Source organism: Anas acuta, chromosome 3 (genome assembly GCF_963932015.1).
Source record: "Anas acuta chromosome 3, bAnaAcu1.1, whole genome shotgun sequence".
Taxonomy (NCBI): Eukaryota; Metazoa; Chordata; class Aves; order Anseriformes; family Anatidae; genus Anas; species Anas acuta.
The window spans coordinates 10391555-10532515 of NC_088981.1; the positions used below are offsets into that span (position 1 = coordinate 10391555).

Below are 140961 nucleotides of genomic sequence, written 5' to 3' on the forward strand. Positions count from 1 at the left end.
AATGTGCCTGTGTAATACTGCCTCAGAGCAGGGATGTAGCTGCCTAGCTTACTGCTCTGGTACTATATTACATCAGTGCTACGGTCAGCCTTTTTTGTCTCTAGAAATTTCAAACAGTCAAGTTTTTTGATTAAGAATTAAATGGGATTTTTTTTTTTTCAATTTCTACTGAGCATTATCGAATTCACATCCTGCATTCTAGCACATTGGGTTTGTATTTCCTAGAGGGAGCAGCTTTGGGCACTGAACATGAAGTGCCTCGGACTGAATTCTCAGAAAGCACTGGCTATGTACCCTCTGCTGTCTGACTTTTTAAAACCACTGCCATTTTTGATTTAATATTTTCTGCTCATTTAGATGGTCACGCTAGAGAAAAAAGAAATGTTTTAAGTCCTTTATTACAAAGATCAAAAGTCATGGTTACCATTTACATACACAATTTACAAATTATTCACAAAGGGAGTAACAGATATGCAAGAACTGACAGCTTACTTCAGCCCAAGTAGGGGATGGGACAGTATAGTTGTTTCCCTGGTTTATTTACTGAAAGAAAAGGTATTTGTTTTCTTTGTTGTTGTTGCCTATATATGTTAAACACTGACCTAGTGTTTATGTAGCACCTTTAGTCATGACTGTGCAATTGCTTACATGCTTATCCTTACGTGAAAGAGCACAACGCATTGCAATCTGCAGTTTGATCACAATGAGTGAGGAGTTTTTGTTGGCTGGAAATCCTGTAGATTTTGGTATAATACAGTAGTCAGGCTTAAAAAAAGTTGATTTATGTGATTTCACTGATTTGAGCAATATTTCATTCAAAGAAAACCAGAGATTACTATCAGAACTCTTACTGTAAGAACTAAATTAAGGATGGCTGCTGTATCTTTCAAGACTATATAACCTTGACATAGACACTAGCCATGTTGTTAGATGTCTTTAATACCACAACTAATTTATTGCTTTTCTTTCATTTAGGTTAGCATGTTTTATAGTGTTCTCTAAAGCTATTTCAGAGACTGGGGAAGTTAACATCAAAGAATGCTAATTTACCAAATCTCACAAAATAGGAAATTTATACCAGGGTAACTTACAGCACTTGACAAAAGGAGAGTTTCCAAATCCCTTGCTATGACATCCCTTGATACCAACAGTGCAGTAGCTGCCATTTATCTAAACCTACAGACATCCATAATTTGCACTTTTTTTTGCTGTCCACTGGGATGACATGTAAACAAAATTCCTGAAGGAGCACACTGATTTAGGAGCAAACAAATATAAATATGGAAATTTCCAACATGATAGATATCGCATCCAAATTCTAAGCAATAAAGCAAAACACTTCACAAAGGGTGTTACATCTAGTGGGCATAATCCAGATAGTTATGACACTATTATGATAGGATGACTTTCTACCCAGGAATCAAATACTCTTTACCATGATGCCTACATTATTCCCAGGGTATAGGTAAAGAGCGTCACAGATGCCAAGGTAAACTTGAAATACAGTAACAGGCAAAGATTTCAGTGGCACCACCAGTACATACAACTGAGTTATTGGAACCTTACGGAACAAAGCGACGTTACAGTATGCCTTTGTTAAGGCTTCTTGCTGGTTTAAAAAGGTAGATTTTTTTTTTAAGGAGTTTGTCCAGCAGTGTTGGTTGCACTTCTCTTCAGTGGAAGGTCTCTTTGTTGATCCACATAAGACTGCGTGTCTCATTCGGTTTGCATTCGTACTCAATGCTGCCAAAACTGTTGCCCCACTGGCAGTGATCCCGTTTGTGGTAGTTGTAGAATTTGACTTGCCAGACTGTTTCAAAAGTGCCAATGTCGTTAAACTGTGAGGAAAAGGGAGCATCAGTGTTAATAAATGAAGGGGGTAAAAATGTTCAAGTTCCTATATTGGTAAATGTTACTAACAGCAAGAATCAAAGCTATAATCCTCAAGATGACACAGCAGTGGTGGCATGATGACCTCGAAGTGGCTTCTATATACCATGGATCATGTAGCCGTGATCTGTAGTGAAATAGGCTATCGCTTCAACTACATACCATACCTAGAGGCTGCAGTTAGGACAGGGAAGGTTCCTTCTTTGTAGCCCTCTGTCTACAGTGCCATGTCTCAGTGTCATGACTGAGACCTGCTGCTATCAGATCACTTACTCCTCCTCTGGGTTTTTATTCCATGTGTTACATGAAACTTAAGCAAAAGTTCCCATTTCTGCAATTGCTAGTTGTACTGTGGTGGCACAGCTTTTCCAACTTAGATACAAGTACCAGAGAGCAGAAAGGAGATGATCAGCACACGTTAGTAGCTAAGAGTCTAATACAGTGAAGGAATAGCGAGACACTGACTGTAAGTTGTCTGTGTGTGCAAGTCAGTGGATAAGACTATGGCTGTAGTAAGTTCTGTGTAATAAGATCTCTAACTTGTTTTTTAACATTTTTTTTTCTTTCAAGAATTTCCATCACTCACTAATGACAACCTCTTCACTTGACTCTTTTCCATTCTCATCATGTGCCTGGAAGCTGACCTTAGATCATCTACCTAGGGTAATCACACTCACAAAGTCAGTATGAAAACTCTATTCTTACTCAATTGCAAGCAGAGCCTTTTGTACTCAGTTTTCTCAGAAGGGCATGGAGGTTTTTTTGCTTGTTTTTTGTTTTTAATCCAAGATGTGTTTTTTAAGCTGCTGCTACTTAATGGACATTGCTTTAAACCTCCCCCAGCCCACTGTGGTATCTTAAATTTAGCCGGACGATGGCAGGAGTTGCTGTGTGCTGACAGTGGAAGGTTTTTATTTGGCTCTAGTTGCAAGTGTTACCTTAAAGGTGTAGTTGAAATATTTCTGTTGCTTCCATTGAAGGAGGCAAAAATCAGACATACAAGCTATTTTACCCCTCCCAGCAATCAAAATCTTAATTAAGGGTCCTTCATTATTCCCCTCTGATAGTAATCCTGAAACCAGCAGTAATGCAAGATGGTAAAAGTGAAGCATGTTGAATATTACTGGGCACAACCTACATGGAGAAATCCTCAGTAGAGAGGAGCACCAACCACTCTTGCCCGAAAACTGAAGAAGAAAATTGATTGATCCAGAAGAAAAAGTGTTTCTTTACAAAAGTATTTGTAAAAGGTGATACGATCAAGAGCAGTATTGCATTTCATTGATGTACAGAAAAATCTGATTTCATAAGAGATGAAGGAGGAAAACAAGTTGTCTTCCTTCACTGACCCACTTTGCTGAGCTACTCAGAGTAGTTTGTCTGACTGCTGGGGATTTCCAGGAGAAGGAAAGAATTAAATTGCAGAGCTTTTCTACTCTGTGCCTCCCCACAAGCCCAGTTCTTAGCACGTGCAGCAGCTCTGTGGCATAACGAATGTTCTGCATCCTCTGAGCTCCCCTGAATTCCCGTGGCTCCTGAGACTGAATCCTGGCTCCTCCACTGGGCCAACATGCGGCCATCCCCAGGGAAGAAGGGTGTCCCTACCCTTGGGCAGGCTCAGCTTGGTGCTGTAGGCAGGAGTAATTATTTAATTGTTCCCTTTGAATCTGTGTGCTAGGATGACTTGGTGGCTATTTGTTATGGGAAGAGAGGTCTAGGTTCTTAATCAGTCTTGGTCTGATCTGACCAAGAATAAAATCAGACCAAAGAGAGGTATCTAACTGGGTTTACACCATCTGTTAGACAGCTGAGAGTTTTCTGGTTAGCGGGTGCAAGTGAACAGTCAGCTAACAGCAACACATCCTCATTTTCTGGAATCCAGACACGGGATTGTTGTTTTACATATATATACTCTGTCTGTAAGAGGTAAGATAAAAGTAGGAGCACAAAGAAGTTATGCATTTAAAATTTCAGAGCAGACAAGAAATACAGTTATCACTTTCATGGATACTCTGTCTTCTGGGCATTAAATTGGCAGTATCAGACCAGCTCAACATTGGGACTGACCTCTCAGTCTATTCCTAATGTGAGTTCAGACTTCTAAGCTTTAAATAGTCCTTTTCTCCCTAGGATATGTCAGGATCCTGCCAGTTACAGAAAAGGAAGTGGAGGCAGAAGTTCCTTATAATTGAAAGAAATAGGAAAATGTAAAGCAGCGTACAGTGAGCCTAGTTTTGAAGATTCAGGAAGTAGGTATTAGAAGCAGTTTTTGAACTGGGGTGCCTGAGGCTTGTTCCCTAAATCTGTCATAGCTCTGGCTAGCTAAGCAGCTAAATGATGAGTTAGGCATGTAAATCCCTGTTGAGGTGCCTATATTTGATACTTAAAAGTATCAGTTGTGGACTTCTAAGTCTGTACTGAAGAACCAATCTGTCAAGATCAAACCCTAAAAGGGGTTGAGGACTTGCTAAACACTTTCAAATCCTATTAGTTTCATGGTTTAGAGTATCAGGATTTGATTTGTAAAGCTGCTGTTTGGATAAATATTGTGGCTGCTCGTTCTTATGTTGCAAGAAAACAACCAGGAGCTTGTGGCTGAAAACCAGACCCTCCTTCCATTACTTGGAATTCCTTCATTTGTGTTTTATCGGTCTTAGTTTTCTGCACAGAAGTTAAATTTCCATATTTTCAGAGTTCACCTCAGTAATGTGGAGGGTACAATCCACATAGGTATCAAAATAGAGCTGCCTCAATCAGAGCACGTGTGTTTTTGGGTCAGTGCCCTTTAGCCTCCTGGAGTAAAGCCATTGTGAAACAGAACTGTGCTGAACAAGTGGTTTCCAACAACCCTGCTCAATGTTGGTGCTGTAAAAATTCTCACTCTTTTCCTTCCCCCTGAGAAGAAAATCACCAGCCTATAGTTTCTGTATTTGTTAGAGAGAGTCTGCTGCTCAGAGTCATCCTAGGCATTCATTTTTTTGGGGTGTTAGGAGGCAAATGTATAGAGAAGGGATTAACATGGACAAATACTGCAGGGTAGCCTTATTAGCCTAAGATTAGGGAGTGGTAACTGTTAGTGGGATGTTGGTCCCCAAAGTTACACATTGTGTAATTGTCAGAAACTTTAAATTAAGCTGTTACAGATATCCAGAAGGGTATTGCTGTGCCAAATGGCAGAACATTCCAGAATAAAAAACAAACACAAGATAAAGTTAAGAAGAAATCTTGAGTGCAGCAAGCAAATATGAGAAAAAGCTGAAATCTGGGAGGCTTGGAAACCTTAGTAGGGTCCTAAACTCATAGAAATTAGAGCAGACCCTTAGGAGGGCTTCAGCCGAAGATGACATACTGCTCCGTTTCCTCTCTGTGGTATGGGAGCTGCAGGACAAACACCACAAATCCCTCACAGCTGTAATCGGGGCGGGGAAAAGACTGATGGAAAGCAAAGAGGGCAGCAGCTGTGAGCAGGATTTGCCCTGAAATATTTCTCTGCCACGCTTTCCTCCATGGGTGTCACATCCGTGCGCGGAGGACCACGTACCTGCATGTTGACCTGGATGGGCTGTCTCTCCCCGCTCTTGGTGTGGGGCACCCCTTCTGTGTCGTAGATCCCCGTGTACGAGGCCACCTGAGCATCCCTCGATTTCTCCTCTAGTGGCACATTGACGCCCCCAATGCCCATAGTCCTGCGAAGAGACAGGATCCGGCCTTTCAGCAGCCCTGCAGGCCCCCTCGGAACCGGGGATGTGGCAGTGGTTTCAGCAGACCTGCAGGTGCTGCTGACTCACCGGGGCTCCCCCCAAAAAAAATAATAAAATCAGGGCTCTGCAATCACCCAGGGAAGGTGAAAAAGGAATGTGAGGATCCCCAGGAGCTGGGGAGGGCTTGGGTGAATCCCTTCTCCGTGGCTGGAGGACATTTTCTTGTCTGTGTCCTCCCTGGTGCTGGTCTCTGCTTTGGCAGGGTGCAGCGGGGCTGGGCTGGGAGCATCCCCAAGCTGCAGGAGCCCATCCTTCTGCCCCCAGGGCAAACCACGGGGAAGGAGGGAGAAAAGGAGCCAGGCCCTAATAAGCTACGGAGGGAGGAAAGGGGAAAGAAGCGACTCCCAAACGCAGCCTCCCTCCGGAGCCAGCAAGGGAAAGGCTGCCCAGAGACCCAGCAACGCGGCAGCGAGAGGGCGGAGAGGGAGAAATCACGGAAACCCCGCGCTGTCAGCCTGCCAGGAAACCCTCTTAAACCTCTAAAAATAAAAGCTTTGGATGCACTTACGTGGCCTGGACGGTGCCGGGCCGGAGGGCGATGTCGATCTTGTACTTGGCCCCGGTGAGCAGCTTGATGGTGCGGTTCTGGCCGAAGCGCTGCCCGTCCACCTTGAAGTACACGGCGCCGTCGTTGGGCTGGATGCGCAGCGACACGCTGATCTTCACCAGGCTGGGGATGTCGCCCATGGCGAGAGGGGGGGGGGGCTGTCCTCGTCTCTCCCCCCTCCGCAGCAGGGCAGAGCAGAGCGAGGCGGCGAGGGAGAGGAAGAGGAGGAGGGAGGAAGAGGAGGGGCTGCCGGAGCGCAGCCGGCACAGCCCTTCCCCAAAGCAGCGCACGATGGATTTAGTTTGCCCTTCCCCTCTAATCACGGCGCAGCGTCTGGGCGCCGGGTTTCCTCTTCCCCGCTGTCCCTCCGTGTCCCTCCTGTCCTTCCCTGTCCCCCTGTCCCTCCCTGTCCCCCCTGTCCCCGTTCCCAGCCGGTGGCCGCGGCCCCGGCCCGCCCCGTTCAGCACCGCGGCCCCGGACAGCGGCCCCGAGCCCGGGCATCCCCGGCGCCTTCCCTCCCTCCCCGTCCCACTCCTTTATTTTCACAGGGAAAACCCCACCACAAAGGCGGTGTCAGGCCGGCATGGCAATTCTTCAGCCCTTTACCAATGGCTGCCACCATCCCTCCAAGGATCTGTGCCCGTCCTGCCTTAATTCAGCTCTACGCCGCTCCCGATTGCGTGTATAGCAGCAGGAGGCTCAGGCACCCTTTCCATTCTTCTGCAAAGAATATATATATTTTTTTCCTTTTCCATATCTGTTCTATTTACTGTTAAAACTGCAACATTCTCACAGCTGACACAGGATCCGGACCATAAATGTATTTTTTGTTTGATTGAACGACAGTTCATGATTTCATTAGGAGCATTGCACAGCTCGTTCACCTACATGTTGTGCTGGGCCTGATGTTTTCTGTTTTCCTAAAGCAGGGATGTACACAGGGTGGTAAAATGTAGTATTGTTAAGTCATATGGAAGATCAGGCATTACCCAGCTTCTTTTCATTCTGTATGCAAGTTAATTACTGATATTTTTATTTTTATTTGTTGTAACAAGCAAATTAACACATACTGCTGAAAACTTGACTTCTGCAACAGAAATCTTACTGTATTTGCTTTGATTAAGTATCCAGCTAAGATTAGGCTTCAGAATTTGTTCAGCAAGCAAGGTTTCCACAAAAATAAGAGCAGGGTGTGATTCCTACATCTCAGAACTGTGTATATAGCAAGCTCTGTAAATAACATCCCACCTTTGATAGCAGTCATTGGTAGCAGGGATTATCCTGTAGGAAAGTTTTTACATTATGCAGTCATTACTTCTCCCACTGAACAGTCAGGAGTGAAATAAATGCCATTTAAAAACAAAATAAAGCAAAACCAAACCAAACAAAACCAGTTCTTTATGTATGACGAGGTAGCTGCATTATCAACATTACTATATGACAAGAATCTTATGGACTTGGTGAGTCACCTAAGACTCTTGTATTGTCACAGGACAACTAATCAAAAAGTAGTTACATTTAATCAAGTAGTAAGTTCCAGAAGCAACTCATCCCACAGTGGGGGCCTATGTTTCATCACAAGTCATACACTGAACTTCGTTGATTTATTGCCCAGATCTGTGTTGACTTTAAAGGTCCTTGAGAACAGACATCAAAAATTGGGTAAAATGAATCCCTCCAACGCCCCAACCATTGTCTAAGTCAGCAGTGAATGGTCTCGAAAATATCTTGGAAATCATCAATCAAGTGGCATGTACAGGTTTTCACATGAGGAAGCACCTGTGATATTTAGACAATTATAACTTTATGGCTCAGAAAACACCAGGTGTGCATTTCTCCTTATCTTGTTTGATCATTGCAAGAGACTTCCCTTTTTTCATTATATTCTGCTGAGAATATAATTCTGCTGTTTTTGTGGCTTGTTGAAAGTTTTGCTTGCAGCAATTCCCACTTCTATAAGTTTAAATGTAATTCAGTAAGAAACCACAGAGGCCTTACACATGGGAATCTGATAGCATCACTTAAAGCGGTGTGAAGAATAATGGCCATTGCCAGGGATCGGTTTTACTCCCCTCACAGGCCAGACATATCATGTTGTAGTAAATTGTGTGTGGCTAAAGGCATTGATTGCAATTAGCTTCCCAAGTACACGAGAGGTCAGATCTATAACGAGTTTTTTTTCCCCTTATTATTTCTGCCTGCATGATCACCTTTCTCTGGGCACAGCTCAGGCTGTGATTGTATTCCAGACCACTATGGCAAAATAGCAAACACAAGGGAGAACTTAATAAGCATCGTAATATGGATCATGTATACGTAGGCTGAGTAACTGTTTTACTGCGTGAAAGTGAAATGCGGTGAGGGTGGAACATTTATGCAGAAGCAGTTTGAAATGTAAGCATTGTCTTTCTTTTTATTGATCTGATAACTTCACATGCCTTTAGTGCTTACATTTATCTGACCCTACCAGATGTTCTTTATCATTGTAGATGACGGGGAGAGGCTGCCTTTCATAAGTCTTTCTGGGAGGTTATTTTTGTTGCTGCAGCATAACAACTGCCCTTAATAGTTGTGACTAGCTTCACCTGGACTCTCCACCCCACACCTCCACCTGTGGACCCTATTTCAGGTCAGTCCTGAGCCTTCAGTCTTTGCCTGAGCTATGTGCTGGTCTTAAGTTTTGCTACAGGCAATGCCCTGCCAGTTCTCACAGGGATTTTCTGTGCGTTCCAGGCCCTAAGGAGATGCTGGTCTGCATAGTTTCCCTGATATTACATGCTTGATTTTTCCATGTGGAATAAGATAACTGCAGGAATAAGGAGGCAGTGTGCTTTTTGCTGAAAAAAATAAAAAATTGCTCTGAGCACAGAGCAAATGCGGTGACCCCTACAAGGGTCAAAATTAAATAAGTTGTTATAGGACCTACATCAGGTCTTAAGTCACAACAGTAGTTTATTTCTAGAAGCAAATACATGGGCTTATGTGTCCTTCCCTTCATTATTATTATTTTTTATTCTTTCAAGTCTGCTTTTTGTTTCTCTGGCATCTGAGACTTCACAGGAGTCAGTAGGATACGTTAAGCTAATTCCCTTTCCTTTGGGGGCAGGGACACTGCGAAATTCCCACGTGCACTGATGAGCCCCTTAGTGCTCATGAAGAGGGCGGTGAGCTTCCTCAGGTGAGCAGCTACCAACGTGTTCATTCATCCTCATCTCTTTTTCTTCCGAGACCTATGAGGGTTGCATGCTGCAGTTTCACCTTTCTAGACATCTCTGTTGTGCCTAGGCCTTCTCTGCTTTGCCTGCATCACCTACGTGTGTTGCTGATGGAGAAATACTCTAGGGAAAAGGTAGGTCACAGGTGAGGTTCGATGTATTCAGTGAAAAGTCAGAGCTTATATGCATGCAAGCCATGGCGTATGCTATGTGCTGGTCCAGTTTGCCTAGAAAACATTCAGGGTTGGTCCATCTGCTGTCTTGAATCCGCTCTAAACGGTCATTCTGTGTGTGACGTGTCAGGTACATGAATGTTTCAGCATCACTATTTACATAGATCTCCCCATTTTCCATTTAATATATTAATCCTGCTGCATGGCTCTACAAGAATTAAATACATGAAACGTGCCTAGAGGTCAGAATAAGATGGCTCCTTTATGACAGACAACACGCAGCATTTAGGTTCCAAGGTGACAAGAACAATTCTTGTAATAGTTTCCTGCTTTCTTCTCTTCAATTCCTTTCTTAATACCACGCTGACTGTGAATGTTCTGGTTTTGGGTTTCTTTTCGAGAAGTGGATGTAAAGCCACAGTCGCTCATTTGCTAAAAATAGCCGTGTGTGGTGCCACATGGAGTGAATTGTGCTGAGCCGTGCATCTGCCAGCTCTCAGTTTAATACTGTAATTCTTCTGAGATCGCTGCCTCTGAGTAGAAGTCAGAAAGGGTTTTACTTCTACTTGCAGCTGGACCTTTGCAAACCTTATGTTATTTTTCTCATGTAGACAATCGTTTTGATTGTATCGCATCTGATTTAATTTCTCTGGGAAATCTGGCTTGATTTGCTGGAGAGATGCATGTTTCTGGAGAACTCAACCATTCTGTTACAGATGGAGTGGGCTTACAGCACTTAAAGTGCAGCAGGCAGATCTGAAATCCAGCCATGCAAGGGCTAGCACCGAGAGCAGCAAAGCTGATGTAACAAGCTGAAGAGCTGCCTGTGGTCCTTGCAGCCGACACATTTACTTGCAGAGAGATGGCTGGGTGTAAATGCCCATCAGTCTCTCAGCTAGATCCCTTGCTCACATAAATTCAAGTGATTGCTTTTTTTTTTTTTTTAATGCTTGCAGGAGCGAGTCCTGAAGTGGCAGAAAGAAACGTAATTTTCTGAGGAAGTACAGCAGCAAGATGTCGCTTACAGGAACGGTTCACTTGCCAATAAGCTGAGCTAAGATATTCATCTGTGATCTCTGCTGCAGATTGTGTTGTTGTGGCAAATGTTTGTAATCTGCCATCAAGCACCTTTACTTTGGGCAGAAATGGGGAGAACAGGGTAACTTACAGCAGATTTCCACAATTCAGGTTATGATCCTTTTGCTGCCAGAAATCAGCCCTTCCATGGAAAGCCAGAACAATGCAGGCCTTCCTCTTCCCTAGGCCTGCTGCTGCTCTTTATGACCAGCTTGTTAAAGAAGACCAGCTTGTTAAAGTGCATCAGCACTGTGTCCTTCACATCGGCCACAGTCACTGCATGGTTAAGGACCGTCTTGCTTTGCGTGAGTGATTTAGTTGATCAGCACATTTTTGCCCGGGGATGACAAAGCGTTGATTCCCCTGTGATGATGGGTGATAAATGAAACAAAGTCAGAAGGGCAAAAAGAATAGCTGAGCTTTGAAGATGAGAGAAACAATGCAGAGAAAATAAATGTTATAAAAGTAGCTGCATCCAGCTAAAACTCAATGAAGATAATTTTATGCCTTGACAGTGAGTTGCTTAAGTACCTAATGGTAAATTCTGGAGTCATTGGCTTGGTGACACTGTATCTCTAATTTCATTTCACACATCTTCAAGGACTTTTTATGCAGGTAAATGAGAAATTGAGTGTCCTTTGCTTACTGGTGGAGTCAGCATCCTTTTCTCTTCACAGTAAACCACTTTCTAGTATAAGGTCATATAGATGCTCTATCAAAGGACTGTCCCTGGGCGTTTCATATCATTAGTTCATCACTGTAATCCTGACTAAGCAAAAACACCATTCCGGCAGGAGCAGGTGGGCAGGGATGCCAAGGGGGAAATCTGTGCAAAAGCTGCCTGCAGAGAGAAAGACACTGGCAGTTTAGTCTTTGTTCTCATAAGCCCTTCTAGCTGGGGAAGGGGTTTCCTTTCCTCAGGCCTAAAGGGCAGCAAGGTAGGGAAAGAAGTAAGAGCTAACTGTGAGCTACTTTGTGGTCTTTAATGTTCACCCCCATGCTCTGTAGCCTTATGGGTGTTTTTTTTTTTTTTTTTTATTTACAGTCTACAGGGAGTCTACAGGCTTCTGAGTACATCAAGCATTATGATGGGCCTAGAGAGATAATATAAACAGCAGCTAGCAGAGAAAGGTTTGAGAAAATTAGAGCAAGCAGTTTGGCTGTGGAGCTTGTCTGGTAGCTTGTGGAGCTTGTCACAGCTTCACAAAGAGCTAAACAGATTGCTGACCTGATCCTGGGGCTCAGCAGAGCATCCCAGCTAGCAGAAGACTTCTTTACAGCATACAAACTGTGCATCACAGCTGGCACAGAGAAGGGAGTAATCCAGTTTCTGTGCCCATGGTGGACAGGACAAGTTATAGCAAGTGGAAATCATTACAGGAAAATGTCAGTTCGGACAGCCAGGAGAAACACTGAGCAGTTGGGGTAGTGAACATTACAAAGGAGGGAGTGGATGCTTATCTGTGGGAAAACCAATAGATAGGCATTGCCGGAGAATGGCTAGAGAAAGTCTCTGAGCTTTTTTAATCCTTTGTTGTAGACCTTGTTGGACTTGCATACACTTCTAAGTAAAAGCTGGGAGAAGACAGGAGCCAAATGGAGAACAGGAATTTGTCTGAGGAAAAAGTCACGTGTTTGGGGAGCGCATTTGGCAATGGAGCACTTCAGGACGAAGTGGCTGTCACCTGCACAATGCTGCTGCTAGGAGGAAGCTCCATGCCTTGTGCCTGTCAGGGTGAAAGACCTTTGCAAGTAGCAGGGGTGACAGATGAGGTAACACTGGGTTCAGCTGTGAAGTGATACGGAGTCTTGCATGTGGGAGAGCACCCGGCAATGCACCACTGCCTCCTGTGTCCCACCGCCCCTCCTCCTGTATGGGAAAGGGGGAGCGTGACTGCTCTATACCACATGCCAGAAAATGTTTTTACCTTATCTTTTACCAAACAGCTAAATGGGCTGTGTGACAAGCGAAAGATGCTCACAGAAGGTGACCTTCAGTGGCGCTTCACACAGTGTGCTGGTCTCACCCATTTGTGCTGTTCGACACCTAACCTCTGTGGAAAGCCTCAGCGTCAAGCTCCAAAACCTGACCAGGTCTGATAAACAATTTTCTTGTATCAGCAGAGGGCGCAGCACCATTAACCAAGAGAAGGCTCTCCAGTTTACTGCCAACCCTACCTGCTCATGCCCTGGGAGTTGGGCTTCAAAGATGGGATGAAGTAACACTGACAGAGCTGGTGAGTTAGAAACCTGTTTCTGGGATCCTCTTGGTGTGCGTCAGGCAGCCACATGGTACACCACCCTCTGTTGTTTTCCTAGAGCTCATGTATTCACAGAGTGGGCTTGAGTCCTTGGGATTAGGCATTAAAATGCTTATTCAATTTCCCAGGGCTCTGTCCCCAAGGCTGGCAGTGTTTGATACAGTTGGGCGTTCTGTCATGCCGCTGCCTGCTCTGTCAGAGGCAGCCTATAAATACACGCGTGCTTCTGCGTTTCCCTATCTCTTACCCTAAGAGGAAATGGGCTTGTTTTCATGTGATTAACAGGCAAAGGAACTTGTGAAAGTGACACAGCTGTGCTGTAAAAAACTCTACCCCACAGACCTTGCTGCCAGAGGAGCCTAACTGCTGTCTCCGATAGACCTCAGAGCAGGACCGCCCGAGCCATGGAGCGAGAACCAATGCGCATAAGAGAGGGCTACTTGGTAAAGAAGGTAAGGGGTGGCTTTGGACAGAGGGGGAGGGAGCTGACTGAATGGGTTGTGGGACTATGGGTAAATGTACTTTGGTTTCAGTTACTTAAACAGAAGAGGTGTCTTTTTTTTTTTTCCCTATTTTTCTAAAAAAGAAGGCAAATGAACCAATTCCTTAAGCAACAGAACGATGTGATATTAGTGATTATAAAGGTACTTGCTAGCAGTTATATCTTGTTAGTGTACTATATAAGGTACTTTGCATTTATCTTAGATGTACCTCTGGGTCAAAAATTCTTATTTTTATGAAGAATGCCTTTATTCGAAGCTTGTCAAAAGAGGTAACAGCTTGAAATGGCCACAGCCTACTTTACTGCACTTAATCAGAGTTAAACGTTAGGGATGCACAGTGATATCACGGGTCAGAGTCTGGCCTAGGGAGAGTTTGTGGGGCTTTGGATGCACCTCTCCTCTGTGAAGGCAGTCACTGCTCCACTGCAACCTCTGCTCTAGAGTCTTTTGTGGTAGAGCCCACAGGATAAGGTCAAGATTTTTATGTAAATCTGTAGTGGGGTAAAGCAGTTTAAATTGTGTCAGTTCTGGAGCTCTGTGCTGCGGTGTCTGTGCTCATCAAAACTAGAATTTCACTCATCACAGCTGCTGGCTGGAGGGGTCTCTAATCTGGGACCACTGTTGCAAAAAGGTCACTCGTCAGTCTTATTTCTACCGACACTGAGAGGAAGCAAGTTCAGAAAGTAATCTCAAAGCTGCACCAATGCCGTCATGAGGAAGGAGACGACCAAATTAATGCACAGCAGGTTGCAGATGTCTAGTTCCCATGGCCCAATTTGAAAGCAGATGGCTCACGATCCATATTTCTCCATGGCAGGGGAGTGGCTGGGAACTTAGACACTGGGCGGACGATCCCAAGTTGTGTGTCTGGCTGGGTATGCCAGGGAAAAGATGCATACAGACGTGTCAGTGTGAGTCCCTGCTGTTCCTCTGAGTTCTGGGTCCCCAAGAAGTTTCTCTGTGGGTGTTGCTAATGGAAAGTTGCAGCTGGGTGCTATTGCAATGGCAACGGGGAAGTGGAAATTGTGCTCCTGTTCTCTAACAGCCTCGTAGGTGGCTCTGTCTTTGCAGAAGTGAGCTTATGCTGCTGGTGAGGAGCAGCAGTGTGCTTAGAGGGAGGCTGGCGGGCAAAAGAAGCAGAAGATGCAGATTTTAGTGGTACCAGCTAACACGGATCCATCAGTGAGGCTGCTGTGAACTCCACAGCCAGAGCTTCCAGCTAGGATGGGCATGTTCTCAGTTACCCTTATCTGCCAATTAAGTAATCTCCTCCTCTTCTTTGTGCCTGTAAAGTGAAAATCCTGATCAGACCTGCCAGAGTGCAGGACCTGTGCAACCACAATCATCTTCTAAAAGGGTGGAGGTGATTTTTCACTGATTTTCTTGTTATTTACATTAGGCTAGGAACGTGCTTGGGGTTAGTGTTTTGGCTGGTACAACATGATCTTCAGTGAATATGGATTCAGATTTAAGAGTTGATCTTATGTCAGCCTAAGCCACTGTATATGTGGGGGACCTTGGGTCATCTGAGCAAGCACAGAAAACAGCTCATTTTCTACTCATGTAGTGCTACCGATATTTTTTTTTTAGATAAATAGTTCTACCAAAGGGAGGTTGTGTGAGCTTTTAAAGTGGCTAATGATTTCAGAGAACAGTTTGGGGAACACCAATCTTTATCTGCAGCCTTTGGAGCAAGGGAGATGATTTGGTTTTCAGTCTGGGAAAATCAAATCCAGCATCCTGCATTTGTCTTTTGTGAGCTGTTTTAGCTGAGACCGACATGACTATGTTCAGGCTTGCTGATGGTGTGGATCCGAGACTGCCAGTCTAACCCTGCTCTGCAGTGGCTTCTACTGACAGAGCATGTCAGAGTCTTCAGGAAGTACTGGACTTGTTTCTCCATGAGCAGAAGTATCGTAAGATGCAATAAACTGGCAAAAGGAAATTGCAGTGGTTCTTGTATTGGCTCCCCATCTCACTTGATTCCTTAGCAGAAAATCAACCTGTGGGGCAATTTGGCTTCTCCAAAAATGATAAATTCTTATGGCTCAAACAAAAAATCAAAAGAAAACAGCACTCAATCCCTATGTGGTATTCACATCAAGGTTGGACCGTTCTTTCAGTTCTCTGCTCATCTGGGTTTCCAGAGAGCCTCCAGCACAGCAGTTTACCTTTGGAAGGCAGCATTCACTTGTGGGGCACCTTCTGCTTGCAGTGAGCGCTACAGAGGCTGGAAGCAGGTCCCACGCTCAGTCAGATCTTTCACGGTTTTTCCTCTCCATCCTGTAAGGTCTGATTCAGAGTGCAAAAGGCCTCTCTTGAGAGCTAAGGCAGGAAAAAAAGGATGTGATGGTCAAAGATTTCATCCTGGAGGGGAAAGAGGGAAAGACTCAGTGTTTCTGTCCTGTTCACTTCTGCAGAAATGCAAATAGAAGTAACTCTGCCCATTTTAAAATCAAAACAAGCCACTTGCACAGTGTGATGGTGGCCACCTCATTTCTGTCTGCAGCTTTAGCTCTGCTTAGCCACCATGGTAGGAGAGGGAGAATAAACTGAGGTCTCTCTTCATGACAGAAAGATAAGGAAATCAAATGTTTTTGGAGGATAGCCTCTGATTTGAGGCCTGCAAATATCGAGTGTGGATCAGTAACTCCCCAGAAATGTTGATTTTCAGCACATATAAATGCTCATTTGGTTGAGCAGTGAGACACTTGGGTGTCTGGGATTGTGACCGTTTTTGAAGCCGTCTGCAGGCAGGACCAGAGGTAAGCTAGCTAGGACATGACAGTCTTAATAATTCTAGCACTTAATTGTGCTCAGCACAGAGAGAGCACAGGTCGTTCCTCTTTGAGGCCCTGTGGATTTTGCCATATGTTTCACTATACGTAGGGTCTGGCCCAGGCTTTATTTCTGAATTTCTCACGTCTAACTGCTGTGATTCAGAAACAGGAAGTAAAAGCCTTAAAAGATGAAACGAAGCACCTCAATTTCTCACCACAGCAGTTGGAGATCCGCAGCCCGAGGCCTTTGAACTACTCATTATGCTTACTATTGCTTTCTTAAGTCTAGAAGTCCTCTGAGATATGTGCTTTCTTATCTGACAGCCAGGCCTCAAGAGCTGACTGTATTGTGGCACCAAGTCCTAAACACAGCACAGGAAGCCCGGAGTTAATGAGAGAGCCCTAATGGGTCAGTTCGCATCTGGATTTTTTGAGGATTGTTCCTAGTGTTGTCACTGGGTCATTTTGAAATCACAAACGTACGGAAAAGAAACATCATCTGGGGTCATGATGCAATTTGTGAAAAATTCACAGCAGAGGTGACTAGGAGGGGAAATAAATGGTTGTCAGAAGAATAACAACATATTTTAACAGCATGGTGAGATGGGTGTGGTTGTGGCTCATTATTTCCCTTGAGACCCTATAATTATTTTAGAGTCAATCAGATGTTCCCTGGTCTTTGGTAGATATCATATAATCGGTGATTTATCAAACATAATGTACACCATGATTTATTGATGCAGGGCAGCATGTTTAATACCTGGAAGCCGATGTGGGTCGTGCTCTTAGAAGATGGAATTGAATTCTATAAGCGGAAGTCTGACAACAGCCCCAAAGGGATGGTCCCACTAAAAGGAAGCACTATTAACAGCCCATGCCAAGACTTTGGCAAAAGAATGGTAAGTAAGTTTTTTTATAACAATGATTGACAGTATACTTGAACTCCTGGAGGCAGCAAAGGGGCACAAGGCTGGTGGTTAGATTCTTTACATTTATCCTGGTGGTCACCTTCCCTCGTCTTAGAAGGCTGGCAGCAAGACTGGACTTGTGTGGAGTTTGAAAGGTGTGACTGAGTTAAAACTCAGGATATTTCAGGAGGAGCAATTCAGACAGTGGATTTTTTTTTTTCTAAATCTGTCAGAGCAGAGCTAAATTATATTGTCATGGGACACTTAGCAGTTGAGTGGGGCAACTTTTGTATTAAATATAAATTTAGCTGCTAAGAGCCACAGAATAAAATTGTGGAAAACTATTTCATGAGCAACAGAAAATAATAATTATTAATTACTGACTAATAATTAATTACCATGGCTAGCTTGTTTGGACAGGAGGGAGATAAATGCTGTGGTACAAATGCCCCCCAAAAAGCTGTGATTCCTGTTTCATTACCCTTTGGTAACTACCTGACCCCACGTATTTCACATTCACGTGATGTGTATGAATTGCACGCTGTGTGGTTATGTGTAGAGCTTTTGTGTGTGACTAAGAGCTAGCCATGTGTATACTTGGGGAGAGAGAGGAAAATAATTGGGGGAAATGGGTTCAAATGATGTACATATTTGGGCTGTCTGTGGCTGAGCACAGCAAGCACATGGATAAAGTCTAAACTGGATGTATTAGAACAAGTCCAGAGGAGGGCCATGAGGATGCTCAGAGGGCTGGGGCACCTCTCCTATGAAGACAGGCTGAGGGAGTTGGGGTTGTTCAGCCTGGAGAAGAGAAGGCTATGAGGAGACCTTATAGAGGCCTTCCAGTACCTAAAGGTATTTATCAGGGAGTATAGAGATAGTTTAAAGCCATTACTCCTTATCCTAAAAAAGGATAGATTAAGATTAGATATTCAGAAGAAAGGCTTTACTGTGTCGGTGGTGAGGCACTGGCACAGGTTGCTCAGAGAAGCTGTGGATGCTCCATCCTTCACAGCGTTTAAGGCCAGGCTGGATGGGGTTTTGGGCAACCTGGTGTAGAGGAAGGTGTCCCTGCCCATGGCAGGGGGGGTGGAATTAGATGATCGTTAAGGTCCCTTCCAACCCAAAACATTTTTTGATTCTCAGTTCTCAATGAGACGCATAGATCGTGATATTCATAAATCGAGTGTTATTTGAAAGAAAATAAAATGCAGGAAAATGCAAGCATATGTATGTGGTTACAGGGTTCCAGAAAAGAAAAGAAAACAACAACAAAAAAATCTGTTGGTGAAACAGGATTTCCATGAGCAAAGAATAATATATTTAGCCCTTTGATAACAACTCTCAATTTCAGTTTGTTAAATAGGTGCTATAGACCCAGGAATTCCTCTCACAGAGAGTTTCCCCCAGAATCTGGGAGATTATCCAATTGCAATTCAAAGAAACTTGCAGGAGGATGACTGAAAAACAAACAAACAAACAAAAAGAATCTCAAGGAGTGTTAGAAAAGTAGAAATAGTGTGAGAGAGTGCACTTCAGAGAGCACTTGATTTTCTCATATGTATAAACCGAGGAGAATTACCTGTCCTTCAGTTCTGTGGTGAGTGGAGTCAGGGTTTAGACCTGCTTACTTTCTTTTTTCTTCTCCTTTTTTTTACTTCTTTTTTTTTTTTCTTTCTTTCTGTGCTCTGACCAATATTTATGTGAAAAAAATATGTTGATTTTATAGAGTCTTTTTAGACTTGATCATGTTTAGAGGCTCTTAACTTAAAAGCTCTGCTTGAGCCAGTACTAACAGAGAATAAGATTGTTGTTACTCACGGGCTGAGTCAGGAAAGTGATGGATGGCTTCTTCTCCTGGGGACAAAAGGTTTTAGAGGACCATTACTGTGTAAATCCCACTGTAGGCAGGATCATCAAGAGCTGCGTGCTCTTCCTAGATCTCTGTAGGCACTGGGAGTTGCCCACGGAAGGAGACCATTATTGTGCCTGGACAGAGAATTTCGTGATCATGCATCCCTAACCCGTCCCACACCCATCATAGGTATTGCACTACCTGAACTGGCAAGGGAGAGCATCCAATTGATTCAGAAGCAGTTGAGATCAAACCCATTTACTCTTTTGTCTCCGCAGCAGCTCACCCATCAGCATGGCTGGGCAATCCTTACTGTTAGACTCCTTTAGCTTTGCACCTGACCTTCTGTTTCAGCAGGCATGGCTTTGTGTTAGTGGATTACCTCAGCACAAGGCAGGAGCTCTGCATTTTGCACTTGACTCCACCTCTTTTGTAAACCATAAATAATAAGGGTAAAGTATAATTATATGCAGGACTAGAGCATGAGGCAGGACATTAAATAACCAAATAAAGGAACTCAGTTTATCTGCACACATTTAGTTCTAATTCAGCTAATTAAACTGTGTTCCTACATTATCTAAGTAACAATCTTCTGTACAGCTCTCCTTACTCTTTATGTGAGGTGTAACTCATGGGAAGGAGGGTACCATGTTCAAGAGTATTACAGTCCTACAACATAATGCTAGAAGTAAAGCTTTTCTCATAAAGTATTGCTTTCCAGACAGTTTTGCTTGTTTTTAGGTCCCACAAAGGCACTAAGATCAAAGCAGTATTGTTCTGTAGTGGTTGCCTGGAAGTGTCAGTAACGGTATCGTACTTAGCAATGATGAAAAGATAATTCACCAGCGTGTGTGCACTCTACAAAATGGGCAGAGTCCGAAGTGTTCAGTGTCAGACTTGGGGAGCAAGGCACCCAAAATGTCTTTTAATAAGGAAGATCTGCTGCAGAGTCTGAAGTCAGCAGAAGTGATACGAACGACTTCAGCAGGTGTTGGAGCAGATCCTCCTTGGGTCAGTGGGATGTTTCTGCAAGCCCAGAGACCAGCAGCCCTGGAGACACTTTGAAACTTTGTACTGTTCAGACAGCCAAAACTGCAACATGCTTATCTGTACAAGCAATACTGTCACTGGGATTGTTCTAAAAAGTGGTTACTGCCCAAAATGATTCATTTATTGCATGTATTCCTTGAAAATGCAGAGTTTTTATTGTTATATCTTAAATCTTACAGCTGTATTTTACAGCTGAATGCAAAGCCTCTGCATTGCATACTATGTTCTAGTTGGTTACATGCTAAAATGTATGGTTCTGCTTCTTGTGTGAATTATTCTGTTTTGCAGTGGTTTGTGTACATTCATATCGACCTAAAACTAAACTTTCATTTCTAGCAAGACTTCTGTAGGGTAAGAAGTGGGGTAATTCTCATTAGGTCAATTTTAAGTCCAGTCTTTCTCACTTAGTCCTTGCCCCAAATTGGACCCATCAAGCTGTGAGCAGACTTTTGTATTCATCTGATTTGACTTTGGCTTGTTGAATTGGAACGTGTCTCTGCCTCGAGGCCTGTCTGAAACCTCACGGCATATCATCAGCACACTTGGTTTATTAAATCAACTGCAAAAAGCAGATGTTGAGGGAAAAGGAAGCAACCTTGGATTTGTTAAAGAGATACACAGTCACAGCCTCTTGTGAACAGGATATATTTAAAGATTTTATTGTAAAATATAGTCACCACTGTTCACTGTTGTTGATCTATTTCATCACTACTTAATCTGATGTTAATTCTGCTGCCTTTCTTCTTTTTCACTTTTCCCTTAGCTTTCCTCTGGATAGCGTTATCATGTATGGTTGCTTGTAGTAGGATTCATTTCATACAATAGAATCATAGAATCGTTAGGGTTGGAAGAGACCTCCAAGATCACCTGGTCCAACCATCCCCCTACTACCAATGTCACCCACTAAACTGTGTCCCTAAGCACCACATCCAACCTTTCCTTGAACACCCCCAGGGACGGTGTTCTCTTAATTTAGCTAAATTGTTGGTGTTTAGTTCAAGTTAATGTTCTAATTTTCTCAAAAATACAAACAGAAACATCTCCAGAAAGAAGACTGGTCAGTTCTAGGATTGGAGACTTAACCTTTCCAACGACTTCAGAGGAAGCCTGGTTGTCTAGCCTAGTGGCCTAGGTATCTGAAAGCTGGAGTTAAGAGAAGACTCAGAAAGGCCTTTCTCCTCATACTAGAAATAAAAACTCTAACTTTTCGCTGAGATTTTGAGTATCCAGTGCTTTGTGATTTCAAAATCTCTTTCATAGAACTCACTGGGACTTCTGCATGGTTTCAGGGCATCAGGATATTTTCTGTTTACCAGCCTGGCAGATAGATATTTGGGATGTTCAGAACCATGCCATTTACAAAAGCAGGCTTCAGTAGACTTTGGTGTTTTGATGTCAATATTTTAGATTCACTGCTAAACTGCCCTTTTTAGTTAGATGCCCACTGGGTCTATATATTCTAGTACAACCAGAAACCTGGTTTGTTCCACAACCAGTGGAAGAAATAACGGTTCCACTTATGGGGAACTACATTTTTAGAGGAAATGGAAGCCCTCTTGACTGAGTACTTAGATCTGTATTTTCCATCTAAAAGATCACTGGATGAAAATGAGATCAAGCAGTCTAAATTATTTTTCTTCTTCAGGTTGGTGCTGTCTTTTTCTGCCTAGACCTACCATAAAAGATCTGTTCTTACTTTTGGGGTCTTGGGGAATATAGGCTTTCCACTGTGATCAATTTAGAAAAGCAGTGATCATAAGGTGTACGTAAGGGTCAGATGTTTCATCTACCTACCAAGCCCTTAAAAGACTGCAAATGTGTTCAGTTACTCTACAGTGTGACTGTGTCCTTTTCTCCCTGTGTGAATCAGTACCTGAGCAGCATGATGCAATTTGTTTGTTTTAACGTTGCTGTTCTGCTCAAACTGAGGACATCTCTAAATATATTAAGACAAGTTTATGCCCACTGTAAGCCTGCAGGGACTGGGCATTTCGGTCTTTCAGCTGTTTTGAACTTCCCAAATCACCAGTTATAGCAGTGCCACTCACTTTTTCTGAGTCAGGAATGCTCACTGGGAAGTAACAAAAGGAGTTATTTACCTGCTCTGCGTGTCCATGTTTTTCTTCAGAGTATTTTTATTCAGCTGGCTCTAAAGCACTTTCTGTAGCCCTTAGGCACAGGTAGGTGGTATGCCATGGTGATACCAAGTTAATCATATCCAACCAGCTACACCAAAGTAACATTAAAAAAAAGCAAAACATTTTTATCCTTTTTATGTTTATCCTTTCAGTTTGTCTTCAAGCTCACTGCAGCCAAGCAGCAGGACCACTTTTTTCAAGCTGCCTACCTGGAAGAGAGAGATGCTTGGGTACGGGATATCAAGAAAGCAATTCAGTGCATAGATGGAGGCCAAAGGTTTGCCAGAAAATCCACAAGAAAATCTATCAGACTGCCTGAAACAATCAACCTGAGGTTTGTTCTTGTAGCTCTGCACCCATGTTTACTTCCATCAGCACCCAGTGTGGCATATGCACAACCTTGATGTGGAAGAGCTATAACCATTTCTGCTACCTAGCTAGCTTCCCTTGGAGTCCTTTCTGTGTAACTGTTTTAGAGCATGCAGCATGGTCAAAATGAGCTAGTGGTTAGAGCTCAGTAGATCATTTTAATACATTCACTTTCATCAAAGCACGTGTATTTGACAAAGGATTCTACTTATGAGGAATCTTCTGAGTACACTGTAGGGCAAAAGGAGACCTCAGCCAAAGTGTGATTCTTTCAGCAGAGGCATTTTTGTACAGTATAGAATTTATTTTAGAAATAGTTTATACATTTGTTTGCTCTGCAGGCAGATGCTATTGTTAGCAATAGCTTTTGGATGGTGATGAGAGTGGTGCCTGCCAGAGGTCTTGGAACTGGCAAAGGGAGAAGAAGAGATAAAGAGCACATACAGAAAGCCATCTGCTTGTCAGTACTTTAAATAAATAAATAAATAAATAAGGACACTGTGACTTTTGTCTTAGCACAGTGAATACCAAGGTACAAGTGAGCCCGTTGTGCTTCTTAAAGCACTGCGTAACACTGCGCAAGACCAAGATCCAACTAAATCTGTCTTCAGTGGCTTCAGCAGCAGGATCACCCTGACTGAATAATGAACCAAAGGATTTAGCTTGTGACATTTAGTGTTCGTCCTTCTTGTCATTTCAGCCCCAAGGGCAATTAGTTTTGAGCAAGTGAAAAGCAAGGGGGAAAAAGGAAGTCAGACCAGGAGTCACTGAAGTTACTCAGGGCCTCTGAGAGCATGCAGGTTTTGGGGATGTCACAGTGTTTTTGCTCTGCTGAGGACCTTTCGGAGAACATAGCAAAGCACCAGGGCTGTGAAGCTCTGCAGAGGAGCCTCAGCAGTGGGTGTTCCTCTGTTCACACTGCAGTCATCACAAGTTGGTACAGTCTTAAAATAGAGGTGTGGTGAGCCCTTTGTGCAGTTACTCTTCTGTTCCTACAGTTATGATAGCGAGGTGGTGAGGTCTCTGTGCTTTGCACAGTAAACTTTTCAGGAGACCAAACTAAGTCATACTGTAGGTCTATAAAGATTGCTATGCTCATAAAATATGAAGACCCTGTGAAAGAGAATGGTATTACTGTACCAGCTGGCTAAAGCTTTTTATTTGCTAACAGTTTCTGTGGTTCTTTTTATGCACAGTGCTTTGTACCTCTCAATGAAAGATCCTGAAAAGGGAATAAAGGAGTTGAAACTGGAAAAAGATAAGAAAGTGTTCAATCACTGCTTTACAGGTAAGAAGCTCTTGTTCCTCTTTTCCATTCAATAAAAAGAGCACAGAGCTAAGAGTCTCAAGATAGATCAAAACAGCTCTAAGCTCTGTAGAACATAGAGAAGTTTTAGGAAAAAACCTGGCAGAGGTCATCTTGACCAACAGGAGAGATGCTCAAAGGATGAAGCTTAAGAAAGTGTTCAGATATTGCCAAGTTAAGCAAGAGGAGGAGGAAATTAAGCCAGTGCCAGCAAGTATTTTTAGGTTTCTGCCTGTCTGGCTTGGGTTGTGGCTGATAATGTTTATTTCCTTGTAACCAGGCACTTCTGTGATTGACTGGCTGGTATCTAGCAACTCCATCCGAAATCGCAAAGAAGGTCTCATGCTTGCCTCTTCCCTCTTGAGTGAAGGCTACCTACAGCCTGCAGGAGATACATCCAAGGCCGCAGCTGAGGGACTCTCAGACACCCCCTTCTTAGATCTCAGCGATGCCTATTACTACTTTGTGAGTGTTGTATTCTGGTTTTCCTTTGTCCCAGACTTGCAGATACTCTGTTCTTCTCAGGTTTGAGTTGGGATTCTTAAGTCCTGGAGGAAAGAGTGTACAGAACTAGAGATCTATGTTAATTGTCTTTATGTGGCACTCAGAATATACTGTCTCACTTTCACATCTGTAACCAAGACAGTTCTTCTGGCACTCTGAACCGAGTGCAGAGATTTTCTTAACTTGGGCATTATTCCCAGTAATTTCGGCAGTGACTAGGACTTAGCCACCAGTTCCCCTAATGATTCAGTGGAATGGAAGAGAGTAATTCATCATCATGGGGCTTCTCAGAGTGACTCAAGCTGGAAACACATTTTTGTGCACTGAGCTGGCAGATCTGACTCAGCACAGGCATGCACACACACACACACAGCTTGCCTGTGAGCAAAAAAGCAAGAGATGTTTTATTTTTCTTAAATCTACCTGATAACACCTGTCCTGGGTAGCTTACCCAACCTTTTCAAATTGTTTCATATTCTGTGGATGGATTTGTAGAACTTGTAATAGCACAATCACAGCCAAACATTTTAAAAAATGTTTGGTTTATGAAATGATGCTAACAAAGGGTCTTCCTACTGTTAAGTAGAATGGCCTTAAATATTACAGTTTTGTTTATACTTACCACATCGAATCACTCCATGAAAAAAATGAATCTCCCATTACTTCATTTGTTTTCCTAGAACACCTCTGTGGTAGGAAGACTTTACCTGTGCAGAAATGGAAGCACAGACAGTGCTGGTGGAGGCAGCCATGTGGCCATCACAGTTCCTGGCTACCAGGGACACTTTTTTTGATACCTCATGTGTAATTTGCTTGCTTTCATCTTGCTTTTAGTTTGTTTCAGTATCAATGTGATGCAAGGAGGTTGTAGCAGGTCGGTGTCTGTCTTGGTGTCAGGTAAACAGTAAGCACAAAAGCTTACTACATGCAATATGTGTGGTTATTCGTACCTTTATTCATACCATTTGAGCAGTGTAAGGCTTCAGTAACCAGCATCACAATTTATCTGGTGTGGAGAAGATGGCCTAGATGAGAGTTTCCTCTTCTTCTCAAACTTCAGGTGATTGTGATGGATGTAGGGAAAGGAAGGTTATATTGGGTTGGGGAATGGACAGCCTGGGGTGTATTGGCTGTGCCAACATTGCTTCATACGGCTTCGTAGGAACTGAGGTAGACGTAGATCCTCCAGCTGTCTTCAGATGCCCTAAGACCTGGTGTATCTCCTATCTCATACTGAAATGGCGACTTGGTGAGGTCCTCAACTTTACAGGATGGTTTTCCAGTAGAGAAGGTGATTTAAAAAAAAAAAACTCTTAATTTTTTGGTAACAGAAACAGGGTGAAAGGATGCCAAAGAGAAGCCAGATTTGTACATGTATATATATAAACAGGCACCATTTGTGTAACTTCTGAATTTTCTCTTGTGGTCATGCAGCCAGACAGTGGTTTTTACTGCGAGGGGAATTCTAGTGACGATGATGTGGTCCTGAAAGAAGAATTCAGAGGCTTAGTAGTCAAACAAGGATGTTTATTGAAACAGGTCAGTATTGCACACCTTCTGTTTTCTCACTGGGATGATGATCAATAGATACAAAATTACTCTTCTATACCTAAAAGTTTTAAAGAAGAGAGAAAAATTAGCTTATGCCATGTCTGCATTTGACAGGTTTAATCTTTGTCCTTCCTCCTTTTTACTCAATTAACCCATTTTGTAGCATGGCAGCAGGGCTTTTGTCCAGAGTTGCATGGTTTATTTTCTTAGTACAGAACAAGACAGCTTAGTGTTTTAATTAAATATGAGAGTGCTAAAGCAAGAGATGTGACAAGCAGGAGGTGTTTTACCAAGGATATCTGCTTAAATTACACAAACTGGACGTTTGTTGCCATGAAGGAAACCAGAAAATATCTGTTGGGACCATAAGTACTTTCTGGTGGTACTCACTTGTATTTCTCTTGTTCAACCACATTACTCAAAAGCAACAGAAGAAACTGGATGTGAGTCTTTCTGCTAACGTTTACCCTGTCACATCCACCTCTGTCTAGTTAGTAGGAACTTCTTGCAAACAGCAGTAGTTAATTGAGAAACTAATATTTTGAAATACTGAGAGGAAATGATTCACAACAGTCTTCAGCAGTTAATCTGGATTTGGTCACCTTCAGTAAACTATGGATCACTGCTTGAGAGTGTCACCATTTCTGCAGATAATGTGTGTTCTCAAGAATGAAGCAAAGGATGGGGAAAACCTAGATCTGCTGGGAAGTGCTGTTACCCCAGTTACTTTGTGAATGCTGTAAAATGAGTAAGAAGGTTTCATCTTCCCTGGTCACAGGGTTTGATTTCCTGGGATGTCTCCCAGGCTGTTCTCCCTGCAACTTCTATGATTTCTCATCAGGCTCAGGCTATGAATGGCAGGATGGTTGTTTGCATTGGAGGGGATATTTCTTGTCTTCTAGGAAGAAAGGGCAGGACTAGATGACCTGGATGTAGTCCATGAGTGCTTAGGGTCCATGTGTCCAGTACGAGTCTGTGAGGCTGTGGGCTGGCCCAGACTGAGCTCTCCCAGAGCTCCCAGGATGAGATCTCCCAGAGCTTGAAAGCTCTTAAACAACACTGATTGGAGTTGGTGGACTATAAGCCAGGGTGACATGTTAATGTGATTTGGATGCCTATACCACTTGGAGCTAAATCTATTTGCTGACTTTCTGCTTGGTCTACACCTGTGTGAGAGGCCCTGCAAAGGCTGGGTGCCTCAGAACAGCATTGCTGGAATGCAGCAAACTGGCAGGGAAGCTTCCTAAGCCAGCCAGTGAGGGGTACTGTGGAGAAAGGTTAGGGTCTGAACCCTTCCTGCAGGACATATTGCAGCCATGTTTTGTGGCATTTAAACCTTGTTCTGACATCTCATGTGAATTTATTTTAATTTTTCTAGGGACATCGAAGGAAAAACTGGAAAGTGAGGAAGTTTGTTTTAAGAGAGGACCCTGCATATCTTCACTACTATGATCCTGCTGGAGTAAGTTATATTTGTTCAACTTTGGTTTATTTCCCTGTTTATTTGGTGGGTTTTGTTTTGGGTTGTTTTATTTTTTATTTTTTTTTTTATTTTTAAAGCTGCATTCTTCCAGAAATATAAGTGGAGTATTTGCTTGGGGATGTGTGATGGAAAAGGTCAAGCAGGATAGTGGAGCTGCTTGCACTCACACTATCCTGGCTGCCTTCTGGAAAAGCAGAGGGAACGATGGTTTCTAGGCCTGGCATGTGACATCCAGACCTGGGAACAGGCAGCGCTGAATTGTGCTCTCACCTCTTCTTTGTGATTAATTAGAATTAACGTGTGGTCCCATTTGATTAAAGTGGATGAGGTTAAAAGAGCAAATCAAGGCTCTACCATCATTTTGCAGTTTGTAATCAAGGTGTTCTCTGTGTCAGACTGAAACATGGCATTTTGTTACTCGTGTAATTCTTATGGGTCAGGGCCTGCTCTGAGAAAGGAAGGGGCATCACCATAGACAAAACCTGACCCACAAAAGCCAGTGTCCAGATGGATTCAGACCACAATATTTATTTTGCCCAGCACTGCAGCAGGGGCAGAGCTATTGTTGTGGGTTCAGGTTCTCTAGGCTGTGTCTGTCCTACTTGGCAGAAGCTGCCTAGATGCACTGGAGAATCAACACTGAGGAGTTTGACCTCTGTTTCCAGCATCTTTCCCACTCCTGGCTTCTTGTTCCAAAAGGCTGAAGTGTGTCAGCTCATAGGAACTGCTGGTTTCAGGCTTATGTCAACAAAAATGCTTCTTCACCCAATCTTCGGCTATTACAATACTTCTTCCTGAAGTGTAGAAGAAGGAAAAATTGTAAATAAATGTATATCTGCTTCTGCTGCTTGTTTTTTAATAAACAAACGACAACAAAAACTTATAAAGATCTCTTCTTTATAACTAACGTGGTTTTCACTGTAACATCAAAGGAAAGCCTATCGCTGGCAAAAGGTTTATTATTTTTTTCCATACCTTTGCTCAGAGCATGGTAAATAATCTGCAGATCCTGAATTCCAAATTCTGAATTATTTCCTATTTATTTGCACACCTCCTACCTTCCATATCAGACAGACTGAGGATACCCTGTTTTTCTCATTTGACATACAAAGTCACCAAATGTTTTTGTTTTCATTCTGGAGTTTTAGTCAGATATTCACATGTGAAGAGTTTCAGAAAAGTTGTATTTCATTTTGATTTCTTATCTTCCCCAGGGAGAAGATCCTCTCGGAGCAATTCACTTGAGGGGCTGTGTGGTGACAGCAGTGGAAGATATGCCAGACTGTAAGGAACCTTACTGAAAGAGTTATAGGTTTTGTGTTACAAGTTTTTGGTGCATTCTTTAAATCTGCCTGAAACCACAAGTGTTTTTTTTTTTTTTTTTAATTCAAAAACAATTTGCAATGATGCAGTAATTCTTCTAATTACTAGGCTCTCTTAATTACTGGAGGAGGGTACTGTGATAAAAGTAGCAAGTGGGAATCTTGTTTGTCAGCTGTTCAGACTTGTCAAAATGATGACATGGTGTCCCTGTGTTAGGATAACTGGCCTTAGACAGAATAAGCTGAGTTCTCATTTTAATTCATGAATTTCACGTGGAAGTTTTACGTTACAAATGGTTGTGCCAACTACTTGTTACTCTACATGTTCTGTTCCCTCCCAAAGCTAGAACTTGTGGGAACAGCAATGGTTAAGCGTTGCTGCAAGGAACGAGAAGCATTTGTTCAATGCATACTCTGCTCCACAGGAGAGGCAGGCTATCATCAACAGCCAGAAAGTCTGTTGTCATCTCAATGCCTGTGTAGGCTGTGCTACCATCTATGAAAAGTGCCAGAGATTTCTGACATGACTTAAATCTCTTGTTTTTGTACCTGGCAAAGCACTGGGGGGCTTGGGTAATGAAAGCTCTCTGCAGAGCTGCAGATTTTTCTATGGTTGGGTATCAGTTGAACAGGGACTCCTGAAAGTGAAATGTGCAGAACTCGTGGATTTTTTCTCTCCAAGACAGTGACAGATCTCACGGATCCTATCTTGCAAATGGTTTCCAAAGGCATGATCAGGCACAGCTGTAGAAAGGAAGGGAATCTCTTTACAGGATGCAAAGGAAGAAACATTTTACACACAGGAGTTTATTCTCTCATAGCTGACTTCCTTATTTCTTCCCTGTAGCCAAGAAATGTGATGTTGAAAACAACCTGTTTGAAATCATCACAGCAAACGATGTCCACTATTACTTGCAAGCAGCTTCGTCCACAGAGCGTACAGAGTGGATCAAAGCAATTCAGGTAGTTTCTAGGACTGGGAAATGAAGATGATCCACCAGCCAGAAGACAGACAACTGAAATGAATCACTCCAAACAAAACAGGAATTTTAACATTTCACTGAGAAAGCTGTATCATCCAGAAAGGCCTCCTAAGGCTTGTGGGTTGGGGCGGGAGGGAGGGGTGGGTTGTAAGCTTCAGTTCTATCGTGGGCACTAACAAGCTAACACTTTCCACTTCTGTTATGGTAATATCTCTACTAAATTACAGCATAGAACATGTCACATTAGTGTGTGCTTCTTTTAAGAATTAGTCTACCTTGGGAAGGTTATGCCTTATGCTTTTCCCTGCTGCCACTGCAGACAGCAAGAATTTCACCATTACCGGGGGACAAAATTATGTTGCTGACTGTACAGAGCTCAACTAGTCACCTATAATTCAGCCTGTGTTGTGTTTCAGTATCTTCTAATAATTCAAAGGCTTCTTCAGACAAACTTTACACTTCCTTCTTTACCAGCCAGTAGTTTTTCTACTGCCATGTTCTCCCATCCAAGTAATATAAAATAGGTTTGAGGAAAGAAATTTACTAATTTGAAAACCTGAACCAAACCTTGATAATCCTTTAGTGTTAAGGAAAGGGAGAATGCAGACAATTATGGAAACACCATGTGGAAAGCACTTACAAATCTCTTGTGGTATTTCAGACATGAAGCAATCTGTCTTCCATATCCACTTGATTTTGACCCTTGCTAAATTTCTCCATGAGACCCTGCTCCAGGACCACTGTTTTTCTTCATCTAGGTCTCCAAAACAGTTGCTAGGGCATTGTCTACTGCTGATATGACCTGTATTTGAATTCAGAATCTTGCAGGAGAAGGGAAAGGATCTATGCATTACTTGAACTACCGACTGAACTTCCAACGGAGGTGGTGGTGTTTAGGGTTTTTCTTTTTTAACCTAGAGCAATATATTCAATGCTTGGCTCTGTGCCTGAGTTATGTAAAAGAAACCTTATTATTTTTGTAACTGAAATAAATGTTATAATTTGATGGTATCAGGTTACCTGAGCAATCTTTTTATTTTTTGTCTTGCTGTATGCATCAAACTTCAAAGTCTTTAAGCAAGAGCTGGAAGTCAAAGTAATACCAGATTCTGCATGTAGCCTGTTCCTGTTGCAGAAGGGTGTTCTGTGTGCAAGTAAACTTCACAACCTCAAAATTTTAAATAAGGTACCTTATCCTTAAGAGTTCTTATTCAGATATCTTTAAAAATAAATGTGGAACTAAAGCTTATCTTCAATTCTGTTACCCTTATATGCATGTATATGCATATAAGAAGCAAGGAATAAGAAGCCAGGAGCTGCTGTCATTTCAGCCTAGGGTATTCTAATTGGTGTTCAAGAAGAAACTCTCTCTGGTTCGTTGAAGCTGTAGTGTTACACAATGTTTTTGGTTATTTTAGTTATGTAGTATGAATATATTTTGCTGTAGCTGGACTGTGTCTTGGTTTGCTGGACCAGCCTGGCGATACAAGCCTGTTGGGGTCTGAAGCTTAGGTTCAACATGAAACTATGATTTTGGTGATCTACTTCATGCATTTGGGTCAATATAATTATTAGCACAATGGAAAGCTATAAATACAGTGACAGATCACTATGTGGACTTAAAAAGTAATTCAGGATAAATGCGTTTTCTTTTTTTTTTTTTGTTTTGTTTTAATTGGGAGGAGAAAGGATATGAATGTATCATCTTCTAATTCATAAAGGCAGTAAAAAACAGTTCATACAGAGCAGGTCTAAAGAGATGTGAGCCTAATATGTCTGAAGATCCTTTGCTTATTATCCTCAAACATTATATTAATGAAACTGCCTCTCCCTCTTGCCTGAGGAACTCCCTGCGGGTACATTCATGTCATGGAGATGTAGTTGGACATTGGTCTCACATACCTGCGGAAGAACAGGCACCTCTTTTCTGCACCCCAGCACAGAGTTCCTCTGACACTTCTGAAACTCCATAGGTATCAGCTAGTGCACTGTGATGAGATTTGGACCTCAGAGGATTTCACCAGCCCCAAAGGTCTTGGGTCTTAAATTAGGCTCATAGCTCAGGTGCCCTTTGTATTGTTTCTCCCTCACTTGAACCCCAATTTCTTTGTTTATGGAGTCAATAGACAGTTTGGCCTTTATTATTTATTTTTTTAACCACAAAGTGCTTGGAATTTCAGGATTTGCAGCCCTCAGCGTATCTATGACCTCAGTGGTAGAGCACAGTGAATACTGGCAATTGTCCATTATCGTAAAGGAAACATGAATTTTGCTCAAGAAGTTTCTTGTCCTTGGGGTTGAATCTGGGTAGGTCTCCTGTAAGCGTGGTAGAGCACCCCGTGCACTTCCTTGAATTACCTCAGGTAAATGATCAGATCCTGTTCTTTAATAAGCTGAGTGTCTCCTCAGAAATAACAAAGAAAATGCAGTCCCACTGAGGCAGCAGGCTGGCACAGACAGCATCCTCACGTCCATTTAGGACATCAGAGGAAATGGGCTTCTAGCAGGCATTTCCTGTGTCTCACGCAGGCTGACAGGATCGCTGAAGCCTGGTCTGTCGTTCTGAGGAAGGAAGCCTCATGGCGCAAAGATACAGTGTTTGCTCAGCCCTGCTTTCTTGATAATTGCTTTGTGGTTGCTGCTCATTTTTGCTTCAGAGCTCACTAACGCAAAAATACCCTACAGCACAGGAAAATGAAAAATAGAAACTCACCCAACTTAGCAAACAAGGGGTGTAACTGTCTATTTAAAAAAAATAAAAAAGTTTTACTAGTATTTTACCTTGTCACTTTTCTCTGGACCCAGTTAAGGGTACAATTGCCCACTTACTAGTGGTGTTTTCTCTGGTAGGCAATGGTAATCAGTGTATTTGTGGAAGAGCTCTGGTGTTTGCACCAGACTATGCCAGTAAGTTCTCTCAATATGGACCCTCAGGTGGTTCTTTTTAACATACATCATGAGGATTTAAAGCTGTCTTTCTTTCTTGGAGAAAGATTGGAAATTTATGTTTGATGCTACCCTACTCTCATTTCCTTTCCATAAATGCTTTTATTTGCCTGACACTGGTACTATAAATGACTCCAGACTGTTCTTTCTTTAAATCAAGTTCTCACAAGTCTTCACATGAATAATGAGCTTCATGTTCCAGGATGAATGTGTTCTGGTGCATCCTCAAAACAGTCACAACAAGGAAAAAAAAGTATATTTCAGCAGGGCCCAGCCTTTTTTTGGTTGAGGCACCTCTCTGATAACCTTTTCACAAGGAATGAATTGGAGACAGGTGTTAATATGGAGCTAGTTTTCAAAGATGCTCCATTTTCAAACTCATGGCAGTGCTTTTGAAAATCAAAGGAGGTCTCTCAATGCCACCAGTAGTTGGACCTTAAGAATTGTGTGTGATATGACTAGAATTGTCACAACCCTTGAACAGAATCAAGTCATTCAGCAGACAGCCACTGGAGTTGCAACAAGGTGACAAAGGCTACTCAAATAGATGTCTGTGAATAAAAAGGAAGATTAGTTTTATGACAGTACAATTTCCAGAGATACCAAATAGGTCTTGTCCAAGGGAATTAAATGTTAAAAAGCAACTACAAGTATATAGATTATGAGGCCAGTCCAGTCACTCCGGAGATGTGGAAGGAAAGAGGCACATACTGAATGCTTGCACTAGAGAAGAGAGAGCAGGCCTAGCACAAGGAAATAATAACTGCAAGAGAAAAAAAAAAAAAAAGAGTAGGCCTTCACGTTCCATGCTTCCTCCATCTGTTTTTACCTTCTATTTAATCATACTTCCACACACGCAGCAAATATTTTTTCAACACCAGTTCCTTTTCTCACTTTTGACATGAATTACTCTTGTGTTGTAGACTAACGGACAGCAAGAAAAAAGAACCAACCAAACGTACAAACAAAAACATTGTGGAGAAGGACTATATTTATAGCCTTCAATTACTGTAAGACATGTCTGATATCATCTACAAGAAAGATCCTCTTTTGCTAGTGCTTGACTTGCCATAGTTTTCCCTCCCCTGGAATGCTGAACAAGTGGTTACTACAGCCAGGTTTTCAGGGATATTTACTAATTATGCAACCAAAAAAACATATGTAAACACAAACCTCCTTATTCCGTGGTTTAATAGAAAAATGAGTAAAGCAAACCACTTTTGCATACACTGAAAAAATAATATCCCTAAGAACTGCAACAGCCTAAGAATCATTCAGCCACAGGTGTTGCTTCTTCCCATAATCTGATAACCTCCCACCCCAGGTGGAGGTAGTTCTGTTTTCATGTGTTTATAGCAGTGGATTTCAAGAGCTTTTTACTTTTTCTGTGTTATGACTTTCTCTTGAAGGGTAAGGTTAGTATTATTTTGTTGATAAATGTCATTAATCTTGTTTTTTTTTTTTTTTTTTTTTTTTTTTTTTTTTTTTTTTTTTTTTTTTTGCAGTGTATTGTCTTTGCTTCTACATGAAAGAATGAAAATGTAGTTTTAGATGTGTAATTGTTGTTTGTTTATAAGTCTTTAACGTAATTTTGTTCATAAGGAAGAGGAAAAAACAGTGAAGGCTTCTGAGGTATAATTTAGCACGTACTATCAAGTTTTTCTTCTAGATGAGGTTTGTATTTGTGGTTATGGTACAAATAATGCTTTAGTGCAGTAATACTGTTTGTGTTTATGGTTTTAGATAGATTTTGTTTTATTACAAATGCTAAATAACAGGGTTTTTTTTGTTTGTTTGTTTGTTTTTTTTTTTGCTAACTTGTTCTCAAATGCTTTAGAAGGTCATAGAGGTTATTTTAAGGTTAAGGAACTTGCTGTACAGGGGTCTGGGTAACTGTTGTCCTTTGTAATGTGCCTCTATTTCTTCTGAGTTTTAGGCTTGAATGATAACTAAGTTCCTTAGATGTCCTTTTTAGCAAGGGCTGAAAAACTTGTATTATTCTTATGTTGTTGTTCTTCTTCTTCCTTTGAAACTGTAAAAGAAAATAGAAGTGAAGCATGAAAAGCAAAAGGAGTAGATAACAGTCCTATGCTGGCTTTTGCAGTCAGTATTTCTGTAAATGCCTTCAGTTTGCATTTCAAAAAGTGTAGATATTTTGCTTGTGAACTGTTGTGGTCTTGTTGCTCTATAGAGGTTTGATTGTACTCGGTATGAACTTCTGTGCACAGTAGAAAGCTTGAAGCTGGGCTTCTAATTTTCCTCTCCTATTTGGGTTTCCTGCTGCCTGAGAAGGGGATACGTGCTGTAGTTTTTTCTTCTCACCAAACAGCCTCTCTTCTTGGAGTTAGGGGTTTGGTAGTTTTAGCAGTCTGAGAAAGCTGTGTTGAATTTGTCCTAGGTTAAATAAAAGAGGAATGTGTATGTGCTCTTATGTGTTAGCAATATGCTGCAATATTCTTCTCTGTTTCTTTTCAAAAGCTATGATAAAATAAAAAGCTTCTGTTTTGAAGGACTGCTTCTAGATTATATAAGTAATCAATTATATACTTATATTACTTAAGCTGTATGCTGAGCATTTCTTAATTAAGTGCCAGATCTTCTCCCTTCAGCAGCAGGACATGGAGTGGAAAACTGTTCTGCTTCTTGTGGACTGATGTTGATAATGAATAAAGCTGCTTTCTCCACTACCCAGCAGCATGGTTGAGTATCTAGCTGCTATCCTTCTGGTTTTACTAGTGTGACAACGTGGAGCACAAAGATGACTTAAAAAGCAAGCAATAGGGGTAGGATCAGTGTTCTGAATGCTAATGTGCTGGTGCTTTTCCAGATTTCTTTGCCTTACAGCCACATGTGGCTCAGCTGCTCAAGGAGAGCCTCCCTGTGTTGTGGAGCCCTTGTAATGCTCCCACCTGGCCTCAGGAGTTGGTGGATTGGTGCCTGAAAGAGAACATCTCTTGCCACCTCTTTGGAAACATTCACTGGTAAAGAGGAAAATACCTTCAGCAGGAGAATGAGGCTTACTCCTGGTTGATGTGCAAAAAGAATTTGAAAGGGAGCCAACGCACAGCTATCTGTATCTGTCAGGCTTTTTTGTTGTTGTATGGGATGGTGAAGTGTGAATCTGAGGCGTGAAGATAATTTGAATGTGGTTACTTCATGACCCTTTGGAGCTATACGTTATTTTAGGAACTGCTTTATGCTTTAAAATAGTGGATTGGTAACCTGCAGGCCAAGTAAACAGAAAACACCCTTGAAAATCTTTGACTGAAGACAAGGTTCTTTTCTTGTTAATTGTTGGACTTCTTGAAATAGAAGTTCTGACTTGACATTAGAATAAGTATTTTTCCTGGATTGGAACATGGAACTTCCTGCTTTGTGTTTAGAAATGGAACTGTGGCTTTCCCCACAGTGTATCTGGCTCTGGTAGGCTTCTGACTTTCTTTCCATTCTGTTTGGGAGAGTAACAGTGTATGAAGGCTGAGTGGAGAAAGACACTTCTCATGCTTCAGCTGGCTTCCATTTTAAGTGAAGTAGGGTTTAGTAAAACTCTTCCCCTTCCCTACATACTCTGCCTCTAAGATGGTAACACAATTTCCCTCTCGTTTTTTATCCCATTACAAGATGACTGAGAATGTGGGAGGGAAAACAATCAAAGGTAAATGCTGATGAAACTGATAGTTTTTGATAACAGTTGAAAGAGAGAACTTACTATTATTATTTTATTTGCCTTCTGTGTGTTTTTCACCAAAATCTTCAATACACTGGAATTAAAGGAGAAGGGGAGAAAGAACTGGAGATCATATAGTTTAATAATAACAAAAAAATCTTAAACTTGATGCCCCAGTCTTTTCCTATCCCAAACCCAGATATTAAAAGAACATAAAGAACTTAAGAGTATTACTGTTAGCCTCTTTATCAAGCCTACAAGAATGACCTATTACAGACTACTAGAGAATCCACTATACAAATCAGTGTATAATCAGCTTTTTCATACCTCCTTCTACATAACAAGGAGAAGCTTGAAAATTCTTTAAGCACCCAGCAAGGTAAGAAAACATCAGTTTTGTCCTCCAGTGCTTCTGCTACGTGTTAAAGGAGTTGTTCTGCCCTCAAATGCTTAAACTGATGGATCTCTCTACATGCATTTTATGTGATTGTAAAAGTACAATAACACACACGTATGAAATTTTTGAATAATATGAACCATTGTCATTATCAGATATTTAACACTCTTATGCAGCTTTCTGATTAATAGAAGGAAATACTTCATTTTTCTGTTATACCAGTGGTAAAATAAAGTAATGCCTTTCTTCAAACTTAGTATTGTCATTTAAGGAAGGATTTTTTTTTTCCAGTTACATATACTGTTTCCCCTTTCTCCTCTTTCTTAGTTATTTTGAACTAAACTTCCTAGTCTAAAAGGGGCTAAGAGTTTGTGGCGATGAAACAGAGTAAAATTCAGATACCTAAACATAAATGTCTAGTGGTATTTTTAGATGTCCTACAATACATCACCACATGGTCTTTAGTCACCCCTCTAGAAGAACAGAGATTTCCTCTATCTCCTCACATCTGCTTACGGTACGTAGATGTTTGGTTGCTTCATGGGTCTCAAGTGTCATAGTCTCCCTTATTTAAGCATTTGAGTAAGTCCCAGCATGACTAGCTCTTAAGTACATGTGTTGGTAGTAGATTTGCACGTTAACTATAGTTTTAATGAGCAGTATAACTGCTCATCTGTAATGTCTACAGAATGGTGGTCTCTAAGAATAAAGGTGCGTTACGGAAGCTGATTAGTTTGGTCAAAACTCAGTATGAAACTTGACAGTACAGTTGATAACAGCAATATGCCACAAATGGATATATATAGTATCTCAGGAAATGTTGTCATTGGATCTTCCTAGCTAACTTGTGTAGTGCTCTTTTTTCTTTAGCATTATCATAGCTTCCACTATTTTTCTATTTTAAAAAGTTCCACAAATGAGCAGATGAACCAAGTTTCTGTGGGAGTACTGTCACACTCTTTTTTTTTTTTTTTTTTTTTTTTTTTTTTTTTTTTCAGCATTATCTTACGTAGCTGATATGTTTTTACCTTTCTCAGCTTTTTCCCCCCTTTTTTTTTTAGGGTTAAAAGCTAAAGGTGGCTGTTTTTTTTGTTTGTTTGTTTGCTGTTTTCCCTCTGTTTCCAAGTTGTTCCATGTATACCTTCAATTCAGACTTCCACTTGAGTCTTCCAACAAGTAGCTGATAACATCCTTTGGTCTTCTGAATTTGGTATTCTGAGGTCGCTGAGATGTTTAAAAACAGCATTTAGTACCATGGCTAATAGATTATTGTGTGGCCTGTAGTGGCAAACAGCAGTTCTTTTGGCTGTTTTTTTTTTTTTTTGTTTTTTTTTTTTTTTTTTTAAGAACTACACATGAAAATCAGCACATACGGTTCTAACAGTATTTTTAAATGTGGATCAAAAAAGCTTATGTTGCACCTGATTTGCATACCCCTGCAGGCTGGTTTTTATACATGTAAACCAGCTTTGTAAATGAATGGCTGTTGAAAGTCGGTGGCAGTAATGAACAGGACAATTCTTAGGAGTTAGAGGGGACTGCAAATAACACTACTGGTATATAGAGATGCCCTCCCAGTTCTCATCTTGATACGTTCCTCTGTTTTGCTGTCCCTCACCTCTCCCCTTCTCACCCTTCTTAGCCTTCTACCCACAGCTATAGTTTGTGTTTCTTTTGGCTTACCAGAATAATAGAAGTGGGACTGGCCACTTACCCTGAAGCCTGAGAGAGAGGAAAAAAAAAAAACACACCACCAAATAATTCTTATTTTTTTTAATGTTCCAAAGCCTCTGAGTCTCAGCTTTAAGTACAGCGGGTGATTTTGTCCAAGGTTTTTGTGGTGGACTTTGCAGTTGTTTCTCATGGTACTGCTTGTTCAGAAAAGTGTCAGGACACTCCTGAGAATCTGAAATGCCTCCATCCAAATTAACGTAGGGGGTGGAAAGGCTCAGGACAGGGGTCAGCTGCCTCAGTGCATAAGGTCTGTGAAAAATGTGATGAAGGCATGCTGATGGGTGGATTTAAGCTTCACTGCTCTGCGTTCAGATGGGATAACTCACTTGGGACCTCCCAGAGGCGAATGTGATAAAGATATGAAATGCTATTGCCTGTCCATTTGGAGAAACATTTTTCCTGACAAAATTCACTTAGAAATGTTATTGGTCTAATGAAGAAAAGTCTGTGTTAATTAAATATAATGGTGCTTTCTTTTTCAATTAGTCTGAGTGTTAATGCCAGTGGCCCTAAGCCACATCCTGCACCATGATGAAATAAAGCCACACTTACGGCTCCTCCCTCTAGAAATGGAGCACTGCAGTAGTGAGTAGTTGCAGAGGAGGTTCTAAAACCACAGACATTTTGGAAATACAGAAATAAAATATTTACCTCGGGGGACCTCAGATTCAGCTTTGATGCTGGGTATTTTGACGTTAAGCTGCGTGCAGCAGCTGGAGACATTTTGTGCAGTGGAGAACCTGCCTTTTCATCCTAGAAACCAGGCTGGTTTGAGTTGGGTGCTGGGAGAGGGTGTGGTATTTGCTCTGCACACAGACTTCACGTACTCTCTCAGAAAGCCTCTTCTGAGGGAGATTGGAGGGCAGGATGATGAAAGGCAGTAAGGCCGTGTGGCTAAGAGGATGCCTGGGTGGTGGGTGCCTGCAGCATCCTTCTGCAGCTGAAATCTCAGAGTAACGGGGTGGTGTGGGTATTTCAGGGAAGGTAGGTGGTGTATGCTAAAATACAGCTTTGCACTTCCTCAGAAGCTATGGGTAAGAGAGCTTGGTACTGAAGCAGAAGGAAGGCTTCACCGGCCACCTCAGTGTGAGGATAGCTGGTGCGTGTCCAGGTGGCTTGTACGGGAGTAGGCTTAGCAGGTGAGGATGCTCCCTGGGGAGGGATGCCTAAGCATTAGCACTAGTTTAGGCATTTTTGTTTGGAGCTAGGAGGGTGAAGAGGCAGGCAGGAATGACAGCTGGTGGTGTAGGAGGTGCTGCTGCTTGGAGGTAGGGATGCTGCTGGGGTGTGTTTAAAGGAAAGGGTGTGTTCAGCTGCTAGTTGGGCTGAAAGCTGAGTAGGTGGTATGAGGGCAAGTAGGGGAAGACCAAAAGTGATTGAAGAAGACCAAAACAGATTAAACAAAATCTCAGGAGGGAATTAAAACCTCCCTTAAGAGGGGAGAGGAAGCAAGCTTATTTTCATGAGAACTCATGCTTACTGAAAGAAAAGCATGTGGGAGATATTTGTGAGAAGCTCACACTACTGCTACTCCATGTTAAGATCTAGGCCTTGTCTGTGTAGCTGAGTGCTTAACGCCTAATGTGCTCAAAGAGGCATATGTTTGTCTCAGGATACAAAAACTGATAGCTGATGTGTAGGGAAGGGGCAGGAAGGAGGTGCTGATAACTAGCTGGGAGCTGAGGAGAGCGGTGAGAGACTATTGTACACTTCTGTATTACAATTAATAACTTGAGAATGTACTGTTAGCATTATTCATAATTTATATGCACCTCTTTCATTTCTGTCTCTCTTGAAGTTGGGGGCATGGTGAGCAGGGAGTAAGGAAGCATCTTCAGTGGAATTTTTTTTAATAAACTGTGGTAACTAGCTGTAGTCTTAGAGCAGAATAGCTAAAAATAAAGGAAGCAGTGTTCACAGTTCATTGAACTTTGCACTACACCCACCGTACTTAGCTCCAAATTACACTTTAGCCATGGTGGTAGTGTGAACTTTGAGTGTTGCACACATTACGGTTAATACTGCAGTCATCCCACAAGAACAGCATCACATCTTTAGACAGAGAAGAGAGAGGCTATGCATCTTATAAACCTTACAGCAGCAGTGTCCACTGCTACCTTACGTTATCCAGTCATCACCTGCCATGCAATGTTGTTGACAAGAACAGTGTCTGTTAGATTTTTTTAGTGATGATTTAGAAAAGTCACTGTTGCTTATGAATTGAAAAAGCTATTTTAATGGGGGAAATACAGGAAGCTAAGGGAAGTGGAACAGTTTTAGTAAACTCTGAATGCTCCAAAATAGAAAGTGAATCAAATACTATATTGCTCTTGGAAGCATTTTAAAACTACCAGCTTCACTTGGCTGTTCTGCTCTTTTTTTGCCTTGGTAAGGGCACCTAAAAGAAACAGACTGCGAGCCTAGGCTCTTACAAGAAAGGGGGATAAAAATAAGTTTTCACTAGATAGTTTGCAGTGGTTAAATAACAGTTCAAAACCATTTACAATTTCCGTATATTTATTTTCTCACTGTTGTGTTGTCTAAGTAACACCACCACCATTAAAAAATGGTATTGGATCTTAACCCAGAGGATGATGGCATTTATTTTTCCCTGAGATGAACTGCTCTGCTGCTCCATCTAGTGTTACTGGGCCCTACTAATGGAAGAGTTGGACCTTGCTTTTGTAACCCTTGCATCTAGTTTAAAGGCTGGATCTAGTGCTAGTGAACCTCGAGTTCTCAGCAGGATGCTTGTTTGTGTGTTGCCAGGAAATCTTTTGCAAAAGTCTGCAGTAGTAAACTTATTTTTCATATTAACTAAGTTTCATGAGCATGATAGAATTTTCTTTATAAAATTGGACCTAGATAGGTCACTGAATTTTATAGGAATACCTAAACCAATATGGGCTCTTCCACTGTTTTGTACTCTTCAGTGCAAAATGTAGGTGGGGAAAGATGATGTGACATTTAAACCAAACTGTAATAAACTGGTTTTGTAGTTTTTTTTTTTTTTTTTTTTTGTTAAGTAATGTAATAGGCATATCTTTTCCTAGCAGTAATTTTTAATGTCAGTGGCAAAAATCAGTGCTGGTAAAGCAGAGTTCACATGATGGGAGATCCTACCGCAGGAAAAAAAGTTTCTGAATGTTTTAACTGTGTGAGATACCCTGGCTACAATCATAAAGTTGACTTACTGTGTTGGAAGTGATTTTTTTTTTTTTTTATTCCCTATCACATTGTTATATAAGTGAAAAAAATGCGTAGCTAATGACAGCAAGGCTGGGCATTAAGTGGCTGCCTCAGTCCTACCTGTTGCTTCAATCTGTGAGTCCTAATTCAGAACTCCTACAGCTGGGTAATAGAAATGCAGAGCTGCTGAGCACCAGCGCCTCCAAGTGTGCAGGCTCAGACAAGCTCTGTGAAGGCTCTGTCCCTTGATGCGGCCCCTGGGGATGGATCAGCTGATGCTGAGGTGGCTGCCCATTCCTTTCCAGTATCTGGATTTGTCCTCCCCCCAGCCTTCCTTTGTGGAATGCCATGTTGTGCTGCTGATACGATACACGGAGTGAAACACTTTTTTTAAAAAACGTTTTTTTCCAAAAGAAGTGCAAACTGAAAGTACATTCAACATTTTCAACAATACAGCAGAATATAAAATTTACAAACATAAAATTACAACTGAATACTTAGTCTTATTTAGAATTTTACTTTTCGTATCACTCAGTCTAATAAAGTGCAAATAAAAGTATCTCTCTTTTTTTCTTCAGAGTTTTCATCACATGCTTGCAAACACAACTAATTTAAATGTCAAAATATTTACAGTTTGGCTGTCCATGAGTTGTTGATGTAAGGTTCTTGAGTTGCAAGAAGCTGTACTGGTTTCTCATCTCTCTAGTTCTGCTTCCAGGATTTCTCCCCACGTGTCAACATCCATCGGATACATGCTTTTCTCTGGCAAGTTGTTTTGTGAGTGAATGTTACTGTATTTCCCACTCAGCCATTCTTGCTTTACTTTGCTTTTCCAGTAGTTTCTTAGTAATGTGATCTGATGGAAAAACAGACAGCAAAAATCTTGGAAATAAACCAATTCAAGCTGCATTCGATATGCTTAAGTTTTACATTGGAAGAGTAGTGCCAGAAAAAGGATTTGGAACATGTCTCAGGTACCTGGACGCTAAGCCCAGAAAGCTGTACTGCTGCCAACAAGTAGACTTTTTGGTCTACTTCCATCTTTCTATCCTAAGTTAGGTAGAGAGTCACTTCTTGCCTCAGTTCTTAGAGGGTGAAGATGATGGGGAAATGAAAACCCTAAACAGGAATCAATCTTCCTCCTTAATCTTTAAAAGAAGTGGCTTTCACTTTCTCTTCCTGTTTAGGTTTATGACTTTAACCTCTTGCTTGGGCTATTAATGAAGACTGGACTGGTTCTTCTACTCAGCCAGCCTTTTAGTGCAAGAAAATGCTAGCTCAGTGTATTCCCCCTCAGTGGAGGGGAATTTGTAATAGACGCAAAATAGAGAACCAGAGGGGAGCCCTTTGGAAACTGTTGTGCAAGAGAGGAAAGATGGTTGGAGGGCAACCACTCCCTGCTCAAGGCAAGGAGTGTGGGAGTCCAGATTTTTTTTTTTTTTCTCTTTCTCACAGATCCTCTGTTCCCCTACTTGAAAATGCCCCAGCTACATTGAGGTGGAGATCACCCTTTAGATAGCTCAGAGAAGCAGTCATTGCTTCCCTGATCTACTTCAGTTTGCAGGCTGGACTCAACAGTGACAGATCCCTCCAGTATGTTGAGCTCCTCTTGCTTCAGAGAAGCTGTAACTAGGAGTGTGTGTGTGTGGGGGAGGGAGAGGTCCAAACAAACTTCACCCAGCTCCTGCTAGCTCTTTCTTTCCTGTTTTCCTACCCCAGATTCTTTCTCCCAGTTGCATGTAGCTTTGCCTCAATACATTTTGAGCAATCTGCAATGTATCCGCAGGAAATCATTCTTCACAAGCAGACTTACTCCACTGAAATACAACTAGAGAACGTACACTGGCACGCAGGCTACGTGCTTTTCTCTCCCTCTGCCCATGTGTATTAGGATTTGGGCATTCTCCCATGTTAGGGATACTCAGACTTTCTGATGGGATGAACAGACCCCAGTGTTGAGGTTATGCACACCAGCTGGATCACCCTGCTGGGATGGGCAGCTGTGGGGCCTTGAGGAATACACAGAATAGGTTGAGTGGGCCAAGGGTGGTTCTGGGTAGCAAATAGCATAAAAGAAGTAGGAAATGGGAAACTTATTTGTGTTTAACCAGGTTTCCAGTTGTTTGATTTCACCACTGAGCCACATGGGTGTTACAGGGGTTCCCCAAGCATCTTGGACAAATAAGAAGTACTGATTTGTTTCTATTATTAATCCCAGAGGCTTCTGAGTTGCCAGCACTGTGGCTCACGTTAAATTTACCTTCCACGAGTATCCATTGCCTCGATCGCAATCGATCTCTCGCTGACAGACAGCTCGCACAGTCAAGCAGTGATTTTTCCACAAGCAGTCATTATTGTCAATGGCGTGATTCCAGCTCCTGCATGTCATCGCGGCGTTGCACAGACTGCGGATATCGAGCTCGCCAAAGATCTGCAAGCTGACCTCGGGGGGCAGAAGGGCTACAAAGTCCTCGGGGCTTTCCCTTTTCCTCTTGTCAGGAGGAAGGCTGGCCGGCTCCCCGCAGGGCAAGGGCTGCTTGTTCCTCTTGGGCGTTTTCTGCATGCTTCTGAGCCCTGGCCAACTCCAGCAGGTACACCTGATAAGGGAAGCATAACAATTACCGAGCAGCCACCGTGGAAGGGCCAATATCGCCCTGCTGCCACAACAGACACCGCCAGCCCCCCCCTCACTCCTCCAGCAGCCCCAGGCGGGCGGACCGGGCACCAACCAACCACTTCTGCCCGTTTCGGCCCATTTTGGCGACGGCGTCGCGCCGGGGAGGCTCCCTGAGGTCAAACCACGCGGTTTTTGCCATTTTTTTCAGCCCTTCTTTTGCCCTTCCCGCCCTTGGCGGCGCTGAGGGGCCGCTAACGGCCGCTGCCGACCGTTACCCCCCCACCTCACCTGTGGCCCGCGCGCCGCGGCTCCCCGGCTGTTTGCAAACACCTCCGCCATCAGCCCCTCGCCGCTGCTCTCCCTAAGCGCAGTGCGCATGCGCCAGGCCCTTTACCCCGCGAGGCATGCTGGGGATTGTAGTTCTTCCCCCCCCCCCCGCCCGGAGCTGGGCGGCGCTGTGTGTGTGTATGGGGAGGGGGTGAGGCGCCAATATGGCGGCGCTCGGCCGCGGGGCGGGGCGGGGCGCGGCGCCCTGAGGGAGCTGCGCCCGCCATGGCGGCCGTCAGGCTGGCGCCGGCCGATGGGGGCTGCCCCGTGCCGCTGCCGCCCGGGGAGACGCTGCTGGGACGCGGCCCCTTGCTGGGAGTAAGTGAGGGGGCGAGGGAGGCTGAGGGGAGCTGAGGGAAGCAGCCCCGAGCGGGCGCAGCCTTGCCCCGCTTGGGGTTGTTGCTGGGGGGCCGAGGCGCTGAGCGCTGGTAGCAGCGCCCTGGGCTCGTACCTGAGGGGAAATGTTACAGCTGGTGCTGAAATTGGGCCCCCAGCTGCGGGCTGGGGTAGGGAAACCCCAGGGTAGAGCCCTCGTTTGTACGGGGGAGGGAGGCTGTCAGGGAGAAGGGCTCGGTTGGGGGTTTAACGGTAAGGGACTGGGGTGCTGGGGTAACGGCTCTGGGGTATAACGGGGTGTCAGAGTTACAGGGTCGCTTCTGCAGCCCCAGGGGCTTCTCAGGGGCTGGTGCCTTGTGAATCTGTACAGCGGGGTATTGCCACTCGGGTCCGGGTGCGCTGCCCGAAATGGTACATCCATTACATCAAAACACCGAGCTGTGGGATGCTGGGTCTGTGCTCAGCCGGGCTGCTTCTAAGTGCTTGCACTTCTGTTTTCTGTGTAGTTAGTTGATGTTTAGAAAACCTGATTCGTTTTCATAAGCACCTGAAAAAGAAGAAAAGTGTCTGAGCTTATTTCTAGCATAGTAGGGTAGGAAAAGGTCCTCGCAGACTTTTCTTCAGTAGTTTCTGTCATGTTATGGTTGTTTGTTTAAAATGTAACATTGTTTGTTTAAAATGTAAAAGAAAACAAAACAGAGTTATGGTTGATAGTTTTGAGTGGATCTGAACTCTACTAAATCACAAAATCACAGAATTTCTAGGTTGGAAGAGACCTCAAGATCATCGAGTCCAACCTCTGACCTAACACTAACAAGTCCTCCACTAAACCATATCACTAAGTAAATCACTTCACGTTATTTAATTAGTTTACATTATTTGCATAAAATCCTTCTTAAATCTATTGCAGTTTATAGCCTTTTCTAAACAGAAGCCCCAACCCACTGTGCTCTTTAAGTGCTTTTTGGAGCAGGAGTGTGACTGTGGTGGACGCTCTTGATGCTGTATAAGCAGCCCTGGCCTGTGGCAAGTCACAAAACCAGCAGCTCCCCATGGTGTGGATGATGGAGATGTAATACTTCTGTGTGTTACTGCTGACAAACAGAATTACGTGGCCATTGCAGATTTAATATCTACTACATCTTCTCCATATTCTGCCTGGAGGCAAAAGTGAAAGACTGTGGAGTAAGCAGATATCTCAGATGAAGACTTCAGGTCTTGTGCTTTTTCTTACCTGGACAGATACTTTTTTGATGCTGGTGTCCCGCAGCGTGTTCTTGTGACTAGCTAAAGTTTGTACGTCTAGGGATTGTTAAAAATGTTGGGTCAAAGGCTCTAAGAGAATAAAATGTATAGGTAGTTGCAATATAGCTGTTTTTGTGCTGCCTCATCTGTCAGATCCATAACAAAATGATTATCTCTTGCAATGGCAGTTTGCTCTTTGGAACTTTTCTTCCTTATTCAAAATGTGGTCAAGTATTACCTTTTTCTGAATGACCCGGTGGTAAAATTACTGCGATAGTTTTTGTGTCTGTAGTTTTAGCTGGCTTTTCTAAGTCAGCAAACTTCCTGGAAGTGGAGAATAACAAGAATTTCAGTTAAAAGCTACTGGTTCACTCCTCACATTTGAAGAACCAAGAGGTAACCGTTACTGAATGCTAATGCTTCTAAAGCATACTTTGAAAGTTATTTAAAGATCAGGCAGAACTTTTATGTGGCATAAATGTATGTAGCTACAGGATGTTCAACCTGGGTCTGCATGGTCTAATAGGTAAAACTATTTGTGTATGTAATCATCATGTTCAGGGCTATTAAGTTACAGTACACAGAGATGTTGACTTTACTTTACATGCTTTTTATTGTGTTTATCTACATGAATAGCTGTTTGACTGTTGTTTAAATATGCTTGTTAGAGATTGTAGTCTGAAAAGTGATTGCCTTTTTCCTAACTTGTTAAGATTTTCTTTGTGCCATAGACTCTTATTTCTCAAAATTAGTTGATAATTTCCTTAGAAATGACTTTTGCTTTTTTGGTTTTAAACAGTTTCCAGACAGAACGTGTTTGGACAGCCAAAAAGTGTAAGTTTAGAGGAGCACAAACTAGTGCCACAGGTTTACGCTCGCTGGTGCTTTATTCAAGTGCGCTGACAGCTCCGTTGCCTGTGGAAAGGGTGGAGGGAGCAAACGCAGAACTGAAATTTCTTGAGAGGCACCTGAAAGGATCTGTTTGGGGCCAAATTTGACCTCTTGTGTTTCTCTTTATGATGAAATGAAAAGTTCAGCTCGGCAGCTTGTGCCTTCTGTGTAATGCAAAACGCTGTGAAAGGGAGAAGGATGACTCTTAAGTGGTCCCATGGTGGAATAGAACAGCAATTAGCCCCCCCCCCCCCCCAGTTAATGAATTGACTAGTGGAAAGCTGAAATATTCTAAGAAAAGAGAGTGCAGTTTCAGTGTTTTCTCTGTTGAAAAGCAGTTCAGATCTGGTACATCTGAACTGAAGCTTTTAAAAGCAGCTTCAAGCACCTGAGTGAGTAAATGGTCTCACTTCAGAGCTGCACATTTGTTGCCTTTGGTGAGAACTTGCTAAGACGTGCTGGATTCTGTAGGCTTCTGATTCCAGAAATTGAATCTTAATGTTGTTATCCAGTTTTTAGTAGAGAGTCAAATTTTGGGAAACTGCACTGATTTCATCACTGTTTTAAAACAGTCTGGAGCAATGGAGTATATAAAAAGTGAATCCTGTTAAAACTGTGCTCAGTTAGATCTGGGAACTTGCTCATGTTGATGCAAAAGGAATCTATATAGACTTTGAAGTACATGGTTCTCACAGCAGTTGTCTCTCCTTTTCAGATTACAGATAAGCGAGTATCCCGAAAACATGCCATATTGGAAGTGGTGGATGGCCAGGTTCGCATCAAACCGGTAACTTAAATCTCTCTGATAATGTGTATAGAGCCAACCTATAATTACACAATTTTAGATTTTCCTGTGATGTTAGGTTCATCTGAGAACAGCATTCAGTTCACCTTGCTCTCTTCTCGTAGTCCTTGTTTTCCCATTACCGTGTCATTCCATCTCTGGGTAACGTTACTGACTTTCTCTTGCAGACTAGTTGTTGGGTGAATTAAAAGAAAACAAAACACTGCAGAGATTTGATCATTACTATGTAGTCCTGTTTACAGTTTTCAGACGGATCCATTCTCTATGCTGACTGCTTCTCTCTGTCCTTCAGAAATCTCTCTGAATTTACGATTTCTGTGTCTTGATCAAAGAATATGTCCTTCTTGCAAATAAACTCAGTTGTAATAAACCTAATCAAGACTTTCTTTTATAAAAATTGAAATGTTGGTACAATAATTGACTTGTCAAATCTTTATGTAGCTGCAGTTGATTTGGATGTCATGCATAGGGTATACTGAGGTATGAGATATGATTGCGGCCATTTCTGTTTTGTACAGATGAGTGACTATTTTGCTCATTAGTGCTGGGAGAGCTGAATGGAGCTGCTTTGGTACCACAAGCCTCTTATTTGTGCTGTGGTTGGTGGTTCTCAGATCTGGGCCTCACTTCAGCCCATGGCGTTTTCTCTGTGATTTCCTTCTAGGATTTGCATGCAAATGGCAGTTCATATTGTTGTTCTCTAATCCATATAGTGGTAGCCCTACAAACTTGATCTGTGGCCCTCTCCTCTAGGGGAAACCTGCCAGCAGCTTGCTTACCTGTGGTGCAGGTAAACTTGAAAAGTAATAGACAAAACACCAGTTCATACAATCTTTTTTTTTTTTTTTGTGTTGTTGCGCTCATCATCTTGGATTGAAACTTTAGGAATCAATTGTAGGTATCTAAAAACAAAACAAAACAAAAAGCAGAACTATTTGAACTAGTTAGTGGTAACTAGTGTATCTGCCTATTTTTGTCTGTAATGTTTCGACATTGCAGCATTGATGTAGCTATTACTGTGGCATAAGGGATTTGTTGTACATGGCAGAACTGTGGGAGGGAGTTATCTAAACATACTGTACATGCTTTTTGTATTTTTGTATATATGCTAAGCATACGTACATGCTTTTTTAATCTTAAAAAATGCTGATTGTTCTTTCTATCTCACAGATTCATGTAAATCCATGCTTTTATCAGTCTGCTGAGAATGGTCGTCTTCTGCCGTTGGAAGCACATGAATGGCACTCACTGAAATATGGTGATAGCTTTTCCCTACTGGTTGACAAATACATTTTCAAGGTTATTTCTGCTCATCCTGTGGAGAGCACAGTAAGGTATCAATACATTAAAAAAAATGATGCTGTTCTCACTAATAGCTTTTTCTTACCGTTAAGTAAAATCTGTCTCACTTAAGGTCTAAATGGTTACGCCCAGAAACCATGAAGTCTAGGAGGTAAATTGACAGACAGTCTCGGTGCTAGAAATGTGGGGTTTTGGATTTGTTTTTAGTGTTCTTCCACCTAGTAAATTCTTTGAAGTATTAAATTTGAGGACGAGTTAAAACTTCTCTTGAAATGAAATATTATGGTTTTCAGTAATGTAAATGTTGCTTAAGTTTAGCACACAGCAAACCATTTTTTTCTAATATATGACCAATGGCAAGTGTCTTAAATGCAGCATGAAATTGGTCAAAGAATTTGTGTTGTTACGTCTGTAAACTCAGATACCTTTTTTGAATTCAAAGATGAAAGTGAGAAGTAAATAGAGGTAACTTGTCCAAAAAAATCTGTGATGTTTCTTATTTTGTAAGAAGCATATAGCAATTTATGTTCGGGGGGAGCTAATATAAGCAATTGATTTATAGTAAAACAAATTCTAAGCTGTAACTTCAACTTCACCAAAGTTTTATCATGGCATTCACTATTACAAATTAGATACTCAGTCAACAGAAACACTACAGTAAGGATCAGCAATGATTGGAAACTTGTTGGTTCAAAGTTCTTTCAATGGAAGTTAAACAAGAAACTATCTTGATTTCCTTTGTTAGTTGATGCAAGAGTATGTTAGATTCTATTTAGAAGTATATTAATGGTAAAAGTTAGATCAGCCTCTGTTCAAGTTAAAAGTACATCTTCGTATTCATGATGAGTTTGTTCAACAAAATTACTTTGTTTTGTCAGAAACAATCCAGAGGTTGGTGCAGAAGCAGCAGCAAGTGTTCATCCTGTTGAGATGTCTTGTAGTCCATCATTAGTACAGCCATCGTGTTCCACCTCTGAGATGCAGGGAATTGCAAAAATAAGACAAAATGACTCTAATTCTACACTTCTGGTGGGTCCTTAATTTTTTAAATATTTGCAAGCATGTGTTGAAAATGAAGCAAAGGTGTTTTCTAAATTCTTTTTTTTTTTTTTTTCCTGAAAAGTGAATAAATTTCTATTGTTTATGATAATTATGTTATGGCAAGAAAAATCATTTAGCTATTTCTACATGAACGTTTTGGCATAGTGATATTAGAGCTGAACATAGTACTGTAAAAAAAAGTCTTAAATTCTGGTCTCTGTATCACTAACTGCCTGTAAGTATGTTTGAAGGCCCAGGGTAGCAAATGGCTACACCTCACAAATGCACAAGTAAACAGCCCTTATGTTTTTCCCTGGCAGTCAGCATTTCGTCCAGCAAAACAGTGTTTTCAAAGCTAGCATTGTTTGTTGTTTTTATTGTTATTGAGTAAAAATGGCCTGCAGAAAGTCTGATAATCCCACTGTCTCTGTACAGTGTATTTTTCTTAAAGCTTCTGTTGTATATCCATCATCATGGTGCTAAAAGGGATACATTGGGCAACATCATTGTACAGTAGGTAATAAGCAAGTCCAATAAATGTCAGCCCTTACTGTAGTAATCCAGGCTGCATGTGAAGGACATAATCATGTACAAACTTGTGTTCTAGTTTTTATCTCCTCTTTTGTACCTAGTAAAAGGAGCTAAACAGTAAATAATGTTTCAGGTTCCTCCTTGTGATGATGATGAAAATGAACAGTCAAAATCTATTCAGAGGAAGAGGGTGCTTCCATCTTGGATGCTGGATAGTGACCTCCTGGTTCAGAGGGTTTCTAAGCCTGCAATGAAGGGAGGTAGGTTTGCATGCCACTACATGTTGATGCACTTTGATCTCATTTTCTTAAATGATAATGGTGGTGGTAGAAAATATTAATTCATTACTTCATTTTTCCATGTTCCGTGCCTGGCAAGAGACAGAGACTTCAGAAACTTAATTCTGTTGTCCATATGATTAATGACAGAGGAGATGAAACAGGGCTCTTTCTGATTTTTTTTTTTCATGGTAGTGTTTTTTTTATTATTATTATTTTTGTTGTGGTGGTTGGTTGTTTTTTTGTCTGTGCCAGATAGTACTCTCTTTGGACAGCTGACAATGTGGTATTCTGGTGGAGTCCTTTTCTATAAATGTTCCTGTTTTGCAAAGGGTTTAAATTCTAGATAGCTTCTGTATTGTTAATTTCTGGCCTTCTCCACATTCAAGTAACCAATTTATTCCCTTCTAGTTTAGGTTCTCCTAATATCAGTTTCTTCTTTCTGAATGTGTTATGCAGCAGATGGAAACGTAACAAAAATGGGACCATCTCCCTAGCTTTTTCCTGCCTGTATACATGGAAGATACTTCAGCACGGAGACCTCATAGTTTTCTAGGATATGAAGCGTTCCAAAGAGAGGCACAACGTTCACTTTCTCTGTCAGTTACTGGTTGATGAAATAATAAAGTATAATGTGATTCTCTAGGCAAGTAGGCATACCTTGATTCTATTTGCTTGTGTAAGCTGGTAACCTGAAGTGATATTTATATGCAAGGTCTATAGTAGGAAGTCCTAGGATGTTTTGTTTATCGTTTACACAACAGGAGTTGATCAAGTTGTCAGTCATACTGATAGTCCAGAATATCCTTTGCCCCCTTTTTTCTCCAACAAATTTTCTCTGATTTTTTTTTTTTTCAATCTAAGAAGTAGTTTTTACTCCTGTAAGCGGAATTAAGGAGTACCAGGAGTACAAGAAGTGAAAAAATTGTGGAAACAGTGCATACACAACTGCTGCTATTCCTCGTACTTTTTGCCTGGTGTTCTACTTACATCTAAGTTTAGATTTTTATTGCAGTCAGGATTTCACTGTAGAAGTTGTGTTCCAAAAGTACTTTTTTTTTTTTTTTTTTTTTTTTTTTAGGTACTAGAAAGATAAAACACCAAGAAAGGAGAGAAAGCAATATGGAATCACTAAAATCAGATGTAAACATGCTGCAGAGAAAAAGATTAGCTTCTGAAATTACAGATAATTTGATAGATGAAGAAGATGACGAAGAGGAAAGGAGCTGTTTGTCCTCTCCTTCATCTGAGGTAACTTTTTGCTCACAGGAAAACCTGTATTTCAAAAATACAAACCTAGTTGGCAATGTTATAGTGTAATGTTGGGTTTACAAGGTTAATTATGTGTTCTGCTTGTGATTTGTTGTGTTTAACAGTTGTTTTTGAAATGCCAGTTCATTGGACAGCTCTGTTGCAAGGATGCTGGATGCCTTTGGGGACTTGGTAACAAGTGTTTTTCTGCGCTTCCTTCTTGGGACCTGGAATTGAGGCTGTGCATGTTCCATGGAAATCCCAGGCTTTCTGCTTTACAGCAGGAGGCCTGAGGGGCATGGGCCAAAGTACTGGTCTGCTAGCCATGGTAATTATGGCTTGGAGTTTGGTTTCTTTTTGTGGAGAACCCTTTTCAGGGGTAGGTGATGGTATGACACTGATGTAGCGCAGCTGTGAACTTTTTCCCCGAAGTGGTGCCATTCTAATTGGTCAAGTTTTATGGCCAGAAAATTATGATACAAGCCTCATCAACTGCTAAATTTTTTAGAAAGGTGGCAGAGTGTTTTTATGCTATTTCAACAAGAATCAAAAAAAGGAAAGAAAGTCATCTGAAATCCAGAATGGTCTGTGGTCATGAGCAAACAGGTTTCAGTCCTACAGACTGATTAATGAGGCTGTACGTCTTCAAAGTAAAACTGCATTTATGGGCAGTTACATACTGATAGTACACTGCTAATAATGAAAAGATGTTTGTCATTGATAATGATCCTCAAAACACCTTCTGGTGAGAACGAACTAAGGGTTTTACTGGTTTTTAAGTGAACAGCCTGGAGTTCCTAGCCTCTAGCTCTAGGATTGCCTGGATCTGTTGTAGGATCTGATAGAATGCTATTCATTTGTATGCTTCATCAGTTCTGACACCAACAAAAACACCTGTGGTGTGTTGTTGTTGTTATTTTAATCTTAAGGTTAATGGAATGATCTACTTGTGGAGAGTTTGAGCTTACCTGTCAAGGTAGCTTTAATATAACGGGATCTCTTAATCTGAAAAAGTCTTCTGAATGGTGAGCTCTGTTGGCAAGGAACATTTGTACTAGCTGCAGTGCTGTTTTCTTTTGTCAAATTATGAAGTGAGTGACTATATAATTGTTTTATTTAATAGGAGAAAATTACGTATGGCTTGCAAACTACAAAATTTTATAAATAATCTTTGTCTGAAGCATAGTGTAAGAAACTGCCTTCGGAGCTTTGTAGGAAAAATAATTATTACTTGCACGAATAAGTCATAGAAAACTGAAACACATTTCATTATCAAAACCAAAATCACTCTTCTGCTGTCTCAGCTGATTGAGGAAAATTTGCTGAAGGGCAAGTGAAACAAATCCTAACTCACTCACAGTGCCAGCCATCCACCAGATGGCAGTGCAGTCGTAGACACGTTCTAACGAGTGCAAGTAATGCTGTTTGTTTTTTCCATAATTACAGACAGTTTTTAATGAATCATCATAAGAACTCTGGTAGCGTTGGATCATTTTCCTCTATATATCTAAGGAGAGTAAAGTATATAGTAGTGAGAAGTCACTAGTAGGTGCGGCAAGGTAGAAAAAGTGTCGTTTTGCACCTGAAGGCTTATTTCCTGAAAAGCAGTTGTTTGAGCATTTATTTTGGGAGACTCATAAAAGTCATCTTTGTCCCTGAGTTGACTCACTAAATACACTGCAGTCAGGACCATTTGATATTAATGCTGAATTTGTCCTTCCTTAATCACATTGCTGTTCATATATAATTGGCTTCAGTTGTGGTTTACATGTTGTCAGATTTGCATGGAAAGGGTCAAGATCAAATAGAAAACTACCAGCTGACTTTCAGTCCCTGCCAAACACATCAGTGTAAGTGAAGTATGTTTACTGGAGCTGGAACTTCAGAGAAGGAACTATAGAGATGATCAATCTTTGAATAGTTCCGTAGTGTGTCCAAGTAGCTCAGCCTTCAATAGAGGTGTGCTTCCAGATAATGTCTTGGTTTACTGGGGCATTGTTTTTTGTCTTGGATATTTCTCCTCCTTTATTTGAAGTAAGTGTGTCTTTTACTTTCAGTGTTATATATACGTATTTTAATTTAGAATGCAGTATTTGTCAAAACTGATATCTGTGCCTGACAAGTTTTTTTTATTATTTTGAAGTCACGAGCTGAAGTGTTTCAGATATTTTAGGGGAAGGATTAAGCTCAAGGTGTGTATGTATTGATTCCCGTATATCTCTCGTACACATTAAAAAATAACATTAATCTGTATATATATCTCTAATATATTCTGGCACTTCAATAAAATTGATTCTCGTACAGGAATGTTCTAGACTACTATATCCTCATGTCTATAACCCATGTTCATTTTTAAGGAGCAGTACTTTTAATCTAGAGTTAATTTAAACTAAAATGCTTAGACTGTTCACAGGTTGAGGTGATAAGGGTGGTTCTTATGTATGTTGTGAGGGAACCACAGCTGAGGATGGAAGTTCTAGGATAAGTTTTTCTGTATATTGTGTTTGTTTTTAACTTAAGTCTTTCATTTGGCAGCTGTGTGTAGCAGTTTTTTTTTGGCTATGAAAAGTGGAGAAGAAGATTTTGCAAACCGGAATGACAACATGGGATAGAGTTTGACCTTAATGCTTTTAATTCTGAATAGTGTAAATTTTCAGGTCGTTCAAAATGTAACCTTGTTCCACAGAATGCATCTGGATTTCCTCTTGAGAGTACCATGGGAAACATGGAAGGAAATGGCAAGACTGAAACAAAAAAAACTGGAAGTACTATGGAGAAAAATGATAGGCAGCTGCATAGTAAACGGTCTAAAACAACAGGTCAGATCTCCAATAAAACAAATAGAATTGAGGAATCAGAAAACAAAGAACAGATCACTGGTTCTACAAGCCAACAAGCTCTCTCGGGCAGGACTTCCCAATATTTTGGTGCCCAGGAAGGGACTCATGAGCCTGATGCAGATCTGGATTACGAGACTGAAATTTCTGATACAACCAGAAGTGTAGATGCTTCAGAAAGCTCCAAACAGATCAAGCGTAAGAGGACACCTTGCATGTATGGAACAGGCTGTTACAGGTAAAACAAAATTAAAACTAGCTTAAGTTAGCATATTATTAAAAAGTAACTTACTAGCTGTGGAAGAGAAAACGAGAGAGTCATTGCAAGGTTTGATTTGGAAAAAAAAATAAATCTTTCGGTAAGCATGGGACTGATAAGAAACAAATGGTGTAAATACAGCTTTAGAAGTATAAAAGGAGGAGACAGGAGGTCTTGTTAACTGCTAGTAAAACCCTAAGGAGGTATGAAGTACTAAAGCAAATTGCAAAACAAAGTGTTATAGGAAATAAAAAAAAAAATAAAACAGAGGTCCGTTTTAAAAAGAAAATAAATCAACAAACCTGCACGTACTAGCCAAGCACAGGTACCAGAAGGGAAAAGAGATGTAAATGGCTGCAGTGGCCAACATAGACCTTTAGACTTATTTTATTAGCAGATGAAACTTTTACAGGAGAGAGTTGTATTTATTGAAGTAATTGCATGTTTTATGGTTTGACTGTTTAAAATACTGTCTATCATCCCCAGGTAATCAAAAAATTATTTTTATTATAACTGTGCCAGTCAGGTTTTCTTGTTCAGCTTCTACTTCTTCCATGGGAATACAATAAGCTTACTTGCATGCTCCTTCTCAACCCCTACCTGGTCAGCTTCTTTGGTGTATTTCAAGTGGAACTCTTTTTTTCTTCCGTGTCTAACACGCAATTCATGATGAAAGACCTGTTGTACAAATCTTCTGTGTGATACAAATGTTCCAGGGGAATTCCAAACCATCAGCACTTAGTGTATGCACTCCTGCTAGTTTCTTCTGCCTGGAAAAGATTTGGAGTGCCACGTGTTGCTAAGTGAAACCTAGTCGTGGTTTAGAGGCCAGACCAAAGGCCAGAGAACTGTTGTAAAAGGCAACTTTGAGCTCTAGATAAAACCACATAAATCAAAAGTGCAAAAGATGAGGCTAATCCAGGAAACAGTCAGTGGGCCCAGTGATTTTCAGGGGGCTTGAAGAGTAGGAAGACCAGTGACTAGCATAAGTAAATGTATTGTTGTATATGCTCAATGTGCAGCTAACTTTGTAAATCAAAAGCTTAAAGCTGCTGCATTAAGTCATGTCAAATTTCCAGTTTTCATGCATCTTTTTCATGTACCTCCATTTTTGCCTTTAATGAATATAATGAAAATGGTAGACAATTAAGCTGATCCAATAATACCAATGCATCATTTAGTTTGCCCAAGCTACTTTTAATTCCTCTCAGGCTAGATTTCCCATGTATGGGGGTTAAGCAGATTTAATGCTCGGATATCCTAAATGATTCCTAAAGTTTAAGAAAGGAAATTTTAGTTAAAGTTGTGTGGAATAGGAATGTGCACATGCATGCGTGAGTGTTGTTTTGGTAATTGTGGCATTTTCTTGAATTTTTTTATGGGTGAAGTAAATCTGTTTTAAAACAAACAAACAAACAAAAAAAAACAAACAACAAACCACTAACCCTCTCAAGAGTATTTGCAAAGCTTGAGGATTTCCAGTCAGATATGTTTGTTATTCGTAAAATGCTGTTTATTCATAGATTAAGTGATCTTCAGAGTTTGTCTTTACTTTATAAACTCCTGTTAAGAGCACCTTTTGGTAAGTGCATAGTAAAACAGCCCAATCTGAAGGGGTTGAATGTTAGCTCTATTAATTTTATTAATTTCTCTAACGAATACAAACATCTTGGAAATAGTTTTGAACCTGTGGCTAAGTTTACTAATCTATGGATTTGGAAACAATGCTTTTGAAAGAATTGAGCTTGCTATCCACGTCCCATTCCACAGATCGTTTTTGTCATCATATTTCAGTATTGGATTCTGCTTCTAAGATAGCCTGAAGCTTTACCAAGCTGCAACAAACTGCTATGACCGCCAGGAGGCGAAATGCTCCGTGTACGTTGTACCAAACCGTATTTGTTGTCAAGTGGCTAGCTTTTTGAATACTTTTATTTGTTTTCCTGTCTGTTGCTTGCTTTTCCGATCTTGGAAGAAGGAGGAATGTAAAACAAACAAGTAAAAGATCCAAAGCCAACCCCCCTTTTGAAGGGTTGCTTTGGAGGTGTGTGGTAGACCTTCATCACTGAAACTATAACCCGCAATTCTCCATATTTTTATTCATTTACTTGTTTGCACTACAGTGTTGTGACTAAATGTGTGTAAACTTTTCCCATAGCTGTCAGAGCAGGGCACAATAAACCTTCAGATTTGTATTTGCATTGTTTCAAATATTTTGCTCTTTGTTTATGAACTTGCTATTTTTCCTTCCACCTTAAACTTGTAAATCCAGCAGCTGAAAACTTGTATTTCTCTTTTTTGAGTCCTGTTTTCTAATAGAACTTGCAATTTGGAACTGAAAAATAGTACATGTGCACCGTTGTGGCATAACTTCAAGCTTGAATTCTAAGGCTTTATAACTAGTGCTGGCAATCTATTACATCTTTTCTACCAGTTTCTGTAGTAGCTGAGAAAATAAACCTCAGGTGTGTCCTATGTGAATGGTGCCTCTGTGATTATGAAGAGTGAGATATGGGAGAAACCCCATCTTCTGACTTTCAGAAAAACTTTTAAGTTACTTTTGGTAGTTGCACAGATGAAAAGCTGTCCTAAATATTTCACTGAGCAATATTTGACTTGTGCTCAAGACAATTTCATTGATTCTTGGCATCTCCACTTGCATGGTTTTCTGCATTGCAACTTCAGAGCTCCTGTGAAGCGTAGCAAAATGGCAGTAATTGTGGGCTGTGCTAACATGACTATGTTTATGAGAATGCAAATCTGTTGTAACTTTATTCTTAAAATATGCTTTTAGGCAGCATATATGCCTCAGCAACCTGGCTGCTGTTGGATCCACTCCAAAAGCTTTCTGGTTAGGCTGACGTATTTGTACCTTCCAGCTTGGAAGTTTTTCTCTGCCATTTCTGTAAGCTACTGGATTCCAAAGAGGCTGCCAGACAATCAGTAGACAAAGGTGATGGCTGCAGGAGGCAGCGAGCTGCGGGTGATGAGAGCTTCATGGCCTTCAGCCCTTCCTGGCCGTTGTGTCCTGCCTACTTGTTGCTCTTGCTTTGACATAGTGCTGCCACTCCCAGCGTCCAGCAGGCCTTTCTCTAAACTGTTATCCAAAATCGAAGCATAAGTTGAGGGAGCAGTTATAGGAGTGCAACTCAAGTTGTAGCTTATTTAATTGTAATATCTGAATATTACAACAAGCTAAATATCTACTGCCTAAAAATTCAAAACAAGCAGAACCCTTAATAAAAGGGAAGAGATGTGCATGTAAGCTCTAGATTTTTTGCGAGATGGGATGCTGACTTTATACAAGCTATGCACATCTCTGCTTATATTTGTTTTGCTAGATATCATTGGACAACACATAGGAGTGGAATAAGCACAAGTTATCCAGGTAAAGGTAAGATAAAAGATGACATTTGTACTAATCCTGAGCATCTGAAGTACAGCATGTTTAAGGTGCTCCACAGGTAACACAAAATTTGTGGAACATCATCCACTGCCCCAAAGAATCATAAGCCTAAGGATTTAGTAAGTGGGATGTACATACAAACCCCTTCATTTTTCTTCCTCCCTCTTCCCTTGTTCTTTTGGGGTTTGTTTGGATTGGTTTTAATAAGAAGCAAAATAATAATTTTGTTGCTCAAGTAGGTTTTGAAGAAAAAATTTTAAAGGAAATATGCATCTCCTAAAATACAATAGTTTGTCTAAGTGGTAGCTATTAGGCCTTCTTTTCTCAGTGAATGCAACAAAATGTGTATCTTACTCTAGGAAAAAAAAAATATTTCACAGAACATTAGTTGCTTCCATATTCCCTTGAGGAGATTAATTATGTCTCAAATGACTTCAAGTTCCTGCAAATTTTGCTATTAATTTAGCTTTGTGCATTTAGAAATGAGAGCAAGTAAAACTATTTGGTTTCATCTCAGTTATTTTTAAATGGGAAAAGAAACGAGCAGTCAGCTCCGTAAGGCCTGAATTTGGTATAAGAAGTGACATTTCCTGAGAACTCGTGCTGAAATAAGTGGCAAGTAAATGCAACCTTGCAATGATTTCTACTGAAACAGTATTTACTTATCCTGTAGGTTGCAGAAATTAACAGAAAAGATGAGAAAGCTGTCACCTATGTGAACATATCCAAGGGATGCTGTATTTTTTCATAATTATTTTGTTGAAGAGTTTAGTTTGCTTTTTGTGTTCCTTGAGTGAAAGATACCAGGCAAATGGTGTCCAAAATTATTGATGCTAAATTTCTAGTCTTATTCAAATGCCTAGAAGGAGGCCTGAATGGGTAGTAAAGCTCACAGTGCTTAACTAATCACTTTGCAAAAGCTGTAACAAAACAATTTTTTCTTTCCTTATGGTGGTAGTTGAAATGCTAAAAATGAACATCAGCTGTTTCATATGAAGTTTGTAGCAGGTATTTGTGAATTTAAATAAAAGAATACTTGTGAACAGTTGAGAAGCTCTAGATGCAGCTAGCTTTTTCCCTGGCTTTGTCTATAAATGCAGCTATAACAAATATAAATTAAAACAGTAATTATCCTGCAATTTAAAGTTGTTGTTCATCTTGCCTGAGGCAAGCAGTTCACTTTTATCATTTGCACAAACACGTTGAAGATTATATACTTGGGGAGTTAGTATGGTAAGTCACTGAAGTGTTTGTGGAAGTCTTTTGGAAAATCATTTATTAAAATCTCATGTTCCCTGCTTTTAAAAGTTATGCTTGGAAAAAGTGTTCATAAAATATAGGGAAAAAGTAGATTTTCTTGTGGTAACAGTATGTTAACTTCATATTTTTTGTGGTGTGTTCTGGACTGTTACATGAATTTCTCCTGAAGTCACTTGTTCTTCTGTGTTCTTTTTAACATCACTTTAAAAAAACTTACAGAGCTAACTGTTCTCTAACTGGCATTTATAGCTGCCTTGTCTTGTATGGTGTGCATGCAAACCTGTTGACTAGAAGCAGTGAAAATGTTCTTTCAGTGATCTGTGTGTATTCACTACTTGCTGTTTGTGGATTCAACCATGTAAGTGTTGTAGAACAAAAAGATGTGCTCTCACTGCTTACATTGTTGTGACTCAGCTTATGTGCAGAGCCCTTAGGTCTGAACCATACAAGTTCCTGTCCTTATTGCTCAGATTATAATTGGATACCTCGAAAAAAGTCATCGTAGCCAAGGCAGTCTTGACAACATGATCAATGTACTGTCCAGTGGACATGAGTAGCATGGTGGTGTTCAAGTGAGTAATAACTTGCATATGCAACAGAAGTAGTGGTTGAGACAGATTGACTGAAGCTATACACAATCTCCCAAGTGTGCAGTTTCTTCATTTCTGCAGTTGCCATACATTGGCCCTTCTGATTCAAGTTGATGTTTCAGTAGTGGTTTTTATAAAGCTTCTGTAGCTCCCCAGGGAGTCATGACTTTGCAAGTCAGCCACTGAGCAAGATTCATGCTGCGTGATTACTTCAGTAGATTGTGCGTGTGTTGGAGTTCTGAAATTTAAAAGCTGAAGGCAAATAGGAAAATTTCCATTTTAACTTCTTGTGGAGCATGTGCTGAGACAAAAATTAACTTCTGTTATCCTGAAAGTGGGTCTGCATACAGTTAAACAGTTCCTTTTAACATAAAAAGTTCCTATTTATGTAATGATAGAAAAACGAGTTGCCACTTATTCAATAATGCCATTCTTATTTCCACTTGTCATGTTTAAGCAGAACAGGCAGTTCTCAATAAACATATTCATCTTTTGCAGGAAGAATCCTATTCACTTTCAGCAATTCAGTCACCCTAACGATGATGATTATCATGAAACAGATACTTTAACTGAAGGTAATGATGATAACCGTCCTGAATGTCCATATGGAACCGCTTGTTATAGGTAAGAAGCAGTAAGTAAATGGTTTTCCTTACTTTATAGAGTAAGGCTGTTCTCCTCTGGAGTTAGTGATGCTAGAGTAACGAGTAATTCTTGATGTTAACTCTGGAGTATAGTATATTATTAGGGCTCGTCTTAAATTCTTGCTGCTTTCCAAAGTCTACTGTGGATAGACTGCTACTTTCAAAATAGCAAAATATTTCCAAAATGTTTGGTAGTGATTTCAACCTAGCAAACAGGAATTGTTGACTTCTGTAAAGTACTCAGTAGCATAGAAATTGACTCTTTTCACTTCTCATTGTATAGCTAACCATTCTTTTACAAAAACAATTTATTCCTACGTTCTTTTCATGATCTGTAATTTTTATTTACATTTTAATAAAGCATGTTGAGACTATACAAAAGCTCTATTTTATTTTAATAAGTGTTTGATAGAAGGCATAATTCAGGTAGCAACAATAAAATCCAGTTTATGGTTTGCTGTGTTGCACTTTCTTCTAAGCACTGTTGATTTTCTGAAAAATATAGCTTTACTATATTTTTTTTTCTTTACTGTCTACGTTTTACACCTTTATTTAGGAGATCTTAGAGCAATTAGGTTGGAATGGACCTGCAACGATCATTGAGTCCAACTACCTGACCCCTTCAGGGCTAGCTAAAAGTTAAAGTGTGTTATTCAGGGCATTATCCAAATGTCTCTTGAACATTGACAGGCTCGGGGTACCAACCACCTCTCCAGGAAGCCTGATTCACTGTTCGACCACCCTCATTGTGAAGAAATTGTTCTTAATATTCAGTCTGAATCTTAATGGCTACTATGTAGTTGACACAAGGGGAAAAAAGCCTATATTCTGAGGAAATAGCACGTTTAGGAGAGCATACTGAAGTTTACAGCTGCTCTTAGTAGAGATCATGTCTGAACATTTTCTACTATCTCTTCCAGAAAGTGTGATCATGATAATACTAGAGAGTGCCTTTATGAAAAGTAACAGAAGGAGGGTAGTTTTTTTTAAAGCAATACTATATTTAGCTAATGCAGGAAAAAAAAGTTTCTCTTTCTTATCGTAGGATAAGAAATCTGAGTTTATGCCAGTAAGGAAATTACCAATGCGCTTTTCAACAGTGCGGTGGTTACTTAGCCAAAAACAAAACACAGAACAGGCAACCTCTGTGCTCTAAGTAACTTCATGACTTCTTGATCTGTATTTAATTCTTTTGGGGTAGAGAATATGAGGTATCCATGAAACAGTACTGATTCTTTAAACTTACCAACAGATGAAGTTTGAAGAGTTTTCATATATGAATGATCTAAACATGATGTCTTGATTTAGGATTGAATGGTCTGATACTGATGATAGTAATAAAACATTGAAATTGGCATTTTTTTTCTGCACCATTTATTTTGTAGGAAGCAATATTTCCATTTTTCAGATAAATATCAATGCGTACATAATACACTTCAGGTTCGCAGTACCTCTAGAATTATAAATCTGGTTGAAGTTTCTGAATTTGTCACAAGCAGTGACAAAACCAAGATTTTTTTCTTTTCTTTTAAACTGAAAAGTAACTTTATTCTGTTCTTCTAAAGAGTAAAACACAAGCAAATGGTTTTACAAGGCAGTCTTTGTGGCAAAGGTATTTTGTAAAATATATGCACGCTGCAGTTGTATAAATTCATTTCAAGTTTCAGGGAGTGTCATTTTAGAATAGTGGTCTTTAATTTCCATTTATTTTCATAAGCAGAAAATAACAAAACTGAACTGGTTTTCTTAAAAAGTTAGAAATGTCTAAATTTTCGGAGCAATAGTTGAAACTATTTTAGTATGCAGTCCTGAGAAAGTCCTGTAGTATGCTAACAAGGTAAGCACAATGCAAGTTAAACTAAGTTAATTTATTTTATCCAACATTGGATAAATGTTTTGTGAGAGGTGTGGGAGGGACAAATTAAATTGGTGCATGTTGATTACCTGTGTTAGTCACAGTTTGAATGAGGGGAGCATGTTTCGGAGGTCCAAGAGCATGTTGGCTTCGGATATTCTTTCATTGCTCTGATGGTATTGTTTCTGTAGAAGACAATGCAAAGTTGCAGTGGAACTTACTGGATTGCAGCAGCGCACTGTAGAAAGGAGAAATTCTTCCTGTGGCCTTCCCATGTGGTCCTTCAAGACAATCAGTTCTTTCCAAATGCTGCAATTTTCCCAAACTGTTTAATTTGCCGATGAGTTAATTTCTCATTTCACAATGTTCATTGCTTTCTGATCTATGACTATATGCATAAAATACCAAGGAGCTCTGGGCCTCCAGTGACATATCATGTTTCTGCTGTTTTATTTGCAGGAAGAATCCACAGCATAAGCTGGAATACAAGCACACCGCACCTCCAGGTAATATCACTCCTTGTTCAATAGAATTCAAAGTGCGTGTATGTGGGGGAACAAACCAGCAATAGATACAAAAATTTTGGATTACAATACTGCAAGATACTGTAAATGAGCAACACCATTTGCAACTTACCCTACATTACATTGCACTCTTGCTGTTCGTAAGCTTGAGGTCTTGTCATTGTCTGTGATAAGGAAAGTTGCTTGGATACTTCAGCCCTGCGCTCACTTTTTCATGTGTTTATTGACTGAAATGAGACAAGATAGGTCAGAATTGACATGGTTTGTATGGTCTTGTGTCTTAGATATTGGGGGAAAAACCAACACCATGTGGCGTCTGGATATTTTCACAAATGTAATGGGTTTTAATGGAAGTGAAGTATGGTATACTGTGATATTACCAGATCTCTCCCCTCTGTTCAGATCTGTAGTATGAGAATGAAAACTGGAAATACACATAGGTACTATTGAAACGTTCAACATTTATAATGGATAGTGCAATAAACTATTTTCACAGCTTTTCTTCTGTTTTCTCCTGTCCCAGTTGCAAAATATGTACATGGAAATACTTCAGCTGCAGAGAGTGTTGTATCTTGAGATTTCATTCTTGCTTTGTATTTTTATTTTGATAGGAACTTCTGGGGTAACACAATTTCTAAAAATTTTTACTAAAGTAAAAATAGCAAGAATGCATCCTTCCTTTAATATAATTAAAACTGCATTTGATTCCTTATTCTGAACTGTACTAGTCTTCCCTATTTCAGTAATTATACTTGTTGAAAAATATATTCTGTTTATATTTTGAGTGTTCTTAAAGAATTCAAATCGAAATTTGAATTTTTGTACTTTTTTTTTTGAGTATTGCACTTGGAGGTTTTTTTCCATGTGAAATCCCAATGCAATAAAGAAGAATTCATGGCAGAACAGTTACAGACATGTAATGATAATATAGTTTACTTAAACAATTGGAATTATGACATTGGTAAGGAGAAATTACATTTATTGAAGCAATGGTGTAAAATGCTTAAATACTTTGAAGCACTCGAATTTTTTGTTTAACAATACAAGTCTTAATGAGATTGTTCTGGGGAGGGAATGGTTTATAATTGCAAGAAAAAGTTAATTTGGTGAATCAGTAATCATTCAATACAGAATAGTTGTGGGTTTTTTTTTTTTTTTTGGAGGGGGCTCTTGTGAACACTGCATATTCATTGCAGCGTTTGTTTTAATAGATTAGTTGCTTATTGTAACAGTCTGCGTGAATGACACTGCTACTAGATTGTACTCTGTCCTCACTAGTAACTTTTATTTCTTTAGGAACTGGAAGACGAACCCGACAGCGAACTTCAAAGAATGGTTAGTATGTTCTAATTGTGCGAATGGGTGCATCCATGTCTACCATACTTTGTTTTCTGGGGCATTTAGAAGTGTTGCAGATGATAATACTTACCTGAGGAAAAAAATATTATTTCACTTTAGTAAAACCCTGCTTGCTTTTTTATAAATGGTAGTGCTGAAATTCAGTTTGTGCTAAGCTACCTCGATGAGCATACCTGTACTTCCCTGGAAGCAGACAGGAAATCAAAATGATGTTTCACCTTTGAAAAAGACATGGCTAAACTGTATGCTCTTTCCATACATATAAGGATTGTAATAGGATAAAAGGACCTGATACTTCATATACAGTTAGATAAGATTCTGTAAAGAGCAATTGCTTTTCAAACCTTTATATATTCCTTCTGTTGCACTGGCCTTTAACTACCACATAATATTTGTGCATGTGCTAATGAGCTTTTCTTGCATGTACTCTGTGGTATCTGTTTCAAGTGAGATACTGTCTTGTTAGGGCTGAAGTGTAGAAGAAGGTTAATGCCTTTGGGTTGGGGGTCGCTTTTGCTGTAGACTACATACGTATCCTTCTTTCTTCAGTTTCAAGTCTTCAGTGGGGATTATGTAGTAGCACAGGCTCTCTTTATAAAGTAAACTATAATACTCTATCCAAACATACCTTCTGTTTGCCAGCAGTGCGCCTAGCTTGCTTTGTTGCTGTCAACAATGGTAATTCATGTGTTGCGTATGTACAGACTCCAGGTTTTTAAATCCTTCAGGTCTGTGTCCAGACTTCTTTTGTCTCAGCTTCCATGTGTGAAGCTTTCTAAAATAATTTAAAAGTGAGCTTTAAAGAGCAGTCTGAAAGTCTAATGATATTCACTCTTCACTTTCTTTACGTGAGTGGTAGATACCGTGTGCACGTCTCCCAGCAGGTGGCCAGTCAAGAATGGCTATATATAGAGAAGAGTTATCTTATAAACTCATGAAACTTGAACATGGAAGTGAAAATCAACTCTTGGTAATAAATAAGAACCAGGAAAAAATCATATTCTCTGCACAGGGAGCAAAAGGGAATTTACTAATTAAAATACTGTTCTTAATGCTGACTTTTTTTCCCCAAAGTCTTACTGACTGGCTTGCTTAGTTCTCTTTAGGGCAAAGCTTTTAAAAGGTTAGGCTCAGTAAGCTCTTATCTGATGCAGCTACATTAAGCCATGCAAGGTCACACAGACAGACAGGGCTCCATTAACCTTTATTCTATGCCGTGTGGCACTACTGCACTGTTGAGCACGGCAGAATTAATATCCATGCAAATATGTTTAAATTCCAGCAGACATGAAGAAAGGATACTGACTATGTGACGTTTGACATGTTTAGTTTTTAATGTCTTTAGGCTAATTGCTACCAAAGGGATTGCAAATTGCTTGTAGGGAATGAGATCTATGCTGTGAGATGGAATCCAAGTCTACAGAAGGGTTGTAAGGGAGAAATTGAGAAGATACTAAAAAAAAGTTGTTGCTGTCACTAAATCATTACTACTAAATTGACAGTACCTAGAGGAATGACATGCTATTGCTGTGGATCGTGCAGAATTCTCCTGTACGCTTTCCTAGTTTTTCCAGCAAGCTAAGCAGGTAACTTCCAGTTATAGCTTTTTTTTTTTTTTTTGGGGTGATCAGTAAGCTTGTCTCCTATGGAGACAAACGTTAAGAGAAAGTTTCAAGGTCATCTTTATAAATGTGGTATCGGAGAAAAGGCAGGATTCATAGAATCATAGAATATCCTGAGTTGGAAGGGACCCTTAAGGATCATCAAGTCCAACTCTTGACACCGCACAGGTCTACCCAAAAGTTCAGACCATGTGACTAAGTGATTGTGTTTCATGAGCTGCTTTGGGGGCTATAGGGCTGAATTAAACTGTAACAGAAAGAGGTGGAGTGTGAAGATGTGGAAAGAAATGCATTATTCACTGCAAAAATCTAAAAGCAGTGACATACAGGGAGGAAAAATACGGTATGTATTTTGCTGTTTTCCTAAAAACGTAGGAGCATATTTTGATAGGAATTGTGGCAAAATATTCATTATTTCCAATTCCATTGTAAAATACCACCCGCAGTGCTGTGAAAATGAAGAATGGCTTTTCTTTGCTAAGTAGGTCTTGGGCTTATTTTTGTAAGTGTAGTCTGAAAAGAGGGATTTTGTTCTTGCCATATTTAGCGTCTTTGTTATGATCTTTTCCCCCTTCTTAGATGATTCATTCTGTAAGACCATGGGCTGGGATTCCTATAAGAAATTCTGCTGGTATGGGTGAACATGGAAGTGATTAATTTCATCTGAAGACTGACAGACAATAAACCAGCAAGCATTATAGTGGATTGCACCTCACGTTGCCAGTTGGCATTTTCAGGATTTTCTGCTAGGTTATGCACAGTCAATCATTCAAAGAATGTAAATTTTAGCAATGGATTTTTTCTGGACTTCTGTCTGTGGCTGTCACACCTGGACCTGACGTTATTCTAGGAGGTCATTTAGTGTCTCTATAACACAATTTACCCATAAAATAGTGCATCTTTGAGAGACTTGGCTAATGCTGTAAATGCCTTAGGAATCCTTGGATGAGAATTGCTGGAGATCGTAAAATGTTAATCAGACGATAATGTAATTCTGGAATACTAATGTTCCCAGTAGTGAAAAATGCAACTGATAGAGGATAGGATCTGACTACGCGAGATACTGGTGTTCTCTTTTGATCACCACATGCACACAGCTTGAGGACCTGAGGCTTTGACCTCAGATTGCTAAGAAATACTTACGGCTGATATAAAAATTGATCTGGACTGGGGTCTACGGCTGAGGAAAAATATGTATCTATAATTTCATATGACAGATAATGACAAAAATTGTCAGAATGACAACAGACAAATTATCTTCATGAGATTGTTGACAGGTCATCTCTACACAAGATAAAGGAAAACATACAGAGGCTGAGAGGTGGAATGAATATGGTTTTACTCAGGGATATGACTTAAGGGCAGAATAACATGATTGGCATATTACTGCAGTGTGGTTAATGAGAAATTGTGCACACATAAGAAAAAGGAGATAGTGTAAGGTTGTAGAACATGTTAATAAGCATGTCTATCAAAATCAGGAGGCAGCGGGAATAAATTTGTTGAAAGTTCACAGCTGTGGATAAATAAAAGGAGAATGCACTACTGCCATGGTGGTGTCCATACAAAGCTGCTGCCAAATCAGTGCTCCAAATAGCAGAATTGGTTTAAATGGGTGAATTTGCCAACATATTTGAATAATTAAAGAAATACTGCAAGGCAAGCTGCCTAAAAAAAGCTTGGGAATGTGACATGAGCAGCATCCATTCCTTGTAAAGAGAGGTTTATTAGTCTTAGATTCCTGCCAATACAGAGTATTGTGAAATAGTATGAAGGCTGAAGGCAACTGCACTACAAAATGGTAACTTTTGAAGATAGATAGAAGGTAAAAAGACTGTATAAGAAAACATGCTAAGTGAACTGGGAAACAGGCAGGCTGCATTCAGCTTGGAAAAGAACTGTTCAGTGTTTGGCATTTCCTTAACCCTTGTTCAGTAAGGAAGCACAAACTATCCAGTGTAGATCCAAGCTGAGAATTTAAGAGGTGAGTGGTCTAGCAGATTTTCTGTCAAAAGAGCCTCAGGAAACAACAGGAAATCAAAGCCATGTAAGATTCTTAGAGAATTAGAATATAAAACAGCTTCTCTGTTTATGAATGAAGCCAAAATGTAGGGGCAAAATAGCCATCTAGCAATAGTCAGACACAGTCAAGAAAGATGTATCGGTTGTATATAGAAGTAGTCTGCAATGTGTATTCTTTTTTTGTTGTCTTTTGCTTAGAAGGTAAATCTGATACTATTAATACCAGTGACAAAGGGTGTTTTTATTTCAAGATAAACAGAAGTTCAATAGTACTTAGAAAGTTGCACACCCTGGGATCCAATCTCAGGGTATATGTGGCTCTTCAAAATCATGAATAATGGGTGTGATCCATAGAGACTAGAGAGAGAAGCCAGGAAGCTCTGTGCTCATCAACTTAAACTCCGGTTTGGGAGTTAGGAGGCCTGATACTGGTTTCAAAGTGGTAGTATAAAACGTGGCCTCTGCTTACAGTTGTATGACACCAGCCTGGTTCTGTGACAGCTCTCAAAGAATTACGGTTAGAGACAACAGGTGAGTATTGTGTCTGATAATGTGGCACAGGGAGCAGAGGATGGACATTAGACTTGGACACAGTATGCGGATGGGAGGACTTGCAGTCTGTGTCCTGGAGGGGACAGAGTAGGGATGTTGAATCACTGTAAATTGGAGAGAGAATTTAAATATAATTTGTAACATACTGTATTCTGTGCAATAAAGGGTAATCAGCTACATCATTTCTTAGCTTTTAAGTAGTTGTTCTGCAGAAACAGGCCATGGGCTGTAATACACGATATCTTAATATTCTCTTTCAATATTTTGTGAAACGTAGCTATGAGAAGTGTTCATAGCATTGATTTTATTTTTATTTTTTTATTAACCAGATGATTGTAGGTTAAGCACATAGTACCTTATGTCTGCCCAGAATGGTCAGTGCCTTACCTGGAGCTCTGTTTGGGCCGTAACATTGTGAAAAGCACTTGAATTCCAGAAAAGAGCACCAAAGATCAGATGTACAGGAAGCATGACAGATAAGGGGAAAATCAAAGGTAGCATAGCCTAGATTTAAAAAAAAAAAAAAAAAAAAAAAAAAAAGCGTGGGGGAAAGGAGAGAAACGTGAAATAGAACTTACTGCAAAGAGACAAGTAATAAACTTCTGGCTTCACTGTGAATAGAAGCGTGGATTTAAACCACTAGGGAAAGCTTTCTAGGTAGATAAGCACTGCAGTAGGTGTCAGAGAGAGGTGGTAAAATGTTTCATGAGAGTTTTGAAAATCTAACCAAAAATTGTCAGAATAGGTGCTTTAGTTGGTTCTTTCCCTTTTAGAGATAGGTTAACTAGATGGTCTCTGGATGGTCTTTTTATTTCTACATTTGTGATTCATGAATACATCACTACTTTTCTGTCTCTACAGGAAAAAGGGCTTTGGAGGAGGACAGTGACAATGATGGCGAACCAAATGAATATGATCTTAATGACAGCTTCATAGATGATGAGGAAGAGGAGTGTGAACCTACTGATGAAGATTCTGATTGGGAACCAAGTTCAGAAGACAAGGATAATGAAGATGTCGAAACACTTGTGAAAGAAGCAAATAGATTTGTTAAGACCAAAAAGTAGCTGCACTGAATAAAATTAAGTGTCTGATACAGTTAAGTTAAAATTCAAATGTACAAGGAGAGGAATTGCTTTGAAAATGACTTTTTTCTCAGTGATGTAGACGCTATAGGAAGATTTTAACAGGGCTGAGGGGATTCAGCAATACCATTCCTTTTGGGTGTATTTTGAGATTTTTGTTTTATGAAGTGGTGGAGCCAAATGATTGAGCTCTGGGATTATATTGTGTGTCAGCTGCAGTAGGACTTACTAAAAAATAGAAATTTCTTAGTTATTTCTTTTCCAACACCATTAGACTGTCAGTTTGAAACACAATTTTAAAGCTTTGTAATGCTTTGTCTTCCTGTGTTTGAAACTAATAGTGACAGTAGGAAGTCTTTAGTTTTGCTGAAACACAACATACTGGAATGAAGAGGAGCTAGACTTCATACCTGCTGTATTGCAGGCTGATTCTTGGCCATCACTGGGGAAATCTCTCTAAGCCATATTATGTGTCCTTTACAGTTAGTGTAACCTTAAATTTCATTAATCTGCTACTAGCTTTCACTTTAGATGTCTTTTCTTTGATTGTCTTTATGTACGGTAGTTATATACTGGTTATCTAAATAATTTCAGAACAGTATCTAAATGTACTGAACCTCTACTCATGTCTCAGCACCAATTATGGTGAATTTGTTCCAATTACAGTACCAGTTTCAGTACATGTACATCACTGTAGCTGTGGTCAGTTAACAACAAAGCTGAAATCTTAATGACTGTATTTTTGCACAATTAAACTTGTACTATACTGTGGGAAATGCTTTTAACCGTGTCTCTGATTTCTAAAGGCTGTGTTGGAAAATCTTGCCCTCAGTGTGTTTACAACTTTGCTGAGCTTGAGTTAAAACTTTTTATTGTTTTTCAGGGAAGACAACTGAAGCCTTGTTAATTTGGGGTGCTTTTTTGATACATAATACTGAAATTCAGTATGGTTAGCATACTTGTTTGGCTCTGTGAAACTGCCTAATTAAGATGGGATAATAGGCATCCAAATATACATGAGCATTTTAGTTGGATGATGAAATGCTTGTTGCAGGTGAACTTCAGGGAATACGTGTGTTCCAGCTGATCAGTTTTCTGCAGCATGTCCCATGAAACACTGCATGAAGAAAAATGCCATGGTCCAGGGCTTCAGAAGAAGCAGATGTTTGTAGTAATGTAGTAATGACCTGTTTAATGTGGCTTTGCAGTGTTTTTAAAATACTTTTATGCTGTTATTGCAGCCTAGTTGGTTCTACGTAGGTAGAACCTAGAACTACTAGTAGTTCTTGATGTTGCATGATAGGTAAAGATTTATCATTGATACCAGATTACTGAAAAAATCATGGTGAAAGCTGTTGTATAAGGGTAACTGAAGTTAAGAGGATTTGCTGCTTTTGTATTTTCCTTAACAGCAGTATATATTTTTATCCTTCTAGATCAATGAACTGGTAACTCCAAGATATTTGAATATTGGTCGAAACCACTCAGTTTGAGGTACAGATGAGACTGCTCAGACACTTACCAGACACTTATATTTCAAGTTATCCAGTGTTTTCAGTCAGTCAGGTATGCACTACAATTCGGTGGACTGAGTCTAGAGCTGCTCTGCCTATAGTTTATTCTGTAAGTATATTAGTACTGCTTTGGGAAGAATTTCAATCTGATTTGAATTTAAAAAACAACAAAAAAAAAAACACAAAACACAAGCTAAGTCATCAAATGTTTTATCCTGTGGTTGTTAAAACAGAATGTGACAAATTAAGTTTAAAGCTGTAGATTAATGCTGTTATGGTTCCTTTGAAACCTCTAAGTTATCCTGAGGCTTTGCTTGCTAGCCTGAGATGTAAGATAATTTGTAAGAAACGAAGCAGAAGCCTACCTTAAAGAAAAGTTCCTGTTTCTGAAAGAATATTTGAAGTAACAAAAAATGCAAAAGGTAACACATGCAGTGACTCTCTTATCTTCCTGCCTATATTCCTGCCTTCATTCAAATTAAAAAATAATTCTCTCTATCCAAATAATTTGCTCTATCCAGACTTAGTGAGGTAGAACTTAGTGCAGTACAAAAAAGCTTTTGACTGGATATTGAAAAGTAACGATCCATGTCAGTAAAAGCCACTCAATTTGTAGAACTAGCAAACTTCTCCTGTAGCACAGTTAAATCCTTTCTGGATATGAACTATACTATTTTAGGGAACAATTGCATTACTTCTCAGCTGGATGAAACTGCTTAGTCAAGGACCATACTGTGATAGAAAATAGTATGGATGGACAAGCAACAGGAAAAAATAGATGCAAAACTTTCTTCCTTCCCATCAACCCACCTGAAACCAAACCTAAAGTCACTGCACCTAGTTATGAGAAAGTAAAATTAAAATGGTTAAAATGAAGCCCAGAAGAGACAAGCAGGAGAAATAAGATACAGTCAAACTTTAACAAGAAGCCCCTTAGCAATGCTTCTACAAATGTCGTACTTTAAATAATACAGGTTCTTCCTTTAGATTGATATTAGTAAACATACATCCATTCATAAAGTTACTCATAGAACCAAATCTTTTACTGGATTAGACTGTCTTAGTCTGCACAAAATTACTGCAGCCCAGTAACAGGAAAATGTGACTTGTTACAAATGCCTTACAGTAATATTGAAATAGCTGTGTGTTTTTTTACCCCTCTTTTTTTTTTTTTTCCTTAAGTACTTCTATATTAATATACTTTCAATGACTTCTTTTTGAACTGTTAGAAGTTTTTTCTATGTTCTTTGCATGGCCACTGAAACCAACAGAGCTGTGCAAGCCTGCCCTTGGCCTGCAGTTCCACTATGTGGGAGTGATTTGTGATCACAGACTGGGCAAGTCTGGAGTGGAAGAATTCTTGCATTAGTAATAGGTTGTGGGTGTCTTCTGTGTTCATATATTGTGTTCTTCTCAGAAATTGTCACCTTCACAGGAAGCATATTGCAATGTTCAGTACACTCAGCCATTAAAACACTTGGTAATTCTGAAGGTGAAACAAATTTGAAGATGATCAAATCGTTAAGGGCCAGTTTTCTGTTGCTTTCTTCCAGCACACGTGCTGTTAGAATTTATGAAGAGGTATTGTAAGAATGCCCCTCTCCTCCTATCTTGAGTTCAGCTGTTAAGTTCCACCAAGTATGGATTGTCTTTGCATTTATTTAAAGCAGCTGGATGAAATGGGCCCTCTCCTATGACTTTTGCAGTGCTTTCCTCTACAGTGCTCTTGCTCTATGCTAGGATGATGCTTCCTAAAGTAGAAGAATCCTCCCTAACTGTACGGTGCCTGTGAGCATAATACAGATTAAAAATAATAATAAAAATTGCAGGCTGTACCACTGGAATAGTTTCAGATTTTAGCCTTATACTGCTGCCAAGAGCTGTCCTTGGTCTCTTCCTGGCACAACTGCTTGTATGTGCTGCAAAGTGTTTGAGATAGAATAAATCTTGCAAAAAATAGTTAATTCTAATCTGAATCATTAACCTGATCCATTTTGCTGTGGGTGTACAACAGGAGCAAGGCTGTACTCTGTAGTCTTGTGTTGGTTTACACCTATGAGCAATTTGGTCTTTGTGAGGTGTGAGATGATAGTGATTCTTCAGTGTGTTCCTGTGCTCGTTAGTTCAAACAACAGGCAAGTTTGAGAAAGTGAACGGTTATTGGAGAATTGTAGCTTACATAGAGGGATGTTGATACAAACCTGCTTGTAAGTATGGAAAGAAATCTCTGATTCCTCTGGGTCAGGGGTGGATTCCACTTATTGATCACAACAGTTGTTTTCCCATAGTTATTGCATATCCCTCACAATTGTGCAATACAGTTTTTTTTTTTTTTTGTTTGTTTGTTTTTTTGTTTTTCAGGTAAAGGAAGCTCTCAGGATAGAAATATTTTATTAAGCAGTGTTGTAGGGTGATATTAACAGTATTTTAATTGAAATTTCTGTTAAATATATATTTCTAATCAATAAGATAGCTGGTTATCTGCCCTTAGATGGAGATCCTGGTAACTTTGACAAGGAACATAAATCCTTGCGGTGGAATCTGGTTACTAACGGCAGGATATTTCCCCAGACATGCTTAAGTATAGAGGAAAAGAGAATTAGGAATTCAAGTATGTCTATTTTTACTTTAGGGGGGGATATATAATCTGAAATAAGAAAAAGGTTTTTAACTTCTAAAAATTGTCTGCTTCCCTTGAAGTTTTGTATTAAGTTTGCTTAAAGAACACAGATGTGGCCTTTTCAGTTAATGCAGGTGGATATAGCAGCAGCCTGACATGGTAAGCTGACATGATGAGAAGCTATTCCGAAATCTGAAATGAATGGAATTAATTTTCATTGATGAATCCTGTTATTGCCTGAACTTCATAAGCCAATTGCTCTTTGTATCTGATTCAATCAGTGATGTATTTTCTTTGGAAGCAGTAGTGGTTAGTTTTCTTGAAATGATACAAAGAAGGGATGTGAATAAACTGTAAATTAATTTGAATGTTTAGATGGGCCTACACACATTAGGAAGGTGAATGAGGTTAACCTGTAATTGGCTGTAACAGTAGTAGCTTTAAAATGTCAACTCTAATCAGGCAGCAGTTTCAATACTCTTAGGTATAATTTTGAAGTATTTCATTTTTCAGAGATCATATGTGGTCTGATCAAGTTGATCTCTTACTCCTAATCTTGCTGATAGCACAGCTGTTCTCTCCTGCAATGGAAGTGCTACCAACTTTTGATACTCAAGCTTCAACTCTTCCAGCAGCCTCCTTTTGTGACACCTCCAATTTTAAATTGCATACCAGGGCTCCTGAGCAAAAATTCTGGCCTGGATTTGCATCTGGCCTTCTTCTGTTGGAAAAAGATCATGGTTTTGTATTGACTTAAATCCCTTCCAGTCTTTTTGGGTGAAGGAACCGTTTATTGAAACACGGTCTCTCAATCTGTTCAGGATCTTCGAATTACTGCTTCTAATGAATTAACGTATTTAAGTGAGCTCATTAAGTGAGGCCTTACTTATTTTTTTCCTTACTGATTTCTTTGGTACTTATACATGTCTACTCAAGATGAATCTTGCAATTTTGAGACATAATATGGTTGCAATAGGCTTCCAGTCCCTAAAACTTCTCATGACACTAGTATGAAAAGTACTGGGACAAAACTTCTTTTTTTTTTTTTTTTTTTTCCCAAGCAATTCATCTGAGTATGACAAATTCAAGTGTACAATTCTGTATTTTTTATTACCTTTTTCTCTCTGAAATGCAGAGTCTATGCTGATTACCTCCTGCCACAAGTACCGCTCAGTATATTTGTGACTCTTATCCAAACACTGGAGAGTGATTTTGCTGTATATACCTAATTTCCTACTTTAGCCGCAACGTAGCTTTTCATGTGGTTACTGAAATCTCATTTTGGAGAACGATTGTTCTGTCAAAAAATCTGCATCTGATGAAAATACACTATGCAGCTTGAACATTTGACCATCATCTTCACAATGAATTGACAGAGAACAAATACCAGGCTGAGAATGAACGATACGTTTATTTCACAAATCGTGTCTGATCAGTGAACAGACTGAATCAAACCATTTGCAGACAACCAACAAGCAAAGAATATAATGAATATGTGCCCTACACTTTCTTTTGAATACTTCGTCTGTGTACACAAATAGAAACACATTTCATCTTCACAGCTGAAGCAGTCATCTTCTTGGACATTTGATAGATTATAGCATTTGTGAGCTCAAAATTTGTGCAGCTGGTAGATAATTTAAAAGGTTCCTAAAGCTTTTAGACAAATTCAGAAGCACAAGCAACTTGAAAATAAATCCCCAGAGGTGTTTTATCTGTTTCACGTTAGATTTTTGGAAAAACCCTTTCCAAATTTGAGAAGGTGTGATTTAGAGCAAATAGACCAGTATGTGCTGTTAATCTATGCTAATGAAAGCCGTCAGGAGATAAAAAGGAGATGTTACAGAACTCAGTATTGTATGTAGCAGTGCGTACACGTTGTCAGCGTAACTCTTATACAATGATTACGGATTGCATGCCAAACCATGCCTAAAGCAAGCTATCATACAACTATGGCAGCAGTCCAACACATCTTAGCCATATGTCATGAAAATAGATGGGTACTTGCTAAAGTGACAGCTGAAGAAAAGCGCTTCTTATTAACTTCATTTAAAATATTGGATTTAAGCATACTTTGTTGTTGTTCAAGTGGATAAAGAATTTACCAGCTTTTTTTTTCTTTTTTTTTCTTTTTTTTTTTCAGGCCTAAAGTACATGAGTTATGGTGGTAGTTTGATGCAGAGATTACTTGGTGGAATTTTATAATCTGCCTATTGAAAGTACTTAAGGTAGATGAGCAGAATCTTTCTTTTATTATTTCACTTGCTTCTGTCATGAACTCATTTTTGTTGTTGTTCTTTGAAATGTAAATGAATGCACATCGAGATAAAATTGCTTAAAAAATTCCAAAGATGCCAGTTTCCCTAATAATTCTATGAGACAATGTTACTGATCAACTCCTTTAAGTTTGGAGTATTGTAATCCTGGTATTATCTTGCTTATCAAGGTTTTATTCTGCCAATTTAAAGGCTGAGTAAATGCTCCTACAAAAACATTGTTCAGATGAAGTGAAGGCTTAATACTGTCATCTTCGCTAAAACCATCAGAAGACAAGAAAAATAAGAAAAAATCCTGAGACTTCGTAGTCTCTACTGAATGGGTGGATGCTGGGAGTCTTTCCCGCTTGTGCAAGATGCTTTTTTAAGGTAAAGGTGTGATGCTTTAGGAGGAGAATAGGAAAAAGCCAGCATACTAAATACTATGTTTCATACAGGGCAACAGTTTTCATTCCAGGTGCCATGGACAGAGCCCAACAGGTAACAACATCTTCTCTTCATACTTCTTTTGCATTGGGTTATGTTTTGTACCATCTCGCTAAGGGAAAGTGAAACCTGAAGGAAGAGCAATTGTGAAGTAATTGCCTTACACTAGTATAAGCCTTAAATTCACACCGACAGTTTACGTGAAAAAAATGAATTGAAATGAGTTGGAATCTTTGAAATATATTTGACCCTGGATAGAAGCAGCTTTTTCTCATACTCCACCATGAGCAGGAACTAGCTGTCCTAATCAGCAAAACAGTGGGTAGAGTAAAATTGTTACCATTCCTTGTAGCTGGGAAATATGTATCATCTTGGCATTGAGCTGAACCAAAACTTCAGTTACACTTTGTAGCAATCTATGGCTCCCCTGTGGAGCTAAGGCCAGAAAGTAGCAAGGTAACATCATCAGCTGTTCGACATCAGCAACAAATTTCAATCTGTTTGTATCAAAGTGATACAAAGTGATCAAAGTGTATCAGAGTGATACAAACAGACACCTGAAACTTGAACTGAACACATTGTCATCCAAAGTCTGGCACAAGCTCCCCGGTTGGTTACCACATCTCCATTGTTGCAATCCTGCGGCTATACCACCTGACTACATTATCGGAGGTATTTTGACTTGTTTCTTTAGGAGCAAGATAATACCACCAGTTTGTCAGCAATGACAAAGGGGAAAGAGAAAAGTACCTTCAGACTTAAAATCAGTACTGAGTGTATTCTGATACTTTATTACTTTTTTCCCTGCTTCTGATATCTGTGTTTCTCCCTGTGTTGGATCATAGTTGAAGCATGATGTGAGAGTACTCCAAGAGAGGATCATAAAAGTCATCTGTTTGAGGAAACCTGAAATCTTGCAAAACGGGAAAAGTTCGCATCAAAAATCCTGTTTATGTTCCCTCTTCCTTCGGGTTATTTGTAAAGTAGCAGGAAGATCTATGACTCAGCTTCCCCCTACTTGTTATTAGATGATTTATATTGCTCCAATTTCTATAAACGAGGAAAAGCATCCTTCCACTGATGCTCAGGTCAGAAAAACAGATAAAATCATGGAAGGACTATGCAATGCAGACCAAAAATGGGGTCTGAGACAACAGATAACAAGACAAAAGTGAAAGCAAAGGGTAAGGACGCAGTGATATTAAATATTTTCTCTCTGCTTCCAGCTACCAGCAACTCAGGGAATGTGCAGGCTGAACACGCACTTATGTATTCAATGCACTTTGTTATAGATGTTGTTGGTTTTTGCTCTGATTTCAATTAATAACTTTTTGGATTTCATGTTAATTTTTGGCATCTGCGATGTGTGCATCCAGAGCGACAGCTCAGCTGCATGAGTTGTGAAGCAGCACTATCTGCTGTTTGCTGTCTGCCAAGCGCTCGTGTGATGGAGAGCTCGCTCTGTGTTGTCCTAGGAGGTGCCGAGTGTCATTCTTGCTTCTCCTCCTTTTCAGTCCTGCTGCTCCAGATCATTCAAAGCACTTAGCCACAGGGTGTAAACTCTTAGGCAGACCTGTGCGGTGCCAGGAGTTGGACTTGATGATCCTTATGGGTCCCGTCCAACTTGGGATAATTTATGGTTCTGTGATTCTTTGCTCATGCTCCAAACTTTTCTTTCACGGAGTGCAACCTGAATCTTAAAACAACAACAAAACAAAGCTGAAAAAGCCCCCCCAGCTCTTAGTTTTCTTTATTGCCTATTTAACAGCATGTTGGAGAAAGAACTTTGTCAGTAGGATGCTGGCATGGTCTTCTACCATTTGGGTTACCGTCAAGGTTGCCAGTGGGAAGAAGCAGCCTGTCTAGCTCTGGTTGGGATCGCTCTGAAGCCCTGGGTTTGAAGACGCCAACTAAGGGTGAGTTGTGTGGTGGAGCCTTGGTCCATCACAAGTCTCCAGAGACAGCAGGTTGCAGGGTGGAAGCTTTGTGGAGCTGTACAACCCCTGGAGATGCACTTTGGTGAAAAGCTGAACCAGAAGCTCCGTGTCACTGGGGAGTATTGGGGAGGAAGAAGGAGATTTGCCTTATTACTACTGCGAGGCGCTGCGCCAGGCCGCCTGGCGCCCATTGGGTGCCCCAGCTCCATGCTGCCTAGCAACAAGCGCCAGCAGCCTCGCCATTGGCTGCGCCCGGAGGCGCCAAGGCAGGCAGCCAATGGGGTGGAACCCGGCTGTGTCACAGGGCGGGCTGGGTGCCACGGCGCTGGGGGTTCTGGGGCGACAACACTCCGGCCATGGCCGCACGCAGGCGAGGCGCGGCTGGCGGGGGCTGCCTGTGGGCATGAGGAGAGCTCCTGGGGGCAGCTGGTGGGGTTTGCTTCCCTCTGCCCCGGAGCAGTTCGTCATGAAGCTACTCGTGGTTTCTGCAGCACGGCCCTGAGGAGTTGTGCATCGTCCAACCGTTGGGCTTCTCGTCGCCGTGTTTTCCCTGAGGAGAGCTTCACCGTACAGCTGTCGGTATGGTTTGCACCTTGCTGCCCCGTGTTATAAGTTGCCCCCTTCATTAATTTTCAGAGAGAAAGGAATTTATTGAGTAAGCAAACAGCAAGCAAAACAGCACTGGGCGGCCGGGGAGTCTCAGCTCCGCCAACGGCGCACACCTCACCCCTGCCAGGGTCCCTTTTTATATCTCGGTAATTCCGGGATTACGCAGCACATCCTGGTATATTCTGCGACTGCGCACACCGTTGCTAGGGGGTCGTCTCTGTCCCACTGGTGGTCGTGAAGATGAAGGGCGTAGTGTTCCTCAGCGTTGTGGTTCAACTTCTGTTTTTATTTGGTCATGTTGGCCCAGCGTGAGACAGGAAGGCAGGATGTTGATAGACTAGGTCATCCTAAGCCAAAACACAGCATTCCACCAGCTACTAGGAAGAAAATTAATTCTGTGCTAACTGAAACCAGGACAGCGACTTATCAGGAGATGGTTTCATGAGCTTTGCAGCAGGGTCTTTGAACAAAAGAGGCAGAGAAGGGGATGGGGTTCTCTTTTTTGTGACATTAAGCAAAAGAATTTTCATAGTGCCTAGCCAAGCATTATACAGCTCCTTACTTCAGCAGGGAGTTTTCACAACTCCTGCTCCTCAAACGGAACTCCTTGTTTTTATAATACAAAAGATAATGAACAAACATTTATTGTGTATTACAATCCCTCCTTTTAGATAGTCATTTTGTTCATTGAAACTCTGCAATGCCTGGCTACTAAGAACTAATGTTTCCTCGATTCCTTCGCTGGTACTTATTGGCTCGTATTTGGCATGTATGAGCATTAAATGTGTCGCTTCTAAACGTCCCTTTACACTTGCAATCAATTTATTAAAAATACATGGTCCAAAAGTTAGTGTTACTATTAATAACAAAAAAGGTCCTGTTATTGTTGATAATAAAGTAGTAAGCCAAGGTGAATAATTAAACCAAGATTCATCCCAGCTCTGTTGGGCTTCATTCTCCTCTCATTTCCTTTTTTTTTTCCAACCCTTTCCTGGGTCTTGCCATTGTATCTCTTACCTCTCCAGTGTGATCAGCATACACAGCATTCCTCTTTCAGGGCTGCACACAGCCCGTCCTGTTGTAAAAAAAAATACCAAATCTAATCCCCTACGATTTTGTAACACTACCTCTGAAAGCAACCTGATAGATTTTCCAGGGCCGAGATGGATTGTTCAGTTTGGGTCAGGTCCTCATCCACAGCAATGCGTAAGGAAGTAAATTCTTGATTTTGTTTAACCAATGAGGCTCCCCTGGTCCCCACTCCAGCTCCTCCCAGGATTATCAGGGTGGCCAAAGTTAGAGCCGTGAATGGTTCCTGTCTTTCCAGATGATGCCTTGCCACTGTGTCTGGGTGTACATATAATCCTCAGGGTGGTATAGAATCCTTGGTATAATTATCACCTGTATACAAAAATCACGAGACGCATTAAAGAGTTTTCGTGATAGACAAGGATTTAGGCCCACTGACGAACAAACCCACCTAGCGTTGTTGGCTGGGATGAACCACTCGGCTGATTGTTTTCCATTCTCCATGATATTACTGTAGGTGACACTTCCCACTAGGAACCATGCCCACACAGCTACCACCTCCAGGGACTTGTGTTAGTGTTGTGTCTTTTATGTCTTTTCCCCTACTGCAATGTAGAGGGCTGTTCTCATTTGTGCAGATTCCCGATAGCATCGTAATATGAAGGCCTTCTACTAAGGCATAATCAACAGTGTTTTGTTACATTTGGGTTTGTTTTGTTTAATAATTGGTAGCTGGCATTCATGACCCCCCCATATGTTATTCTCAGCTATGTTATCATTCTCGGCTTTACCTGAGCTGGTAGGGCTGTCGAGGGTTGGCACTGTAGTATTTTCCTGGCGCACGCTTCGTTGGGTTAGAAACTGGCTGGATAGCCGGGCCCAAAGAGTCGTGGTAAATGGAGTCAAGTCCAGTTGGAGGCCAGTCACTAGTGGCATCCCCCAGGGCTCGGTGCTGGGGCCGGTCCTCTTTAATATCTTCATCGATGATCTGGACAAGGGCATTGAGTGCACCCTCAGTAAGTTTGCAGATGACACCAAGTTAGATGCGTGTGTCGATCTGCTCGAGGGTAGGAAAGCTCTGCAGGAGGATCTGGATAGGCTGCACCGATGGGCTGAGGTCAACTGCATGAAGTTCAACAAGGCCAAGTGTCGGGTCCTGCACCTGGGGCGCAATAACCCCAAGCAGAGCTACAGGCTGGGAGATGAGTGGTTGGAGAGCTGCCAGGCAGAGAAGGACCTGGGAGTGATGGTGGACAGTCGGCTGAATATGAGCCAGCAGTGTGCTCAGGTGGCCAAGAAGGCCAACGGCATCCTGGCTTGTATCAGAAACTGTGTGATTTAGAGCAAATAGACCAGTATGTGCTGTTAATCTATGCTAATGAAAGCCGTCAGGAGATAAAAAGGAGATGTTACAGAACTCAGTATTGTATGTAGCAGTGCGCACACGTTGTCAGCGTAACTCTTATACAATGATTACGGATTGCATGCCAAACCATGCCTAAAGCAAGCTATCATACAACTATGGCAGCAGTCCAACACATCTTAGCCATATGTCATGAAAATAGATGGGTACTTGCTAAAGTGACAGCTGAAGAAAAGCGCTTCTTATTAACTTCATTTAAAATATTGGATTTAAGCATACTTTGTTGTTGTTCAAGTGGATAAAGAATTTAAAGAATTTACCAGCTTTTTTTATTTTTTTTTCTCAGGCCTAAAGTTCATGAGTTATGGCGGTAGTTTGATGCAGAGATTACTTGGTGGAATTTTATAATCTGCCTATTGAAAGTACTTAAGGTGGATGAGCAGAATCTTTCTTTTATTATTTCACTTGCTTCTGTCATGAACTCATTTTTGTTGTTTTTTAAATGTAAATGAATGCACATGGAGTTAAAATTGCTTAAAAAATTCCAAAGATGCCAGTTTCCCTAATAATTCTATGAGGCAACGTCTGTTACTGATCAACTCCTTTAAGTTTGGAGTATTGTAATCCTGGTATTATCTTGCTTATCAAGGTTTTATTCTGCCAATTTAAAGGCTGAGTAAATGCTCCTACAAAAACATTGTTCAGATGAAGTGAAGGCTTAATATTGTCATCTTCGCTAAAACCATCAGAAGACAAGAAAAATAAGAAAAAATCCTGAGACTTCATAGTCTCTACTGAATGGGTGGATGCTGGGAGTCTTTCCCGCTTGTGCAAGATGCTTTTTTAAGGTAAAGGTGTGATGCTTTAGGAGGAGAATAGGAAAAAGCCAGCATACTAAATACTATGTTTCATACAGGGCAACAGTTTTCATTCCAGGTGCCATGGACAGAGCCCAACAGGTAACAACATCTTCTCTTCATACTTCTTTTGCATTGGGTTATGTTTTGTACCATCTCGCTAAGGGAAAGTGAAACCTGAAGGAAGAGCAATTGTGAAGTAATTGCCTTACACTAGTATAAGCCTTAAATTCACACCGACAGTTTACGTGAAAAAAATGAATTGAAATGAGTTGGAATCTTTGAAATACATTTGACCCTGGATAGAAGCAGCTTTTTCTCATACTCCACCAGGAGCAGGAACCAGCTGTCCTAATCAGCAAAACAGTGGGTAGAGTAAAATTGTTACCATTCCTTGTAGCTGGGAAATATGTATCATCTTGGCATTGAGCTGAACCAAAACTTCAGTTACACTTTGTAGCAATCTATGGCTCCCCTGTGGAGCTAAGGCCAGAAAGTAGCAAGGTAACATCATCAGCTGTTCGACATCAGCAACAAATTTCAATCTGTTTGTATCAAAGTGATACAAAGTGATCAAAGTGTATCAGAGTGATACAAACAGACACCTGAAACTTGAACTGAACACATTGTCATCCAAAGTCTGGCACAAGCTCCCCGGTTGGTTACCACATCTCCATTGTTGCAATCCTGCGGCTATACCACCTGACTACATTATCGGAGGTATTTTGACTTGTTTCTTTAGGAGCAAGATAATACCACCAGTTTGTCAGCAATGACAAAGGGGAAAGAGAAAAGTACCTTCAGACTTAAAATCAGTACTGAGTGTATTCTGATACTTTATTACTTTTTTCCCTGCTTCTGATATCTGTGTTTCTCCCTGTGTTGGATCATAGTTGAAGCATGATGTGAGAGTACTCCAAGAGAGGATCATAAAAGTCATCTGTTTGAGGAAACCTGAAATCTTGCAAAACGGGAAAAGTTCGCATCAAAAATCCTGTTTATGTTCCCTCTTCCTTCGGGTTATTTGTAAAGTAGCAGGAAGATCTATGACTCAGCTTCCCCCTACTTGTTATTAGATGATTTATATTGCTCCAATTTCTATAAACGAGGAAAAGCATCCTTCCACTGATGCTCAGGTCAGAAAAACAGATAAAATCATGGAAGGACTATGCAATGCAGACCAAAAATGGGGTCTGAGACAACAGATAACAAGACAAAAGTGAAAGCAAAGGGTAAGGACGCAGTGATATTAAATATTTTCTCTCTGCTTCCAGCTACCAGCAACTCAGGGAATGTGCAGGCTGAACACGCACTTATGTATTCAATGCACTTTGTTATAGATGTTGTTGGTTTTTGCTCTGATTTCAATTAATAACTTTTTGGATTTCATGTTAATTTTTGGCATCTGCGATGTGTGCATCCAGAGCGACAGCTCAGCTGCATGAGTTGTGAAGCAGCACTATCTGCTGTTTGCTGTCTGCCAAGCGCTCGTGTGATGGAGAGCTCGCTCTGTGTTGTCCTAGGAGGTGCCGAGTGTCATTCTTGCTTCTCCTCCTTTTCAGTCCTGCTGCTCCAGATCATTCAAAGCACTTAGCCACAGGGTGTAAACTCTTAGGCAGACCTGTGCGGTGCCAGGAGTTGGACTTGATGATCCTTATGGGTCCCGTCCAACTTGGGATAATTTATGGTTCTGTGATTCTTTGCTCATGCTCCAAACTTTTCTTTCACGGAGTGCAACCTGAATCTTAAAACAACAACAAAACAAAGCTGAAAAAGCCCCCCCAGCTCTTAGTTTTCTTTATTGCCTATTTAACAGCATGTTGGAGAAAGAACTTTGTCAGTAGGATGCTGGCATGGTCTTCTACCATTTGGGTTACCGTCAAGGTTGCCAGTGGGAAGAAGCAGCCTGTCTAGCTCTGGTTGGGATCGCTCTGAAGCCCTGGGTTTGAAGACGCCAACTAAGGGTGAGTTGTGTGGTGGAGCCTTGGTCCATCACAAGTCTCCAGAGACAGCAGGTTGCAGGGTGGAAGCTTTGTGGAGCTGTACAACCCCTGGAGATGCACTTTGGTGAAAAGCTGAACCAGAAGCTCCGTGTCACTGGGGAGTATTGGGGAGGAAGAAGGAGATTTGCCTTATTACTACTGCGAGGCGCTGCGCCAGGCCGCCTGGCGCCCATTGGGTGCCCCAGCTCCATGCTGCCTAGCAACAAGCGCCAGCAGCCTCGCCATTGGCTGCGCCCGGAGGCGCCAAGGCAGGCAGCCAATGGGGTGGAACCCGGCTGTGTCACAGGGCGGGCTGGGTGCCACGGCGCTGGGGGTTCTGGGGCGACAACACTCCGGCCATGGCCGCACGCAGGCGAGGCGCGGCTGGCGGGGGCTGCCTGTGGGCATGAGGAGAGCTCCTGGGGGCAGCTGGTGGGGTTTGCTTCCCTCTGCCCCGGAGCAGTTCGTCATGAAGCTACTCGTGGTTTCTGCAGCACGGCCCTGAGGAGTTGTGCATCGTCCAACCGTTGGGCTTCTCGTCGCCGTGTTTTCCCTGAGGAGAGCTTCACCGTACAGCTGTCGGTATGGTTTGCACCTTGCTGCCCCGTGTTATAAGTTGCCCCCTTCATTAATTTTCAGAGAGAAAGGAATTTATTGAGTAAGCAAACAGCAAGCAAAACAGCACTGGGCGGCCGGGGAGTCTCAGCTCCGCCAACGGCGCACACCTCACCCCTGCCAGGGTCCCTTTTTATATCTCGGTAATTCCGGGATTACGCAGCACATCCTGGTATATTCTGCGACTGCGCACACCGTTGCTAGGGGGTCGTCTCTGTCCCACTGGTGGTCGTGAAGATGAAGGGCGTAGTGTTCCTCAGCGTTGTGGTTCAACTTCTGTTTTTATTTGGTCATGTTGGCCCAGCGTGAGACAGGAAGGCAGGATGTTGATAGACTAGGTCATCCTAAGCCAAAACACAGCATTCCACCAGCTACTAGGAAGAAAATTAATTCTGTGCTAACTGAAACCAGGACAGCGACTTATCAGGAGATGGTTTCATGAGCTTTGCAGCAGGGTCTTTGAACAAAAGAGGCAGAGAAGGGGATGGGGTTCTCTTTTTTGTGACATTAAGCAAAAGAATTTTCATAGTGCCTAGCCAAGCATTATACAGCTCCTTACTTCAGCAGGGAGTTTTCACAACTCCTGCTCCTCAAACGGAACTCCTTGTTTTTATAATACAAAAGATAATGAACAAACATTTATTGTGTATTACAATCCCTCCTTTTAGATAGTCATTTTGTTCATTGAAACTCTGCAATGCCTGGCTACTAAGAACTAATGTTTCCTCGATTCCTTCGCTGGTACTTATTGGCTCGTATTTGGCATGTATGAGCATTAAATGTGTCGCTTCTAAACGTCCCTTTACACTTGCAATCAATTTATTAAAAATACATGGTCCAAAAGTTAGTGTTACTATTAATAACAAAAAAGGTCCTGTTATTGTTGATAATAAAGTAGTAAGCCAAGGTGAATAATTAAACCAAGATTCATCCCAGCTCTGTTGGGCTTCATTCTCCTCTCATTTCCTTTTTTTTTTCCAACCCTTTCCTGGGTCTTGCCATTGTATCTCTTACCTCTCCAGTGTGATCAGCATACACAGCATTCCTCTTTCAGGGCTGCACACAGCCCGTCCTGTTGTAAAAAAAAATACCAAATCTAATCCCCTACGATTTTGTAACACTACCTCTGAAAGCAACCTGATAGATTTTCCAGGGCCGAGATGGATTGTTCAGTTTGGGTCAGGTCCTCATCCACAGCAATGCGTAAGGAAGTAAATTCTTGATTTTGTTTAACCAATGAGGCTCCCCTGGTCCCCACTCCAGCTCCTCCCAGGATTATCAGGGTGGCCAAAGTTAGAGCCGTGAATGGTTCCTGTCTTTCCAGATGATGCCTTGCCACTGTGTCTGGGTGTACATATAATCCTCAGGGTGGTATAGAATCCTTGGTATAATTATCACCTGTATACAAAAATCACGAGACGCATTAAAGAGTTTTCGTGATAGACAAGGATTTAGGCCCACTGACGAACAAACCCACCTAGCGTTGTTGGCTGGGATGAACCACTCGGCTGATTGTTTTCCATTCTCCATGATATTACTGTAGGTGACACTTCCCACTAGGAACCATGCCCACACAGCTACCACCTCCAGGGACTTGTGTTAGTGTTGTGTCTTTTATGTCTTTTCCCCTACTGCAATGTAGAGGGCTGTTCTCATTTGTGCAGATTCCCGATAGCATCGTAATATGAAGGCCTTCTACTAAGGCATAATCAACAGTGTTTTGTTACATTTGGGTTTGTTTTGTTTAATAATTGGTAGCTGGCATTCATGACCCCCCCATATGTTATTCTCAGCTATGTTATCATTCTCGGCTTTACCTGAGCTGGTAGGGCTGTCGAGGGTTGGCACTGTAGTATTTTCCTGGCGCACGCTTCGTTGGGTTAGAAACTGGCTGGATAGCCGGGCCCAAAGAGTCGTGGTAAATGGAGTCAAGTCCAGTTGGAGGCCAGTCACTAGTGGCATCCCCCAGGGCTCGGTGCTGGGGCCGGTCCTCTTTAATATCTTCATCGATGATCTGGACAAGGGCATTGAGTGCACCCTCAGTAAGTTTGCAGATGACACCAAGTTAGATGCGTGTGTCGATCTGCTCGAGGGTAGGAAAGCTCTGCAGGAGGATCTGGATAGGCTGCACCGATGGGCTGAGGTCAACTGCATGAAGTTCAACAAGGCCAAGTGTCGGGTCCTGCACCTGGGGCGCAATAACCCCAAGCAGAGCTACAGGCTGGGAGATGAGTGGTTGGAGAGCTGCCAGGCAGAGAAGGACCTGGGAGTGATGGTGGACAGTCGGCTGAATATGAGCCAGCAGTGTGCTCAGGTGGCCAAGAAGGCCAACGGCATCCTGGCTTGTATCAGAAACTGTGTGATTTAGAGCAAATAGACCAGTATGTGCTGTTAATCTATGCTAATGAAAGCCGTCAGGAGATAAAAAGGAGATGTTACAGAACTCAGTATTGTATGTAGCAGTGCGCACACGTTGTCAGCGTAACTCTTATACAATGATTACGGATTGCATGCCAAACCATGCCTAAAGCAAGCTATCATACAACTATGGCAGCAGTCCAACACATCTTAGCCATATGTCATGAAAATAGATGGGTACTTGCTAAAGTGACAGCTGAAGAAAAGCGCTTCTTATTAACTTCATTTAAAATATTGGATTTAAGCATACTTTGTTGTTGTTCAAGTGGATAAAGAATTTAAAGAATTTACCAGCTTTTTTTATTTTTTTTTCTCAGGCCTAAAGTTCATGAGTTATGGCGGTAGTTTGATGCAGAGATTACTTGGTGGAATTTTATAATCTGCCTATTGAAAGTACTTAAGGTGGATGAGCAGAATCTTTCTTTTATTATTTCACTTGCTTCTGTCATGAACTCATTTTTGTTGTTTTTTAAATGTAAATGAATGCACATGGAGTTAAAATTGCTTAAAAAATTCCAAAGATGCCAGTTTCCCTAATAATTCTATGAGGCAACGTCTGTTACTGATCAACTCCTTTAAGTTTGGAGTATTGTAATCCTGGTATTATCTTGCTTATCAAGGTTTTATTCTGCCAATTTAAAGGCTGAGTAAATGCTCCTACAAAAACATTGTTCAGATGAAGTGAAGGCTTAATATTGTCATCTTCGCTAAAACCATCAGAAGACAAGAAAAATAAGAAAAAATCCTGAGACTTCATAGTCTCTACTGAATGGGTGGATGCTGGGAGTCTTTCCCGCTTGTGCAAGATGCTTTTTTAAGGTAAAGGTGTGATGCTTTAGGAGGAGAATAGGAAAAAGCCAGCATACTAAATACTATGTTTCATACAGGGCAACAGTTTTCATTCCAGGTGCCATGGACAGAGCCCAACAGGTAACAACATCTTCTCTTCATACTTCTTTTGCATTGGGTTATGTTTTGTACCATCTCGCTAAGGGAAAGTGAAACCTGAAGGAAGAGCAATTGTGAAGTAATTGCCTTACACTAGTATAAGCCTTAAATTCACACCGACAGTTTACGTGAAAAAAATGAATTGAAATGAGTTGGAATCTTTGAAATACATTTGACCCTGGATAGAAGCAGCTTTTTCTCATACTCCACCAGGAGCAGGAACCAGCTGTCCTAATCAGCAAAACAGTGGGTAGAGTAAAATTGTTACCATTCCTTGTAGCTGGGAAATATGTATCATCTTGGCATTGAGCTGAACCAAAACTTCAGTTACACTTTGTAGCAATCTATGGCTCCCCTGTGGAGCTAAGGCCAGAAAGTAGCAAGGTAACATCATCAGCTGTTCGACATCAGCAACAAATTTCAATCTGTTTGTATCAAAGTGATACAAAGTGATCAAAGTGTATCAGAGTGATACAAACAGACACCTGAAACTTGAACTGAACACATTGTCATCCAAAGTCTGGCACAAGCTCCCCGGTTGGTTACCACATCTCCATTGTTGCAATCCTGCGGCTATACCACCTGACTACATTATCGGAGGTATTTTGACTTGTTTCTTTAGGAGCAAGATAATACCACCAGTTTGTCAGCAATGACAAAGGGGAAAGAGAAAAGTACCTTCAGACTTAAAATCAGTACTGAGTGTATTCTGATACTTTATTACTTTTTTCCCTGCTTCTGATATCTGTGTTTCTCCCTGTGTTGGATCATAGTTGAAGCATGATGTGAGAGTACTCCAAGAGAGGATCATAAAAGTCATCTGTTTGAGGAAACCTGAAATCTTGCAAAACGGGAAAAGTTCGCATCAAAAATCCTGTTTATGTTCCCTCTTCCTTCGGGTTATTTGTAAAGTAGCAGGAAGATCTATGACTCAGCTTCCCCCTACTTGTTATTAGATGATTTATATTGCTCCAATTTCTATAAACGAGGAAAAGCATCCTTCCACTGATGCTCAGGTCAGAAAAACAGATAAAATCATGGAAGGACTATGCAATGCAGACCAAAAATGGGGTCTGAGACAACAGATAACAAGACAAAAGTGAAAGCAAAGGGTAAGGACGCAGTGATATTAAATATTTTCTCTCTGCTTCCAGCTACCAGCAACTCAGGGAATGTGCAGGCTGAACACGCACTTATGTATTCAATGCACTTTGTTATAGATGTTGTTGGTTTTTGCTCTGATTTCAATTAATAACTTTTTGGATTTCATGTTAATTTTTGGCATCTGCGATGTGTGCATCCAGAGCGACAGCTCAGCTGCATGAGTTGTGAAGCAGCACTATCTGCTGTTTGCTGTCTGCCAAGCGCTCGTGTGATGGAGAGCTCGCTCTGTGTTGTCCTAGGAGGTGCCGAGTGTCATTCTTGCTTCTCCTCCTTTTCAGTCCTGCTGCTCCAGATCATTCAAAGCACTTAGCCACAGGGTGTAAACTCTTAGGCAGACCTGTGCGGTGCCAGGAGTTGGACTTGATGATCCTTATGGGTCCCGTCCAACTTGGGATAATTTATGGTTCTGTGATTCTTTGCTCATGCTCCAAACTTTTCTTTCACGGAGTGCAACCTGAATCTTAAAACAACAACAAAACAAAGCTGAAAAAGCCCCCCCAGCTCTTAGTTTTCTTTATTGCCTATTTAACAGCATGTTGGAGAAAGAACTTTGTCAGTAGGATGCTGGCATGGTCTTCTACCATTTGGGTTACCGTCAAGGTTGCCAGTGGGAAGAAGCAGCCTGTCTAGCTCTGGTTGGGATCGCTCTGAAGCCCTGGGTTTGAAGACGCCAACTAAGGGTGAGTTGTGTGGTGGAGCCTTGGTCCATCACAAGTCTCCAGAGACAGCAGGTTGCAGGGTGGAAGCTTTGTGGAGCTGTACAACCCCTGGAGATGCACTTTGGTGAAAAGCTGAACCAGAAGCTCCGTGTCACTGGGGAGTATTGGGGAGGAAGAAGGAGATTTGCCTTATTACTACTGCGAGGCGCTGCGCCAGGCCGCCTGGCGCCCATTGGGTGCCCCAGCTCCATGCTGCCTAGCAACAAGCGCCAGCAGCCTCGCCATTGGCTGCGCCCGGAGGCGCCAAGGCAGGCAGCCAATGGGGTGGAACCCGGCTGTGTCACAGGGCGGGCTGGGTGCCACGGCGCTGGGGGTTCTGGGGCGACAACACTCCGGCCATGGCCGCACGCAGGCGAGGCGCGGCTGGCGGGGGCTGCCTGTGGGCATGAGGAGAGCTCCTGGGGGCAGCTGGTGGGGTTTGCTTCCCTCTGCCCCGGAGCAGTTCGTCATGAAGCTACTCGTGGTTTCTGCAGCACGGCCCTGAGGAGTTGTGCATCGTCCAACCGTTGGGCTTCTCGTCGCCGTGTTTTCCCTGAGGAGAGCTTCACCGTACAGCTGTCGGTATGGTTTGCACCTTGCTGCCCCGTGTTATAAGTTGCCCCCTTCATTAATTTTCAGAGAGAAAGGAATTTATTGAGTAAGCAAACAGCAAGCAAAACAGCACTGGGCGGCCGGGGAGTCTCAGCTCCGCCAACGGCGCACACCTCACCCCTGCCAGGGTCCCTTTTTATATCTCGGTAATTCCGGGATTACGCAGCACATCCTGGTATATTCTGCGACTGCGCACACCGTTGCTAGGGGGTCGTCTCTGTCCCACTGGTGGTCGTGAAGATGAAGGGCGTAGTGTTCCTCAGCGTTGTGGTTCAACTTCTGTTTTTATTTGGTCATGTTGGCCCAGTGTGAGACAGGAAGGCAGGATGTTTATACACTAGGTTAGCGACTTATCAGGAGATGGTTTCATGAGCTTTGCAGCAGGGTCTTTGAACAAAAGAGGCAGAGAAGGGGATGGGGTTCTCTTTTTTGTGACATTAAGCAAAAGAATTTTCATAGTGCCTAGCCAAGCATTATACAGCTCCTTACTTCAGCAGGGAGTTTTCACAACTCCTGCTCCTCAAACGGAACTCCTTGTTTTTATAATACAAAAGACAATGAACAAACATTTATTGTGTATTACAATCCCTCCTTTTAGATAGTCATTTTGTTCATTGAAACTCTGCAATGCCTGGCTACTAAGAACTAATGTTTCCTCGATTCCTTCGCTGGTACTTATTGGCTCGTATTTGGCATGTATGAGCATTAAATGTGTCGCTTCTAAACGTCCCTTTACACTTGCAATCAATTTATTAAAAATACATGGTCCAAAAGTTAGTGTTACTATTAATAACAACAAAGGTCCTGTTATTGTTGATAATAAAGTAGTAAGCCAAGGTGAATAATTAAACCAAGATTCATCCCAGCTTTGTTGGGCTTCATTCTCCTCCCATTTCCTTTTTTTTTTTCCAACCCTTTCCTGGGTCTTGCCATTGTATCTCTTACCTCTCCAGTGTGATCAGCATACACAGCATTCCTCTTTCAGGGCTGCACACAGCCCGTCCTGTTGTAAAAAAAAAAAAACAAATCTAATCCCCTACGATTTTGTAACACTACCTCTGAAAGCGACCTGATAGATTTTCCAGGGCCGAGATGGATTGTTCAGTTTGGGTCAGGTCCTCGTCCACAGCAATGCGTAAGGAAGTAAATTCTCAATTTTGTTTAACCAATGAGGCTCCCCTGGTCCCCACTCCAGCTCCTCCCAGGATTATTAGGGTGGCCAAAGTTAGAGCCGTGAATGGTTCCTGTCTTTCCAGATGATGCCTTGCCACTGTGTCTGGGTGTACATATAATCCTTAGGGTGGTATAGAATCCTTGGTATAATTATCACCTGTATACAAAAATCACGAGACGCATTAAAGAGTTTTCGTGATAGACAAGGATTTAGGCCCACTGACGAACAAACCCACCTAGCGTTGTTGGCTGGGATGAACCACTCGGCTGATTGTTTTCCATTCTCCATGATATTACGTAGGTGACACTTCCCACTAGGAACCATGCCCACACAGCTACCACCTCCAGGGACTTGTGTTAGTGTTGTGTCTTTTATGTCTTTTCCCCAACTGCAATGTAGAGGGCTGTTCTCATTTGTGCAGATTCCCGATAGCATCATAATATGAAGGCCTTCTACTAAAGCATAATCAACAGTGTTTTGTTACATTTGGGTTTGTTTTGTTTAATAATTGGTAGCTGGCAGTCATGACCCCCCCTATATTATTCTCAGCTATGTTATCATTCTCGGCTTTACCCGAGCTGGTAGGGCTGCCGAGGGCTGGCACTGTAGTATTTTCCTGGCGCACGCTTCGTTGGGTTAGAAACTGGCTGGATAGCCGGGCCCAAAGAGTCGTGGTAAATGGAGTCAAGTCCAGTTGGAGGCCAGTCACTAGTGGCGTCCCCCAGGGCTCGGTGCTGGGGCCGGTCCTCTTTAATATCTTCATCAATGATCTGGATGAGGGCATTGAGTGCACCCTCAGTAAGTTTGCAGATGACACCAAGCTAGGTGCGTGTGTCGATCTGCTCGAGGGTAGGAAGGCTCTGCAGGAGGATCTGGATAGGCTGCACCGATGGGCTGAGGTCAACTGCATGAAGTTCAACAAGGCCAAGTGCCGGGTCCTGCACCTGGGGTGCAATAACCCCAAGCAGAGCTACAGGCTGGGAGATGAGTGGTTGGAGAGCTGCCAGGCAGAGAAGGACCTGGGAGTGATGGTGGACAGTCGGCTGAATATGAGCCAGCAGTGTGCTCAGGTGGCCAAGAAGGCCAACGGCATCCTGGCTTGTATCAGAAACACTGTGACCAGCAGGGCTAGGGAGGTGATCGTACCCCTGTACTCGGCTCTGGTGAGGCCGCACCTCGAGTACTGTGTTCAGTTTTGGGCCCCTCACTACAAGAAGGACATGGAGGTGCTTGAGCGGGTCCAGAGAAGGGCGACGAAGCTGGTGAGGGGCCTGGAGAACAAGTTCTACGAGGAGCGGCTGAGGGAGCTGGGCTTGTTCAGCCTGGAGAAGAGGAGGCTCAGGGGTGACCTTATTGCTCTCTACAGATACCTTAAAGGAGGCTGTAGTGAGGTGGGGGTTGGCTTGTTCTCCCATGTGCCTGGTGACAGGACGAGGGGGAATGGGCTTAAGTTGCGCCAGGGGAATTTTAGGTTAGATGTTAGGAAGAACTTCTTTACTGAAAGGGTTGTTAGACACTGGAACAGGCTGCCCAGGGAGGTGGTGGAGTCACCATCCCTGGAAGTCTTTAAAAGACGTTTAGATGTAGAGCTTAGGGATATGGTTTAGTGGGGACTGTTAGTGTTAGGTTAGAGGTTGGACTCGATGATCTTGAGGTCTCTTCCAACCTAGAAATTCTGCGATTCTGCAGGCTGGATTCCCTGGACACTTTCTGACAATACCTCATTTGGTCCTACTGCCTGGGGCCTATCAGCATCCTCCTTTTTATTAGTAGGAGTCCTCCCCTATCTGTTCCGTGTTCGTAAAATCTGACATTTTTCCTAGTACCCAGCTAGTATCGTCCAAGTTTGTTATGTTTATATAGAGAACCTTGCAAATTTCTTTCTTTCCGTGGAAGGTTCCTGTATAGCCTCTACCATGCCCTTGCCACCTGTAACGGGGATCCACTTGTCAGTTACAACCTTGCGGCCCATATCCCACTTGTAAGAAGTTATTCCGACCAGCCCCGAGTGTCCAGTCCGTAGCAATGGTTTCACACCCCCAGTATGCACGATAATACACGTTCGGGTAATTGCAGTCCCCCTTTCCCGGGTTAGAACTTGGGCAGAAATAAAACCCTGATCGGTTAAAGCATGGCTGCACTGACACCAGGTCACATAATGTGATGCGGAAACTGGGAGCACCCACTGTCGTTGTTTGCTGGATGACGAATTGATCCTTCCATCTGATCAAGCTCCATTTAAAAGGCTGGTGGGGATGCGCAGACTCATAGCTGACCAAAACGATGCTACTGACTCCCATGTATCATAGGAGGTGGTTGGAGCCCACCTAAATTGTCGGCCCCTCAGTCCCCCACCGTTTTCACTTCTCTGCCTCGCTTGTCAGTTCGGTTGCAGTGAGCTACAAGGTATCGGTTCTTCTTGGCAGCAGCAGTGTTCTTCAGGGGAACCTACTAGGGAGCCTTCAAAACAGGGCCTCCTCCCCTTCCCACGATACACAGGTAATATACAATACTTCTCGAGTCCGTCTTAGTGTCAGCTTCAAGGCCTGGAGCTGCCTCCCATTTACCTTCCCGGATTGGTCCTTTGACACGGCTGGCATGCGTCCATCCTTTCCGCGCAGTTCGAATAGCCGTTTCTGTGGTAAGCAAAACAACATAGGGGCCTTCCCCATCGTGGTGTTAAAAAAGTCTCTTTCCAAGTCTTAATTAGAATTGAGGGTGATCAAGTGGCAATTCCAAGTCATAGGGCATACCATATAGCATTTCAAAAGGAGAAATTCCTACCTCAGTTCTGGGCTGCGTCCATACGTTGAACAGTGCAAGGGGTAAGCGCTTTACCCAAGAAGCCTTAGTTTCCAGCACAAGTTTTGTTAGCTGTTTCTTAATTTCACCATTCATTTGCTCTACCTTTCCAGAAGAGGAGGGGTGCCAGGGGCTGTGAAAATCCCACTCAATCTCTAAGGCCTGCTGTAATCCTTGCAGTAAAGCTTTACACCCATTCAGTCACGTGGTCAATTAGGACAAACAAGTAACTCAGTAAAGTCTACCTGTATACTTTGGAAAGGTCGAAGCCCTGGCTCCCGTCCCCCTCTAGATAGGTTACAGAAGACCTTTTTATTTACCCTTTGACATCTAGTAGTACATCCTCTGCATGTGTGCTTCCCTAAAGTATATATTGCTACCCAGACATGCTTTCTTAGAACTACATCAGACATTGCTTGCACCTCCCAATGACTCTTCTGATGTAAAACAGTTAATATTTGCCTCATTATCACTTTATTCAGCATTTCTCTCCCAATCAGGGAGTATCGATTTTCCTTAAAATGCTCCACATATTTGTAACGTTAATACCTCCTTGGGAGGTTGTAATTGCTCCAAAATCTTTTTTAGAATTTACCCAAATAGATAGGTGGCCCTGTAAACCCCTGAGGTCAAATTGTCCACCTATATTGTTGCTTCCGCCCCCATTTCAGGGTCTTTCCAGTCAGAGGTGAATCTACATGTATGTTTGCTCTCAGGGCCTGAGAGCACTCCATTAATAACACTGTTATTTCAGTCTAACAATTTACTAGTTGAATGCCCAATTTAATCATCACATCCCTTCCCAACAAGTTAGTCTCTGCCTTGGATACATACAATAATTGCCCAGTGATCATTTTATTCCCTAGTCTCAGCTTGGTATCCCCCCAGAGTGGCACTGTTATTCCAGTCCCTTCTACCCCCATCACATTTAGGGTTTCATTAGTTAATTTAATCCCTGATACTTTACAAGTCAGTAATGACTTAGCTGCCCCAGTGTATTGGGTTGGATGGCAAGGTTTGGGGGGTGTGAGGGGTGTGGGGGTGGGAAACTGCAGTGGCAGCCCCCATGAAAAAAAAAACAAAAACCAGAAACCTCCCCGTGGCAGATAAGGGACAATTTCATCTGGCCCTAAAGGGGCCCACTGCTGCTCAGAGCCAACCCATAGCAACATAGTCTGTGCTTCTGTGAGAACACATCCACGAAAACAAAGAAACAAACAAAAACCTGCTGCTCAACAGCAGTTGGGAGAGCGAGAAACCCCCCCGCAGACACCAAAGTCAGTGCAGAAGGAGGGGGAGGAGGCGCTCCAGGCGCTGGAGCCGAAGCCACCCTGCGGCCGCTGGAGAGGCCCCTGGTGGAGCAAACTGTTTCCCCCTCCCCGATGCTTGGGAAACTGAACAAACACCACAGCAAATATGCAAATATACAAAAACTTCTAGACTATTACTTAGATAACGCCTAGGTCACCTTTCCCTGCTCATTCAACTTCGAATACCTTTAACACTTTCAACAAACCTTTTAACACTTCCTTTATCTTTCTCTAGCCTTTACTTTTCTAATGCTGACATCAAAGGCTCAGTCAGGGGCCAACGTAATTCCGTAACTTTTCCCTCCAAGATGCTGAAACAACATCAATATACAACATTTCATCCTCTTTTCCTTCTTTCCACAAAAACAACATTGACTGTAATATGGTGTTATAATTAGTAGTTCCACTGAGGGGCCGCTCCGCTTTATCCTCTAGAGGATTCTGCATTGTCCAACCCTTGCGATCCTCCTCAGCATGTTTTCCCTGAGGAGAGCTTCATCGTACAACTATCAATGTTGTTTTCAACTTGTTGCCCCTGAGACGTGCTTCGTCTTCTAACATGTGGCGTTTCTTTTCTCGTTCCAGGCCCTGAGGATTGCTTCGGCCACTTCTTGGGGTTCTCAACATAATTTCTGCGAGGACAGCTTCATCGTAGAAACATTGGTACTGTTTTCATCTTGTTGCCCCTGAGAAGTGCTTCATCTTCTAACATTTGGTGTTTCTTTTCTTGTTACAGGCCCTGAGGATTGCTTCAGCGTGCAGCTTCTGGTGTTTTCTTTGCTGCGACGCTGAGGATTCTCCATTGTCCAACCTTTGGGATCCTCCTCACCATGTTTTTCCCTGAGGAGAGCTTCTTCGTACAACTCTTGGTATTGTTTTCACCTTGTTGTCCCTGAGAAGTCCTTCATCTTCCAACATTTGTTGTTTCTTTCTCATTCCAGGCCCTGAGGACTGCTTCATTGTGCAGGGTTTGGGGTTCTCTTCACCACGTTTCCCATGAGGTGAGCCCCTTTGTTCAGCTTTTGGTGTTGCTGCACCGCAGTCTCAGATTAATGATTTATTGAGCAGCTTTGTTTTTTTCTTCCCTGCGACTTGAGGAGCGCTTCTGCATTGTCCAAGTTTTGGGGTTCTCCACAGCACGTTTCCCCTGAGGAGAGCTTCATCGTACAACTGTTGGTAAGGTTTTCACCTTGTTGCCCCTGAGACGTGCTTCATCTTCTAACAGTTGGTGTTTCTTTTCTCATTCCAGGGACGGAGGATTGCTTCGGCCACTTCTTGGGGTTCTCCTCACCATGATTTCTGCGAGGACAGCTTCATCGTAGAACCACTGGTATTGTTTTCATCTTGTTGCCCCTGAGAAGTGCTTCATCTTCCAACATTTGGTGTTTCTTTTCTCGTTGCAGGCCCTGAGGATTGCTTCAGCGTGCAGCTTCTGGTGTTTTCTTCACTGCGACGCTGAGGATTCTCCATTGTCCAACCTTTGGGATCCTCCTCAGCATGTTTTTCCCTGAGGACAGCTTCATCGCAGAACCCTTGGTATTGTTTTCATCTTTTTGCCCCTGAGAAGTGCTTCATCTTCTAACATTTGTTGTTTTCTTTCTTGTTACAGGCCCTGAGGATTGCTTCAGCGTGCAGCTTCTGGTGTTTTCTTTGCTGCGACGCTGAGGATTCTGCATTGTCCAGCCTTTGGGATCCTCCTCGCCATGTTTTTCCCTGAGGAGAGCTTCATCGTACAACACTTGGTATTGTTTTCACCTTGTTGTCCCTGAGAAGTGCTTCATCTTCCAACATTTGTTGTTTCTTTCTCATTCAGGGCCCTGAGGACTGCTTCATTGTGCAGGGTTTGGGGTTCTCTTCACCACGTTTCCCATGAGGTGAGCCCCTTTGTTCAGCTTTTGGTGTTGCTGCACTGCAGTCTCAGATTAATGATTTATTGAGCAGCTTTGTTTTTTTCTTCCCTGCGACTTGAGGAGCGCTTCTGCATTGTCCAAGTTTTGGGGTTCTCCACAGCACGTTTCCCCTGAGGAGAGCTTCATCGTACAACTGTTGGTAAGGTTTTCACCTTGTTGCCCCTGAGACGTGCTTCATCTTCTAACAGTTGGTGTTTCTTTTCTCATTCCAGGGACGGAGGATTGCTTCGGCCACTTCTTGGGGTTCTCCTCACCATGATTTCTGCGAGGACAGCTTCATCGTAGAACCACTGGTATTGTTTTCATCTTGTTGCCCCTGAGAAGTGCTTCATCTTCCAACATTTGGTGTTTCTTTTCTCGTTGCAGGCCCTGAGGATTGCTTCAGCGTGCAGCTTCTGGTGTTTTCTTCGCTGCGACGCTGAGGATTCTCCATTGTCCAACCTTTGGGATCCTCCTCAGCATGTTTTTCCCTGAGGACAGCTTCATCGCAGAACCCTTGGTATTGTTTTCATCTTTTTGCCCCTGAGAAGTGCTTCATCTTCTAACATTTGTTGTTTTCTTTCTTGTTACAGGCCCTGAGGATTGCTTCAGCGTGCAGCTTCTGGTGTTTTCTTTGCTGCGACGCTGAGGATTCTGCATTGTCCAGCCTTTGGGATCCTCCTCGCCATGTTTTTCCCTGAGGAGAGCTTCATCGTACAACACTTGGTATTGTTTTCCTTTTTTTGTGCCCCTGAGAAGTCCTTCATCTTCCAACATTTGTTGTTTCTTTCTCATTGCAGGCCCTGAGGACTGCTTCATTGTGCAGGGTTTGGGGTTCTCTTCACCACGTTTCCCATGAGGTGAGCCCCTTTGTTCAGCTTTTGGTGTTGCTGCACTGCAGTCTCAGATTAATGATTTATTGAGCAGCTTTGTTTTTTTCTTCCCTGCGACTTGAGGAGCGCTTCTGCATTGTCCAAGTTTTGGGGTTCTCCACAGCACGTTTCCCCTGAGGAGAGCTTCATCGTACAACTGTTGGTAAGGTTTTCACCTTGTTGCCCCTGAGACGTGCTTCATCTTCTAACAGTTGGTGTTTCTTTTCTCATTCCAGGGACGGAGGATTGCTTCGGCCACTTCTTGGGGTTCTCCTCACCATGATTTCTGCGAGGACAGCTTCATCGTAGAACCACTGGTATTGTTTTCATCTTGTTGCCCCTGAGAAGTGCTTCATCTTCCAACATTTGGTGTTTCTTTTCTCGTTGCAGGCCCTGAGGATTGCTTCAGCGTGCAGCTTCTGGTGTTTTCTTCGCTGCGACGCTGAGGATTCTCCATTGTCCAACCTTTGGGATCCTCCTCAGCATGTTTTTCCCTGAGGACAGCTTCATCGCAGAACCCTTGGTATTGTTTTCATCTTTTTGCCCCTGAGAAGTGCTTCATCTTCTAACATTTGTTGTTTTCTTTCTTGTTACAGGCCCTGAGGATTGCTTCAGCGTGCAGCTTCTGGTGTTTTCTTTGCTGCGACGCTGAGGATTCTGCATTGTCCAGCCTTTGGGATCCTCCTCGCCATGTTTTTCCCTGAGGAGAGCTTCATCGTACAACACTTGGTATTGTTTTCCTTTTTTTGTGCCCCTGAGAAGTCCTTCATCTTCCAACATTTGTTGTTTCTTTCTCATTGCAGGCCCTGAGGACTGCTTCATTGTGCAGGGTTTGGGGTTCTCTTCACCACGTTTCCCATGAGGTGAGCCCCTTTGTTCAGCTTTTGGTGTTGCTGCACTGCAGTCTCAGATTAATGATTTATTGAGCAGCTTTGTTTTTTTCTTCCCTGCGACTTGAGGAGCGCTTCTGCATTGTCCAAGTTTTGGGGTTCTCCACAGCACGTTTCCCCTGAGGAGAGCTTCATCGTACAACTGTTGGTAAGGTTTTCACCTTGTTGCCCCTGAGACGTGCTTCATCTTCTAACAGTTGGTGTTTCTTTTCTCATTCCAGGGACGGAGGATTGCTTCGGCCACTTCTTGGGGTTCTCCTCACCATGATTTCTGCGAGGACAGCTTCATCGTAGAACCACTGGTATTGTTTTCATCTTGTTGCCCCTGAGAAGTGCTTCACCTTCCAACATTTGGTGTTTCTTTTCTCGTTGCAGGCCCTGAGGATTGCTTCAGCGTGCAGCTTCTGGTGTTTTCTTCGCTGCGACGCTGAGGATTCTACATTGTCGAACCTTTGGGATCCTCCTCAGCATGTTTTTCCCTGAGGACAGCTTCATCGCAGAACCCTTGGTATTGTTTTCATCTTTTTGCCCCTGAGAAGTGCTTCATCTTCTAACATTTGTTGTTTTCTTTCTTGTTACAGGCCCTGAGGATTGCTTCAGCGTGCAGCTTCTGGTGTTTTCTTTGCTGCGACGCTGAGGATTCTGCATTGTCCAGTCTTTGGGATCCTCCTCGCCATGTTTTTCCCTGAGGAGAGCTTCATCGTACAACACTTGGTATTGTTTTCCTTTTTTTGTGCCCCTGAGAAGTCCTTCATCTTCCAACATTTGTTGTTTCTTTCTCATTCCAGGCCCTGAGGACTGCTTCATTGTGCAGGGTTTGGGGTTCTCTTCACCACGTTTCCCATGAGGTGAGCCCCTTTGTTCAGCTTTTGGTGTTGCTGCACTGCAGTCTCAGATTAATGATTTATTGAGCAGCTTTGTTTTTTTCTTCCCTGCGACTTGAGGAGCGCTTCTGCATTGTCCAAGTTTTGGGGTTCTCCACAGCACGTTTCCCCTGAGGAGAGCTTCATCGTACAACTGTTGGTAAGGTTTTCACCTTGTTGCCCCTGAGACGTGCTTCATCTTCTAACAGTTGGTGTTTCTTTTCTCATTCCAGGGACGGAGGATTGCTTTGGCCACTTCTTGGGGTTCTCCTCACCATGATTTCTGCGAGGACAGCTTCATCGTAGAACCACTGGTATTGTTTTCATCTTGTTGCCCCTGAGAAGTGCTTCACCTTCCAACATTTGGTGTTTCTTTTCTCGTTGCAGGCCCTGAGGATTGCTTCAGCGTGCAGCTTCTGGTGTTTTCTTCGCTGCGACGCTGAGGATTCTCCATTGTCCAACCTTTGGGATCCTCCTCAGCATGTTTTTCCCTGAGGACAGCTTCATCGCAGAACCCTTGGTATTGTTTTCATCTTTTTGCCCCTGAGAAGTGCTTCATCTTCTAACATTTGTTGTTTTCTTTCTTGTTACAGGCCCTGAGGATTGCTTCAGCGTGCAGCTTCTGGTGTTTTCTTTGCTGCGACGCTGAGGATTCTGCATTGTCCAGCCTTTGGGATCCTCCTCGCCATGTTTTTCCCTGAGGAGAGCTTCATCGTACAACACTTGGTATTGTTTTCCTTTTTTTGTGCCCCTGAGAAGTCCTTCATCTTCCAACATTTGTTGTTTCTTTCTCATTCCAGGCCCTGAGGACTGCTTCATTGTGCAGGGTTTGGGGTTCTCTTCACCACGTTTCCCATGAGGTGAGCCCCTTTGTTCAGCTTTTGGTGTTGCTGCACTGCAGTCTCAGATTAATGATTTAGCAGCTTTGTTTTTTTCTTCCCTGCGACTTGAGGAGCGCTTCTGCATTGTCCAAGTTTTGGGGTTCTCCACAGCACGTTTCCCCTGAGGAGAGCTTCATCGTACAACTGTTGGTAAGGTTTTCACCTTGTTGCCCCTGAGACGTGCTTCATCTTCTAACAGTTGGTGTTTCTTTTCTCATTCCAGGGACGGAGGATTGCTTCGGCCACTTCTTGGGGTTCTCCTCACCATGATTTCTGCGAGGACAGCTTCATCGTAGAACCACTGGTATTGTTTTCATCTTGTTGCCCCTGAGAAGTGCTTCATCTTCCAACATTTGGTGTTTCTTTTCTCGTTGCAGGCCCTGAGGATTGCTTCAGCGTGCAGCTTCTGGTGTTTTCTTCGCTGCGACGCTGAGGATTCTCCATTGTCCAACCTTTGGGATCCTCCTCAGCATGTTTTTCCCTGAGGACAGCTTCATCGCAGAACCCTTGGTATTGTTTTCATCTTTTTGCCCCTGAGAAGTGCTTCATCTTCTAACATTTGTTGTTTTCTTTCTTGTTACAGGCCCTGAGGATTGCTTCAGCTTGCAGCTTCTGGTGTTTTCTTTGCTGCGACGCTGAGGGTTCTGCATTGTCCAGTCTTTGGGATCCTCCTCGCCATGTTTTTCCCTCAGGAGAGCTTCATCGTACAACACTTGGTATTGTTTTCACCTTGTTGTCCCTGAGAAGTCCTTCATCTTCCAACATTTGTTGTTTCTTTCTCATTGCAGGCCCTGAGGACTGCTTCATTGTGCAGGGTTTGGGGTTCTCTTCACCACGTTTCCCATGAGGTGAGCCCCTTTGTTCAGCTTTTGGTGTTGCTGCACTGCAGTCTCAGATTAATGATTTATTGAGCAGCTTTGTTTTTTTCTTCCCTGCGACTTGAGGAGCGCTTCTGCATTGTCCAAGTTTTGGGGTTCTCCACAGCACGTTTCCCCTGAGGAGAGCTTCATCGTACAACTGTTGGTAAGGTTTTCACCTTGTTGCCCCTGAGACGTGCTTCATCTTCTAACAGTTGGTGTTTCTTTTCTCATTCCAGGGACGGAGGATTGCTTCGGCCACTTCTTGGGGTTCTCCTCACCATGATTTCTGCGAGGACAGCTTCATCGTAGAACCACTGGTATTGTTTTCATCTTGTTGCCCCTGAGAAGTGCTTCATCTTCCAACATTTGGTGTTTCTTTTCTCGTTGCAGGCCCTGAGGATTGCTTCAGCGTGCAGCTTCTGGTGTTTTCTTCGCTGCGACGCTGAGGATTCTCCATTGTCCAACCTTTGGGATCCTCCTCAGCATGTTTTTCCCTGAGGACAGCTTCATCGTAGAACCCTTGGTATTGTTTTCATCTTTTTGCCCCTGAGAAGTGCTTCATCTTCTAACATTTGTTGTTTTCTTTCTTGTTACAGGCCCTGAGGATTGCTTCAGCGTGCAGCTTCTGGTGTTTTCTTTGCTGCGACGCTGAGGATTCTGCATTGTGCAGCCTTTGGGATCCTCCTCGCCATGTTTTTCCCTGAGGAGAGCTTCATCGTACAACACTTGGTATTGTTTTCCTTTTTTTGTGCCCCTGAGAAGTCCTTCATCTTCCAACATTTGTTGTTTCTTTTTCATTCAGGGCCCTGAGGACTGCTTCATTGTGCAGGGTTTGGGGTTCTCTTCACCACGTTTCCCATGAGGTGAGCCCCTTTGTTCAGCTTTTGGTGTTGCTGCACTGCAGTCTCAGATTAATGATTTATTGAGCAGCTTTGTTTTTTTCTTCCCTGCGACTTGAGGAGCGCTTCTGCATTGTCCAAGTTTTGGGGTTCTCCACAGCACGTTTCCCCTGAGGAGAGCTTCATCGTACAACTGTTGGTAAGGTTTTCACCTTGTTGCCCCTGAGACGTGCTTCATCTTCTAACAGTTGGTGTTTCTTTTCTCATTCCAGGGACGGAGGATTGCTTCGGCCACTTCTTGGGGTTCTCCTCACCATGATTTCTGCGAGGACAGCTTCATCGTAGAACCACTGGTATTGTTTTCATCTTGTTGCCCCTGAGAAGTGCTTCACCTTCCAACATTTGGTGTTTCTTTTCTTGTTGCAGGCCCTGAGGATTGCTTCAGCGTGCAGCTTCTGGTGTTTTCTTCGCTGCGACGCTGAGGATTCTCCATTGTCCAACCTTTGGGATCCTCCTCAGCATGTTTTTCCCTGAGGACAGCTTCATCGCAGAACCCTTGGTATTGTTTTCATCTTTTTGCCCCTGAGAAGTGCTTCATCTTCTAACATTTGTTGTTTTCTTTCTTGTTACAGGCCCTGAGGATTGCTTCAGCGTGCAGCTTCTGGTGTTTTCTTTGCTGCGACGCTGAGGATTCTGCATTGTGCAGTCTTTGGGATCCTCCTCGCCATGTTTTTCCCTGAGGAGAGCTTCATCGTACAACACTTGGTATTGTTTTCCTTTTTTTGTGCCCCTGAGAAGTCCTTCATCTTCCAACATTTGTTGTTTCTTTTTCATTCAGGGCCCTGAGGACTGCTTCATTGCGCAGGGTTTGGGGTTCTCTTCACCACGTTTCCCATGAGGTGAGCCCCTTTGTTCAGCTTTTGGTGTTGCTGCACCGCAGTCTCAGATTAATGATTTATTGAGCAGCTTTGTTTTTTTCTTCCCTGCGACTTGAGGAGCGCTTCTGCATTGTCCAAGTTTTGGGGTTCTCCACAGCACGTTTCCCCTGAGGAGAGCTTCATCGTACAACTGTTGGTAAGGTTTTCACCTTGTTGCCCCTGAGACGTGCTTCATCTTCTAACAGTTGGTGTTTCTTTTCTCATTCCAGGGACGGAGGATTGCTTCGGCCACTTCTTGGGGTTCTCCTCACCATGATTTCTGCGAGGACAGCTTCATCGTAGAACCACTGGTATTGTTTTCATCTTGTTGCCCCTGAGAAGTGCTTCACCTTCCAACATTTGGTGTTTCTTTTCTCGTTGCAGGCCCTGAGGATTGCTTCAGCGTGCAGCTTCTGGTGTTTTCTTCGCTGCGACGCTGAGGATTCTCCATTGTCCAACCTTTGGGATCCTCCTCAGCATGTTTTTCCCTGAGGACAGCTTCATCGCAGAACCCTTGGTATTGTTTTCATCTTTTTGCCCCTGAGAAGTGCTTCATCTTCTAACATTTGTTGTTTTCTTTCTTGTTACAGGCCCTGAGGATTGCTTCAGCGTGCAGCTTCTGGTGTTTTCTTTGCTGCGACGCTGAGGATTCTGCATTGTCCAGTCTTTGGGATCCTCCTCGCCATGTTTTTCCCTGAGGAGAGCTTCATCGTACAACACTTGGTATTGTTTTCCTTTTTTTGTGCCCCTGAGAAGTCCTTCATCTTCCAACATTTGTTGTTTCTTTCTCATTGCAGGCCCTGAGGACTGCTTCATTGTGCAGGGTTTGGGGTTCTCTTCACCACGTTTCCCATGAGGTGAGCCCCTTTGTTCAGCTTTTGGTGTTGCTGCACTGCAGTCTCAGATTAATGATTTAGCAGCTTTGTTTTTTTCTTCCCTGCGACTTGAGGAGCGCTTCTGCATTGTCCAAGTTTTGGGGTTCTCCACAGCACGTTTCCCCTGAGGAGAGCTTCATCGTACAACTGTTGGTAAGGTTTTCACCTTGTTGCCCCTGAGACGTGCTTCATCTTCTAACAGTTGGTGTTTCTTTTCTCATTCCAGGGACGGAGGATTGCTTCGGCCACTTCTTGGGGTTCTCCTCACCATGATTTCTGCGAGGACAGCTTCATCGTAGAACCACTGGTATTGTTTTCATCTTGTTGCCCCTGAGAAGTGCTTCATCTTCCAACATTTGGTGTTTCTTTTCTCGTTGCAGGCCCTGAGGATTGCTTCAGCGTGCAGCTTCTGGTGTTTTCTTCGCTGCGACGCTGAGGATTCTCCATTGTCCAACCTTTGGGATCCTCCTCAGCATGTTTTTCCCTGAGGACAGCTTCATCGCAGAACCCTTGGTATTGTTTTCATCTTTTTGCCCCTGAGAAGTGCTTCATCTTCTAACATTTGTTGTTTTCTTTCTTGTTACAGGCCCTGAGGATTGGTTCAGCGTGCAGCTTCTGGTGTTTTCTTTGCTGCGACGCTGAGGATTCTGCATTGTCCAGCCTTTGGGATCCTCCTCGCCATGTTTTTCCCTGAGGAGAGCTTCATCGTACAACACTTGGTATTGTTTTCCTTTTTTTGTGCCCCTGAGAAGTCCTTCATCTTCCAACATTTGTTGTTTCTTTCTCATTCCAGGCCCTGAGGACTGCTTCATTGTGCAGGGTTTGGGGTTCTCTTCACCACGTTTCCCATGAGGTGAGCCCCTTTGTTCAGCTTTTGGTGTTGCTGCACTGCAGTCTCAGATTAATGATTTATTGAGCAGCTTTGTTTTTTTCTTCCCTGCGACTTGAGGAGCGCTTCTGCATTGTCCAAGTTTTGGGGTTCTCCACAGCACGTTTCCCCTGAGGAGAGCTTCATCGTACAACTGTTGGTAAGGTTTTCACCTTGTTGCCCCTGAGACGTGCTTCATCTTCTAACAGTTGGTGTTTCTTTTCTCATTCCAGGGACGGAGGATTGCTTCGGCCACTTCTTGGGGTTCTCCTCACCATGATTTCTGCGAGGACAGCTTCATCGTAGAACCACTGGTATTGTTTTCATCTTGTTGCCCCTGAGAAGTGCTTCATCTTCCAACATTTGGTGTTTCTTTTCTCGTTGCAGGCCCTGAGGATTGCTTCAGCGTGCAGCTTCTGGTGTTTTCTTCGCTGCGACGCTGAGGATTCTCCATTGTCGAACCTTTGGGATCCTCCTCAGCATGTTTTTCCCTGAGGACAGCTTCATCGCAGAACCCTTGGTATTGTTTTCATCTTTTTGCCCCTGAGAAGTGCTTCATCTTCTAACATTTGTTGTTTTCTTTCTTGTTACAGGCCCTGAGGATTGGTTCAGCGTGCAGCTTCTGGTGTTTTCTTTGCTGCGACGCTGAGGATTCTGCATTGTCCAGCCTTTGGGATCCTCCTCGCCATGTTTTTCCCTGAGGAGAGCTTCATCGTACAACACTTGGTATTGTTTTCCTTTTTTTGTGCCCCTGAGAAGTCCTTCATCTTCCAACATTTGTTGTTTCTTTCTCATTCCAGGCCCTGAGGACTGCTTCATTGTGCAGGGTTTGGGGTTCTCTTCACCACGTTTCCCATGAGGTGAGCCCCTTTGTTCAGCTTTTGGTGTTGCTGCACTGCAGTCTCAGATTAATGATTTATTGAGCAGCTTTGTTTTTTTCTTCCCTGCGACTTGAGGAGCGCTTCTGCATTGTCCAAGTTTTGGGGTTCTCCACAGCACGTTTCCCCTGAGGAGAGCTTCATCGTACAACTGTTGGTAAGGTTTTCACCTTGTTGCCCCTGAGACGTGCTTCATCTTCTAACAGTTGGTGTTTCTTTTCTCATTCCAGGGACGGAGGATTGCTTCGGCCACTTCTTGGGGTTCTCCTCACCATGATTTCTGCGAGGACAGCTTCATCGTAGAACCACTGGTATTGTTTTCATCTTGTTGCCCCTGAGAAGTGCTTCATCTTCCAACATTTGGTGTTTCTTTTCTCGTTGCAGGCCCTGAGGATTGCTTCAGCGTGCAGCTTCTGGTGTTTTCTTCGCTGCGACGCTGAGGATTCTCCATTGTCCAACCTTTGGGATCCTCCTCAGCATGTTTTTCCCTGAGGACAGCTTCATCGCAGAACCCTTGGTATTGTTTTCATCTTTTTGCCCCTGAGAAGTGCTTCATCTTCTAACATTTGTTGTTTTCTTTCTTGTTACAGGCCCTGAGGATTGCTTCAGCGTGCAGCTTCTGGTGTTTTCTTTGCTGCGACGCTGAGGATTCTGCATTGTCCAGTCTTTGGGATCCTCCTCGCCATGTTTTTCCCTGAGGAGAGCTTCATCGTACAACACTTGGTATTGTTTTCCTTTTTTTGTGCCCCTGAGAAGTCCTTCATCTTCCAACATTTGTTGTTTCTTTCTCATTGCAGGCCCTGAGGACTGCTTCATTGTGCAGGGTTTGGGGTTCTCTTCACCACGTTTCCCATGAGGTGAGCCCCTTTGTTCAGCTTTTGGTGTTGCTGCACTGCAGTCTCAGATTAATGATTTATTGAGCAGCTTTGTTTTTTTCTTCCCTGCGACTTGAGGAGCGCTTCTGCATTGTCCAAGTTTTGGGGTTCTCCACAGCACGTTTCCCCTGAGGAGAGCTTCATCGTACAACTGTTGGTAAGGTTTTCACCTTGTTGCCCCTGAGACGTGCTTCATCTTCTAACAGTTGGTGTTTCTTTTCTCATTCCAGGGACGGAGGATTGCTTCGGCCACTTCTTGGGGTTCTCCTCACCATGATTTCTGCGAGGACAGCTTCATCGTAGAACCACTGGTATTGTTTTCATCTTGTTGCCCCTGAGAAGTGCTTCATCTTCCAACATTTGGTGTTTCTTTTCTCGTTGCAGGCCCTGAGGATTGCTTCAGCGTGCAGCTTCTGGTGTTTTCTTCGCTGCGACGCTGAGGATTCTCCATTGTCCAACCTTTGGGATCCTCCTCAGCATGTTTTTCCCTGAGGACAGCTTCATCGCAGAACCCTTGGTATTGTTTTCATCTTTTTGCCCCTGAGAAGTGCTTCATCTTCTAACATTTGTTGTTTTCTTTCTTGTTACAGGCCCTGAGGATTGCTTCAGCGTGCAGCTTCTGGTGTTTTCTTTGCTGCGACGCTGAGGATTCTGCATTGTCCAGTCTTTGGGATCCTCCTCGCCATGTTTTTCCCTGAGGAGAGCTTCATCGTACAACACTTGGTATTGTTTTCCTTTTTTTGTGCCCCTGAGAAGTCCTTCATCTTCCAACATTTGTTGTTTCTTTCTCATTGCAGGCCCTGAGGACTGCTTCATTGTGCAGGGTTTGGGGTTCTCTTCACCACGTTTCCCATGAGGTGAGCCCCTTTGTTCAGCTTTTGGTGTTGCTGCACTGCAGTCTCAGATTAATGATTTATTGAGCAGCTTTGTTTTTTTCTTCCCTGCGACTTGAGGAGCGCTTCTGCATTGTCCAAGTTTTGGGGTTCTCCACAGCACGTTTCCCCTGAGGAGAGCTTCATCGTACAACTGTTGGTAAGGTTTTCACCTTGTTGCCCCTGAGACGTGCTTCATCTTCTAACAGTTGGTGTTTCTTTTCTCATTCCAGGGACGGAGGATTGCTTCGGCCACTTCTTGGGGTTCTCCTCACCATGATTTCTGCGAGGACAGCTTCATCGTAGAACCACTGGTATTGTTTTCATCTTGTTGCCCCTGAGAAGTGCTTCATCTTCCAACATTTGGTGTTTCTTTTCTCGTTGCAGGCCCTGAGGATTGCTTCAGCGTGCAGCTTCTGGTGTTTTCTTCGCTGCGACGCTGAGGATTCTCCATTGTCCAACCTTTGGGATCCTCCTCAGCATGTTTTTCCCTGAGGACAGCTTCATCGCAGAACCCTTGGTATTGTTTTCATCTTTTTGCCCCTGAGAAGTGCTTCATCTTCTAACATTTGTTGTTTTCTTTCTTGTTACAGGCCCTGAGGATTGCTTCAGCGTGCAGCTTCTGGTGTTTTCTTTGCTGCGACGCTGAGGATTCTGCATTGTCCAGTCTTTGGGATCCTCCTCGCCATGTTTTTCCCTGAGGAGAGCTTCATCGTACAACACTTGGTATTGTTTTCCTTTTTTTGTGCCCCTGAGAAGTCCTTCATCTTCCAACATTTGTTGTTTCTTTCTCATTCCCGGCCCTGAGGACTGCTTCATTGTGCAGGGTTTGGGGTTCTCTTCACCACGTTTCCCATGAGGTGAGCCCCTTTGTTCAGCTTTTGGTGTTGCTGCACTGCAGTCTCAGATTAATGATTTATTGAGCAGCTTTGTTTTTTTCTTCCCTGCGACTTGAGGAGCGCTTCTGCATTGTCCAAGTTTTGGGGTTCTCCACAGCACGTTTCCCCTGAGGAGAGCTTCATCGTACAACTGTTGGTAAGGTTTTCACCTTGTTGCCCCTGAGACGTGCTTCATCTTCTAACAGTTGGTGTTTCTTTTCTCATTCCAGGGACGGAGGATTGCTTCGGCCACTTCTTGGGGTTCTCCTCACCATGATTTCTGCGAGGACAGCTTCATCGTAGAACCACTGGTATTGTTTTCATCTTGTTGCCCCTGAGAAGTGCTTCATCTTCCAACATTTGGTGTTTCTTTTCTCGTTGCAGGCCCTGAGGATTGCTTCAGCGTGCAGCTTCTGGTGTTTTCTTCGCTGCGACGCTGAGGATTCTCCATTGTCCAACCTTTGGGATCCTCCTCAGCATGTTTTTCCCTGAGGACAGCTTCATCGCAGAACCCTTGGTATTGTTTTCATCTTTTTGCCCCTGAGAAGTGCTTCATCTTCTAACATTTGTTGTTTTCTTTCTTGTTACAGGCCCTGAGGATTGCTTCAGCGTGCAGCTTCTGGTGTTTTCTTTGCTGCGACGCTGAGGATTCTGCATTGTCCAGTCTTTGGGATCCTCCTCGCCATGTTTTTCCCTGAGGAGAGCTTCATCGTACAACACTTGGTATTGTTTTCCTTTTTTTGTGCCCCTGAGAAGTCCTTCATCTTCCAACATTTGTTGTTTCTTTCTCATTCCCGGCCCTGAGGACTGCTTCATTGTGCAGGGTTTGGGGTTCTCTTCACCACGTTTCCCATGAGGTGAGCCCCTTTGTTCAGCTTTTGGTGTTGCTGCACTGCAGTCTCAGATTAATGATTTATTGAGCAGCTTTGTTTTTTTCTTCCCTGCGACTTGAGGAGCGCTTCTGCATTGTCCAAGTTTTGGGGTTCTCCACAGCACGTTTCCCCTGAGGAGAGCTTCATCGTACAACTGTTGGTAAGGTTTTCACCTTGTTGCCCCTGAGACGTGCTTCATCTTCTAACAGTTGGTGTTTCTTTTCTCATTCCAGGGACGGAGGATTGCTTCGGCCACTTCTTGGGGTTCTCCTCACCATGATTTCTGCGAGGACAGCTTCATCGTAGAACCACTGGTATTGTTTTCATCTTGTTGCCCCTGAGAAGTGCTTCATCTTCCAACATTTGGTGTTTCTTTTCTCGTTGCAGGCCCTGAGGATTGCTTCAGCGTGCAGCTTCTGGTGTTTTCTTCGCTGCGACGCTGAGGATTCTCCATTGTCGAACCTTTGGGATCCTCCTCAGCATGTTTTTCCCTGAGGACAGCTTCATCGCAGAACCCTTGGTATTGTTTTCATCTTTTTGCCCCTGAGAAGTGCTTCATCTTCTAACATTTGTTGTTTTCTTTCTTGTTACAGGCCCTGAGGATTGGTTCAGCGTGCAGCTTCTGGTGTTTTCTTTGCTGCGACGCTGAGGATTCTGCATTGTCCAGCCTTTGGGATCCTCCTCGCCATGTTTTTCCCTGAGGAGAGCTTCATCGTACAACACTTGGTATTGTTTTCCTTTTTTTGTGCCCCTGAGAAGTCCTTCATCTTCCAACATTTGTTGTTTCTTTCTCATTCCAGGCCCTGAGGACTGCTTCATTGTGCAGGGTTTGGGGTTCTCTTCACCACGTTTCCCATGAGGTGAGCCCCTTTGTTCAGCTTTTGGTGTTGCTGCACTGCAGTCTCAGATTAATGATTTATTGAGCAGCTTTGTTTTTTTCTTCCCTGCGACTTGAGGAGCGCTTCTGCATTGTCCAAGTTTTGGGGTTCTCCACAGCACGTTTCCCCTGAGGAGAGCTTCATCGTACAACTGTTGGTAAGGTTTTCACCTTGTTGCCCCTGAGACGTGCTTCATCTTCTAACAGTTGGTGTTTCTTTTCTCATTCCAGGGACGGAGGATTGCTTCGGCCACTTCTTGGGGTTCTCCTCACCATGATTTCTGCGAGGACAGCTTCATCGTAGAACCACTGGTATTGTTTTCATCTTGTTGCCCCTGAGAAGTGCTTCATCTTCCAACATTTGGTGTTTCTTTTCTCGTTGCAGGCCCTGAGGATTGCTTCAGCGTGCAGCTTCTGGTGTTTTCTTCGCTGCGACGCTGAGGATTCTCCATTGTCCAACCTTTGGGATCCTCCTCAGCATGTTTTTCCCTGAGGACAGCTTCATCGCAGAACCCTTGGTATTGTTTTCATCTTTTTGCCCCTGAGAAGTGCTTCATCTTCTAACATTTGTTGTTTTCTTTCTTGTTACAGGCCCTGAGGATTGCTTCAGCGTGCAGCTTCTGGTGTTTTCTTTGCTGCGACGCTGAGGATTCTGCATTGTCCAGTCTTTGGGATCCTCCTCGCCATGTTTTTCCCTGAGGAGAGCTTCATCGTACAACACTTGGTATTGTTTTCCTTTTTTTGTGCCCCTGAGAAGTCCTTCATCTTCCAACATTTGTTGTTTCTTTCTCATTCCAGGCCCTGAGGACTGCTTCATTGTGCAGGGTTTGGGGTTCTCTTCACCACGTTTCCCATGAGGTGAGCCCCTTTGTTCAGCTTTTGGTGTTGCTGCACTGCAGTCTCAGATTAATGATTTATTGAGCAGCTTTGTTTTTTTCTTCCCTGCGACTTGAGGAGCGCTTCTGCATTGTCCAAGTTTTGGGGTTCTCCACAGCACGTTTCCCCTGAGGAGAGCTTCATCGTACAACTGTTGGTAAGGTTTTCACCTTGTTGCCCCTGAGACGTGCTTCATCTTCTAACAGTTGGTGTTTCTTTTCTCATTCCAGGGACGGAGGATTGCTTCGGCCACTTCTTGGGGTTCTCCTCACCATGATTTCTGCGAGGACAGCTTCATCGTAGAACCACTGGTATTGTTTTCATCTTGTTGCCCCTGAGAAGTGCTTCATCTTCCAACATTTGGTGTTTCTTTTCTCGTTGCAGGCCCTGAGGATTGCTTCAGCGTGCAGCTTCTGGTGTTTTCTTCGCTGCGACGCTGAGGATTCTCCATTGTCCAACCTTTGGGATCCTCCTCAGCATGTTTTTCCCTGAGGACAGCTTCATCGCAGAACCCTTGGTATTGTTTTCATCTTTTTGCCCCTGAGAAGTGCTTCATCTTCCAACATTTGTTGTTTTCTTTCTTGTTACAGGCCCTGAGGATTGCTTCAGCGTGCAGCTTCTGGTGTTTTCTTTGCTGCGACGCTGAGGGTTCTGCATTGTCCAGTCTTTGGGATCCTCCTCGCCATGTTTTTCCCTGAGGAGAGCTTCATCGTACAACACTTGGTATTGTTTTCCTTTTTTTGTGCCCCTGAGAAGTCCTTCATCTTCCAACATTTGTTGTTTCTTTCTCATTGCAGGCCCTGAGGACTGCTTCATTGTGCAGGGTTTGGGGTTCTCTTCACCACGTTTCCCATGAGGTGAGCCCCTTTGTTCAGCTTTTGGTGTTGCTGCACTGCAGTCTCAGATTAATGATTTATTGAGCAGCTTTGTTTTTTTCTTCCCTGCGACTTGAGGAGCGCTTCTGCATTGTCCAAGTTTTGGGGTTCTCCACAGCACGTTTCCCCTGAGGAGAGCTTCATCGTACAACTGTTGGTAAGGTTTTCACCTTGTTGCCCCTGAGACGTGCTTCATCTTCTAACAGTTGGTGTTTCTTTTCTCATTCCAGGGACGGAGGATTGCTTCGGCCACTTCTTGGGGTTCTCCTCACCATGATTTCTGCGAGGACAGCTTCATCGTAGAACCACTGGTATTGTTTTCATCTTGTTGCCCCTGAGAAGTGCTTCATCTTCCAACATTTGGTGTTTCTTTTCTCGTTGCAGGCCCTGAGGATTGCTTCAGCGTGCAGCTTCTGGTGTTTTCTTCGCTGCGACGCTGAGGATTCTCCATTGTCCAACCTTTGGGATCCTCCTCAGCATGTTTTTCCCTGAGGACAGCTTCATCGCAGAACCCTTGGTATTGTTTTCATCTTTTTGCCCCTGAGAAGTGCTTCATCTTCTAACATTTGTTGTTTTCTTTCTTGTTACAGGCCCTGAGGATTGCTTCAGCGTGCAGCTTCTGGTGTTTTCTTTGCTGCGACGCTGAGGATTCTGCATTGTCCAGCCTTTGGGATCCTCCTCGCCATGTTTTTCCCTGAGGAGAGCTTCATCGTACAACACTTGGTATTGTTTTCCTTTTTTTGTGCCCCTGAGAAGTCCTTCATCTTCCAACATTTGTTGTTTCTTTCTCATTCCAGGCCCTGAGGACTGCTTCATTGTGCAGGGTTTGGGGTTCTCTTCACCACGTTTCCCATGAGGTGAGCCCCTTTGTTCAGCTTTTGGTGTTGCTGCACTGCAGTCTCAGATTAATGATTTATTGAGCAGCTTTGTTTTTTTCTTCCCTGCGACTTGAGGAGCGCTTCTGCATTGTCCAAGTTTTGGGGTTCTCCACAGCACGTTTCCCCTGAGGAGAGCTTCATCGTACAACTGTTGGTAAGGTTTTCACCTTGTTGCCCCTGAGACGTGCTTCATCTTCTAACAGTTGGTGTTTCTTTTCTCATTCCAGGGACGGAGGATTGCTTCGGCCACTTCTTGGGGTTCTCCTCACCATGATTTCTGCGAGGACAGCTTCATCGTAGAACCACTGGTATTGTTTTCATCTTGTTGCCCCTGAGAAGTGCTTCATCTTCCAACATTTGGTGTTTCTTTTCTCGTTGCAGGCCCTGAGGATTGCTTCAGCGTGCAGCTTCTGGTGTTTTCTTCGCTGCGACGCTGAGGATTCTCCATTGTCCAACCTTTGGGATCCTCCTCAGCATGTTTTTCCCTGAGGACAGCTTCATCGCAGAACCCTTGGTATTGTTTTCATCTTTTTGCCCCTGAGAAGTGCTTCATCTTCTAACATTTGTTGTTTTCTTTCTTGTTACAGGCCCTGAGGATTGGTTCAGCGTGCAGCTTCTGGTGTTTTCTTTGCTGCGACGCTGAGGATTCTGCATTGTCCAGCCTTTGGGATCCTCCTCGCCATGTTTTTCCCTGAGGAGAGCTTCATCGTACAACACTTGGTATTGTTTTCCTTTTTTTGTGCCCCTGAGAAGTCCTTCATCTTCCAACATTTGTTGTTTCTTTCTCATTCCAGGCCCTGAGGACTGCTTCATTGTGCAGGGTTTGGGGTTCTCTTCACCACGTTTCCCATGAGGTGAGCCCCTTTGTTCAGCTTTTGGTGTTGCTGCACTGCAGTCTCAGATTAATGATTTATTGAGCAGCTTTGTTTTTTTCTTCCCTGCGACTTGAGGAGCGCTTCTGCATTGTCCAAGTTTTGGGGTTCTCCACAGCACGTTTCCCCTGAGGAGAGCTTCATCGTACAACTGTTGGTAAGGTTTTCACCTTGTTGCCCCTGAGACGTGCTTCATCTTCTAACAGTTGGTGTTTCTTTTCTCATTCCAGGGACGGAGGATTGCTTCGGCCACTTCTTGGGGTTCTCCTCACCATGATTTCTGCGAGGACAGCTTCATCGTAGAACCACTGGTATTGTTTTCATCTTGTTGCCCCTGAGAAGTGCTTCATCTTCCAACATTTGGTGTTTCTTTTCTCGTTGCAGGCCCTGAGGATTGCTTCAGCGTGCAGCTTCTGGTGTTTTCTTCGCTGCGACGCTGAGGATTCTCCATTGTCCAACCTTTGGGATCCTCCTCAGCATGTTTTTCCCTGAGGACAGCTTCATCGCAGAACCCTTGGTATTGTTTTCATCTTTTTGCCCCTGAGAAGTGCTTCATCTTCTAACATTTGTTGTTTTCTTTCTTGTTACAGGCCCTGAGGATTGCTTCAGCGTGCAGCTTCTGGTGTTTTCTTTGCTGCGACGCTGAGGATTCTGCATTGTCCAGTCTTTGGGATCCTCCTCGCCATGTTTTTCCCTGAGGAGAGCTTCATCGTACAACACTTGGTATTGTTTTCACCTTGTTGTCCCTGAGAAGTCCTTCATCTTCCAAAATTTGTTGTTTCTTTCTCATTCCAGGCCCTGAGGACTGCTTCATTGTGCAGGGTTTGGGGTTCTCTTCACCACGTTTCCCATGAGGTGAGCCCCTTTGTTCAGCTTTTGGTGTTGCTGCACTGCAGTCTCAGATTAATGATTTATTGAGCAGCTTTGTTTTTTTCTTCCCTGCGACTTGAGGAGCGCTTCTGCATTGTCCAAGTTTTGGGGTTCTCCACAGCACGTTTCCCCTGAGGAGAGCTTCATCGTACAACTGTTGGTAAGGTTTTCACCTTGTTGCCCCTGAGACGTGCTTCATCTTCTAACAGTTGGTGTTTCTTTTCTCATTCCAGGGACGGAGGATTGCTTCGGCCACTTCTTGGGGTTCTCCTCACCATGATTTCTGCGAGGACAGCTTCATCGTAGAACCACTGGTATTGTTTTCATCTTGTTGCCCCTGAGAAGTGCTTCACCTTCCAACATTTGGTGTTTCTTTTCTCGTTGCAGGCCCTGAGGATTGCTTCAGCGTGCAGCTTCTGGTGTTTTCTTCGCTGCGACGCTGAGGATTCTCCATTGTCCAACCTTTGGGATCCTCCTCAGCATGTTTTTCCCTGAGGACAGCTTCATCGCAGAACCCTTGGTATTGTTTTCATCTTTTTGCCCCTGAGAAGTGCTTCATCTTCTAACATTTGTTGTTTTCTTTCTTGTTACAGGCCCTGAGGATTGCTTCAGCGTGCAGCTTCTGGTGTTTTCTTTGCTGCGACGCTGAGGATTCTGCATTGTCCAGCCTTTGGGATCCTCCTCGCCATGTTTTTCCCTGAGGAGAGCTTCATCGTACAACACTTGGTATTGTTTTCCTTTTTTTGTGCCCCTGAGAAGTCCTTCATCTTCCAACATTTGTTGTTTCTTTTTCATTCAGGGCCCTGAGGACTGCTTCATTGTGCAGGGTTTGGGGTTCTCTTCACCACGTTTCCCATGAGGTGAGCCCCTTTGTTCAGCTTTTGGTGTTGCTGCACCGCAGTCTCAGATTAATGATTTATTGAGCAGCTTTGTTTTTTTCTTCCCTGCGACTTGAGGAGCGCTTCTGCATTGTCCAAGTTTTGGGGTTCTCCACAGCACGTTTCCCCTGAGGAGAGCTTCATCGTACAACTGTTGGTAAGGTTTTCACCTTGTTGCCCCTGAGACGTGCTTCATCTTCTAACAGTTGGTGTTTCTTTTCTCATTCCAGGGACGGAGGATTGCTTCGGCCACTTCTTGGGGTTCTCCTCACCATGATTTCTGCGAGGACAGCTTCATCGTAGAACCACTGGTATTGTTTTCATCTTGTTGCCCCTGAGAAGTGCTTCACCTTCCAACATTTGGTGTTTCTTTTCTCGTTGCAGGCCCTGAGGATTGCTTCAGCGTGCAGCTTCTGGTGTTTTCTTCGCTGCGACGCTGAGGATTCTCCATTGTCCAACCTTTGGGATCCTCCTCAGCATGTTTTTCCCTGAGGACAGCTTCATCGCAGAACCCTTGGTATTGTTTTCATCTTTTTGCCCCTGAGAAGTGCTTCATCTTCTAACATTTGTTGTTTTCTTTCTTGTTACAGGCCCTGAGGATTGCTTCAGCGTGCAGCTTCTGGTGTTTTCTTTGCTGCGACGCTGAGGATTCTGCATTGTGCAGTCTTTGGGATCCTCCTCGCCATGTTTTTCCCTGAGGAGAGCTTCATCGTACAACACTTGGTATTGTTTTCCTTTTTTTGTGCCCCTGAGAAGTCCTTCATCTTCCAACATTTGTTGTTTCTTTCTCATTGCAGGCCCTGAGGACTGCTTCATTGTGCAGGGATTGGGGTTCTCTTCACCACGTTTCCCATGAGGTGAGCCCCTTTGTTCAGCTTTTGGTGTTGCTGCACTGCAGTCTCAGATTAATGATTTATTGAGCAGCTTTGTTTTTTTCTTCCCTGCGACTTGAGGAGCGCTTCTGCATTGTCCAAGTTTTGGGGTTCTCCACAGCACGTTTCCCCTGAGGAGAGCTTCATCGTACAACTGTTGGTAAGGTTTTCACCTTGTTGCCCCTGAGACGTGCTTCATCTTCTAACAGTTGGTGTTTCTTTTCTCATTCCAGGGACGGAGGGTTGCTTCGGCCACTTCTTGGGGTTCTCCTCACCATGATTTCTGCGAGGACAGCTTCATCGTAGAACCACTGGTATTGTTTTCATCTTGTTGCCCCTGAGAAGTGCTTCATCTTCCAACATTTGGTGTTTCTTTTCTTGTTGCAGGCCCTGAGGATTGCTTCAGCGTGCAGCTTCTGGTGTTTTCTTCGCTGCGACGCTGAGGATTCTCCATTGTCCAACCTTTGGGATCCTCCTCAGCATGTTTTTCCCTGAGGACAGCTTCATCGCAGAACCCTTGGTATTGTTTTCATCTTTTTGCCCCTGAGAAGTGCTTCATCTTCTAACATTTGTTGTTTTCTTTCTTGTTACAGGCCCTGAGGATTGCTTCAGCGTGCAGCTTCTGGTGTTTTCTTTGCTGCGACGCTGAGGATTCTGCATTGTCCAGCCTTTGGGATCCTCCTCGCCATGTTTTTCCCTGAGGAGAGCTTCATCGTACAACACTTGGTATTGTTTTCCTTTTTTTGTGCCCCTGAGAAGTCCTTCATCTTCCAACATTTGTTGTTTCTTTCTCATTGCAGGCCCTGAGGACTGCTTCATTGTGCAGGGTTTGGGGTTCTCTTCACCACGTTTCCCATGAGGTGAGCCCCTTTGTTCAGCTTTTGGTGTTGCTGCACTGCAGTCTCAGATTAATGATTTATTGAGCAGCTTTGTTTTTTTCTTCCCTGCGACTTGAGGAGCGCTTCTGCATTGTCCAAGTTTTGGGGTTCTCCACAGCACGTTTCCCCTGAGGAGAGCTTCATCGTACAACTGTTGGTAAGGTTTTCACCTTGTTGCCCCTGAGACGTGCTTCATCTTCTAACAGTTGGTGTTTCTTTTCTCATTCCAGGGACGGAGGATTGCTTCGGCCACTTCTTGGGGTTCTCCTCACCATGATTTCTGCGAGGACAGCTTCATCGTAGAACCACTGGTATTGTTTTCATCTTGTTGCCCCTGAGAAGTGCTTCATCTTCCAACATTTGGTGTTTCTTTTCTCGTTGCAGGCCCTGAGGATTGCTTCAGCGTGCAGCTTCTGGTGTTTTCTTCGCTGCGACGCTGAGGATTCTCCATTGTCCAACCTTTGGGATCCTCCTCAGCATGTTTTTCCCTGAGGACAGCTTCATCGCAGAGCCCTTGGTATTGTTTTCATCTTTTTGCCCCTGAGAAGTGCTTCATCTTCTAACATTTGTTGTTTTCTTTCTTGTTACAGGCCCTGAGGATTGCTTCAGCGTGCAGCTTCTGGTGTTTTCTTTGCTGCGACGCTGAGGATTCTGCATTGTCCAGCCTTTGGGATCCTCCTCGCCATGTTTTTCCCTGAGGAGAGCTTCATCGTACAACACTTGGTATTGTTTTCCTTTTTTTGTGCCCCTGAGAAGTCCTTCATCTTCCAACATTTGTTGTTTCTTTCTCATTGCAGGCCCTGAGGACTGCTTCATTGTGCAGGGTTTGGGGTTCTCTTCACCACGTTTCCCATGAGGTGAGCCCCTTTGTTCAGCTTTTGGTGTTGCTGCACTGCAGTCTCAGATTAATGATTTATTGAGCAGCTTTGTTTTTTTCTTCCCTGCGACTTGAGGAGCGCTTCTGCATTGTCCAAGTTTTGGGGTTCTCCACAGCACGTTTCCCCTGAGGAGAGCTTCATCGTACAACTGTTGGTAAGGTTTTCACCTTGTTGCCCCTGAGACGTGCTTCATCTTCTAACAGTTGGTGTTTCTTTTCTCATTCCAGGGACGGAGGGTTGCTTCGGCCACTTCTTGGGGTTCTCCTCACCATGATTTCTGCGAGGACAGCTTCATCGTAGAACCACTGGTATTGTTTTCATCTTGTTGCCCCTGAGAAGTGCTTCATCTTCCAACATTTGGTGTTTCTTTTCTTGTTGCAGGCCCTGAGGATTGCTTCAGCGTGCAGCTTCTGGTGTTTTCTTCGCTGCGACGCTGAGGATTCTCCATTGTCCAACCTTTGGGATCCTCCTCAGCATGTTTTTCCCTGAGGACAGCTTCATCGCAGAACCCTTGGTATTGTTTTCATCTTTTTGCCCCTGAGAAGTGCTTCATCTTCTAACATTTGTTGTTTTCTTTCTTGTTACAGGCCCTGAGGATTGCTTCAGCGTGCAGCTTCTGGTGTTTTCTTTGCTGCGACGCTGAGGATTCTGCATTGTCCAGTCTTTGGGATCCTCCTCGCCATGTTTTTCCCTGAGGAGAGCTTCATCGTACAACACTTGGTATTGTTTTCCTTTTTTTGTGCCCCTGAGAAGTCCTTCATCTTCCAACATTTGTTGTTTCTTTCTCATTCCAGGCCCTGAGGACTGCTTCATTGTGCAGGGTTTGGGGTTCTCTTCACCACGTTTCCCATGAGGTGAGCCCCTTTGTTCAGCTTTTGGTGTTGCTGCACTGCAGTCTCAGATTAATGATTTATTGAGCAGCTTTGTTTTTTTCTTCCCTGCGACTTGAGGAGCGCTTCTGCATTGTCCAAGTTTTGGGGTTCTCCACAGCACGTTTCCCCTGAGGAGAGCTTCATCGTACAACTGTTGGTAAGGTTTTCACCTTGTTGCCCCTGAGACGTGCTTCATCTTCTAACAGTTGGTGTTTCTTTTCTCATTCCAGGGACGGAGGATTGCTTCGGCCACTTCTTGGGGTTCTCCTCACCATGATTTCTGCGAGGACAGCTTCATCGTAGAACCACTGGTATTGTTTTCATCTTGTTGCCCCTGAGAAGTGCTTCATCTTCCAACATTTGGTGTTTCTTTTCTCGTTGCAGGCCCTGAGGATTGCTTCAGCGTGCAGCTTCTGGTGTTTTCTTCGCTGCGACGCTGAGGATTCTCCATTGTCCAACCTTTGGGATCCTCCTCAGCATGTTTTTCCCTGAGGACAGCTTCATCGCAGAACCCTTGGTATTGTTTTCATCTTTTTGCCCCTGAGAAGTGCTTCATCTTCTAACATTTGTTGTTTTCTTTCTTGTTACAGGCCCTGAGGATTGCTTCAGCGTGCAGCTTCTGGTGTTTTCTTTGCTGCGACGCTGAGGATTCTGCATTGTCCAGCCTTTGGGATCCTCCTCGCCATGTTTTTCCCTGAGGAGAGCTTCATCGTACAACACTTGGTATTGTTTTCCTTTTTTTGTGCCCCTGAGAAGTCCTTCATCTTCCAACATTTGTTGTTTCTTTCTCATTCCCGGCCCTGAGGACTGCTTCATTGTGCAGGGTTTGGGGTTCTCTTCACCACGTTTCCCATGAGGTGAGCCCCTTTGTTCAGCTTTTGGTGTTGCTGCACTGCAGTCTCAGATTAATGATTTATTGAGCAGCTTTGTTTTTTTCTTCCCTGCGACTTGAGGAGCGCTTCTGCATTGTCCAAGTTTTGGGGTTCTCCACAGCACGTTTCCCCTGAGGAGAGCTTCATCGTACAACTGTTGGTAAGGTTTTCACCTTGTTGCCCCTGAGACGTGCTTCATCTTCTAACAGTTGGTGTTTCTTTTCTCATTCCAGGGACGGAGGATTGCTTCGGCCACTTCTTGGGGTTCTCCTCACCATGATTTCTGCGAGGACAGCTTCATCGTAGAACCACTGGTATTGTTTTCATCTTGTTGCCCCTGAGAAGTGCTTCATCTTCCAACATTTGGTGTTTTTTTTCTCGTTGCAGGCCCTGAGGATTGCTTCAGCGTGCAGCTTCTGGTGTTTTCTTCGCTGCGACGCTGAGGATTCTCCATTGTCCAACCTTTGGGATCCTCCTCAGCATGTTTTTCCCTGAGGACAGCTTCATCGCAGAACCCTTGGTATTGTTTTCATCTTTTTGCCCCTGAGAAGTGCTTCATCTTCTAACATTTGTTGTTTTCTTTCTTGTTACAGGCCCTGAGGATTGCTTCAGCGTGCAGCTTCTGGTGTTTTCTTTGCTGCGACGCTGAGGATTCTGCATTGTCCAGTCTTTGGGATCCTCCTCGCCATGTTTTTCCCTGAGGAGAGCTTCATCGTACAACACTTGGTATTGTTTTCCTTTTTTTGTGCCCCTGAGAAGTCCTTCATCTTCCAACATTTGTTGTTTCTTTCTCATTCCAGGCCCTGAGGACTGCTTCATTGTGCAGGGTTTGGGGTTCTCTTCACCACGTTTCCCATGAGGTGAGCCCCTTTGTTCAGCTTTTGGTGTTGCTGCACTGCAGTCTCAGATTAATGATTTATTGAGCAGCTTTGTTTTTTTCTTCCCTGCGACTTGAGGAGCGCTTCTGCATTGTCCAAGTTTTGGGGTTCTCCACAGCACGTTTCCCCTGAGGAGAGCTTCATCGTACAACTGTTGGTAAGGTTTTCACCTTGTTGCCCCTGAGACGTGCTTCATCTTCTAACAGTTGGTGTTTCTTTTCTCATTCCAGGGACGGAGGATTGCTTCGGCCACTTCTTGGGGTTCTCCTCACCATGATTTCTGCGAGGACAGCTTCATCGTAGAACCACTGGTATTGTTTTCATCTTGTTGCCCCTGAGAAGTGCTTCATCTTCCAACATTTGGTGTTTCTTTTCTCGTTGCAGGCCCTGAGGATTGCTTCAGCGTGCAGCTTCTGGTGTTTTCTTCGCTGCGACGCTGAGGATTCTCCATTGTCCAACCTTTGGGATCCTCCTCAGCATGTTTTTCCCTGAGGACAGCTTCATCGCAGAACCCTTGGTATTGTTTTCATCTTTTTGCCCCTGAGAAGTGCTTCATCTTCCAACATTTGTTGTTTTCTTTCTTGTTACAGGCCCTGAGGATTGCTTCAGCGTGCAGCTTCTGGTGTTTTCTTTGCTGCGACGCTGAGGGTTCTGCATTGTCCAGTCTTTGGGATCCTCCTCGCCATGTTTTTCCCTGAGGAGAGCTTCATCGTACAACACTTGGTATTGTTTTCCTTTTTTTGTGCCCCTGAGAAGTCCTTCATCTTCCAACATTTGTTGTTTCTTTCTCATTGCAGGCCCTGAGGACTGCTTCATTGTGCAGGGTTTGGGGTTCTCTTCACCACGTTTCCCATGAGGTGAGCCCCTTTGTTCAGCTTTTGGTGTTGCTGCACTGCAGTCTCAGATTAATGATTTATTGAGCAGCTTTGTTTTTTTCTTCCCTGCGACTTGAGGAGCGCTTCTGCATTGTCCAAGTTTTGGGGTTCTCCACAGCACGTTTCCCCTGAGGAGAGCTTCATCGTACAACTGTTGGTAAGGTTTTCACCTTGTTGCCCCTGAGACGTGCTTCATCTTCTAACAGTTGGTGTTTCTTTTCTCATTCCAGGGACGGAGGATTGCTTCGGCCACTTCTTGGGGTTCTCCTCACCATGATTTCTGCGAGGACAGCTTCATCGTAGAACCACTGGTATTGTTTTCATCTTGTTGCCCCTGAGAAGTGCTTCATCTTCCAACATTTGGTGTTTCTTTTCTCGTTGCAGGCCCTGAGGATTGCTTCAGCGTGCAGCTTCTGGTGTTTTCTTCGCTGCGACGCTGAGGATTCTCCATTGTCCAACCTTTGGGATCCTCCTCAGCATGTTTTTCCCTGAGGACAGCTTCATCGCAGAACCCTTGGTATTGTTTTCATCTTTTTGCCCCTGAGAAGTGCTTCATCTTCTAACATTTGTTGTTTTCTTTCTTGTTACAGGCCCTGAGGATTGCTTCAGCGTGCAGCTTCTGGTGTTTTCTTTGCTGCGACGCTGAGGATTCTGCATTGTCCAGCCTTTGGGATCCTCCTCGCCATGTTTTTCCCTGAGGAGAGCTTCATCGTACAACACTTGGTATTGTTTTCCTTTTTTTGTGCCCCTGAGAAGTCCTTCATCTTCCAACATTTGTTGTTTCTTTCTCATTCCAGGCCCTGAGGACTGCTTCATTGTGCAGGGTTTGGGGTTCTCTTCACCACGTTTCCCATGAGGTGAGCCCCTTTGTTCAGCTTTTGGTGTTGCTGCACTGCAGTCTCAGATTAATGATTTATTGAGCAGCTTTGTTTTTTTCTTCCCTGCGACTTGAGGAGCGCTTCTGCATTGTCCAAGTTTTGGGGTTCTCCACAGCACGTTTCCCCTGAGGAGAGCTTCATCGTACAACTGTTGGTAAGGTTTTCACCTTGTTGCCCCTGAGACGTGCTTCATCTTCTAACAGTTGGTGTTTCTTTTCTCATTCCAGGGACGGAGGGTTGCTTCGGCCACTTCTTGGGGTTCTCCTCACCATGATTTCTGCGAGGACAGCTTCATCGTAGAACCACTGGTATTGTTTTCATCTTGTTGCCCCTGAGAAGTGCTTCATCTTCCAACATTTGGTGTTTCTTTTCTTGTTGCAGGCCCTGAGGATTGCTTCAGCGTGCAGCTTCTGGTGTTTTCTTCGCTGCGACGCTGAGGATTCTCCATTGTCCAACCTTTGGGATCCTCCTCAGCATGTTTTTCCCTGAGGACAGCTTCATCGCAGAACCCTTGGTATTGTTTTCATCTTTTTGCCCCTGAGAAGTGCTTCATCTTCTAACATTTGTTGTTTTCTTTCTTGTTACAGGCCCTGAGGATTGCTTCAGCGTGCAGCTTCTGGTGTTTTCTTTGCTGCGACGCTGAGGATTCTGCATTGTCCAGTCTTTGGGATCCTCCTCGCCATGTTTTTCCCTGAGGAGAGCTTCATCGTACAACACTTGGTATTGTTTTCCTTTTTTTGTGCCCCTGAGAAGTCCTTCATCTTCCAACATTTGTTGTTTCTTTCTCATTCCAGGCCCTGAGGACTGCTTCATTGTGCAGGGTTTGGGGTTCTCTTCACCACGTTTCCCATGAGGTGAGCCCCTTTGTTCAGCTTTTGGTGTTGCTGCACTGCAGTCTCAGATTAATGATTTATTGAGCAGCTTTGTTTTTTTCTTCCCTGCGACTTGAGGAGCGCTTCTGCATTGTCCAAGTTTTGGGGTTCTCCACAGCACGTTTCCCCTGAGGAGAGCTTCATCGTACAACTGTTGGTAAGGTTTTCACCTTGTTGCCCCTGAGACGTGCTTCATCTTCTAACAGTTGGTGTTTCTTTTCTCATTCCAGGGACGGAGGATTGCTTCGGCCACTTCTTGGGGTTCTCCTCACCATGATTTCTGCGAGGACAGCTTCATCGTAGAACCACTGGTATTGTTTTCATCTTGTTGCCCCTGAGAAGTGCTTCACCTTCCAACATTTGGTGTTTCTTTTCTCGTTGCAGGCCCTGAGGATTGCTTCAGCGTGCAGCTTCTGGTGTTTTCTTCGCTGCGACGCTGAGGATTCTCCATTGTCCAACCTTTGGGATCCTCCTCAGCATGTTTTTCCCTGAGGACAGCTTCATCGCAGAACCCTTGGTATTGTTTTCATCTTTTTGCCCCTGAGAAGTGCTTCATCTTCTAACATTTGTTGTTTTCTTTCTTGTTACAGGCCCTGAGGATTGCTTCAGCGTGCAGCTTCTGGTGTTTTCTTTGCTGCGACGCTGAGGATTCTGCATTGTCCAGCCTTTGGGATCCTCCTCGCCATGTTTTTCCCTGAGGAGAGCTTCATCGTACAACACTTGGTATTGTTTTCCTTTTTTTGTGCCCCTGAGAAGTCCTTCATCTTCCAACATTTGTTGTTTCTTTCTCATTCCCGGCCCTGAGGACTGCTTCATTGTGCAGGGTTTGGGGTTCTCTTCACCACGTTTCCCATGAGGTGAGCCCCTTTGTTCAGCTTTTGGTGTTGCTGCACTGCAGTCTCAGATTAATGATTTATTGAGCAGCTTTGTTTTTTTCTTCCCTGCGACTTGAGGAGCGCTTCTGCATTGTCCAAGTTTTGGGGTTCTCCACAGCACGTTTCCCCTGAGGAGAGCTTCATCGTACAACTGTTGGTAAGGTTTTCACCTTGTTGCCCCTGAGACGTGCTTCATCTTCTAACAGTTGGTGTTTCTTTTCTCATTCCAGGGACGGAGGATTGCTTCGGCCACTTCTTGGGGTTCTCCTCACCATGATTTCTGCGAGGACAGCTTCATCGTAGAACCACTGGTATTGTTTTCATCTTGTTGCCCCTGAGAAGTGCTTCATCTTCCAACATTTGGTGTTTTTTTTCTCGTTGCAGGCCCTGAGGATTGCTTCAGCGTGCAGCTTCTGGTGTTTTCTTCGCTGCGACGCTGAGGATTCTCCATTGTCCAACCTTTGGGATCCTCCTCAGCATGTTTTTCCCTGAGGACAGCTTCATCGCAGAACCCTTGGTATTGTTTTCATCTTTTTGCCCCTGAGAAGTGCTTCATCTTCTAACATTTGTTGTTTTCTTTCTTGTTACAGGCCCTGAGGATTGCTTCAGCGTGCAGCTTCTGGTGTTTTCTTTGCTGCGACGCTGAGGATTCTGCATTGTCCAGTCTTTGGGATCCTCCTCGCCATGTTTTTCCCTGAGGAGAGCTTCATCGTACAACACTTGGTATTGTTTTCCTTTTTTTGTGCCCCTGAGAAGTCCTTCATCTTCCAACATTTGTTGTTTCTTTCTCATTCCAGGCCCTGAGGACTGCTTCATTGTGCAGGGTTTGGGGTTCTCTTCACCACGTTTCCCATGAGGTGAGCCCCTTTGTTCAGCTTTTGGTGTTGCTGCACTGCAGTCTCAGATTAATGATTTATTGAGCAGCTTTGTTTTTTTCTTCCCTGCGACTTGAGGAGCGCTTCTGCATTGTCCAAGTTTTGGGGTTCTCCACAGCACGTTTCCCCTGAGGAGAGCTTCATCGTACAACTGTTGGTAAGGTTTTCACCTTGTTGCCCCTGAGACGTGCTTCATCTTCTAACAGTTGGTGTTTCTTTTCTCATTCCAGGGACGGAGGATTGCTTCGGCCACTTCTTGGGGTTCTCCTCACCATGATTTCTGCGAGGACAGCTTCATCGTAGAACCACTGGTATTGTTTTCATCTTGTTGCCCCTGAGAAGTGCTTCATCTTCCAACATTTGGTGTTTCTTTTCTCGTTGCAGGCCCTGAGGATTGCTTCAGCGTGCAGCTTCTGGTGTTTTCTTCGCTGCGACGCTGAGGATTCTCCATTGTCCAACCTTTGGGATCCTCCTCAGCATGTTTTTCCCTGAGGACAGCTTCATCGCAGAACCCTTGGTATTGTTTTCATCTTTTTGCCCCTGAGAAGTGCTTCATCTTCCAACATTTGTTGTTTTCTTTCTTGTTACAGGCCCTGAGGATTGCTTCAGCGTGCAGCTTCTGGTGTTTTCTTTGCTGCGACGCTGAGGGTTCTGCATTGTCCAGTCTTTGGGATCCTCCTCGCCATGTTTTTCCCTGAGGAGAGCTTCATCGTACAACACTTGGTATTGTTTTCCTTTTTTTGTGCCCCTGAGAAGTCCTTCATCTTCCAACATTTGTTGTTTCTTTCTCATTGCAGGCCCTGAGGACTGCTTCATTGTGCAGGGTTTGGGGTTCTCTTCACCACGTTTCCCATGAGGTGAGCCCCTTTGTTCAGCTTTTGGTGTTGCTGCACTGCAGTCTCAGATTAATGATTTATTGAGCAGCTTTGTTTTTTTCTTCCCTGCGACTTGAGGAGCGCTTCTGCATTGTCCAAGTTTTGGGGTTCTCCACAGCACGTTTCCCCTGAGGAGAGCTTCATCGTACAACTGTTGGTAAGGTTTTCACCTTGTTGCCCCTGAGACGTGCTTCATCTTCTAACAGTTGGTGTTTCTTTTCTCATTCCAGGGACGGAGGATTGCTTCGGCCACTTCTTGGGGTTCTCCTCACCATGATTTCTGCGAGGACAGCTTCATCGTAGAACCACTGGTATTGTTTTCATCTTGTTGCCCCTGAGAAGTGCTTCATCTTCCAACATTTGGTGTTTCTTTTCTCGTTGCAGGCCCTGAGGATTGCTTCAGCGTGCAGCTTCTGGTGTTTTCTTCGCTGCGACGCTGAGGATTCTCCATTGTCCAACCTTTGGGATCCTCCTCAGCATGTTTTTCCCTGAGGACAGCTTCATCGCAGAACCCTTGGTATTGTTTTCATCTTTTTGCCCCTGAGAAGTGCTTCATCTTCTAACATTTGTTGTTTTCTTTCTTGTTACAGGCCCTGAGGATTGCTTCAGCGTGCAGCTTCTGGTGTTTTCTTTGCTGCGACGCTGAGGATTCTGCATTGTCCAGCCTTTGGGATCCTCCTCGCCATGTTTTTCCCTGAGGAGAGCTTCATCGTACAACACTTGGTATTGTTTTCCTTTTTTTGTGCCCCTGAGAAGTCCTTCATCTTCCAACATTTGTTGTTTCTTTCTCATTCCAGGCCCTGAGGACTGCTTCATTGTGCAGGGTTTGGGGTTCTCTTCACCACGTTTCCCATGAGGTGAGCCCCTTTGTTCAGCTTTTGGTGTTGCTGCACTGCAGTCTCAGATTAATGATTTATTGAGCAGCTTTGTTTTTTTCTTCCCTGCGACTTGAGGAGCGCTTCTGCATTGTCCAAGTTTTGGGGTTCTCCACAGCACGTTTCCCCTGAGGAGAGCTTCATCGTACAACTGTTGGTAAGGTTTTCACCTTGTTGCCCCTGAGACGTGCTTCATCTTCTAACAGTTGGTGTTTCTTTTCTCATTCCAGGGACGGAGGATTGCTTCGGCCACTTCTTGGGGTTCTCCTCACCATGATTTCTGCGAGGACAGCTTCATCGTAGAACCACTGGTATTGTTTTCATCTTGTTGCCCCTGAGAAGTGCTTCATCTTCCAACATTTGGTGTTTCTTTTCTCGTTGCAGGCCCTGAGGATTGCTTCAGCGTGCAGCTTCTGGTGTTTTCTTCGCTGCGACGCTGAGGATTCTCCATTGTCCAACCTTTGGGATCCTCCTCAGCATGTTTTTCCCTGAGGACAGCTTCATCGCAGAACCCTTGGTATTGTTTTCATCTTTTTGCCCCTGAGAAGTGCTTCATCTTCTAACATTTGTTGTTTTCTTTCTTGTTACAGGCCCTGAGGATTGGTTCAGCGTGCAGCTTCTGGTGTTTTCTTTGCTGCGACGCTGAGGATTCTGCATTGTCCAGCCTTTGGGATCCTCCTCGCCATGTTTTTCCCTGAGGAGAGCTTCATCGTACAACACTTGGTATTGTTTTCCTTTTTTTGTGCCCCTGAGAAGTCCTTCATCTTCCAACATTTGTTGTTTCTTTCTCATTCCAGGCCCTGAGGACTGCTTCATTGTGCAGGGTTTGGGGTTCTCTTCACCACGTTTCCCATGAGGTGAGCCCCTTTGTTCAGCTTTTGGTGTTGCTGCACTGCAGTCTCAGATTAATGATTTATTGAGCAGCTTTGTTTTTTTCTTCCCTGCGACTTGAGGAGCGCTTCTGCATTGTCCAAGTTTTGGGGTTCTCCACAGCACGTTTCCCCTGAGGAGAGCTTCATCGTACAACTGTTGGTAAGGTTTTCACCTTGTTGCCCCTGAGACGTGCTTCATCTTCTAACAGTTGGTGTTTCTTTTCTCATTCCAGGGACGGAGGATTGCTTCGGCCACTTCTTGGGGTTCTCCTCACCATGATTTCTGCGAGGACAGCTTCATCGTAGAACCACTGGTATTGTTTTCATCTTGTTGCCCCTGAGAAGTGCTTCATCTTCCAACATTTGGTGTTTCTTTTCTCGTTGCAGGCCCTGAGGATTGCTTCAGCGTGCAGCTTCTGGTGTTTTCTTCACTGCGACGCTGAGGATTCTCCATTGTCCAACCTTTGGGATCCTCCTCAGCATGTTTTTCCCTGAGGACAGCTTCATCGCAGAACCCTTGGTATTGTTTTCATCTTTTTGCCCCTGAGAAGTGCTTCATCTTCTAACATTTGTTGTTTTCTTTCTTGTTACAGGCCCTGAGGATTGGTTCAGCGTGCAGCTTCTGGTGTTTTCTTTGCTGCGACGCTGAGGATTCTGCATTGTCCAGCCTTTGGGATCCTCCTCGCCATGTTTTTCCCTGAGGAGAGCTTCATTGTACAACACTTGGTATTGTTTTCCTTTTTTTGTGCCCCTGAGAAGTCCTTCATCTTCCAACATTTGTTGTTTCTTTCTCATTCCAGGCCCTGAGGACTGCTTCATTGTGCAGGGTTTGGGGTTCTCTTCACCACGTTTCCCATGAGGTGAGCCCCTTTGTTCAGCTTTTGGTGTTGCTGCACTGCAGTCTCAGATTAATGATTTATTGAGCAGCTTTGTTTTTTTCTTCCCTGCGACTTGAGGAGCGCTTCTGCATTGTCCAAGTTTTGGGGTTCTCCACAGCACGTTTCCCCTGAGGAGAGCTTCATCGTACAACTGTTGGTAAGGTTTTCACCTTGTTGCCCCTGAGACGTGCTTCATCTTCTAACAGTTGGTGTTTCTTTTCTCATTCCAGGGACGGAGGATTGCTTCGGCCACTTCTTGGGGTTCTCCTCACCATGATTTCTGCGAGGACAGCTTCATCGTAGAACCACTGGTATTGTTTTCATCTTGTTGCCCCTGAGAAGTGCTTCATCTTCCAACATTTGGTGTTTCTTTTCTCGTTGCAGGCCCTGAGGATTGCTTCAGCGTGCAGCTTCTGGTGTTTTCTTCGCTGCGACGCTGAGGATTCTCCATTGTCCAACCTTTGGGATCCTCCTCAGCATGTTTTTCCCTGAGGACAGCTTCATCGCAGAACCCTTGGTATTGTTTTCATCTTTTTGCCCCTGAGAAGTGCTTCATCTTCTAACATTTGTTGTTTTCTTTCTTGTTACAGGCCCTGAGGATTGCTTCAGCGTGCAGCTTCTGGTGTTTTCTTTGCTGCGACGCTGAGGATTCTGCATTGTCCAGTCTTTGGGATCCTCCTCGCCATGTTTTTCCCTGAGGAGAGCTTCATCGTACAACACTTGGTATTGTTTTCCTTTTTTTGTGCCCCTGAGAAGTCCTTCATCTTCCAACATTTGTTGTTTCTTTCTCATTGCAGGCCCTGAGGACTGCTTCATTGTGCAGGGTTTGGGGTTCTCTTCACCACGTTTCCCATGAGGTGAGCCCCTTTGTTCAGCTTTTGGTGTTGCTGCACTGCAGTCTCAGATTAATGATTTATTGAGCAGCTTTGTTTTTTTCTTCCCTGCGACTTGAGGAGCGCTTCTGCATTGTCCAAGTTTTGGGGTTCTCCACAGCACGTTTCCCCTGAGGAGAGCTTCATCGTACAACTGTTGGTAAGGTTTTCACCTTGTTGCCCCTGAGACGTGCTTCATCTTCTAACAGTTGGTGTTTCTTTTCTCATTCCAGGGACGGAGGATTGCTTCGGCCACTTCTTGGGGTTCTCCTCACCATGATTTCTGCGAGGACAGCTTCATCGTAGAACCACTGGTATTGTTTTCATCTTGTTGCCCCTGAGAAGTGCTTCATCTTCCAACATTTGGTGTTTCTTTTCTCGTTGCAGGCCCTGAGGATTGCTTCAGCGTGCAGCTTCTGGTGTTTTCTTCGCTGCGACGCTGAGGATTCTCCATTGTCCAACCTTTGGGATCCTCCTCAGCATGTTTTTCCCTGAGGACAGCTTCATCGCAGAACCCTTGGTATTGTTTTCATCTTTTTGCCCCTGAGAAGTGCTTCATCTTCTAACATTTGTTGTTTTCTTTCTTGTTACAGGCCCTGAGGATTGCTTCAGCGTGCAGCTTCTGGTGTTTTCTTTGCTGCGACGCTGAGGATTCTGCATTGTCCAGTCTTTGGGATCCTCCTCGCCATGTTTTTCCCTGAGGAGAGCTTCATCGTACAACACTTGGTATTGTTTTCCTTTTTTTGTGCCCCTGAGAAGTCCTTCATCTTCCAACATTTGTTGTTTCTTTCTCATTGCAGGCCCTGAGGACTGCTTCATTGTGCAGGGTTTGGGGTTCTCTTCACCACGTTTCCCATGAGGTGAGCCCCTTTGTTCAGCTTTTGGTGTTGCTGCACTGCAGTCTCAGATTAATGATTTATTGAGCAGCTTTGTTTTTTTCTTCCCTGCGACTTGAGGAGCGCTTCTGCATTGTCCAAGTTTTGGGGTTCTCCACAGCACGTTTCCCCTGAGGAGAGCTTCATCGTACAACTGTTGGTAAGGTTTTCACCTTGTTGCCCCTGAGACGTGCTTCATCTTCTAACAGTTGGTGTTTCTTTTCTCATTCCAGGGACGGAGGATTGCTTCGGCCACTTCTTGGGGTTCTCCTCACCATGATTTCTGCGAGGACAGCTTCATCGTAGAACCACTGGTATTGTTTTCATCTTGTTGCCCCTGAGAAGTGCTTCATCTTCCAACATTTGGTGTTTCTTTTCTCGTTGCAGGCCCTGAGGATTGCTTCAGCGTGCAGCTTCTGGTGTTTTCTTCGCTGCGACGCTGAGGATTCTCCATTGTCCAACCTTTGGGATCCTCCTCAGCATGTTTTTCCCTGAGGACAGCTTCATCGCAGAACCCTTGGTATTGTTTTCATCTTTTTGCCCCTGAGAAGTGCTTCATCTTCTAACATTTGTTGTTTTCTTTCTTGTTACAGGCCCTGAGGATTGCTTCAGCGTGCAGCTTCTGGTGTTTTCTTTGCTGCGACGCTGAGGATTCTGCATTGTCCAGTCTTTGGGATCCTCCTCGCCATGTTTTTCCCTGAGGAGAGCTTCATCGTACAACACTTGGTATTGTTTTCCTTTTTTTGTGCCACTGAGAAGTCCTTCATCTTCCAACATTTGTTGTTTCTTTCTCATTCCCGGCCCTGAGGACTGCTTCATTGTGCAGGGTTTGGGGTTCTCTTCACCACGTTTCCCATGAGGTGAGCCCCTTTGTTCAGCTTTTGGTGTTGCTGCACTGCAGTCTCAGATTAATGATTTATTGAGCAGCTTTGTTTTTTTCTTCCCTGCGACTTGAGGAGCGCTTCTGCATTGTCCAAGTTTTGGGGTTCTCCACAGCACGTTTCCCCTGAGGAGAGCTTCATCGTACAACTGTTGGTAAGGTTTTCACCTTGTTGCCCCTGAGACGTGCTTCATCTTCTAACAGTTGGTGTTTCTTTTCTCATTCCAGGGACGGAGGATTGCTTCGGCCACTTCTTGGGGTTCTCCTCACCATGATTTCTGCGAGGACAGCTTCATCGTAGAACCACTGGTATTGTTTTCATCTTGTTGCCCCTGAGAAGTGCTTCATCTTCCAACATTTGGTGTTTCTTTTCTCGTTGCAGGCCCTGAGGATTGCTTCAGCGTGCAGCTTCTGGTGTTTTCTTCGCTGCGACGCTGAGGATTCTCCATTGTCCAACCTTTGGGATCCTCCTCAGCATGTTTTTCCCTGAGGACAGCTTCATCGCAGAACCCTTGGTATTGTTTTCATCTTTTTGCCCCTGAGAAGTGCTTCATCTTCTAACATTTGTTGTTTTCTTTCTTGTTACAGGCCCTGAGGATTGCTTCAGCGTGCAGCTTCTGGTGTTTTCTTTGCTGCGACGCTGAGGATTCTGCATTGTCCAGTCTTTGGGATCCTCCTCGCCATGTTTTTCCCTGAGGAGAGCTTCATCGTACAACACTTGGTATTGTTTTCACCTTGTTGTCCCTGAGAAGTCCTTCATCTTCCAAAATTTGTTGTTTCTTTCTCATTGCAGGCCCTGAGGACTGCTTCATTGTGCAGGGTTTGGGGTTCTCTTCACCACGTTTCCCATGAGGTGAGCCCCTTTGTTCAGCTTTTGGTGTTGCTGCACTGCAGTCTCAGATTAATGATTTATTGAGCAGCTTTGTTTTTTTCTTCCCTGCGACTTGAGGAGCGCTTCTGCATTGTCCAAGTTTTGGGGTTCTCCACAGCACGTTTCCCCTGAGGAGAGCTTCATCGTACAACTGTTGGTAAGGTTTTCACCTTGTTGCCCCTGAGACGTGCTTCATCTTCTAACAGTTGGTGTTTCTTTTCTCATTCCAGGGACGGAGGATTGCTTCGGCCACTTCTTGGGGTTCTCCTCACCATGATTTCTGCGAGGACAGCTTCATCGTAGAACCACTGGTATTGTTTTCATCTTGTTGCCCCTGAGAAGTGCTTCACCTTCCAACATTTGGTGTTTCTTTTCTCGTTGCAGGCCCTGAGGATTGCTTCAGCGTGCAGCTTCTGGTGTTTTCTTCGCTGCGACGCTGAGGATTCTCCATTGTCCAACCTTTGGGATCCTCCTCAGCATGTTTTTCCCTGAGGACAGCTTCATCGCAGAACCCTTGGTATTGTTTTCATCTTTTTGCCCCTGAGAAGTGCTTCATCTTCTAACATTTGTTGTTTTCTTTCTTGTTACAGGCCCTGAGGATTGCTTCAGCGTGCAGCTTCTGGTGTTTTCTTTGCTGCGACGCTGAGGATTCTGCATTGTCCAGCCTTTGGGATCCTCCTCGCCATGTTTTTCCCTGAGGAGAGCTTCATCGTACAACACTTGGTATTGTTTTCCTTTTTTTGTGCCCCTGAGAAGTCCTTCATCTTCCAACATTTGTTGTTTCTTTTTCATTCAGGGCCCTGAGGACTGCTTCATTGTGCAGGGTTTGGGGTTCTCTTCACCACGTTTCCCATGAGGTGAGCCCCTTTGTTCAGCTTTTGGTGTTGCTGCACCGCAGTCTCAGATTAATGATTTATTGAGCAGCTTTGTTTTTTTCTTCCCTGCGACTTGAGGAGCGCTTCTGCATTGTCCAAGTTTTGGGGTTCTCCACAGCACGTTTCCCCTGAGGAGAGCTTCATCGTACAACTGTTGGTAAGGTTTTCACCTTGTTGCCCCTGAGACGTGCTTCATCTTCTAACAGTTGGTGTTTCTTTTCTCATTCCAGGGACGGAGGATTGCTTCGGCCACTTCTTGGGGTTCTCCTCACCATGATTTCTGCGAGGACAGCTTCATCGTAGAACCACTGGTATTGTTTTCATCTTGTTGCCCCTGAGAAGTGCTTCACCTTCCAACATTTGGTGTTTCTTTTCTCGTTGCAGGCCCTGAGGATTGCTTCAGCGTGCAGCTTCTGGTGTTTTCTTCGCTGCGACGCTGAGGATTCTCCATTGTCCAACCTTTGGGATCCTCCTCAGCATGTTTTTCCCTGAGGACAGCTTCATCGCAGAACCCTTGGTATTGTTTTCATCTTTTTGCCCCTGAGAAGTGCTTCATCTTCTAACATTTGTTGTTTTCTTTCTTGTTACAGGCCCTGAGGATTGCTTCAGCGTGCAGCTTCTGGTGTTTTCTTTGCTGCGACGCTGAGGATTCTGCATTGTGCAGTCTTTGGGATCCTCCTCGCCATGTTTTTCCCTGAGGAGAGCTTCATCGTACAACACTTGGTATTGTTTTCCTTTTTTTGTGCCCCTGAGAAGTCCTTCATCTTCCAACATTTGTTGTTTCTTTCTCATTGCAGGCCCTGAGGACTGCTTCATTGTGCAGGGATTGGGGTTCTCTTCACCACGTTTCCCATGAGGTGAGCCCCTTTGTTCAGCTTTTGGTGTTGCTGCACTGCAGTCTCAGATTAATGATTTATTGAGCAGCTTTGTTTTTTTCTTCCCTGCGACTTGAGGAGCGCTTCTGCATTGTCCAAGTTTTGGGGTTCTCCACAGCACGTTTCCCCTGAGGAGAGCTTCATCGTACAACTGTTGGTAAGGTTTTCACCTTGTTGCCCCTGAGACGTGCTTCATCTTCTAACAGTTGGTGTTTCTTTTCTCATTCCAGGGACGGAGGGTTGTTTCGGCCACTTCTTGGGGTTCTCCTCACCATGATTTCTGCGAGGACAGCTTCATCGTAGAACCACTGGTATTGTTTTCATCTTGTTGCCCCTGAGAAGTGCTTCATCTTCCAACATTTGGTGTTTCTTTTCTTGTTGCAGGCCCTGAGGATTGCTTCAGCGTGCAGCTTCTGGTGTTTTCTTCGCTGCGACGCTGAGGATTCTCCATTGTCCAACCTTTGGGATCCTCCTCAGCATGTTTTTCCCTGAGGACAGCTTCATCGCAGAACCCTTGGTATTGTTTTCATCTTTTTGCCCCTGAGAAGTGCTTCATCTTCTAACATTTGTTGTTTTCTTTCTTGTTACAGGCCCTGAGGATTGCTTCAGCGTGCAGCTTCTGGTGTTTTCTTTGCTGCGACGCTGAGGATTCTGCATTGTCCAGCCTTTGGGATCCTCCTCGCCATGTTTTTCCCTGAGGAGAGCTTCATCGTACAACACTTGGTATTGTTTTCCTTTTTTTGTGCCCCTGAGAAGTCCTTCATCTTCCAACATTTGTTGTTTCTTTCTCATTCCAGGCCCTGAGGACTGCTTCATTGTGCAGGGTTTGGGGTTCTCTTCACCACGTTTCCCATGAGGTGAGCCCCTTTGTTCAGCTTTTGGTGTTGCTGCACTGCAGTCTCAGATTAATGATTTATTGAGCAGCTTTGTTTTTTTCTTCCCTGCGACTTGAGGAGCGCTTCTGCATTGTCCAAGTTTTGGGGTTCTCCACAGCACGTTTCCCCTGAGGAGAGCTTCATCGTACAACTGTTGGTAAGGTTTTCACCTTGTTGCCCCTGAGACGTGCTTCATCTTCTAACAGTTGGTGTTTCTTTTCTCATTCCAGGGACGGAGGATTGCTTCGGCCACTTCTTGGGGTTCTCCTCACCATGATTTCTGCGAGGACAGCTTCATCGTAGAACCACTGGTATTGTTTTCATCTTGTTGCCCCTGAGAAGTGCTTCATCTTCCAACATTTGGTGTTTCTTTTCTCGTTGCAGGCCCTGAGGATTGCTTCAGCGTGCAGCTTCTGGTGTTTTCTTCGCTGCGACGCTGAGGATTCTCCATTGTCCAACCTTTGGGATCCTCCTCAGCATGTTTTTCCCTGAGGACAGCTTCATCGCAGAGCCCTTGGTATTGTTTTCATCTTTTTGCCCCTGAGAAGTGCTTCATCTTCTAACATTTGTTGTTTTCTTTCTTGTTACAGGCCCTGAGGATTGCTTCAGCGTGCAGCTTCTGGTGTTTTCTTTGCTGCGACGCTGAGGATTCTGCATTGTCCAGCCTTTGGGATCCTCCTCGCCATGTTTTTCCCTGAGGAGAGCTTCATCGTACAACACTTGGTATTGTTTTCCTTTTTTTGTGCCCCTGAGAAGTCCTTCATCTTCCAACATTTGTTGTTTCTTTCTCATTGCAGGCCCTGAGGACTGCTTCATTGTGCAGGGTTTGGGGTTCTCTTCACCACGTTTCCCATGAGGTGAGCCCCTTTGTTCAGCTTTTGGTGTTGCTGCACTGCAGTCTCAGATTAATGATTTATTGAGCAGCTTTGTTTTTTTCTTCCCTGCGACTTGAGGAGCGCTTCTGCATTGTCCAAGTTTTGGGGTTCTCCACAGCACGTTTCCCCTGAGGAGAGCTTCATCGTACAACTGTTGGTAAGGTTTTCACCTTGTTGCCCCTGAGACGTGCTTCATCTTCTAACAGTTGGTGTTTCTTTTCTCATTCCAGGGACGGAGGGTTGCTTCGGCCACTTCTTGGGGTTCTCCTCACCATGATTTCTGCGAGGACAGCTTCATCGTAGAACCACTGGTATTGTTTTCATCTTGTTGCCCCTGAGAAGTGCTTCATCTTCCAACATTTGGTGTTTCTTTTCTTGTTGCAGGCCCTGAGGATTGCTTCAGCGTGCAGCTTCTGGTGTTTTCTTCGCTGCGACGCTGAGGATTCTCCATTGTCCAACCTTTGGGATCCTCCTCAGCATGTTTTTCCCTGAGGACAGCTTCATCGCAGAACCCTTGGTATTGTTTTCATCTTTTTGCCCCTGAGAAGTGCTTCATCTTCTAACATTTGTTGTTTTCTTTCTTGTTACAGGCCCTGAGGATTGCTTCAGCGTGCAGCTTCTGGTGTTTTCTTTGCTGCGACGCTGAGGATTCTGCATTGTCCAGTCTTTGGGATCCTCCTCGCCATGTTTTTCCCTGAGGAGAGCTTCATCGTACAACACTTGGTATTGTTTTCCTTTTTTTGTGCCCCTGAGAAGTCCTTCATCTTCCAACATTTGTTGTTTCTTTCTCATTCCAGGCCCTGAGGACTGCTTCATTGTGCAGGGTTTGGGGTTCTCTTCACCACGTTTCCCATGAGGTGAGCCCCTTTGTTCAGCTTTTGGTGTTGCTGCACTGCAGTCTCAGATTAATGATTTATTGAGCAGCTTTGTTTTTTTCTTCCCTGCGACTTGAGGAGCGCTTCTGCATTGTCCAAGTTTTGGGGTTCTCCACAGCACGTTTCCCCTGAGGAGAGCTTCATCGTACAACTGTTGGTAAGGTTTTCACCTTGTTGCCCCTGAGACGTGCTTCATCTTCTAACAGTTGGTGTTTCTTTTCTCATTCCAGGGACGGAGGATTGCTTCGGCCACTTCTTGGGGTTCTCCTCACCATGATTTCTGCGAGGACAGCTTCATCGTAGAACCACTGGTATTGTTTTCATCTTGTTGCCCCTGAGAAGTGCTTCATCTTCCAACATTTGGTGTTTCTTTTCTCGTTGCAGGCCCTGAGGATTGCTTCAGCGTGCAGCTTCTGGTGTTTTCTTCGCTGCGACGCTGAGGATTCTCCATTGTCCAACCTTTGGGATCCTCCTCAGCATGTTTTTCCCTGAGGACAGCTTCATCGCAGAACCCTTGGTATTGTTTTCATCTTTTTGCCCCTGAGAAGTGCTTCATCTTCTAACATTTGTTGTTTTCTTTCTTGTTACAGGCCCTGAGGATTGCTTCAGCGTGCAGCTTCTGGTGTTTTCTTTGCTGCGACGCTGAGGATTCTGCATTGTCCAGCCTTTGGGATCCTCCTCGCCATGTTTTTCCCTGAGGAGAGCTTCATCGTACAACACTTGGTATTGTTTTCCTTTTTTTGTGCCCCTGAGAAGTCCTTCATCTTCCAACATTTGTTGTTTCTTTCTCATTCCCGGCCCTGAGGACTGCTTCATTGTGCAGGGTTTGGGGTTCTCTTCACCACGTTTCCCATGAGGTGAGCCCCTTTGTTCAGCTTTTGGTGTTGCTGCACTGCAGTCTCAGATTAATGATTTATTGAGCAGCTTTGTTTTTTTCTTCCCTGCGACTTGAGGAGCGCTTCTGCATTGTCCAAGTTTTGGGGTTCTCCACAGCACGTTTCCCCTGAGGAGAGCTTCATCGTACAACTGTTGGTAAGGTTTTCACCTTGTTGCCCCTGAGACGTGCTTCATCTTCTAACAGTTGGTGTTTCTTTTCTCATTCCAGGGACGGAGGATTGCTTCGGCCACTTCTTGGGGTTCTCCTCACCATGATTTCTGCGAGGACAGCTTCATCGTAGAACCACTGGTATTGTTTTCATCTTGTTGCCCCTGAGAAGTGCTTCATCTTCCAACATTTGGTGTTTTTTTTCTCGTTGCAGGCCCTGAGGATTGCTTCAGCGTGCAGCTTCTGGTGTTTTCTTCGCTGCGACGCTGAGGATTCTCCATTGTCCAACCTTTGGGATCCTCCTCAGCATGTTTTTCCCTGAGGACAGCTTCATCGCAGAACCCTTGGTATTGTTTTCATCTTTTTGCCCCTGAGAAGTGCTTCATCTTCTAACATTTGTTGTTTTCTTTCTTGTTACAGGCCCTGAGGATTGCTTCAGCGTGCAGCTTCTGGTGTTTTCTTTGCTGCGACGCTGAGGATTCTGCATTGTCCAGTCTTTGGGATCCTCCTCGCCATGTTTTTCCCTGAGGAGAGCTTCATCGTACAACACTTGGTATTGTTTTCACCTTGTTGTCCCTGAGAAGTCCTTCATCTTCCAACATTTGTTGTTTCTTTCTCATTCCAGGCCCTGAGGACTGCTTCATTGTGCAGGGATTGGGGTTCTCTTCACCACGTTTCCCATGAGGTGAGCCCCTTTGTTCAGCTTTTGGTGTTGCTGCACTGCAGTCTCAGATTAATGATTTATTGAGCAGCTTTGTTTTTTTCTTCCCTGCGACTTGAGGAGCGCTTCTGCATTGTCCAAGTTTTGGGGTTCTCCACAGCACGTTTCCCCTGAGGAGAGCTTCATCGTACAACTGTTGGTAAGGTTTTCACCTTGTTGCCCCTGAGACGTGCTTCATCTTCTAACAGTTGGTGTTTCTTTTCTCATTCCAGGGACGGAGGATTGCTTCGGCCACTTCTTGGGGTTCTCCTCACCATGATTTCTGCGAGGACAGCTTCATCGTAGAACCACTGGTATTGTTTTCATCTTGTTGCCCCTGAGAAGTGCTTCATCTTCCAACATTTGGTGTTTTTTTTCTCGTTGCAGGCCCTGAGGATTGCTTCAGCGTGCAGCTTCTGGTGTTTTCTTCGCTGCGACGCTGAGGATTCTCCATTGTCGAACCTTTGGGATCCTCCTCAGCATGTTTTTCCCTGAGGACAGCTTCATCGCAGAACCCTTGGTATTGTTTTCATCTTTTTGCCCCTGAGAAGTGCTTCATCTTCTAACATTTGTTGTTTTCTTTCTTGTTACAGACCCTGTTGATTGCTTCAGTGTGCAGCTTCTGGTGTTTTCTTTGCTGCGACGCTGAGGATTCTGCATTGTCCAGTCTTTGGGATCCTCCTCGCCATGTTTTTCCCTGAGGAGAGCTTCATCGTACAACACTTGGTATTGTTTTCCTTTTTTTGTGCCCCTGAGAAGTCCTTCATCTTCCAACATTTGTTGTTTCTTTCTCATTGCAGGCCCTGAGGACTGCTTCATTGTGCAGGGTTTGGGGTTCTCTTCACCACGTTTCCCATGAGGTGAGCCCCTTTGTTCAGCTTTTGGTGTTGCTGCACTGCAGTCTCAGATTAATGATTTATTGAGCAGCTTTGTTTTTTTCTTCCCTGCGACTTGAGGAGCGCTTCTGCATTGTCCAAGTTTTGGGGTTCTCCACAGCACGTTTCCCCTGAGGAGAGCTTCATCGTACAACTGTTGGTAAGGTTTTCACCTTGTTGCCCCTGAGACGTGCTTCATCTTCTAACAGTTGGTGTTTCTTTTCTCATTCCAGGGACGGAGGATTGCTTCGGCCACTTCTTGGGGTTCTCCTCACCATGATTTCTGCGAGGACAGCTTCATCGTAGAACCACTGGTATTGTTTTCATCTTGTTGCCCCTGAGAAGTGCTTCATCTTCCAACATTTGGTGTTTCTTTTCTCGTTGCAGGCCCTGAGGATTGCTTCAGCGTGCAGCTTCTGGTGTTTTCTTCGCTGCGACGCTGAGGATTCTCCATTGTCCAACCTTTGGGATCCTCCTCAGCATGTT

At 43.3% G+C, this 140961-nt stretch overlaps 4 protein-coding genes across 7 annotated transcripts; 2 read left to right on the forward strand and 2 right to left on the reverse strand.

Moving 5' to 3' along the window:
- Positions 1-382: 382 nt before the first annotated feature.
- Positions 383-6560, reverse strand: CNRIP1 (cannabinoid receptor interacting protein 1). The gene is made up of 3 exons (XM_068675653.1): positions 6160-6560; positions 5432-5576; positions 383-1838 (listed from the first exon to the last, which is right to left on the reverse strand). The coding sequence occupies exons 1-3, from the start codon at positions 6336-6338 to the stop codon at positions 1674-1676; spliced, it is 489 nt and encodes a 162-aa protein (XP_068531754.1). The 5' UTR covers positions 6339-6560; the 3' UTR covers positions 383-1673.
- Positions 6561-12781: 6221 nt separating this feature from the next.
- On the forward strand, positions 12782-30687 carry PLEK (pleckstrin). 2 transcript variants are annotated; one of them, XM_068675650.1, is made up of 10 exons: positions 12782-12900; positions 13265-13376; positions 16951-17106; positions 22311-22492; positions 23724-23815; positions 24114-24298; positions 25772-25876; positions 27267-27350; positions 28586-28655; positions 29541-30687. In XM_068675650.1, exons 2-10 carry the CDS (start codon positions 13329-13331, stop codon positions 29678-29680), a joined length of 1062 nt encoding a protein of 353 aa, XP_068531751.1. In that variant the 5' UTR covers positions 12782-12900; positions 13265-13328; the 3' UTR covers positions 29681-30687. The 2 variants fall into 2 exon arrangements, with proteins under 2 accessions (XP_068531751.1, XP_068531750.1); XM_068675649.1 differs by lacking the exon at positions 12782-12900 and having other exon boundaries at positions 13192-13376.
- Positions 30688-42085: 11398 nt separating this feature from the next.
- Positions 42086-44664, reverse strand: FBXO48 (F-box protein 48). The gene is made up of 3 exons (XM_068675661.1): positions 44515-44664; positions 43870-44206; positions 42086-42465 (listed from the first exon to the last, which is right to left on the reverse strand). The coding sequence occupies exons 2-3, from the start codon at positions 44170-44172 to the stop codon at positions 42304-42306; spliced, it is 465 nt and encodes a 154-aa protein (XP_068531762.1). The 5' UTR covers positions 44173-44206; positions 44515-44664; the 3' UTR covers positions 42086-42303.
- Positions 44665-44683: 19 nt separating this feature from the next.
- Positions 44684-71024, forward strand: APLF (aprataxin and PNKP like factor). Of its 3 annotated transcripts, none has more exons than XR_011094446.1 (11): positions 44684-44871; positions 47741-47812; positions 49001-49164; positions 50011-50161; positions 50838-50964; positions 52064-52233; positions 54920-55308; positions 58671-58723; positions 61084-61209; positions 63544-63590; positions 64905-64944. XR_011094446.1 is itself a non-coding variant. In XM_068675646.1 (11 exons), exons 1-11 carry the CDS (start codon positions 44779-44781, stop codon positions 70228-70230), a joined length of 1584 nt encoding a protein of 527 aa, XP_068531747.1. In that variant the 5' UTR covers positions 44685-44778; the 3' UTR covers positions 70231-71024. The 3 variants fall into 3 exon arrangements, 2 of the variants coding, with proteins under 2 accessions (XP_068531747.1, XP_068531748.1); XM_068675646.1 differs by lacking the exon at positions 58671-58723 and adding an exon at positions 70025-71024 and having other exon boundaries at positions 44685-44871; positions 64905-64943; XM_068675647.1 differs by lacking the exon at positions 58671-58723 and adding an exon at positions 70025-71024 and having other exon boundaries at positions 44685-44871; positions 47741-47797; positions 64905-64943.
- The last annotated feature ends 69937 nt before the right edge of the window (positions 71025-140961 follow it).

What these genes read in the sequence shown, in the direction of transcription:
- APLF (XM_068675646.1), top strand. Translation starts at nt 44,779, where the DNA reads ATGGCGGCCGTCAGGCTGGCGCCGGCCGATGGGGGCTGCCCCGTGCCG. An exon ending in ACTCTAATTCTACACTTCTG is followed by an intron (nt 50,162 to 50,837) that starts GTGGGTCCTTAA and finishes ATAATGTTTCAG; the next exon opens with GTTCCTCCTTGTGATGATGA. An exon ending in TGTCCTCTCCTTCATCTGAG is followed by an intron (nt 52,234 to 54,919) that starts GTAACTTTTTGC and finishes CTTGTTCCACAG; the next exon opens with AATGCATCTGGATTTCCTCT.
- FBXO48 (XM_068675661.1), bottom strand. Translation starts at nt 44,172, where the DNA reads ATGCAGAAAACGCCCAAGAGGAACAAGCAGCCCTTGCCCTGCGGGGAG. An exon ending in GCAATGGATACTCGTGGAAG is followed by an intron (nt 42,466 to 43,869) that starts GTAAATTTAACG and finishes TTTTTCCATCAG; the next exon opens with ATCACATTACTAAGAAACTA.
- PLEK (XM_068675650.1), top strand. Translation starts at nt 13,329, where the DNA reads ATGGAGCGAGAACCAATGCGCATAAGAGAGGGCTACTTGGTAAAGAAG. An exon ending in AGGGCTACTTGGTAAAGAAG is followed by an intron (nt 13,377 to 16,950) that starts GTAAGGGGTGGC and finishes TTATTGATGCAG; the next exon opens with GGCAGCATGTTTAATACCTG. An exon ending in ACTACTATGATCCTGCTGGA is followed by an intron (nt 27,351 to 28,585) that starts GTAAGTTATATT and finishes TATCTTCCCCAG; the next exon opens with GGAGAAGATCCTCTCGGAGC.
- CNRIP1 (XM_068675653.1), bottom strand. Translation starts at nt 6,338, where the DNA reads ATGGGCGACATCCCCAGCCTGGTGAAGATCAGCGTGTCGCTGCGCATC. An exon ending in CCCGGCACCGTCCAGGCCAC is followed by an intron (nt 5,577 to 6,159) that starts GTAAGTGCATCC and finishes GTCTCTTCGCAG; the next exon opens with GACTATGGGCATTGGGGGCG. An exon ending in CCATCCAGGTCAACATGCAG is followed by an intron (nt 1,839 to 5,431) that starts GTACGTGGTCCT and finishes TTTTCCTCACAG; the next exon opens with TTTAACGACATTGGCACTTT.